General features: G+C 38.1%; 1 protein-coding gene and 3 long non-coding RNA genes across 13 annotated transcripts; 3 read left to right on the top strand and 1 right to left on the bottom strand.

Moving 5' to 3' along the window:
• The first annotated feature begins 2633 nt into the window (after positions 1-2633).
• On the top strand, positions 2634-4294 carry LOC119785150. Its single transcript, XR_005281018.1, has 3 exons — positions 2634-2801; positions 2877-2940; positions 3152-4294. It is a non-coding gene; the product is annotated as an uncharacterized LOC119785150 (long non-coding RNA).
• Positions 4295-9717: 5423 nt separating this feature from the next.
• On the top strand, positions 9718-10997 carry LOC119785134. The gene is made up of 3 exons (XR_005281012.1): positions 9718-10178; positions 10254-10317; positions 10529-10997. It is a non-coding gene; the product is annotated as an uncharacterized LOC119785134 (long non-coding RNA).
• A 29396-nt stretch (positions 10998-40393) lies between these two features.
• pbx3b (pre-B-cell leukemia homeobox 3b) lies at positions 40394-121928 on the bottom strand. Of its 9 annotated transcripts, none has more exons than XM_038287567.1 (11): positions 120442-121928; positions 119632-119711; positions 58873-59114; positions 56342-56532; positions 54232-54367; positions 53395-53424; positions 48442-48607; positions 46922-46999; positions 46375-46487; positions 45474-45563; positions 40394-41623 (listed from the first exon to the last, which is right to left on the bottom strand). In XM_038287567.1, exons 1-11 carry the CDS (start codon positions 120687-120689, stop codon positions 41531-41533), a joined length of 1467 nt encoding a protein of 488 aa, XP_038143495.1. In that variant the 5' UTR covers positions 120690-121928; the 3' UTR covers positions 40394-41530. The 9 variants fall into 9 exon arrangements, with proteins under 9 accessions (XP_038143495.1, XP_038143496.1, XP_038143497.1 ...); XM_038287568.1 differs by having other exon boundaries at positions 119632-119705; positions 120442-121925; XM_038287569.1 differs by lacking the exon at positions 53395-53424 and having other exon boundaries at positions 120442-121925.
• Positions 117129-119898, top strand: LOC119785137. 2 transcript variants are annotated; one of them, XR_005281013.1, is made up of 3 exons: positions 117129-117200; positions 118095-118241; positions 118587-119898. It is a non-coding gene; the product is annotated as an uncharacterized LOC119785137 (long non-coding RNA). The 2 variants fall into 2 exon arrangements; XR_005281014.1 differs by lacking the exon at positions 117129-117200 and adding an exon at positions 117201-117335.
• Positions 121929-144179: the final 22251 nt, after the last annotated feature.

Here is a 144179-nt window from a genome sequence, read left to right as displayed (position 1 = left end):
TTTACACACCACACTAGCATGGTTCCTCACCTCCTAGTGACGATCTACGGTACTACTGCTCTCTAAAGGGAAACAATCAAGCAACATGGTGTTGCACGTAACATTCAGGAAGTTTGCAGAGAGTCAGGCGAAGAAGGCAGCATGTGGCAAGGTTGGGAGAATATTATTTTTATGAATGTCTGAAAATTCATGATTACGTAGGCTGATGACTTGGTCTGCTCATGCGCTGTTTGTTATCTGAAAACCGAGCCAGAACTAATCCAGACAAGTTCTACTGATGAACTAGTACCATGTTAGCACAGTTTGGTTGTGTCTGGCGTGATCTGGTTCAGTTGTGTGTGCCATTTGCACTCAACAGTTATCTCGGTTACCGTGCTCCTACTAATATCGGCACAATTTCAAATGGTTAATGTAAATGGGGCTATTGTTCCTGATTTCACTAAAAACTGCAGCACAACTGCTTAAAAGTGTCATACTCACTGCTTTTGTAAACAAGTGTCACTTGGCTCGAGATCTTTATTTTGTTGTTTTTATGTGTTTTTATATGTCTTATTGTACTGCTGCCCCTTGGCCAGGTCTCCCTCGAAAAAGAGATTTTATCTCAAGGGACTTCCTGGTAAAATAAAGGTAAAATAAAAAATAAAATTTATTCGTGGACTCTGTTGACACAACGGAGAGACATTGAAAGACTTGTGATACAGTAAGAATTTCAAAATTAAAGTTTTCCCTACTTGGTTGGATGAAGTCACACTGACAGCAACTGTTTGTGCTTCTCAAGATAGACTGACATAAAAAGCTACTGTAAAAAAAATTTTTGCAGATCAATATCTGTTAACACGTCTAAAATATAGAGTACCGGTACATTTTAAATTGTGGAGAGGCAGAGATAGAACAACAGGGACAGAGACTTTTTAATCAAAAAAAGCTTCGGCCATTATTGTTTAATAAACCTAAATTCCTCGGCAGACCTACCAGGAAATAGCAAATAAATGGTGGTAGTCTTTCTTATACGAAAACAGTATAAAAATTATACAAATGACAAAAAAAACTATGAAAGATGAAAATATATGTCATTGATTACCTTGTAATGAAAATCTGGACTTGGTGAATGTTTTTCTAGACCTAAAATAAAAATAAAGAAATGAAAGAGTTTTTATGACTTTTTACAGCTCTACAAAAATCCTGTGATAACCATCAGCTGAAGTATTTGGGGACTATGTTGATGCTGGTGGTCGTTTGGCAGGGAAGAAGGAGGGGGGAGATTGCTTTTGTATTCAGACTTCTTTTCTTCCAACATCAGTTTGCCAGTGGGATATTCATTTGTTGGAAGCTGTGCTGCATAAACAAACAGCGCCCAAGGCTACCACTGGCTGGTTAAACAACCACAGGCTGTTTTCTCTTTTCTCCACCATAGCACATTGTAAATTCCATGTTGGACCACAACACGCTCTGCTTTGTTTATTTAACAAATAGCCTACATGAACCGGCTGTTTCACCTTATGATAGTTAAGCCTCGGACGAGTTATATAAACATCATAATGTCCAGACTCTGCTTGATTTCAAATTGCAAACTTAAAAAAAATATGAGGACATTATGAGAGAAGAGGGTAAGAGTGATTGAATGCTGCTATATATTAACATTTCTTTGTTTGCTGGTATTCCGGCTAAACATTGCCTCTTGCCATCACCCTGCAATAAACGAAAGGCATCAACATTCCTTCTAACAGTCCAAAGGCAGACTAAGGCTCTTGGCTGCCACTGCTGTAACAAATGTGGCAAATCATTGTCACTCGCCATGTTTCTTTCTCCTTTAAAGTGGTTACATGACTGTGCCGGGACATTTATGGAGTGTCTAATCCAGCCCTGGCAGATTAAAGCAAAATTAAGCCAAAACCAATTTAGACCTTTTCGGCAGTGAGTCTCTCATTTCACTGTAGAGCGGAAAAGCAAATATTTTATTAACAATAAAACATTGTTTTATTTTATTCGCTCGCCCTGATTTTATCTATTTCCCTCCACATTTTTTTTTCTTTTTTAGAGAACCTTCTTCCTGCTTGTGAAAATGGGGTTTGTATTGATGAGCTGTGCCCAATATTGATTTCCCATCATTCCTGGTGTGGACATTTTCTGGTCTATTATACTACAGTCGTAGCATATTCCCCTAGCAGCTTTAAAGTGGATATATGGACAACCTGACCTTGGCAATATGGAGATAATGAAATATCCTTAATGACCCTTCCTGAAAGATTTTACAGGGTGGACTATGGACTGCCAGCCGATGAATAATAGTTAGCAGAGGAGGATTTTAGAGGCCCAACTAAATTTAAAGCTTTCTTCTTATATCGGAAAGACTGTTACCTTGTCTGTTTTACTAGGTTAATGTAACCATTAGGGCTATGCAGTTATGTGAGAGCAGCTAATATGAATGAGTGGTTAGTACTTAAGGGCGGTGTCAGCCATTGCTCTTTGACTCGTATCAATTTTAAAGAGGAAAAAAGAAATCTTCCCGCAAAGCATTTGTAATTTATGGATAAAAAAAAGCGACTTACATAAAAGCACGGGCATCATTGCAGAGGTGTCAGAAAGATTTATTCGTACAATTTGTACGGTGGCTTGCCAAAGTATTCTGTAACCCAGGGTGAAAACTGCCCTTAGTCCCGCCTTACTGCCCCATTGGTTAGAGTGACAGTCAGTCACACAGTGCATGCAGCCAATTGACACACCTGAGGCAATTATTTAGGCTTGCTCCAGCTTTCCCCAGTCAGATGTGAGGGGGAGAGCTGGAGACAAAGGAGCTACAGGTTGGTGTTCCCAAACAATCAGTTTCTCTTTGTTTGTAATGCACTGTTTAACCTCACAATATAAAAATCATGTAGATCCGAGAAATCCAGTGAGTTTGGAGCCTTGGAGCTGCCATACTCTCATCTTTTATTGGAATTGGTGAGTAGAGAGCACAATGTTGTTGTTTTAGCATTTTGGTGGCAGCAAATGCTAAGTGTGATCAATTGTTGTAATCTAACTTTAAGATGATGAGATAAATGTTCTTTATTTGGTCTGATAGATTAGATTTTGCATTTATTTCTGTGTGAAACTGAAAAGTCTAGTTAACTAGCCGGCTGGAAATTTACTGGTCCTGTTTATTTTAATACAGGCCAGGTGATCCCTTTTTAGGGAAAAAGATGGCGAGCTTCTGAAAACTGGCTGGAGCCAGGAGAGCCTTAAGAATCACTCCACAGTGGACTGGTCTGTATCATTTCCCCCCTCCATCTCACCACTCAGGCATACACTCCATTATTCACTTCTTCATCTGAAACAACTTGCGCTGGGACATTCTTCAACTTAAATATCTGGATAATCCAACCATGGATTTCTGAATGTGTGTCGGGTCAGACTCTGGACTGATCAGCGGGGAATTTAAGACCAGTTGTGCACAAACAAAAGGATTACCACAGTACTGTGTATATATATTTTTTTGTATTTATTTTGGGTTCTATGTATGTTGTCTTGTATTGTTTACTTTAAATTTGTCTAATACATGGTATTGAAGGCAGTTATTTTGTGTTGTTTATTGATTACTGACAACGGCTCCAGTAGACGAATTCTAGTCTTCTGATTTTCTTCCATCTGGTCCTTTTACACTTTAAATAGTGCTACATTATTGGCGAGCTAGCCAGGAGCTGTTTTGATCAGTAATCAATAGAAAACAGTTGAGCAAAGTTGCACAAATAGGGTTCCTACTCACCAATTCAATTTCCATTATGGAGGTTTTTGAAACCCTTGGTCTAAAAATCCCTAACACAGTATTGATTGATGGAGTCCCAGAGAACCCCACTGATGAACTTATTGCTTTTCTTGAACAGTATGGTGATATCAAGCAGAGACTTACCATTGATTCATCTGAATCAGAATTTGATCAAATGTTGGTTGTTGAATTTGATTCTGGGTTGTCTTTAGCACGCTTATCTCCAATATTACCATATACATTTACATCAAGTGTGGGTGATAAATTTCATATTGAAAGTTTATCTGAGATTTATGCCTCAAAGGTTGGTGGTTTAAAGACAAACAAGTATTTGGATGATTTACAAGAAATTGCCAAATTGTCTGGAAAAAATTACACTCAAGTCCTCACAGAAGTGATGTCCCAGATACAGCAGTCTATTGCAGAGTTCTGTCCTGTGGTGCTAAAGAAGGCAAAAGAGGAACAGTTTGCAGATGAAGATGGAGGGCAGCAGCCATCAGCTCATGCCACAACTCAACTCCCTTTTCCTCTGTCATCCCTCTCACAGTCAGTTCCTCTCCCATTCAGCTCTGCTGTCTCCAACAGAGCTGAAGTGCCAAGTCAGGAGAGGCGGTCCACACCCATTTCCGCTGGTGATCTTAATCCTCCTGAGGTGCAACGGTACGTTGTGGAGCATGTTGTTAGGAGTGGGGACAGCTCTCTGCATATGCACACATCCCATAGACTGAGAGCATTCTCTGGAAAAGTCCCCAGGCCAAGTCATGAGACAGACTATGACACATGGCGTTCAAGTGTTGAATTAGTTCTTCAAGATCCCTCTATGTCACAGCTGCAATGTACCAGAATAATTCGTGACAGTTTACTTCCACCTGCCTGTGATATAGTGAAACATTTGAGTCCTGACACATTACCAAAAGTATACCTGGAACAACTTGATTCAGCTTATGGAACTGTTCAAGATGGAGAGGAGTTGTATGTTAAATTCATGGACACCTATCAGGACAGTGGAGAAAAGCCGTCTGCCTATTTGCAGCGTCTGCAGGTTGTATTACAGAGTGCAGTAAAGAGAGGAGGTGATTTGGAGAAGGACATGGATGCACGACTGTTGACCCAATTCTGCAGAGGGTGCTGGGACAACAATTTAATCTCAGAACTTCAACTTAAACAGAGAAAAAATAATCCACCATCATTTGCTGAGCTTTTGTTGTTACTGAGAACTGAAGAGGACAGGGAAGCAGCAAAGACCTTGAGGATGAAGCATCATTTGGGAACCACTAAACAGAAGGTTGCGTCTCAGGTCCAGTTTGCACATACTGATCAGGAAACTAACTTGTGTGTTGCTCTGAATAACATGACTAAACAGCTTTCACAACAGATGGCTGCAATACAGCAGCAGCTCACTGCTTTAACAGCAGGTCAAATGGGCACTAAGCTACCTTTTGCTGGAAGAGTTACTTCAAAGCCTATTGTGAAAAAGACTGTTAAAGATGTAAAATTCGGCATGTCTAGCTCTAAACCTGGGTTTTGTTTCCGTTGTGGGGAGGATGGCCATATCAAGCCTCGATGTGATAATGAGCCCAATTCAGCGTTGGTCAGTGCAAAGTGGAAAATATTTTATGACAAACAGAAGAGACAGGGACAAAATCCCTCTCCTACAGCACATTTAAACTAGTTCCAGTTCCTGTTGAGGGACGAACAGGAACTGAGCTGGACCAACTTTGTCCTACAGAGAGAGAGTCTGTTAAGTGTGCAAAGATGCAGACAAAAACCAAAATTAACTTACCAAAAGGATTAATCGGATCCAGATGTACAGCAGAAGTCAATATTGCTGGCCACAGCTCTCAATGTCTTCTAGATACCGGCTCTCAAGTCACTACAATTCCAGTTTCTTTCTTCAATGAGCATCTCTCAGATCATCCAGTGCATTCATTAAATGACCTACTTCATGTTGAAGGGGCTGCAGGTCAACAAGTTCCATATTTGGGTTATGTTGAAATACCAATAACTTTTCCAAAAGACTTTATTGGGAGTGAACTAACAGTTGAAACCCTTGCTTTGGTTGTTCCTGATGTGAGACCCGGATTTCCAGCTTCAGTACTAATTGGGATGAATACACTTGAAATTCTCTATGAAAAGTTTTGTTCCAGTGATTGTCCCACATTCCAACCTACCTCATACGGGTTTAAAACAGTTCTGCATCAGTTAATGCATCAGCAGAACTGTGGCAATCATTTGGGTGTTGTGACTCTCCATAGTAAAACTCCTGTACTTATTCCAGCTGGTTGCACAATGGTGGTCGAGGGTCGTGCCAAGCTCTCTTCTACAGCCAGTCAGTGTGCTGTTGTTCGGCACCCGGTTTCAGGCCTGCCGGGTGGCCTGGTTGTCAGTAGCTGTCTGGTTGCACTTCAAGCTGACTCACTCAATAAGGTTCCAGTTGCTGTTTCCAATGAAACAAAGCAAGTCATTTCCATACCAGCTTTAAGTATCATTGCTGAACTGGAAGCCTATGCAGGTATCATCTCAGAGCATAATGTGACCAACCACATGGCTGAGAAAACATCAACAGCATCTTTGAAAATCAATTTTGGTGAGTCTCCAATACCATCAGAATGGAAGGAAAGAATCATAACAAAGTTAAATGCTGTACCTGAAGTTTTTGCTCATCATGATTTAGATTTTGGATGTACCAAGCAAGTGAAACATCACATTAATCTTCATGATAATACTCCCTTCAAACATCGTGCGAGACCGATTCACCCACAAGATATAGAGGCTGTTCGCAAACACTTACGTGAACTTCTGGATGCTGGTGTTATCAGAGAATCTGAATCCCCTTTCTCATCTCCAATTGTTGTTGTTAAGAAAAAAAATGGAGACATTCGACTGTGCATTGACTACCGTAAACTTAATTTACAAACTGTCAAAGATGCATATGCTTTGCCCAACCTGGAAGAATCATTTACAGCTCTCAGAGGATCAAAGTGGTTTTCAGTGCTAGATCTGAAATCTGGTTATTATCAGATTGAAATGAATGAAGCAGATAAAGCTAAGACTGCTTTTGTTACTCCACTTGGGTTTTGGGAGTTTAACCGAATGCCTCAGGGGGTTACAAATGCACCATCAACCTTTCAAAGATTGATGGAGAAATGTATGGGTGACCTGCATTTGAAAGAGGTATTGGTTTTTTTGGATGACTTGATCATATTCTCAAACAGTCTTGAAGAACATGAAAACCGTCTGCTGAGAGTTCTAAATCGTCTGAAAGAGTTTGGATTAAAACTTTCTTTGGAAAAATGTAAATTTTTCCAAACCTCTGTCAGATACTTGGGTCATATAGTTTCAGAAAAAGGTGTTGAGACAGACCCAGAAAAGATTTCCACAGTGAAATCCTGGCCAATTCCTACTAATTTGAAATCTTTAAGATCTTTTCTGGGATTTACTGGCTATTATAGACGTTTCATAAAAGGATACGCCACTATTGCCAAGCCTCTTAACAATTTGACCCGTGGGTACCCCCCAACTAATAAACCCTCAAGAGTACAATCTTCTAAGTGCCCACAGTTTGATCCAAAGCAACCTTTTGGTTCCAGGTGGACTTCTGAGTGTCAGCTGGCTTTTGATACCCTGATCGACAAACTTACTACTGCACCGGTCCTGGGGTTTGCTGATCCTGCACTACCTTACATCCTTCACACAGATGCCAGCACCACTGGACTGGGTGCTGCCCTATACCAGGAACATGAGGGGAAGCTCAGGGTAATAGCTTATGCTAGTCGAGGGTTGTCAGCCAGCGAAAGTCGTTATCCAGCTCATAAACTTGAATTCTTAGCACTGAAGTGGAGTGTAACAGAAAAGTTTCAAGATTATTTGTATGGAGCAAATTTTACAGTTGTTACTGATAATAATCCACTTACTTACATCCTAACCTCAGCTAAGCTGGATGCTACCAGTCATCGTTGGCTGGCTGCACTTTCTACTTTCTCCTTTAAGTTGCAGTATCGAGCAGGGAAACACAACCAGGATGCTGATGCACTCTCTCGTCGTCCCTGTGAAAATCCTGTCATAGATGAGGTTGCACATAAAGATCAGGAACTCATCTCTCAGTTTGCTCAACAACATCTTTTAGACAACAGCAACAATGAGATGTCATCTGAAGTGATGGATGCAATCTGCCAAAGTCGTCTGGTTCGGACCCAAGTTGAAAGTCTTTTGGTTGAATCACTCTCTGTCAGGGCAGATGTCATTCCTGTGGATTACTCTGAAGAGGCACATGGACTTCCTGTTGTTCCTGCAATGTCTCATTCTGACCTAAAAGATCATCAGAGAGCTGATCCTACTGTCAGGGAAATTATCCATCAGTTGGAGTCAGGTGAAAAAATTCCCCCAACAGTCAGGAGTGAACTTCCAGAACTTCATCTTCTCCTTAGAGAATTTACAAAACTGGAGATGATTGATGGCATTCTTTACAGGAAACGGCAAGAAAATGAGCAACATGTATATCAACTGGTCCTTCCAGCAGACCTCCGTGAATCTGTTCTTCATAGTCTTCACAATGACATGGGCCACCCGGGAATAGAGCGAACCCTGGATCTTGTTAGAGCTCGATTCTATTGGCCTAGAATGGCTATGTATGTGGAGCAGAAAATAAAAGCATGTGGACGTTGTGTTCGTCGAAAGACTCTGACAGAGAGAGCTGCTCCACTAGTTAACATTCGGACTTCACGCCCACTGGAGCTCATTTGTATGGATTTTCTCAGTCTTGAACCTGATACCAGCAATACCAAAGACATTCTCGTGTTGACAGATCATTTCACCAAGTTTGCCATTGCTATTCCAACACCGAATCAAAAGGCAAGAACGGTTGCCAAATGTCTTTTGGACAATTTCATTATCTATTTTGGAATTCCAGAAAGACTACATACAGATCAAGGATCTGATTTTGAGTCCAAATTGATAAAAGAGCTGTGTGCTATGACAGGAATTAAAAAGTGTCATACAACACCATACCATCCCAGAGGAAACCCTGTAGAAAGGTTTAACCGCACACTCTTAGCAATGTTGGGAACTCTTGAACCAAAACAGAAGTCAAAATGGAAAGAATATGTTAAACCTCTCGTTCATGCGTACAATTGTACCAGAAATGAAGTGACAGGATATAGTCCTTATGAACTTATGTTTGGACGCTGTCCTCGACTCCCGATTGATCTTGCTTTTGGTCTTCCTATCTGTGAAGAGAAATGTCCATCACATTCGCAGTATGTACAGAACCTGAAGTCACGGTTGAAAGAGAGTTATCAAATAGCATCAAAGAACTCTGCCAGAAGTGCTAAAAGAAACAAGACTCGGTTTGATCAGCGAGTTCTACCATCCAAGCTGGAAGTTGGAGACCGAGTACTTGTGCGGAATGTGAGACTCAGAGGTAAACACAAACTCTGTGATAAATGGGAGCAAGATGTATTTGTAGTGGTGAAGTGTGCTGGGGATCTCCCAGTTTATACGGTGAAACCAGAGTGCAAAGATGGCCCACTACGCACTCTACACAGAGACCTTCTTCTTCCATGTGGTTTTCTCCCCATGACAGATGCTGAAAGACCAACTGAGACAGTTCCAGTCACAAAACCCCAAACACGTCAACACACCAAGAAATGTCAAGAATCTTCTGAGGACTCTGCAGAAGGTGAGAACTGTGAGCAAGAAGAGATTCCATTCTATCTAGTTCCACCTCCATTAGAATTTAAAATGGAGAAACCACTCAGACAGTCATCACCTCCTGATGATGAAGAAAACTCTGTTGTCCCCACAGTTTCTACAGTGGAAAAACAACCTGTTGAAATTCTTTCAGATTCTGAGAGTTTGAAGTCAGTTGTTGAAGTGGAATCAATTGAACCAGAATCTAGTGTCAAAGAGCAACCTGATGTTTCTGCAGAACAAGTTCCACCTCATCCTGAAGACTTACCTGATCCTGGCAGCCCCGTTGGTGAAACTGTTCCTGTTCCTGATTCTGAAATTTCTTTGAACAGATCCCCAAACCTTGATGGCATAAATCAAATTGATGACATTTCTCTAAGACGATCAACACGTCACAGAGTGGCGCCTAAACGGCTTCAATATACTACTTTAGGCAATCCGCTTATTTCAGTTGTTCAAACTTTATTGCACAGTTTGTCTGATGCTTTAGTTTTGACACCCACCACTTCCAGCAATGTTCACATTGTTTAATGTTTACATGTCACGGGACGTGCATGATTTAAAGGGGGGAGGGTGTAACCCAGGGTGAAAACTGCCCTTAGTCCCGCCTTACTGCCCCATTGGTTAGAGTGACAGTCAGTCACACAGTGCATGCAGCCAATTGACACACCTGAGGCAATTATTTAGGCTTGCTCCAGCTTTCCCCAGTCAGATGTGAGGGGGAGAGCTGGAGACAAAGGAGCTACAGGTTGGTGTTCCCAAACAATCAGTTTCTCTTTGTTTGTAATGCACTGTTTAACCTCACAATATAAAAATCATGTAGATCCGAGAAATCCAGTGAGTTTGGAGCCTTGGAGCTGCCATACTCTCATCTTTTATTGGAATTGGTGAGTAGAGAGCACAATGTTGTTGTTTTAGCATTTTGGTGGCAGCAAATGCTAAGTGTGATCAATTGTTGTAATCTAACTTTAAGATGATGAGATAAATGTTCTTTATTTGGTCTGATAGATTAGATTTTGCATTTATTTCTGTGTGAAACTGAAAAGTCTAGTTAACTAGCCGGCTGGAAATTTACTGGTCCTGTTTATTTTAATACAGGCCAGGTGATCCCTTTTTAGGGAAAAAGATGGCGAGCTTCTGAAAACTGGCTGGAGCCAGGAGAGCCTTAAGAATCACTCCACAGTGGACTGGTCTGTATCATTTCCCCCCCTCCATCTCACCACTCAGGCATACACTCCATTATTCACTTCTTCATCTGAAACAACTTGCGCTGGGACATTCTTCAACTTAAATATCTGGATAATCCAACCATGGATTTCTGAATGTGTGTCGGGTCAGACTCTGGACTGATCAGCGGGGAATTTAAGACCAGTTGTGCACAAACAAAAGGATTACCACAGTACTGTGTATATATATTTTTTTGTATTTATTTTGGGTTCTATGTATGTTGTCTTGTATTGTTTACTTTAAATTTGTCTAATACATGGTATTGAAGGCAGTTATTTTGTGTTGTTTATTGATTACTGACAACGGCTCCAGTAGACGAATTCTAGTCTTCTGATTTTCTTCCATCTGGTCCTTTTACACTTTAAATAGTGCTACAATTCATACATTTAAACTTGTTGCTATACCCTGCTGCTGTATTGTGGGACTTTATGTGACAGAGTTTCAGAAAGTAGAGGTATATTTAAAGGGTAACAAACAAGCTGCATGGTTTCAATGTGTTTACAAGTGAGACATTTTTTACGGGCTAATTTTTTTAATAATAATGCCTTATTCTTATTTACTGCTTTGGTTTGATAAAATCTTATTTATTAATTTCGCCTACAGAAAATGCTAAATAATATCTAGCTCTGCACATCACTCTGGACCAGAGGTAGACCGATACCTTGGTTAGTTGATTTTTTTCTTAACGAATATTTAACTTTGGCATCGACCAAAGCCATGCCGTAAAATCACGTGAAGAGCATATATTGCTGCTTCCTCCCTTTGCTATCCATCGTTAATATTTTGTTTGATTTGTTCTTTTTTTAAATATTGTTTTAGGTGGGACTAACATTTGTTACTATGATGTCATCTTTATCATTTAAATGAGGAAGAAAAGGCAATATCAGCTTTAAGAATCAACCACTAATAATTGGAAGCAAATATTGTGGTATTAGTTAGGCAGATGTCAGAAATAATCAGTAATTTTAAGGACATTGAAAAAACAGTATTTACCAAACTCTACTCTGAACACACCATTCCCATCATTAAACATAGCAGCATCATGATGTTCCGGTTGGAACATTGCGTAGCACTGTTACCTTGCAGCAAGTGGTTCTAGGTTTGATCACTGCTCGGGGGTCTTTATGGACTTTGCATGTCTCCCTGTGCTTGGGTTCTCTGCAGGTACTCCGGCTTCCTCCCACAGTCCAAAAACATGGATGTTAATTTAATCAGCTTCTCTAGGTGTAAGTGTGCGTGTGCATGATTTTGTGTCTTTGTGTATCTCTGTGTTGCCCTGCAAAAGACTGGTGACCTGTCCAGGATGTACTCTTGGCCGTAGATTGCCGTAGATGGGCACTACACCCCAGACAAGGAATAAGCGGGAGAGCAGACTGAGAAGGAGTTCCTTGTAAAGACAAGGGCACATACACCTCTCCAGATTACATCCTATGTCAGAGAACCAAAAATAAGGCTGATTAAACAACAACTATTTTCTTTGTTAGCACTTGTGTTTTAGGGGAGCTCAGACTGTCGTAAAGCTGCATTCTGGGGCCATATGCCTTATTCAGTGATGGATCCTACCCTGTCAAGTTACTTAGGATTTAAAAACGGCAACCCACACAGAGGATCGACATACACCAGGTGCTATATAATGACCTTAAAAATAATTAACATGTGTATCTCAAAATAAGTTAATAAGTAGCCCAAAACCTATGTATTGTTGCTTTAAAATCAACTCTAGATATAGTTAACTGCTTTCACTTTTAAACCACATCTCTGCACAATCACATTCATTTAATGCATATTTAAATATTATTTAAAGGTTATTTACACCACTTCCTCAGTTCACTAAATGAGGCACATTATATATAGAAATACACTTCGGCTGATGGTTTTAAGCCATTATTTTTTGTATTTCATAGAATACGTTAACAATTTAGATTAGAATATTACATCATGCAAATACACTTTGTATTAATATCGAAATTTGGTCTAAACAAGTATGTTTGGTAAATATTTAAATGTTATTATAACAAGTCTATGTTGTCCCGACAAACAAGTCACATCTGAACACATATTCTGATTTACTGTCTGTATAAGCTGGCTGCAAGTTGGCTCAGCCTTGCAGTTTAACCTGGACTCTTTCTGCATGAAATCAGTATGTTCTCTCCCTTCATTACAGTAGGTCCTCCCACAGTCTGAAAGTTTGCAAGTTAGGTTAAACGATCTCTATGTTTGATTTCAGAGTGAGTGTACAGTATGGATGTCAGTGCATGTGTGTTTGTGTACATGATTTTCTTCTTTGTCTGTCTCTGTCTTGCAAAAGTAATTGATGGCTGACCTGTCCGGGGTGAACCCTGCCTCTCTCTACTACTGTATACTGTAAGGATAAATGCATATAGGCGATGGATGGATGGATGGATGGATGGATGGATGGATGGATGGATGGATGATGACCTGGAAAGTGATGGGGGTCTAAAGGAAAGATAGATCACAGTAAATACTATCTAATGCTGGAATAATTTTACCAATCAGGATGACCTTGGATTAACTTAATCCAATCAAAGCTCAGATCCCAATCTGATTAAGAAACTTTGAAAAGGTGTTAAAGACAATCAACCATCCAATGCAAATTTATTTGGCACACACACACCCCAACAACAAGTATATTTAATGTTGGTTTATTATGGGTTAACACAAAGAATCTGGTTGAAATTTGGCAAAATGTGTAAAAAAAAGTTTGTAAAGACATTCTAGGTTTAATCCCAATAATTGCTGTATTATAAAACTTTCTAAGCATTCAGTTGTGATAGTTTTGTCAAATCTAGTGCTAAACGCAGGATAAAAAATGTTTCATCTGCTTTAAAGAAAATGCTGTAGTATCTCAGAGTATCAATCTTTGGTAATGGGATGTATGTGTTTATTCTAACTATACATTAACTGTTTCCATGGTACTCAGAAGAACAAAGGAAAAGGTTGGGTTTATTACGAGTATTCACCTAAATTCCCCTAAATTCCAGAAGCAGTCTAATACTGCAGCCAGAGGGAGAAATGAAACTCTGAGACCCTGGTAGATATTTAGGTGTCAGAGTCTGTTTGGCATCAGCAGGTGAAAAAGGGAGATCATTATTCACATGTCACGCTGACAGTTGTTTCAGAGATTCGTGCCGATAGCAGCTGATAATCATCCCCAGAGCGAAGCAACAATGAACTTGCCCCACCACTCCACTGTCTTCAGAACACTTCAAACATGCTCTACTTCAAACACAAAAGCAGCCATCTCCTTTGATGTCATTGTCAAAAAATGAGTTTTGTTCCACCGCACTTAAACTCCTCCCCTCCGCCAAAACCTAGACGGAGACGTGCGAGAAACAGATTTTGAACATGAAAAGAGCAGCTGTGTTGTCTGTTTCATCCCTCTATCCGCAGGCTAGCATACTTTTGCAGAATAAGAACTAGTCAGAGGTATGCATTTCCACACCTTTACGCTTTTTTAAGGAAACCACTTATGCTATATATATATATATATATATATAGATATATATACTATGGAATCTATATTTTTCCTAATTCTCCCTAATGCAAATGTAATGCTTTATATTATTTAGTGTAATTTCTCCAGCTCTGGCTCTTTGTAAAGCTCATTTTACTAAACGGGACCTGGTTGCAGAGGCAGCTGGCAGAGCATGCCTGCCTGTGATGAAATCTCACCGTGGACACGGCTGCTTCATAATGACTATAATCACAGCAGATAAGCAACTAGTGAGTGCATGGGAACGGTGGAGATCAGAGGGTGAAAGAAAGAGCAGGAGAGAGAAAGTAATTGAATCTTTTGGAGGCACATTCAGATGAAAGCCCTTGGCTGTGTGGGAGATGCTTTTCAGTGAATGACATTTAGATTACAGAGTTGCCCTGTTTGCCATCACGTTCAATACCTCCTTCTTCACAATAGCACTCTAAGTCTAAGCAACACCGCTCACGAAAATAAAGAAAGTATTTTAGTCTAGATGTGGATTTTGGGACTGTTGTGGCTTTTGTTGATATTTGGAGAGAAACAGTGATATAGCTTTGTTATCTCTTCTACTGTAGGTTAGGTTCCTAGATAGAGATGCTGCAAGTTTTTATTTTTATGAGATGCTCCACCAGCTCATTTGACGTGCTATGAAAAAGGCTTTTAACACCCTTCAATGTTTCAAATCTACTAACAGAAATATCAAGCAAGGATAACTGAGTGAATACAAAAATAATCATCTCAACTGATTGTTCTATTCATTAAAATTTAAGTTTGCAGATAAACTGAAAGAACAGTTCCAACAGGTTCTACTTTATTGTTAGTGTGTGTTTATTTCACATTTCATGTGTTATTTTAAATTCACTTACACTTATCCAGCAGAAAGCCTACAGCCTCCAAGTCTGTCATGAAGTCTCACTCACTCATGAATTGTCTCTACCTGGTAAAAGACACTCCAATGTAGACTCTTGTTTTCTCCCAGTTATTACTTTGTTTTATTTATTTTCCCTTCCCTCTCGATGGGCAAAGAGGATGAAGGGTCCTCCATTTTAACTGGAAGCAGCAACTAAAGTGATCTGTGGTGGTCTTTGTTTTCTACTCCTCCAGTGCCCACTCTTACTCATATACAGGTAAAACACTCAGGATTAACATGTTTTGTTTTTCCCCATACAGCTACCGTAATCAAAAATGGCGATGTGAAAGGTGTCCTCCATTGGGTGCACTGCCACCTATGTATTTAGAAAACATCCATTTTAAGCTTTGGGTATACTTATTTTTTATGTGATTGTTGTTGGCCTTTGACAGAACACGTGTTTCTGAAAGAATTGCTTGTTTTTTGCTATTAAAAATCTAAATTAGTTGCAGACTGTCCTTTTAAGATCAATCAACAGCACCTCAGTCAGATTTAGTTTGGACCATAGCTTAGCAACTCCAAAAAAAAAGTCATAAGACACATTTCCATCAACATTCTTTTAAGTGTATTTGGAAGTAAAAAATTGAAAGAGCTGAATGGAAAGAGCAAAATTCAAATCAACTTACTAATTCTTTCATTAAACATTTTTACAATAGTTTAAGGTGGTTTTAGAATTTTTCACAGAAGAGTAAATACCCTAAAGAAGAGATGGAAACATCCATCAATCCATTTTCCATCACGCTTATCCCAAGCGGGGTCATGAGGGGTGCTGGTGCCTATCTCCAGCAGTCAATGGGCGAGAGGCGAGGTACACCCTGGACAGGTCGCCGGTCCATCGCAGGGCAACACAGATACAAACAGCCATTCATGCACACACTCACACCTAAGGAGAATTTAGAGAAGCCAATTAACCTAAAAGTCATGGACTTGGACTGTGGGAGGAAGCCAGAGTACCCAGAGAGAACCCATGCACATTCAGGGAGAACATGCAAACCTCATGCAGAAAGACCCCAGGCCAGGCTTTGAACCCAGAACCTCTTTTTGCAAGGTAGCAGTGCTACCCACTGCACCACTGAGGAGCCCGGCATGGAAACATGTTTGTTGAATAAATTCTGACAAATATTTCCCTCAGATAATTGTTTAGCTGTCTCTGCTGTCAAAAGCCTGAATACAAGCCTAAGAAATGGCATTTTGCTCTCCAAGTCTCCAGGTACTCTAGCATTGATAATTCTAGCTAATATATAAACTATGTACAACTTTCTCTATTGCATCATACTCATTAAAACCTTGGGCAATAACTGATGTCTGGTTCCTAGCTTAGTACCTCTACTTCCTAATTATTATACAGCAGAAGAAGAAAAACACCTGCATGGGCTGTAATAGCTCAGCGAGATGCTTATCACAGTGATGTAACACAAAATGAGTGGCAAAACTGCCATCCCAATATTATGTAAATATGTTAAACATCTAGATGGAGAGTTAAAACAGTGTTAAATTGCAAAAAGTCAGACTTGTATAATCATTTACTGAATAACAAATCTTACTTTGAGGAAAGGAACTGAAGGTTATAAAAGTTTAAATGCCTACAGCTGTTTTGTGTACAGAAAGCAGGGGAGACGCTGTGCATCAGGCTATAATAATAACAGCTATCGTGTTAACTATTCAGACCAGGAGGTTTTCTCCCAGACCCGAATGTTACTCAATGTTTTATGTTGCTCTCAAAAATCGCTACATTTAAAATACAAAGATCACTTTTATCCTGGCGGCAGGGCGAGCAAATCCTGGCCGACCTCCAGGCTGATAATACGCTGGCATGCTTGCTAAAGGATGCGACTCTCCACCTGTTTATGACTAGCGTCAGAGGCAATTTCCACATCTATCTGAAAAAAAAATCTCTTTAATAGTAATTTGATCACAACAACTAACCGTTTTGCTTCAAACTGCTAGTTGTAGTTGGTTGCCAGCTCTGTCTCTTCAAGGCAGCCACTCATCTTTCTGAGTCTTGAGGAAAGCGATGAAATCTTGCTGCTTTCAAGGGTACTTTAGGGATTTTTTTCAGCTGCTCCCAGTTCTGTGACCTGACTCAGTTTAGGCTCAGTGTCTTGATCCAAATAGCTGAACCAAAGGTGAGATCCTTTCATTTTGTTTAGCAGATAGCAGAATTAGTGATTTCACAGCAAGTAAGTCACGTTCTGAAGAGGCAAAGCAGTGGCAGACCATTACTACAAAACAACCATGTTTGACTCTCACATTCTTTACCTACCTTGGACTTAGACTTATTTAATTGTCATTTTGTATACACAGAGTGAAATTTAAGTGAAATTTCGTTTTATACAGCTCTCTTGACATTTCCATTTCTTAAAGTACAGCAGTGTTAAAATGTAAATATTGTGGGAGAAAAAAAACTTGAGGCAAAAAAACGCATTGATATGGTGAGTTTGATGTAGTCTGTGACATGATAAAGTTTTTTCAACATTCAGCTGTCTGATGGAGATGGGAAAGAAGCTGATTCGGAATCTTATGAAGCTGCATTAAATGCCACAGCTCCACCTCCTCTCTTTAGTCCGGGTCGTCGTCGTCTCTAATGAGGCCCACCACCGTGGTGTTGTCTGCAAACTTCCCGATGTGATTGTGCAGTCATGTGTCATCAGGGTGAACAGCAGGGGGTTCACGATGCAGCCCTGAGGGGAGCCTGTGCTTAGGGTGATGACATCAGAGGTGTTCTGTCCGACCCGCACTGACCTAAGTTGTTGTGTCAGTTTTATATCAAGTGTGAGAAGACATTTTTTCCAAAAGTTTTGACAATTTTTGACATGTTTTCATCAGCCCACAAAATCTGTTATAAAGTTCTTGGATTATCAGAAAGTTTTTTTTGCAAAAATATGTCAGGCCTTTTCCATAAACCACTGTTTCCACCATTCTCCTCAGCGGGGAGTCATGAACTTTACATGAATTGAAACTTGTGCCTTGTTAATACCTGGATGAGTTGTAGATGCTCTCTTGAGGCAATCTTTTGTTTCAAATGTTCCATGTTTCTGCATTTATGGAGAATAACTTTCACCACTGTTTAACATCTTCACAAAGCCTTAGAACTGACTTTGTTTTGATGTTAAGGAGCTTGCTTCAGTTAGTCAGACAGACTCTATAATCAACCCTATGAATCAAATTTCATCTTCTCAAGGAAATTGGATCATCACAGTTAAATAAAGATTTAACAAGGGAGAATTGATTTTACATTAATGCTGGGGTTGCTTTGGATAGCTGTTTCCTTTTTAAATATTTGTTGTTTTATTTTTATATTTAGGTGATAATAGGGGGGAAAAAAACTTCTTCACTGTACGATATAGGAATATTTAAATCTTGATGTTGTTTACTTAAATATCTATTGAATCACCTTGTCAAAATGCAACCAAAAGGTTTTTTTTCCCCTACCTTTTTTATCATTCCCATCTCTAGCATTGACACAGACATGCATATTCTTAATATTAAAGGGATCACATATTGCCCAGGTGACACAATTCAAATGTATCTCAGATTAATGATATATCACGGTAAGGAATCTACAAAAACCATTAGTAAGGCTGACACTTTGACGTCAAATTTTTAAAAATTCCCAAGTAATCTTTTTGATTTATGAAAGTGTGTCCAGGTTCATCGGGAGTGATTCCAGATTTATCACATCCTGGTTAGAATTATTAATGATTTTCAATTTGTAAATCTGATGCCACAGACATTCGGAGGAGCTCTGCGGAATCACCAAGGGCTGATATCAGAGTCCAAGCTTTGCTCCTGGAGTATGATTACTTTATCAAAATATTGCTACCTGTGACTTGCATTTCACTTATTTTCCACTCCTCCGGCGCCTTCATTTCTCTCACCTCACGTACGAGTGCCACAGACATTTTTCAAAAAAGCAACTTCTAAACACCGGAGCAGCCACAGCTTATATCATTGCTTGGTTAATCTTCTGGAGTTCGACTTTGCACTATTAGTTCCGACTTCCTGACAAGTGCACTTTTAAAGGCCCGTGCTGCGTCAACTTGTCAGACGAGATGTAGTGCACAGACGGCTGTTCGTTGCAATCTTTCTCACCGTTGATGAGAGGCACTGCTATGATCATCATCACTTTCCAAAGATAGCCAACTTGTATGTTGATGCAGAGGTTTGCTTTGATGTCATTTCAATGCATCAGCGCAACAACTTTACTTCTATTTACCATGCAGGATCACAGTGACTGGAACCCATTCCGCATGAGTGGTCCTTTGTGTGGCATATGCCCACTTGACATGAATAAGAATGTCACTTTGCAAGTAAGCAGTATGAGCACGTAAGATGCTTGGGTGTGACAACTAAAGCAAAAATGTGCTGAACCCAGGTAGAACAAAGCACACGATGTGGACGGGGGGAAACTTACGCCTCCTTCCTGCATGCATAGTGATAACTTTATTTATCACTGTGCATATCATATTCTAAAACCAAGAACAGGTTCATACTTTTGTAAACAGTTCTTGCTATTTCGAGTTGTTCTTTACACCTATAATGTATGCTGCATCTCACTACAGAGGGACTCAGTGGAAGTGTGAATCTGATTATAACCCTCCTTTTTATCAGAATTGAGATAAATCTGTCTCTGGTTCTTTTGCCAATGTAACTATATGGTTAGTAAAATCATGATTACTGTGGGGAAAAAAACACAGGTAAAACAAACATTTATTATTCTTTCTCATTAAGAAGTAAAGGTTAAAGTTAGTGGCATAACAGCACGCCTACTGCAGTTCATGAGATGAGAGATTTGTGGAAGCTGTTTTGAAAAACAAAAATGTCAAATTTGTTTTAATAAATATAGTTAAATATTTCATTAGTGAAGTATAATCTGGACCCGGTTTCACCACCTCTATTTTTCCTTTGGTATCATACAAATATTACAGATGTTACTGAAGTTCATTATGTAAAAAAAAAAAAAATGCCTTTATGTGTTTTCAACTATCATGTTTTTTTGTTTTTTTTTTCCTGATTCTTATAAAGTGTTTGCACTAAGCATAACTATCTAATGGGTTGTAAAAGCCAGTGTAAAAAGAATCACGTAACCACTGCTGGTGCTTTACATTTAATTCTGTTAGCTGGACCCATTTCCAGTCTAAACATGGTATGTGAATACACAATGAATAAAAAAAACATGAGAATAGTTTTAAAGGCCCCTAAACTGGAATTTAGATGCAGTCTAGAGTTTTTAAAAGCTGGAATTTATTTAAGAAGGTTGAGTTAATTTTCACCTTGGACTTTCCCAGACTAGCTGTTGGCTTCAGTCTTATACTGAATGATACAATAAGAGCTATGAACAGCAGATGAAAGATTAACTGATTGCAGTCTGAAGGACCACTTAGTAAGATGTAGCAAAAAAGAATTGTAAGTCGAAGTTCATTTTAAGCTATTTGTACCTCTGCAGCCTCTCAAAATTATTGTCACCAGCTTGTGGTTGTTAAGGTGTGTTCATAAGAGGAAATGTCTGGCCTCTATCAGGCCAAAGATCTTTATCACAGTGAGACATAATTTCAGTGTGTTTTTAAGGAAGTCATGGAAAAAGAAAAAATGTGATTCCTGCAGAAAGAGGATTTTTTTTTTCCTTTACTCAAAATAATAATTCAAAAACTATGCTCATCACCAGAAAACTGCATCTAAACGTATATGCAGGTCTGAACTTTGGACACTCAGTTTGATGAAGCAAAGCAAAATTCACTCACATAGCCAAATTAAGAGGACTCTTTATTGTTATCAAATGGTAGCACCTGCCTGCCAACTGGTTTATGTGATTTAAAAAATATTTCAGTTAATCTGAAATATGTATTTTTGCAGTTAAATTCAAAGTATTGTGCACAACAAGCTGTCAATTAATTAATTTCAGTATGATGGTAGAAAAGGAAAAAAAAAAGATATTCATGGGTCATGTCCAAGATGAACATCATCTGCCAAGCCCAGTTGCATCACACTAGTAATTTTTCACACAGTTATAAGAACAAAATCTAAACTAATATCTCAATAAGAGATCCACATTTTAACTAGCAGCAAAGATAGTCTTCTGAAAAAGACAAAAACTCCAAACTGAAGGGGACACACCACCTTTTTCCAGTGGAGAACCATTGCCTCTGACTTGGAGGAGCTGATTCTCACTCCGGGCCGCTGCACACTCACCTGCAAACCACCCGAGTGGATGCTGTAGGTCTTGTGAAGACTTTTTCACCTTAATTCTGTTAAATACACTCTGCTGAGAGTCCTCTTACTGGAAAAAACATCTAGAAAAATAAGTAGAAATTTCTTAATTTATCCTTGTATGGATGTGTATTTATCCTTTTTTTTTAGTAGAAAAATGAGATAGTTTGCCAATGGAACAAGCATTTTTACTCTTAAAATAAAATAATTAGATAATATGAACTTGAAATAAGACAACGCAATTGTGTTTTTTAATTTTAAGTGTAAATTGGCTTGTTGCATTTACAAAATGTGTCTTTTACCTCCTCAATCCAAGAATAAATGCACTTATTTTAAGAAAAAATTACTTAATTAGATTTCAGTTTTTTTCCACTGCATGTACTTTAATCTCAGTACCAATACAGAGAACGGCATAATAAACTTAGTCAACGTCCAAAACTAAATCCAATCAAAAATCTGGGGTAAGACTTGAACAATTAATTTCATGAACTTGTGTTGTCTTGCAAAACATTTGTCCCCAGATGTGCAAAGCCGGTAGAGCACACTCTAAAAGAAATTCCACTGTAAGGGAGAGATTTGATCACAATTAGTTTTTTTTTTGTCTTTTTTCTTTTCCTGAAACCTTTTTATTGCTTAGTTTTGTTTTGTGTGTTTAGTATTGTTATTAAAAAATCCAGCAGAAAAGGTTTAAAATTTGTTGTTTTAGCAGTTAAAAAAAATTAAATAAAAAAAGCATTTTGGGTACTTCTGTCAGGGAGATGTGTATGTACAGTTAAAACCTTTGAAATCCTATTGAATCCTGGTTACAGACATCATGAAGCGAGGAGAGTTTGTATATTTTTCCAGCCAGTAAATCAGAGAAACTTTTTTTTTTTTTTTTTTTTTGGGTTTAGAATCCACAGAATTTATGTGTTGCTGTGAAACTAATTAGCCTTGATGGTGAGACAGCAGAAAAATCGCTTAGACTTGGATGACAGCTGATTTCTGACTATCATAAATTACTTTTTTTCTGCACTGCTTTCTAATTTTTTTCTCTCCAGCTTTTCATGTACTGTAGTACTAAAGCTGTAAAATTCACTCTGTGGTTTTCCTTTATCAAATCAAAGATTGGCTTAATCATTTAGGTAAGTACGCTCAGGTTCTTAATATTCTGTAAGTTTTAGTGGGTATTTAACAAGATTTAAAAAGGATAATCTCTTTTATATTTATTCATATTTTAAAATTAGCCAATGAGAGGCTGACTCAGTGGTGAACAGGAAATCTGTGTCGGTCAGCAGTTTTGCAGAACCATTTGGTTATTTGCACCCTTTAAACAGCTTTCCTTTTTAACCTTCTTAAAGTTGCATCTAATGAAAGCACGGATATACATTAAAAGTCAAATGATCTGTTAAAGACAGTTACATATTTTACTTTGAGTGATAAAGGACAAGGATTGAAGTTTTCTGCTTTCAATTGTGCATTTGTTTTCAAAGAATAGCCTTTCAGTGGATTCACAGCTTTCTAATTTACCATAACAGCGGCTGCCATTGTGGAGCTTTTTCTCCCAAACATGAACCATCTTCACTGGGCCACCAAACCAGGGTGCAAATACTCCCCACTCTTCTTCTCTTGATACAGAAATCATTGCATATCAGCGGATGTGAAGTTTACAACTGACACCATGGTCATTGGTCTGATGGAGGACGGCAGATGAGTCTGCAAACAGAACCTGAACACTACCACTCCTCACCATTCTAAACAGAACTGTGTCCAGTTTCTAGGAACCATCAGGGCCTAAGAAGGCTGTTCAGAAGAAGGCCTAGAAGAGACTACACTTCCTGAGGAAACTCAGCAAGTACAACCTTCCACAGCAACAGCTGGCCATCTTCTAAACTAGCATTACTCACTCTGTTTGATGCAAATATATTACTGTTTGGTTTTTCTTTCAGCAAAAAAAAAAATTCGTATTAATAATCAGGTTTGAAGTTATAACCACTAAACTTGTGCAGGTCTGGGTTAGAAGAAAAGGAAGCTAACATTTGAGCAAAACTTATTCATGCTGGACATTCCAAATGGCGCTAAAGAGAGACATTAACGTCTTTAACTCCATCTGCCGCCACAGAGACAGCTTTCCCAGACAGCTTTTCCTCAACACTCAGTGTTCAAGTTATGAACATCATATATATTTGCAAAACATTGTAAATTAACATTTTAACAGACATTTTGTTTATTTCTTTTTTACATTTTTTATTAATAGCAAAGTGGAGCTATGACTAATTTCTTTGAGAGCATAAACCTTGCAATTAAAGGTGTTATTATCTGTAGGTTTGGATTTCTACATTGCATGAGTCATAACACTTCTTACTTGCAACTTCTTTCAAGAGAGAAAATACAGCTATTTATGTCAAGGATTGTACTTCATGTTTCTGCTCAAAGCCAGATTGAGGTTTTATAAACAATGCAGGTAGGATCAGAGTGTGAAAGTGTCATTGCTCTCTCCCCCTGTCCCTCCAGCCCTGCCAGGTTTTGACAAAGGAAGCAGCCGGCTAACAGACTTGACAACAACTGCCTGTGACAACCATACAAATTAAGGATGACTTATGATGAAGTACTGTGGTCTGAGAAGCACGACAGAAAGTACCAGGACTTAATTTGTGTCAGACCAGCAATGATGGTAATGAATTCCTGTGGTTGAGTTGGACTCTGTGCCAAGATCTTGAAATTCATGCAGTGAAGATGCTACATGTAGATTCCAAGCACACAGCGCATCATTTATCGTTGGAGCTCCTCTTGAATGTACTCCTTTTGCTCTTTCATGTGGATCCTTCCTTTGATTTTATGTCATTGCCAATTTTGTAAATAACTTGCTATTTTGGGTTGCAGCTCTGACCACAATTTTCAGGTCCATTTTATGCTTTAAGGTTCTCGGGCAATAGGGGCTGATCATTCTATCCATACAGTAAATGACCTTTATTGAGAATGTCAATAGAGGGATCTGGTTACCTATGTTCACTGAGAGGGAGGAACTTAATTGCTCCCAGTGAGTGCAGTCTGAGGACTTGATTAGACCTTGGACCACTTCTCATGTTTTTCATTTGTGTGGTGACGACCTTCCTCCCCGACTGAAATCAGCCCAGGCTCATTTCATGTACACCTCTCTCTGGAGATTCATGGTCCAGTAACTCCAACTGACTGCTGATTTCATTCTAGTAACTAAGAAAGAAAATCTGTTAACTCTTTAGAAAGCATAGAGCTCATTATATACATATGGAAAATGTCTTTCATTATCTAGCTCATGACTAGCACTTGGCTCCATACTGTACTGATATAATCTAAGTGCCACTTGGGGGTCTAAATCATTCAAAATCTCTCAGCAGTTCCACATTTTTGCCACAATATACAATACACTAAATAGGTCTGAGGATGCCAGCCTTTTCTTTCATAATCATTATACAAATTAACATAAAATACACATCAGATTACATTAACAATGTACAGAATACTGTATGATGCATATTTTGAAATTAACCAAAACAAATACTGTAAGTCAAATAAGAATGTTTATTGGTGCACAAACCAACCAAACTCTATGACTATTTAAAAAGCAATGCCCCTAATCAGGTGACCTATAATAATGAGTTGCACACAGAGCATGTCATATTGAGCAAAAGCAAAAGGCTCTACCCAGACCTTTTCAAGCCTATAATGTAAAGTATACTGATGGTGTTGGTTACAGATGTATGTACAATTCTGAATGATCCTGTAGGCACTATTTAACTAGCCTCGTGAGACCATCCTGATCTCGCGAGCTTTCAAGGTTTCACTCACGTCTGGCTACTCTCCGTTAAAGAAAATTTGGAGCCGTTCGCCAAAACGAACGTCCAATCAGCGTTGGCTTTGAGGCGGGTTGAGGTGTGACGCAACGAGAAGCGCGACAGTTCAGTCTAAAGAACATGGCGGCTTCAGCCGATGAAACTAGCGTTAGCGTGGCTATCGAGCAAGTTTTATCGGAATTACAGAGTATTTCCTCACTGAAAGAAGAGCAAAACACTGCTCTGGAGGCTTTTCTCAGAGGAAAAGATGTTTTTACTTTTCTCCCGACTGGTTTCGGCTTGTGGTTGTGTTTTCGTCGTCGCTCTGTTAGTACTGTACGTCATATGCTCCGTTGATCTGATTGGTTTATTTGGCCCGTCTATCACCAACATAGGCCAATCAGCTAACCAGTATTTTCGCCCCTTCCCAAAGTTACTTCAACTGAAGGTTTCCAGATAGATATGCGGAGCAAATCCATCTGGCGGAGTCAGGTTACTATTTAACCACAAAGAAGTTAAAGAGGAATTTTTTTTCAACTTAAATTTGAGCAGATAAATTCATCATAAACCATCATTGGCATAGATGCTCTTGTAAAAAAGTCAACAGAATACTTAGAGGCATCATCAAAGAGCAAAGAAGCAATCACAGAGAGCTGAAGACAGACATGCAATTTTTTAGGTGACTTTTTCAATAAAAAAAAAAAAAAGTAATGCTTTCAACCACAAAGGCCTCTTGTAAACTAACAACACAGAACTCCACTTCAATAGAAATGATGCACTCTAGGAGAATATAATCTGGTCAGTTTCCAGTATAGGGTATTGGCACATTTTTTTCACTTATTTGTTTTGATTTCTCTATTTAATTCATGATAGACTAAATATTCAGCATTTTTTTCTTTTAGACTTATAGGTAAAGATGCAAATCCTCTCAGATGTTAAAAATGTGAAACATGAAACCCTGTTGTTTAACAGAGCTGGTTTTGGGTGTTTTCTAAATCATTATGATATGAAGGAGTAACAGCAAGATGGAAATCACAATTATAGTGCTCGACTGACCTACCTGCCATTAGCAAGATAAATTATCTGGGTCCATGCCAGTGACAACTGTTAGAGAGGGAAAATAATCCTGGTGCCTTGCAGACGTGGGCTCCCAGACACCACCAGGAAGCAGACAGGGGCCGCTCGGACCCAAGAGACCATGGCAGAGAGAGAGCAAGATGGGGGGAATAAACAAGATAAACATGTTTAGTAAAGCTGTGATTGTGTGCAAGAGTGATAGAGGTTTACCCCTCCGTGCAATAAAATAAATTATGCAGCACAGTGATGCATACTGGCCACAGAAGTTCCAGTGGTTATACAGTCCTGTGAGACTGTTTGCAAGCACACTAGAGCATTTGAGAGGAAATATATAAAGAGTATTTGGATGTGGGAGGAGGAGGGCTGAACATAAACGCTTACTGTGTAGTTGCGGTACTTTTACCAGTAAACCTCTACCTATTTATTTGTTTGTTTATTTCAGTTAAATACAATATACAGCATGCCTCCATCATTATTATGATTCAACTTTATAATTTCTCAATAGAGAGATTCACTGGTGATTACAAAAAAAAAACATTCACTGCGTTTCCAAACTCACTTCTCCAATGTTCTCAGTAAATCTTAGCTAATTTTAACTGGATGGATGAACGGACAGATGGGACCTTCAGGAAGACAGCACAATGTTTCCTCTTTTGGCAACATTTTTACATTGTTTATAAGGACACCAATGTCTTCTTTTCCATATTTTCTGTTATTCTTTAATTAGAGAGAAAGGTGTACAGATCATGTTTACAAATCTGGCTTTCAACATGCGAGGAACTCAGTTTGTGTTATTTAAGGTAAAGAGTTATTTAAGGTAAAGAGTTCCTAGTGACCAGACGCATTAATAGTCAATAACATTATTCTTATTTGACTTGATGACCAAAACTGGTGGGATGACTAATGGTAGAAATGAAATTACATTCTGCCAGTGGGCAGCAGCTTTTTTGGGTTGTTCACCAGTGAGGTCACTGGTCTCTTAATGACTTCCTAAGGGCTCAGAGCCAGACTTCTTCTGCACAGCTTTAGGCTTTTTCTTGTACATCAGCATAGTTGAGGTCAGACTCAGAACAAATAAAGGATGCATATTTATCCAGCGGTCCATGGACCCAATACGTGTTCTTAATATGCTGTTACATCATATTAAAAAATAAGGATATTACACTCTCTTCTTAAAAACAGTCCATGTGGTTTTGACCAGTTTTTAAAATACTTCCATGGGTTAAGTTAAATATAACGTTAAACTGAGGGCTTTTCTTTTAGTGCAAGTTTACGAAACTGTAATTTGGTCTTTTGCAAGAAATAAAAAACAACTCATTGAAAAAAATAACTGTGACGATGTTTGCTGAATAAGACTGTAGTCTTTGGACAAATATGTCCTCATTTTAACCGCCTCACATCTGTATTTGTTATGCTCTGAATCATAGGTGGCCCAAAGCTGTCTTGATAAATAGCTACTGCAGGCAACTACACTGTATGCTCTCTGACACTATAGGTCACATAACCTTGTTGTCAGGACTAAGACTAATGCAATGTGAAGTGTCAAGTTATTATACTGAAACTAGACTGTAGAGCGGAACCTGAGACACTGTAGTGATAGCAAGAAGGTGAAACAAGGAAAGGTGAATGTAAAAAGGTCACAAAAGGAGATGGATACTGAGTAAATGAGAGGGTATGGAGGGGAAAATATTCAACACTAAGTGGGTCTAGTTGGAGGTGAAAAGGGGCACTAAGGTACCTGCTAGACAACGTAAATCATAATTTGGTCCTCAGAGTTGGAGCTATGCAAAACATAACCCTGAGTAGTGAGACACACATAGTACCAGGAAGGAAATGTGTTTGTTTATTTGCGAGGGAACTAAATAATGCAGTAATAACCCTCCTCATCATGTCTCAGGAGCAAATGCTTCAGCACCTGTCAAAAATGTGCAGTACGTTGTCTATTGAGAGAGCTGCAAGAAGAAAACATGTTATTATTACAAAGCCGGGTAAACTAAAGTAAGCGTCTGCAGATGGCAAAAACAAGCCACAGCTGTTAATACAGTGTGAAACATGAGATATGAAATATAAATGCAGCAACAAGGGACTGAGAACAAACTGCATCAGACCGAAAGCTAATGACTTCCCATTACACCATGTAGCCTTTAGCCATGCTGCACTGGAGGATGGAAAAATATTCGGTGAAATTAGTCGGGATTTCAAATAACTCCCAGGATCACAGCAGCTGGGTCATCAATTCTGCTTCGAAACAGTTTCACAATAATTTTGTGTTTTCTGCATAAAGCTAATTTACAGAACAGCATCTGAAAGTTGATCAAATTATCTTATAATACAATTTGGGGAAATGTATTGCCCCATTACAAAGTTCCTTTGTTATGTTTGTTTGTGACAAAGAAAGCTAAAAAACAAAAGAACTCTGAACAGACCAAAGTAAAAAGCGGTATACAGGAGTTTAGTTTCAGTGGCAACAGCCAAACCAAATTACTGAAAAATAAATAGCACTTAGATTGCATTAACATGTAGTCAGATGACCTTAAACAGGTTGTGAAAAAAAGAATGAAAAGACAAACGGTCATTCAAACCTAAAGTACTCTCGAAACACAATTAATTAAAACAATTCTGCAAATAATTGACAAAATTCCTCCGCAATGACTTAAAAGACAAATTCTTAGTTATTGGCAGTTTTTGCCAATGCTTTGGTGGAAGTTGTTGCTTCTGAACTTTGTACAATCAGAAATCAGGGCTGTGACTCATTCGAACAGAGAGTTTGATTGACTTAATGAATGAAATGATCATTTGAAGGCTCCATTTTGTACTTCCACTGAGTTTTTTGTTGTTGTTGTTGTTTTCTTACAGTTTCAGTTTGAAGTGCAACTTGCCCTTAAATTATCTATTAGCTTTTTTTTTTATCTTTAACTATCCAAGATAATTCCCTTATTTCTGCAATAATTGTCTTAGTCCTGTCCTCATGAGGTTAAACAATGTTTACTGCAAGGGAATTTACCTATTGACTAAAATGCTTAATGCTTTTGTCATTATAGCTCCACCTTTATTTATAAAAGCAACTCACTCACGTGCCTCGAAGCGAGTCATCCTTTTCTTCACTCCCTGAGTAGCATTGTCAGCCAATTGGGCTCCAGAAAAGCCTCCCTAAAACTCAGGTGATGATGGAGAAAAATCTAATTCTTGAAATGTACTTTTCATAACTACTAGTGTCACTCAATTCCCTCTTCATACTTCAGTATGACTAAGCTAAGCTATCTGCCACTTTCCTTGTCCTAAGTACGCCTCTGAATACCCCCCACCGCTCTTCCACAAGCTTAGCCCTGCATCTCAGGGTCTCTTGTGCACTGTTCCCTTTGGTGGGAATTTGCTAAACTTGTCTGGAGTGGGGATGCATCTAAAAACGTCTAAAACAGCACAGTTTCTCAAAAAAGAAAAGATAAAAAGAAAAATACAAGCAAGTAACTGTTTTTTTTTTTTTTGTGCAGTAGATTAATGAGATTAAGATGCATGAAGCTGCTGCTGAACTGGAGCACTCCTTCAGCAACAGACTGCTGCATCCTAAATTCACAAAGGAACGTTAATTCAGATCCTTCCTACCGGCGCTGTAAGACTTTATAATTATCACTCAACAAGCTCAATAAGTGTTTACAATCATGCTGCTATTTGCACTTTTGCTCACTTTTTACAACATCTCTGCTTTAGTAAGAATATCTCAACTGTTGCTGGTTTAATTGTCACTTATTGTAAAATAGTCTTAAATTAACCTTCACTAGTAGTACATTCTGTATTTGTTTTTTTGTTAATTGCACAGTATTTATGTTAAAAATCTTTGCCCTTACTATACCTTTTTTTATTAGTTGTTTTTTATTTATAAATTTTATTTTTGTATGAATCGTCTTACTTTAAATGCCTGTCATTTTGCTGCTCTTGCACAGAATTGTCTTCATTGGGGACAATAAAGGGATTTTCTATTCTATTCTTATTCAGTTTATTAAAGATATATAAAAATTAATAAATAAATAAAAAAACAAGCTTTAACTTTTTTATATAGAATAAAACTCATAAGGGAAACACTGCCACTTATTACTCAGCTGTGATAAGTAATGGGCATAGATTTTCTTTTTATCTATATTAATCGCACTCTAATCTTGGTATTAATGTAGATTGAAATGGCTCATTAGAATTCTGTCAAAGGAATTCATGATATGTGTGTGCTACCTAAATAATAAGTAAAAGTAAGTCTTTGAGCAGGTTTGTATCATATGAAACGACATCTAGAAATGATATAGGCTACTGTAAATAAATACCACAGAAGCTACATTTTTAAAAAGTGTCCCAAATTCACACAAGCAATCATCAAGAAGCAAACATAAGCCCCATTTACTCTACTCTTTTGAAACCATGCCGAGAACGAACCGAGCACGGTAAACGAGATATCTGTTGAGTGTTGAGCTGGACTGTGCCAGACACAACCGAACTGCTCTAAATCTAGTATTAGTTCAGCAGTAGGGTTCGCTGGGGTTCAGTTGTGGCTCAGTTCTCTGATAACAAAGAGCGCATGAGCAGACCACATCATTTCCTATGAGGACAGATATATATCCGTATTAAAATGTCAAGGTTAAAGTCATCATAGCTTACTTAATATAAACCCAGCTCCCAACCCAACTTTGAGAATAATAACGGCAATATTTTTTTATCTGCCCAATAAAGGCCCATCCCTAATTGTTATATTTCAATAAGTGAGAGTATAAAACCTGCTGAAATCCCTTCTGAATCACTTCCAAACTACGAGCTAATTAAACTCTCCTTTTAGATTAGAAATCAAAACTATTCTGTTTAAATGGTCGGGGGGGAAAAATTGTTTTCACTGCGACACATTACATTCATGGATGTAAACACCAGTTGCAGTGTCATGAAGAAAAGCTAGAAAATTACTCTGATGTAATTACGAGGGTGAATAACAGTTAATGTTGATCCTTGCAGGAAAAGTCTGAAAAGGAATTCGGTTTCTGTGTTTCTGGATAAAGATTATTTGAAGGATAACACAAAGCAACTTTGAATAAGCCTTTCTAAGCCTTCCTGTTATCCATTAAAAGTGTATCTCACTTTTGACACCTGAATAAACTGCAAAATTGCCACAGTATTGAAAATAAAGTATCCTTTTGGTTAACTTACATTTTAGTCCTCGGTGTGACTTAATTTCACACAAATTCCCTAAATATAAGTTCATTTTGGTCTTTTAACCTTGTAAACAGCCTACACACAAAGGACTGATTATGACTGTATGACCTTCTAGCCCTCAGTGATCGGAAAAGATAATGTTCCCCCCGTCTTGGTGAATGAAAAAACAATTATCAGTCAAAAGCTAATTTCTGTACAGTTCTACATCTTTGGGGCCTATTTATATCATTAAATTATTTGTGGCTGCTTATAGGTGTCAGGGTTGGGTGGAAGTTGGTTGAGGACCCAAATGCAGAGATGAGGAGGCAGAGAAGAGTTCTTGCAGATTTATTTGATGTGGTAGCAACAGAAGAATAAATCCAATAAACGACAGGCAGGGAAATCAGGAGCGAAAACAGGGAGACACTCAGGAGGAACATACAGTAGGAATTAAGTAATGAAGAGAAACCAGCACTGAGGAACTGCACAGGAGGATAAGGGAGACACAACAAAGACTTAGCTAATTAGCTGATAAGGAGCAGCTGTGGATAGAAGTAACTAGAAGGGAGCTAAGGGGAAAGGAGGCAGGCACAATGAGGCAACAGAGAGTAACTAAAAAAATACTGTTTGAAACTAGAAAAAACAATAAACCAATACAATGACACAAAATGGAAAAGAAAGCAATTACCAAGAAAACATAGAATGACATAAATGAAAGTGTAATTGAAAATTAAAAAAGAAACATAAACAAAACCAAAAAGTCCAAAAAGGGCAGGATCACAACAACAAGAAAAGGCACAGCATATATGTAACACTGACAAATCTTTAGATTTTATTTTTATCAGACGAGGTGGACAGAAATATAAAAAGAATCACAGCGTAAATGATTCCAGCTGTGATTCTTGATGCTCTGCAGTATGACAGCTCCAACCTCTGTGTATACTCATCGACACCCAAGACTAATAAGAAAAAAAGCTCTTTTAAAGCAGCAGCAGTGACAAGATCACCCTATAAGACCCATTCAGGTTACAAACTTCAAATACATCCCTGAGTTCCTTTAGCTGCACATCCCTGCTATTTCAAGAGGCTTTTGATAATCTCTCTCAGCATGCTACCATCCTGTGTCTGAATAACCGCTAAAAATGTGACAAATTACATTTAAAAGCAAAAAGTACAAACAAGTTTTGATCTACTACTTTTTAACCTTCTTTGGAGCTCAAAATGAAGTCAGTCTAATCTCTGGACTTTCCTTCCAGTGACCCAATTGGTCAAGTTTGAATCACAAATAACTTCAGGTACCCTCGTCTTTCCAAAAACAGAAAAAAGATTTGTCAGTGTTTTCTCAAAATGTTGTCTATGCATAGACAAAGAAAAAAGGAAGAGGAGATAATAAAACCTTATGTTCCATTCATACAGGGAATTTATAGCCTTTTCTTCACCATATACTAATCTGAAATCTATACATTCATTTCTGTCTACAACCATGGCAAAGTAAAATAAAAATTTACACTACCACCTGTTTCTACACTTTAAAAATAAATTAAACTCTTGGGATTTTAATTTCGTTTTGCTCATATTGTCCTACCATGTACCAAGTGAAAAAAGAACAACTTTTTTAGATGCATAAAACAGTGAAATGTTTAGGTTGAATCATAAGTGTCAGTATTTGCGTGGTCACAGCTAAGATTTGCTTTTACTCAGTCAGCTCAGCAGACTCCCAGATTTCTTTCTCCCCACAGTGCAAGAATTTAAATGAAAGTACATTTACCTTTTAAAATATATATATATATATATATATATATATATATATATATATATATATATATATATATATATATATATATATATATATATATATATCCCTCAATTTAAGCAGGTAAGTAAACTAATTAGCAAATGCAATAAGTTCTCAAAGTTTCTTGCTGTTGAGGGAGTGATTCTTCCGTAACTGAAATTTGAGCCACCACTGCTGAATTCTGGAGAAATGGAGAAGAAGCAGCTCTTCTCAAAGCCTCTCCAAGCTGGCCAAGCTCCTCACCCCATCATAAGGGAGTGTCCAGCCACCCTGTGATAGGAACTGATCTCAGCGCCTTCAATATTCCTGGCCTAGACTTCATGACCATAGGTAAGTTGAAGGACAAAGACTGAGAGCTTTGCATTTGTGCTTAGCCCTCTCCTTACCACAGCAGACCAGTGCAGCCTCTGCATTACAATGGCAGCCTGTCGATCCATAAGATTTGCTGTTCATTGACAACGGCTGCCTCAGGTGTAAGTAGTTTAGCTTGCTAACAAGTTTGGCACAGCTTTAGGTTCTGATATTTCTATTGGCCTTGATTTGCATTTTGTCATTTAAAAAGGATTCAATATTTCATAGATTGAGTTTTCTTACACATATTTACACAATGAAAGTAGCAAATTATAAATTGACATACAGTCCTATTAAATTTAGACGAATATTATAGAAAAGTTTTTTTAATTCAAAAACTCAAATTAAACACATTGCTTCTTATATTGTGTTTTCAACACTTAAGTTCTGTTTGTCCCACACAAAGTTAATGACAGCACAGTATTTTAGAATTTAAATATTACACCAGACCAATAAAAACACATTTTATACAGAAATTTGGCCCGAATGAGAATTGTGTTCAAGTACCTGCTTAAAAACATTTTAAGGGTTCTTTTAATATGACATAGGAGCTTTATCTGGATGCAAACTATTCAATATGGCCGTAAATTACAAAAGCAGCAGTGAAGCCCTATCTCTAGCAGTCATTGGATGAGATGGTAGGTGCACTTTGAACAGGTGAGTAGTCCATCACAGGTCAACACAGAAACACAAGACAAACAGCCATGCATACATACACTTTTACCTCAGGTCACTCTATAGAAACAATGAACTTAAGTGTCACCTTTTTGGAATGTAGGAGGAAGCTGTTCTGCCTGGAATGAACTAATGTTTTCACAGGGAAAACATTCCAACTTCATGCAGAAACTCCGGGTTTTCATGCATGGTACTACCTATTGTTCCTCTGCTTAGCTCCTGAGTAAGATCCTTTTTATTTTAAAATAATAATGCTGCTTTTAAAACTGTGCATTGTAGTCAGTGATGATAAGTTTTGCTTATTTATAACGACTTTATAAACTCACACCAATATCTTCTGAAACAAGCCCCCTGTGGTTCTATCAATATAAGAGTGTATATATCTGATCTTCACAATGATGTACACTCACAAGGATATGTCTCCAAAATCTTATCTAATTTTATGATATAGAAAATTCCCATGAACTTTTTTTAGATTATTTTTAACACAAACCTATTAAATAAAGCTTACATGATGCATATTAATTTGTATAGTAAAGAGTATTTATTTCTTAATACATAATCATCAGGTTTATGTATGTAGTATTCATATTGTATACTTACTCTAAATTAATCCTAAAGAGCGTATATATTTCAAAACCACAACATTTATTGTTGAAATTGCATAAAAGTAACCTCTGATTATTATGCAATTTAGCAATAAACCTAATTCTTAATACATAAACATGATGGTTATGTATTTGAAATAAATAAGCTATATTAAGCTAATGAGTGTGTATTATTTAATATATTTAAAAGGTTAGTATTAAGATTATCTGAAAAAAAAGTGTATAGGAATTTGTTATAGAATAAAATTATGTAAATCTTCAAATGTAGGTGAGATACCTTTGTGAGTGTAAGAGGCAGTGAAAGAATTGTATCTCTGCTGCTTTACTCCATTTTCCATCTTTTTCTGCATGGTGTCAGGAAACTTGAGCAGCACAAAGGCAGCGCCTGTTGACATGTGTCTGCTAAGAGGTAAGGCAAACATCTGCTTCCTGTCACGAACCTTCAACATGCCTGTTTTCTGCCCAAACAGCAGCAATGGGACACCGCCTCTCAGTTCAGATGATGACACCACTTCCAATCTTCCGCCACCAAAATGAGTGAATGGCTTGAAATGGAATTGAAAATGAACTTCTGGGGATGTAAAGGGGGTTAGGATCAAATGTTAATTAACTCTCTTTAACTCTACTGTTTTCAGCTCAAAGGCCACCCAGGACATAATCTCTTACAGTGGAAGGTGGACAGATAAGTGCATGGAGTCTATTCTCCATTGTACCTCTGCTCAGTATATCATTCTGCTTTTTCAACTTTCTCTGCCTGGTTTTATGCACATGTATTTAATAAATCTCTAATGGAAAAGAGAAAAACATTCGGTGGATACTCATTCAATACTTAAACAAATATTTTACAGTAAATAGTAAAAGGCCCTTTAAAAACACATGGATCATTATATTCTATTCTGTTCTATTCTATTGCAGTTAAAATCAGCATACCTCTTTATTTTTTTTTCTTAAGACATAACATTTTATCTGTTACCATTATAAAGAACAGTCAAAGTTGACACCAAACTCATTATTTAAATGATGTTCCTTCTTTTTTCAAATTTTTGAGTTTATAATGATGCTCCTAATAAGTATTTACTACAGTATTTAGTCTTACTTCCTAATTAACATAAGCATTTATGATGTACTGATTGATATGTTTAAGAAACAACTAAGGGCCCCCTGTAAATTCAGTAGAAAAACCTTCAGGTAGATGTATAGCTCTAATCTTTTCTGCGCTTCTGATGCTTTAAATTAATACAATAAAAAAATTAAATGCCTTTTTATTTTAAGTGTTTGTTTTATTGCTTTACATTTCTGCACTTTATCTTAAAAAAAACTATTTACAACAAACTGATTTTCTTAGGCCATTTTGTTCCATTTACTTCCTTGCAGTAATATCAGTACATACAATGAATAAAAGTTAACTTATTTCAGTCATGTAAAAAAAACATGTGACATACATGTTATTGCATAACTCCTCTGAAAGGCGGAGTCAGAGGCACAGGCCATTGTCGGGTATTGCAGGCTTAATACATACTCAAAAACTCCCTATTACTAAGGGGTGGACCTGTTCTTCCAGTTTAATTTGCATGTTTTCTAAACCGTAAGAAGGCTTTGTTGGGCTACTCTATAAAGCTTAAAACTCAATGCTATTCCATATATAGACATTTTGAATTGAAAAAGCTTCCTGGATGGGAAGCGAAACTTCTTCAAACTTGGAAAACAAAGTCCAGTGGTTTGTTTTTTGACTTTTTTAACTTGTTTGGAATGACTATGACCTGGATGGCCGAGAATCTTCACCAGCACAGTAAAAGGGAAATTAATGGTTTCAAACCATAAATACATATTTTAACTTGAACAACATTTCAAGTTGACCAAATGACACGGACATTTTACTGAGTTCAGTGTACTGGCCACTCAAAGCACTTTATGCTATAGTCACAATCCCCCAAGAGCTTTTCCAAACGTCCAACTTGAGGTTCAGAGCCTTGCCCAGTGGCCCATTGACATTAGACAGACGGATACTATAATCCAACAACCTTTGGACTACATGACAGTCAGGAGTTTCAAGCAGCAGACGATGGGCCAGCGCTGACCAAGTTGAGAAAATATCTCACAAACGTTTATTTCTTAAGAACATGTCTGTTCACAGATTGCTGTATGCAAGGATCTTTAAAGAATGTTAAATGTAAGGAAACACGTGTGGTAAAAACAGAATACAAAAATACCAGGGAAAATCTAGCCTTCAGGTTAACATGAAGCAAATTTTGAGTATATATTTGCAAAATGTGAACTGCAGTTTGAGTCAGTGCTTAGAGAGCTTTGTATCCAGAGCTTTTTTGGGGTTTTGATGAGCCTTTTTACCAATGCACCTATTTCCACTACTTTTCCACCAATTTCTACTCTTCTTCTTCTCAAGCCTTCTTTGATATTTATATATCACTTTATGGTCCTATCTAATATTCTCATTTCCTGAGACACCAGGTTCAGGATTTATGTCAGCTGTAAATTGTATGCAACAAGATGATGATGAAAAATAAGTACCTGAAATGCATCAGGCTGTGTTATAAATCTACAAATATTTAATCCTTCAATTTTAATTACCTAATATGCTCATCCACGAGGAGCGAATTCTGCAAAGTCAATGACTGGATAGAATCAGCTGGTTTTCCGTAGATAGAAACCTTTAAACTAATCTGACTGGATGAGCTGATTGAATTGTCTCTCTATCTTGAGCTGATGTGAATTAGCATTATATAAATAAACCTACCAGAATTGAATTAAAATGAATTAACTTTTTGATAGCAATCTACTGTATTGAGATGCACCTGTTAATATAAATAGAAAGATACAGTATGTGTAAATTGTTTAGAGAGGTGAGAATTGTAAATATAGCTACAATACAAATGTAGAATATTGCAAACTAAACTTGACTGATCTAATGTAAGTATTCTGAGGTGGATTTACTAATCACAAATTAAAAATATACTGGCGGCAATCCTCAGAATTATTCAGCAGAGAAAAGCGGTCTAATTTATTTATTTATTTACTTATTTTGTCTCGTTACAATGATTTTTGATGGACTATTATTGTCAGATGAAGTTATGAAAAAGTGGGGGGGGGTATAGTCTGAGGCTTGTGCATTTCCTTATGATGTCGCAATCTTTGATCAGGGATCAAAGCTGCAACATTTTGTCACAGACTCCGCCCAAAGGTATTTATTCCCTTCTTTGATATCACATTACTTAAGTGTTGCAGAATGCCTTAATGCTTCCCTGGTTTTGGAGCCTTGCCTCTGGTTTGGTGCAGCGGTTTGACTGGAATCACATTCTGCAAGTACGAAAATAAATAATCAATACATCCCAGACAGTGAACTTTTAGTTTAAACCTCATAGCAGTCTAGCAGTCTAATATTCTACTAGTGGGAAGCAATTACAATATTTTACATTTTAATATAAACAATCACTCTATTAAAATGTGGTGTTACATGGGTCTTTGAACAATACACTGTGAGCAATAAATCAAGCCGTGACAAAAATTACATTATATTTAATCTAATATGAACCCTACCTTAATAATATAAATGATATCTTTCTCTAATTTAATTGGCACTAGCTTGGTGCATATTGCTAATATAATTCTGAATTTCCATATTTAATGATGCATGCTTTTCACTGTGAATTTTACTTAGAAAATGTCGTCCTTAATGAACCTTAGAAAAACCTCTTATAGGCGTAATCTAAGAAAATGTTACTTCTTTATTGAGAAAGGTTCTTAGAGCAATTCTGTAGAGTGCACTGCTTAAAATCCAGCAGGCAAAAATCTAGGAAAGTAAATGTATTTATTAATAAAGGCAGAACAAGCAAGCAAAAAGCAGTGGAGCCAGCTATGTTAAAATGCACATATTCTAATTATCCCAGAATTGTCTAGGTTAAGAAATATACAACGTGGTTTGTGGCAGAAATGTATTATATCAATAATAAATACATGCATTAAGAAATATTAGGTTGTAATGGGAAATAAAAAAGCTGTTTTTTTTTTTGTTGTCTTTCAAAAGCAGCAGAATATTCCTGTTTAAACTGCCTTGTGAAAAATGGAGACAAAGATCTGAAGCATGGATGTGCAACATTCAGGATAAAGATATGATTTCAAGAGAAAGGTGTTCAATGAAGTTCTGCACTGGTTGAGTGGACAAATGTGCTCTCCCGGGAAACCGTCTGTGCATTGCGCTTGAATTAAACTTCTGCTGTTACATCTCTTTTCTGCTTCCCCCCACCATCATATGTTCAGATGAAGCCACATGTTTGTGTTTGCATGCTGCCATGAAAAAAAGGGAACCTTCTACTTGCAGCACTGGATTGTTTTCTTTAATTATTATTTTTTTTTAATGTTGCCAAAAATCCAAGAAGGTCCAAGAATGAGTGACACAAACGCGGGACACAAGCTGAGAAGGGGAAGAGACGGAAATGGAGAACTCTGCTGTGAAAATGAGAATAAATGGATGTCAATTTCCATGTGGAATTGCTAACCAATGATCCATTAAGCCAGCCTTTTCACAACAGACAGACAAAATAGCCTGAATTAGAAGTGTCTGACATTTCAGTTAATTGCACTAACTATCTCAGCTAACAGTAGCTTCTAATTGGATCCTCGCGCTTTAGCCGCACAAAGCATCCTCATAGAGTGTACACAGAAGTATTCACACCCCTTGGCCCACAGACTTTGTGAGAGACTAAAACATAATGTCACAAATCTGTGAAGTTGATGGAAATCATATATTTTTTTTTTTTTATAAATATAAATGTAAAAAGTGATTTGCATTTACATTCAGGTTCCCCATGCGGACGTAGAGACACATCTAAAGGATGCAGCACAATGGGCCTAAAGGACTGGAATTGAGGATTCCTGCTCTATGATAAGAACATCTATTTGAGCCTGCTTTTAACATGCAGAAATGGGGAAAAAAGCTAAAGGTGCATAAAGAGCTTCACAAGGTTAGTTAAATTGCATTTCACTTAAATTTCACTTAAATTCCATAAAAGTAAAAAAAAAAACAATCCACTGTGGATTGTTTTTTAAACTTTTATGGAATGACTATGACCAGGATGACTGAGAATCTTCATCAGCATATTTCACTTAAATCTTTCCTGCACTTAAATGAAACAAACTACATTCTTTTGTCTAGGAGCTTTTCAGCATTAGTCATTTGCAGATTGATGTGTAAAAAAAATAAGAACATTTGACTTTCCAGCTTTAACAACAAATAATCAAAGAAACTCCTTGGTGTCATTAAAGCAAAAAGTTTTATTCATGTTTGAAATTACACAACTACCACAAGGAAGACTTTTCTGTCCAGGGTGTAGTCTGGTTAGAAAGCAACACTAAACATCTTTAATACATTAGAATCACTGCCACAAATCATTTGTCATGACTTTTTTTCAGTTTCAGAATCACATACAATAGAAAGAAAAGAGAAAAAAGAAGTCTGGAACTCTGTTGAACAGAGCTGAAAATGTGCAGTTCTGAATACGGAAACCTCTATGCATTACACTTTTTATAGTGATTTTTTTTTTTTTTTTCCTGAATGATTTAGTAACAAGATGAGCAACATTCAAAATGTTTTTTTTTTTTATTCAATATTTACAACAGTTTAACTGTTTGGTGTTTATCACCCCCCCCCCCCCCCCTCAATAAAAGCCATTAACCAACAATTTCTTCCCAAGATCCCCGTCTTTTTAACCCCATTGTGTTAATATTATTTCTATTTTTTGTTTTTATTTTAAGTTGCAGTACAGCAACACCATTTTATTAAAAGATTAAAATATACATTAGATTACATAGCAAATTAAGAGTTTACACTGTTGTGAGATGTAATTAAAATAAGAAAAATGAAACCATTAAAAAAGGACCAGAAACTAAAGAAAGTAGGTATGGTGGTGATATTGTTTAGAGGTAGTAAGTGAGCACTCTAAGCTACTGAAATGTTGCAAATGATTGGTTTCTATGAATGAGGTAAGAAAGTGGTGTATTGATTGGTTGGATGTTTAATTACTCTTAAACTATATTATGTACAACTTTTCCAGCATAACGGGGCGGGCTCCTGTTCGCCCTGTCAGGATGATCTACTGAGGGGGCGCTTTGTTGGTTCCATAAGCAGTACAAAAGAAATGTTTACATATGTACAAAAAAACGTCAAATTATAAAATATGGAACCGTGTCATGTTTTAGTCAAGTAATCAATTAAGCTTCTTTATGTTCCACAGTTTGAATAGTCATTTTCTTGCACTCATATGCACAGTTGTAAGACAAAAAAATTTATCTTGAAAAGTAACTGTGAAGCTGCCGCCAAGCTGTCAGCCTAGGCATTGTTGAGTCGCCGGACAAGGCGGCAAGCACATTAGAACCAAAGAAACAGCTGCATTAATTGAAAGAAACGAAAGAGAAAGCTCAATTATTAAAATGCAGAGCGGCAATCCAACAGGGAATCGAACAAACGGGGCGTTTAAAATGTCATAAAATGTCATCTGGTTCATTTTGAGCAGAGCCGGAGATGTTTATCCTGAACATTTGTAGGTCAGTGAGTTTACCACTAAATAAAAAAAGGAGTAAAAAGCATGGTGATAACAGTTACTTCATGAAAAAAAAAAAAACAATAAGCGATCAGGAAACACTTGGTGTCCATAATGGAGGATGCCATTTTGCATGTGTGCACTGTGGCCAGCGGGAAATCTTAAGGAAAGTTGTTTTTTTTTATTCCTCCTCAGTGTTTGAGAAATGAAGAAGTCCATGCTGCGCTGCAGGGGAAGATGCTTTTTTCAGTTTGAGGTGTCCGAGTGCACACTTCCAGGTCCTTCTGTGGGAGAGATAACAGAAGATGGAGTCCTTGCAACTTGCCATCCTCCATTAGCCTGAGGCAATGAGGAAAAAAAAAGGAGAAAAATCGAGACTTGATTTAAAAACTGCTGCAAAAATTAAAGGAGTGGGAGAACTGAGACTATTTTAATTATTGTGTTAGATTACTTTAAAGCTATTTCTATCATCACACTTTATGTTTCAGATGAATCCACCTTTAATGTACAACAAATACAATAAGAGTTAATGCATGATGCAATTTTAAAATGAGGATTTATTTGATCCTATGAAAAAAATATTTACAAAAATTTGTATTTATGTTTTTATAACTGTGAAATGACCCATTTTCTTTTGTCGGTTTACATAGCTACAGTCAGGCCTAAATACTGCCTAACCAGTGGAAATCAGCTGTTTGATGGATCAATTCAACAACAAACAACCAAAGAGCAACATCTGTGGCATTGCTGGCCTCTTTGGCAAATATACAGTAGGGAATGTTCATTATTCAAAAGTAAAAAATGGACTCTGTTCTCTACCAGAAAATCCTGTAAAAAGAGATCTGGAGAGCTGCTTAAGTCCACCTGGGTTATTAGCAGGACAGCAATCTAGCCCATCAGCCAGTCCACTATTGATCGTGCTTTAAAAAGAGTATGGAGTGGCCTAGTCAAAGTCTGGAATTAATTTGACAGAGATGATGGGAAAACGCACCAAAGCAGCTGAATTAAAACTATTCTATGAAGTAAAGTTGGTCAAAACCCGGTCCAGAATTGTGAAAGACTTTATCCTCTTATAGCTAAACTATGGCAAACAGGTGTTTCAGCCTCCTTTCGGTTTAGGTGGTGATCACTTTTTACAGATGGCCATTTTGGTTTGATATAGTTACTTTTCCCCCTGATATGTGTAAACCATGTTAAACTGGAATTTATTTGATTTTGCTATGTCTAAGGCTTTTTTAAATGATTTAATAATTTGTCTGATAACAATAACATGAAGGAGCAACAAGCCAAGGCATCTTAAATGAGGCAAACCGATTTCCACAGAATTTTATCTCCATAAATTTTAAAACAGTGTGATTAGTCAAGTCTTTGTTTTTAGTGGCTTCAGCAAGAGACACAGAAATAAATTTGTCTCTTGTCTAAACCAATGGGAGCAGTCCCTGAAATCAGTGTCTAAGCAGATTTTAGCAACGGCCGACAGCTTGTCGCTACATATTCTCCTGTCAGTCAGGAAGAGGGAGGGCTCGACCAAGTGAGGTGGGGGCAGCTGAGTGAAAGTGACAAGGCAAGGCCTCTCCAAGAGAGCCAGCCCGACGATGCTTTGCTCCAGGCATGACCTAGCCTTTACTGGATCTCTCTACGTCACCATCAACAAAGCTAAAGGTTAGTCTTTGCAAATACATGTGGAAGTCGCTGGGTGGATTGTTTTATTTTTTGAAAAAAAGAAGGAAAAAGCAGCTTTGCTACAGTTATCCACCTTTTTTCTGCCTATATTTCGCCATATTTCCAGTGTAACTTGGTGTCTCTGCCTGCTTTAGCAAACCATCAGGTCTACAATGCAGACAGAAGTGAGAAACCTTATGAGAATGAGAAAAACACTTGATCCTGTTCAGAGCTGACATGCAAACAGAGCTGACAGCAAACCAGCATAAAACAGTGAAGCCAAGACAACCCTAATACTGAACTTCTAAAAATAAAGAAAAAAGAAAAAACGCAGTTATTTGTTTATATAACATTTTAATTCTGTTTCATAGAAATCCTTCTGTAATTTTCAGTAAGAGGTAAATGTTTTATTTTATTTTGATGCCTCAGCTCTGAGTGATATTTGAGTGTGTGTAGATTTTACCCAGAAGGCATGCGGTAACAATGTAAAGGGAGCAGCTCTGATATACTGCAGAGAGAAAGCTGTCGAATACCATTTCTCTCTCTCTCTCATTCGCTCCCTCACTCTTCTTCCTCCCTCATCAAGAAAATTAATCTTTACTCTAATGGCTTCAGATTATGCGTTGCTTTACAAAAAGGCGCCATATCTAACCTCATCAGGAAAGATGGAATTCATGTCTGGAAAAGGCTTCAGGCCATCACATGTTCATATTTTATAATGAGGAAAAGTACACCCAAAATTCTCTAAAGCATTTCAAAACAACAGAAATGCCGTGAAATATGCAGCAGCATGATGCATATTGATGCAGAACATTATAATATCGGGTAATAAAATAGGCGCATTGTCTAACATTAAACAGATCATTCTTCCACATTTAAACTTTGGTATTCTGGTGTTGGTAAATATCACCATAAAGCATTAGTTCTGTATTTATAAGAAAAGTTTTAAGCAATTTGAGTAACTTTCTAGAGAAGAAAGCATAGCTAAAAATCTGTAAAAACAAAAACTGTTTTCTTAACCTTAAAATATTTTTTGAATTTTATACCACTCTGCTTTTACATTTGGCATTCACTCAAAAAATAAACCCTTGCTCTGTTTAACAGGTATCTGCCATCTCCTCCTAGCTTATTTTAAAGGCTTTAATGCAAAAATGGTTAAAGATTTATAAAACAGCCTTACCTTAAAACGCTAACAGATTTTTTTCGATATAGATTTTTTTAAGGAAATAGTTTACAGTAGGCCCTAAGTTTCTAGGCAGACATAATTTTTTGGTGAGTTTGTATAAGAGCAAAGAAAACCTTTAGTAATTTGTGTAGTCTAGGTCAGGCATCCCGAACCTCGGTCCTGGAGGCCCCGCTGTCCTGCAGGTTTTAGAGCTTTCTCTGCTTTAGCACAGCTGATTATAAAGATTGCAGTAGACCAAAAGCCTGTTAATCAGCTTTCAATTAAAATCAGCTTTGCTGGAGCAAGGAAACCTCTAAAACCTGCAGGACAGCGGGCCTCCAGGACCGAGGTTGGGGATGCCTGGTTTAGGGTATGCGTTCATACAGTTGACAAAGTAGCCAACATCACAATACCAGTAAAACATTAACATTGCTCTGATTCAAGGATCCAGGGCAGCTAATATATTTGGTCTTGACCCCCTTTAAAGAAGCTTTAGCCTTGTCAAGAAAATCTGGGATTACATTTAATTAAGACTAGTAGCTAAAAACCAGATTTGCTACTATCCCTTAACAGTATACTTGATTTAAGCGGGGCATACACTGTACGTTTTTTTGCCCTTTTTGGGCTAACTTTCCAGTCGTACGAGAATCTTTCGAACAGGCCGACTTTCAGCCTGATCATGCGTTGTGTAGTGTACAGAGGGTAACAAGGGGCGATCAGCCTCTCATGACCACCTCCCACTCGGGAATCATGAGGTCACGAGAAAATCAAACATGTTTAAAAGTCTGTCGGATGTTCATTCATTCATTCATGTTCAATCATTCAGCGGGCATCCGCAAACAAGGATTCTTCTTCTTCTACCTTTCAAATGATAGCACAGAAGCATAGCGGGGGGTGCAATGAGTAAAATGGAGTTCCTTCTGTAAAACTGACAGACCGTATCAGCCCCGTTTGCTCAGCCATGTCTTTGTCCAAATACGTCGTCGCCTTTTCTTTTTAGGGCTTTCAGCACAAAATTGCACAAATTGCCAAGGCAGCGCGTTTCTCTCTAGTGAACCTCATATTCCTCTTCTATTCATTGGGCTTCCGAATAGATGAGTCCGAGTAGCGCCATCTCACTGCGGAGCTCAGTCTGACGTCGTTTTTAGACGTACAGTGTGAGCAGGTAGATCGCATCAGAGCGTCGTGCAACACAGTGTAAGAACATACATCCTGAGCTGTGAACTCACACTGTACGACGAAACCCTGCGTTGTAGCATCGTGCAACGATTGAAAAAATCGCACAGTGTATGCCCGGCTTAAGGCAGCAGTATTACAGAGGGTGGGGGTCTTGTATCACTAAATAATGGAGATGAAACTTACATTTAGGCCATGTGGACTATACATGGTGTTTCCTGCCAGAGCATCATTGTATCCTGCCGTCTGACTGATAACATGGCGCAGGGTATCCACCTGAATGGGGAAAAAAGGTGCACAAACTGGTCAGTTTGATGTCTTCCAGTAGTTCAAATAAAACTGAAAACATGCTAGAAGAAGCAGGAGATGCTAAGTCGTGTAAAATCAAAAGCTTTAAAAACAGGCTCCCAACACAGCCAGAGTTCTAAATAGCTAACAGATTATCTTAGGAGGTGAAGCATATGAATGAAATGAGCATGCTTAGATGTAATGTCCTGGACTGAATCTATGGGTGGAGAAACAGGAAAAATCATAATAAAGCAAATAAAGAAAGCCAAAACGAAACCAATGGTATGTGTAACGTCTGGTTTACCAGAGTTGATACTCTGTAGGTTGATTAAATACAAAAATAAATCCACAAGATAGAAGACATTAACCACAAACAATTGTAAAATGAGACAGAAGGACAGAAACACAGCACAGGAAGAAAGGGGGACGTAGTACCATAGAAACCCATTACCAAACCCAAGAGCCCAAGTCAAAGCCAAATGCATTCACAAAACGTTTGAGACCAGGAAACTGTTTCCTGGTACGGAAGCAGTGGCGTGGGATTATATTTTGGCTGCCAAAATATTCCTACCAAAGCGAAAAAGTCAGTAAACACTTCATACAGCAGGATATCATTGGAGGCCTTCGTGGGTAATTTGAGCTGCCTTCACATGAGCAGCATGTTTTTTTCCCTTATTTCAATTTTTTTGCTTGTTTTATTGTGCTTTAGACTGCACTGTGGATGGCTCAGTACACAGGCAAGACAAGGACAGTTCTCTGTGGTGACATCTCAGGAACTGTCCCTGATTGTTGGTCCTACCTGTGACTGTACATTGGCTCCGACTTGTGCCCCTTGGTAAGAATCCCCATTCAGACTCTGCATGCTCAAGAACATGTCCCCAGTGTTTGGGAGGCTAAAAGAACCTGAAGAACCTGGAAAGGGAAGATGTAAGTGGCTGAATACATGAGAGGGCTATAAAGGGAGAAGCAAAGACACACACCCGCCCACGCACAAGTGACACAAGACACACAGCACGCGTGCGTCTGTAAAAACAAACCCAAATCAGGCAGACAAGTACACAGAAGAAAGTCTCCACAGAGCAAGCAACTACGAGGGCGGAGGAAGGGAAGCGAGGAGCCAAACAGAGGAGGAACGAAAAGCAGAAGGACCAAATATCTCATGACGAATGTGGTGAACACAAATGGGATGAGGATCACAAGACACACAGGGGGGACCGGCTCTACATGTGGTTTGGTTGCCTGAGCTCCCAATTGTTCCACATCAGCTACTTCCAGGCTAAATCTGACAGGGAGGCTTCGTATGGTACATGACAAAGACAATAAGAAGCTTATGAAAAGAGCAGTACCAGTAAACATGTTGCTTAAAAGAGTGTTTTTGCTCTCTGCAGAATCCAGCTGAAACTCTTCATCTTTCATCTGGAATCCTGGGTGCAAGAAAGAGGGACCACTTCATAAGCTCACCACATCCCATCGCAGGTCAGCCAAGTCCAACTCAGTTAAACATTACTCATAAAGAAATTACAAAACATACCCATCTTAGCTCTGTTTCTGTGTTTTAATGACTGTACAGTGCAGAAAAAAGGATTTCCACCCAAACAAACCAGCATCTAACTTGTTGTAAGAGCTTTTTGTCACAACTGTCATAAAATGATAACTAGCATCATAACTGAATCATCTCACAATTTTGACTGATTGGAAGTTAAGGTTTTTGAGGATAAATGGCTGATTTAATATGCCACCATGTCTTGGTTGGATTTAACGCCAGGCCACTTTAAAATCTTCATATTTTGGAGACACTCAGAGGTGGATCATTACTCTACTGCTTAAGTGAGTCTATGTTTAAGTTTATGAATTGATAGCTAAACATATTTGTCCGTTTTACACCAGATACAAATGAGTAATTTCTTACAAGTTCCATTTTAATCGAATCAGTTATTTAATCAAGATGTGATTCTTTCAGTACTTTAGATGCTTTAGAGTCATCTGTGACCTCCTGGAGGAGTCACCAGCGCACACTTGGATTAATTTTGGTTGGGGACGAACTCCTTGGTTTCCATTTTTTCTTTATTTGCGGCTTTCTGAGATCCCAAAGCCTTTGTAGATTGCTTTTTCTAACTGAAAGGATGACAATGATTTTTTTTTTAGATTAGAATGTGATGTAATGCTTTTTTATAGATTTTCTCTCTACTTCATGTCAGCTTTTTCTTTCAAAAGAAAGTCTTGAACGACAGGCAGATGTCCACGCTGGGTGTGGCTGGTGAAATTCATCATAAAGCTTTTTCCTGAAAATGAATTAAATCATCTTTAGAAAACATGTTTTGCATTTACAGGTAAAACCTTTGTTTTTATCTGAAAATGCTCTTAAGTATAACAAATTTACAAAGTTTAGTGTAAAAGCTAAATCGGAAGAAATGCTTTTTTCCCGCACTGTAGACTCAACATAATCTCATATTGCCCCTGATGTGATGCCCTCAGTGATTACTTACTTTTGTTCTTTTTTTTTATTTTAAACTATTCAGTTAGACTAAATGCCATTATCCTTACAAACAATAAGTTGGAAAAGTCAAGGGAAAACAAATCCCACAGCATCATTCTGAATACACTCCCTTTTTTCTTTATTACCCCCCAAAAACATGTGTTCTCGGTTCACAAGTCAGGAACGCTCTCTTTATGCATGAGTTTGCTTGGCATCAACTGTCTTATAGACAGGAGACACTGTGATCCCCAAGCTGGGAGCAGAGCCTGTCACTCTTGCCAGTGTGAATGGTGCATGAGTGAGTGTGGTAGAAAGGCAGCAGGTTTAGGACTGAGGCTGAGGGCACATCTTTAATCTATTCATGTTTATTCTATATGCAGGAGTGCCTACCAGAGTTGGGAGTGGTGGGGGAGTTGGCCTGGCTGTTCTGCACTGCAGCGGCTGCAGCGTGCGCCGCATTCACAGCAGTCTTGGCGGCATACAGGTTGGCCTCTTCCTGAAACTTGCCGATGTTTTTCTTGTATCGGATCCTTTTGTTGCCGAACCAGTTGGATACCTACGTGTGGGAGACAGAAGAGGGAGGAGGAGCAAGAGGAGTCAGACGTCAAGCAGCCACAGCAGCATGCATTCAGCAGTGTGATTGTTTCAAGATGTCATGTTTGGGTCCATCAAGTACCCAATTCCCAGCCTCTGCAGTGATGTCCGCCGGGTACACAAGCTAATTAAGCTGTAATCAGGAGCCACTTGTGTCCTCTCATGGATGGGAGCATGACACACTCCCACATCTGTCTTCTGACAAAATTAAAACACAAGAGGCTCCTATTGCACTAACATTAAAGTCTGTGTGACAATTTCTCTATCTGGTCTGATTTTAAAGGCTGGCAAAAGTTAGCGAAATTCAAATTTTTCGTTCTCAAAAGAATGCTTCCTGATTCCACTTCAGTAATTCTAGTTAAGTGACACCTCATGCAAGCAAAATTTATTCAAAAGAATAAAAATCAAGTTGATAAATAAAGGTGTTTGACATTTAGCTGGTGTAAAGCAACATGTCAGATTTTACAAAGACACATAAAAGCAGAGAATAAACAAAAATAAAATCAAGAAGTTAATCTCTCCTATTATCATATTATTCAAATACGATTAAAGATTCTTCTTCTGAACTGAAAATATTTATCTACAATATGGCAGGTTATTAAAACCATCCATCCATCCATCCATCCATCTTCCTCCGCTTATCCGGGGTCGGGTCGCGGGGGCAGCAGCTTAAGAAGGGAGGCCCAGACTTCCCTCTCCCCAGCCACTTCGTCCAGCTCTTCAGGAGGAACCCCAAGGCGTTCCCAGGCCAGCCGAGAAACATAGTCTCTCCAGCGTGTCCTGGGTCTTCCCCGGGGCCTCCCCCCGGTGGGACGTGCCCGGAACACCTCACCAGGGAGGCGTCCAGGAGGCATCCTAAACAGATGCCCAAGCCACCTATTAAAACCATAGGTTGTAATTTTTGTGTGTTTGTATGAATGCATACCATGTATATGGATTTCTTCTATATAACGTGCAGGAGAGTAAAGACTTGCAGCTACATGAAGCGCTTACACACAGTGATCAAAAAAAGACTAAAGCTCTGCAGGAACATAAGCTGTTTGCAATGTCACATATCAGTAGTGATTTTCTACAGACTGGAACTCATATCAATGTTTATGAAAGTTACGGTTTTAAAACTGTTCAAGTCTTCAGTTATGCTGCAGCTGAAAAACTGGTCACAAATTTCCTCAGTAATATAGAGTGTAACACAATACTGATACCCCTCCCTCACCTGTTGCTGCACACTTCCAGGAAAATACTTAATATTTTCTTTGATAAAAATGGCATCATCCATTACTTAAAGGAAATAAGTGTAAACCTGAAGTAAAGCTGCTCTTTTTTATTATGAGTCTCTTTTAAAAATAGAGCTGAAAAGATAAAAGTCGGATGTGTATCAAGCAGCCCTGCTACCTGGGATTATTATATTTGTGTTACCTGCTTCCATTTTGTTTCATCACTATTAAATAACATTTCCTATTTTAAGTTTTTACGCACATAAGAAAATGTATGAGATAAAAAACGTCATATGTTGGACATTCTGTACAATAAGTCTTTGAATGTTTATTGAAGTAATCTTATAGAGTCTCAATGATCTGGTCGTTTAAGCCTTTGAATGCCATCCTAAAATCCTAGTTGAGTCAGGAAAAGCATTCACCAAAAAAAGTTTGCCAGTCTGATGAATGAGCCATAATGGATGCTGAGCTAAATAAGGGAGCAGCAGAAAACACACAAGAATTAAGAGTAAATAAATGTATAGTAAAAATGTTACGGATTGAATTAATGTAAGCATATCAGTTAAAATGTCTTTCTTTCTCCTTAAATAAAAATCCAAATAAAGACTTTTTGTTTGGAATTATGGTTTAAATTGTACAAAGTTGTCTTTATAATCTTTTCATTTATTGACAACTTATAACCTACTGATGGCGACTAGCTAAGATTTATTTCTTGGTAATCCTACAGCTTTCAAATATTGTCACCAATTGTTTTTTCTGCCCAACAATTAAACAGCTTTATTTACTTATTTGGATTAATTTATTTAGCAGCATGATTTAGGATTAAATAACTTGTTGCCAGCTGAAGCGCTTTAATCTGTGCTCTACATCTTCTCCAAGGTAAATCCAGGTGGTGTATTTCGTTATTCATTTTCAAAGTTAATGCAAGACCCAAATTTCACAAGAAATAAATATGGTCAAATTAATCTTTGAATTTGATTAAAGCCATATCTAGTTCAGACATTATTTCATTGAAATGATGACATCCACAATCATTCCCTGAAAAGTTCTATAAAGAGTGAACCTTATGTGCGAATGCTGGCTCTGCAATAACAGCAGAATAATAATGAGATGATGCTTGTTTTTAATGGCCCTATAAATTAGAGTGTCTTGTCGCTGTGCTGCAGCCCCCCTCTCAGGCCCTTGCAGCCCACGGCTGGACCAGCCAAAGAGCAGCTGCCCCTAATGACGCTTTATTTAATTTCCACCCATGTGCTTAAATTTTAATATCCCTAGCAGCCCGCCAATGCTGTGGTGTAAAAACCGACTGGATTTGCAGGACATCAGATCATTTCTATCCTGCACGTCTCTGCGCTCTAAATCTTTAATATCTACGCAATTAAAATTAATGACCATTCAGGCGAGGCCCACAGTTGGCAGAGCTTCCTTGACATCAATTGTTTGATGGGTTTACCTAGAGGTTAAACTAACAAGCAAGGTTTAATTGGAAGCAATGAAAGCTCTGGCCATCATCCTTTTTACTTAACCTGCTTACAGTAGATTGTACGGCCAAACACCGTGCAATATTCTAGCCTATTTAGACGGCTCACATTGTGCCCACAAACCAATGAAAATCATAGAAATGTTTTCTAATGCTCATCACTCTGTTTAATTTAGCAAAATGCCCTGGCAGTGTATTAAACAAATCCACTTTTGTAAAAAGGAAAAAATATTTTTATTATCTTTTTATGAGTAGGCCATGCACTACTTTGGCCCAGATTATTACAGCAAAGGAGGAAACAGCCACCAAAATCTGCAACAGATTTTGACTGATTCACAGTTATAAATCTCATACTGTACTATTGTTATTTTTATTCTGTTTTTTTCCCTGTCTTCCATTAAGCATTTGACGACACTTTTCGTCAGCATTTCTCTACCCTGCACACAAATTAGTCTGGCTTTAGTTATCTTCATGTTTAGCCAAACACAATGCACTGCAGTGGAAGGTCTGTAGCAAAACTCAATCTGAAGAACTAATTCTCTTCAGTCTTGTGGGAAGTAGTGCATTCACCTTTATTCAGAGTTTGGGAAGAGTCAGATTCTTAGACTGCAGTGCTGAACATTAGCACCAATTGTATAATGGAAAGCATAAATGTGATACTCTTGCATAGAATGAAATCTACCTTGAACGCAGAGAAGCTGTTAATAATTAAAACCGCTTCAGCTTAGATCAGAAAAACATTCCTATTTTAGCTTCAATAACAGATCTTAAGGAATTGAATGCATTCTTTGAATCACAAATTAATTTCACCTCTGCACTGTAAAATTAAAATAATCTAATGCTCTTTTCCACTTAGGTAGGATCCAGTTATGTCTGAACTTAAAGTATTTATTTTCAAAGTGAAACCAATGTATGCACATGAAACAAAAGACATAATAGTAAAATATTTTCTCTAAACTTTCCCAGCCTAAAATGAAGGCCGAAGGATTTCAAGAGTCTATGAATCAAGATGAATTTGAAATTCTTTGGATTTCTGAAATTTTTCTTTTGTGTCATACAAAGAGATTTTTCTGTATTGGTTTTGATACGTCTCCCTGCTCATGGTGCAGCTCTATAACTGCCTTTGTTTAGCATCCAGCTAAATTTTCTATGTAAAGGGCACTGGGTCAACATAATGGGAAATCTGTAGAAAAATATTGCAGTACACTGATCAGGTAGATGTTGGGTGGGGGTCGCGAGGTTGATAAAAAATTGCTGCTAAAACTTATCTCTGTTTTGTGACCCACTTGTGCTGAAGAGTTTAATAAAAATAGTTCAGGGAAAATAATCTAAATATTTATATCTTGTTGTGAACAGAACAAGCAAGCGTGCATGGACTGGTCAAATCTTTTCTGAATCATTAATAACTAAGCAAAGAATAATTTATAGAAGTTCAAAATACACAAAGCTTTCGCTGTATTTTTAAAATTAAAATATGTAGCTAAAATCTAGAAGGTTTGGCGTGCACTCATCGAGAAAATCCTTTTAAAAAAGTCAATTTAGGTACTTAAGATAATCAAATAAAATCAACAAAGTGGAAAAAAAATTTAAGTTTTTTTTTTCTCCACTTAAGTACAGTGAAAGAAAGCCCTGTTTGGAGAAACATGAATAAAAACACAAACCAAAATAAATGTTATTATTGATTAACCAAAAACAAATAAATAAACAAAACCATAAAAAACTAATAAATCATAATAATTAATGACTAAAGAGGAATGTGACACATCGTTACACACAATATGGTGATTAACTGGGTGTGATGCAGTCAGAGAGCTGTGAGACTTGCAGGTAAACTGTTGGTAAATGCTAAATATTACCATTCAATCAGTAATGGTAAAGTCAAACTTTCACATTCTTTTCTCTAACATTAGCATTGATCCGTGTGTGAGAGGGGAAAAGGTTCGGTGCAGTGGAGGAAACTGTAATCCTACAACATTCAAAAATAAAACAATCAAAACAAATAAAAGGAGGTTCAAAGAACATGAAAACAGTGGATCAGGAGAGGTTATGACATACCTGTGATACTGTGATGGTGCTTCCCACCCCCTGAAGGCAAAAAAGAATGGGCTTTTACAGTATCTGACTCTTCATGACTACACTCAATATACCCCCTCCCCACACACACAAAACACTGCAGATAATTGTATAGATTCATGTTTCCACGTTATTGTGTCTCTTAGGGACAGCCACAGAACAACAGAGGATAGAAATCTTTATAGTAGTCACAATCACAGCAGAACAAAAAAAAGGAGACCACAGGATAATAATACTTTGGATGTGTAGGGGGTTGTTGTTGGATATGAGGGATATTGCCTTCAGGTGTACCAATGAGGAGGATATGATCTATAGAAAGAGGGAAAGCCTCATCTTTAAAGGGGTAACAATGAATTAGCAGACTCCTACCAGGCCACTTGAAGGTAAAACATACGAATAAAAACCAAATTTCACCTAGAGTTTTGAAGCACCAGCCTTTAACTTATTTTTTTATATGTAATGGATGATGCCATTTTTATCTTCCCAGCCTACGACCTGAATGACTGACCGGGCAAATGAGAGAGAGAGGGAAGGAGGAAACAGGTTGGGAGTGAGAGGGAAAACTGTCAGGGGGCCCCACAGTAAGGAAGGACAGCATAGTGCTATGATTGAGGCAAAGATGATATAGGCCTCCCTTCCCAGTGGCCCTGCTCTGACTGACTGGGACCAGGCCTTGACTGAAGCATCATTAGGCAGTCACAATGCCAAGGTTAGCAGAGGACATTGTGTCTGGATGGTGTGACCCACTGTGACGGTCCCTCTAGGCTCCCCCCTACCTCGTTTTGCCCAGCAGCCCACTGTTAAAGGAGCGGTACCCACCTGGGAAACGGTGATGCTGCACTTCTTGGCCAGCTCCTCTTTAGCCTCCTCGCTCGGGTACGGGTTGCTGAGGTGCGAGTAGAAATATTCGTTCAAAATTTCTGTTGCCTGCTTGCTGAAGTTTCTCCTTTTTCGCCTGAGTGAAGAACAAAAAGAAGAAAACGGACAGAGAAAAGGGCCTGTTAGCAAAACCAGCGTGAACCCGTCCAGTTTTGACTGCACAATCAGTTTCACACATAAATGGTGAAAATAATGAGGAATTGTTTTTAAGGGCCTCTGGGAGTATAAAATTGTGGCCTGCATTTAGAAAAGAGCAATCTTGGACCCCAATAAGCTGACACACACACAAATGCACCCAGTCTCAAAACACATAGAATGCTTAATTTGGTCTGTGGGTCTCCAATCCCCAGTCCAAGCGTGTAATGTGGAGAGTTTAGTGCAGCGGATGGGTGGACTTCGTGATGGAGCGCAAAAGCCCAGTCGGAGTGCATCTCAGTGCATTATAGAAATTACGGCATGCACAGTTGAGCATTGCTCCTGAAGTGCCACGGCCCTGGGTTCTACAGCAGAAACAAGGAAAACTCTAACAAGATCTGGGTCCCCTTCCCTCCCAAGGGCACTACTTATCATGTTGTTGAGCATTTGCTTATTTTGCCTTGTTTACCGCAGGCGGCGGGCAGCAAATGTGCTTCCACTCGGCTTGTTTGGCCAGAACTTGTGCGCGCGGTTCCACGCTACACGGATACTGTTAGTGATTAGAGTAATCCACAACACCTGCTGATGACCTCCCTTCCATCCATTACCTCAGGACTCGGCCCCATTTCATTCGGTCCTAACTGCTCTCAGGTGTAGAGCGGAGATTGTCTTCAAAAAGGATAATGTATGGGACATGGATGTAATTAAATTCATGCATCTCTGTTGTGCTCCAGATCCACACATCCGTGGATATAAAATGTGTAAAAACTTCACTTTTTTGTTAGTTATGCTAATAAATGTGACTAATATCATAATTAATTCATTGTATCCATATTTAATGGGACATTTATCCCAAAAACAAACAGATCTGTCTGGTGGATATATAGTGATTTAAAGGTGCAACAGCCATATTCCTCTAAACTAAAACCTTTTAATTCAATCTCATTCTTCTTAAGAAGCGATCCATCATTATCTAACTTCTTAATTTGTTTACAAACTCTGGCTTCTGAAAGTTCTTTATGTCTATAAGACTTACGCTTCAATTCAATTGGTTCAAGTAATATAGTACTTCATTAATTCTTAAGGCAAATTCAATTTAATAACTCATCTGCTTTTTTTTTTTCAAAAGTTGTTTCAGATGTTGATAGATGTAGGAAGCATCTTCTGTATCCGTCTGCCTTGCACCACATCTGGAGAAGCCCTAAAGCTATTAAACTTTTAAGATGTCGGCTTAAGTGACTTTAGAGCTTTTCTGACAGATCTTCTGGACTCTGGCTAGGGCATTTCATTATTGTTTTCAGGGTTTTTTGTTTGTAATTTTATTTGTTTGAACTTACTGTGACATAAAAAATGAAATCCTTTTTCTTTGGTTCTCTTGATGACATTTGAAGGTTTGCGGACAAAACTGACCGATATTTAAAACTATTGATGATTTTTTTTCTACCTTTAGAAAAAAAGGGTCATGTGAGAATATGGCATGATGCAGCCACCACCGTGGTTCACTGTGGGAATTGTGCTCCTATAGATAATAAGTGAAAAATGAGCAATCATTGTAGTAATCCTACTAAAATATTTGAACTTTACTAACAGGTCGCTGGATTCTGTATTACTGATGGTCGGTTGTGAGGAAGACTAAATGTTAATACTGAATCTTAAGAGGTTTCAACAAAGTTTTAGATTATGTGTGGACAAAATTTTGCATGCGAATTATAATTTAACTTTTTCTGATTTGTTTTCTCTTTAATTGATGTGTTTTCAACTTGATTAATTCAATATACAGATTAAAAAGTGCCAAATGTTTAGCAATGATTTCTCAAGCTAAATATCTTTGACATCCCAAAACCTGGCATTTTAATAGCAGTGTGTATTGTCTTTATATCCACAACTGTTTGCTAAACACTCCCATTCTACAGACCTGGCATCAAGGAATCTGGAGCGCAGGATCATGACAGCCTCACAGGTGCTCTGCTTCAGCTGCATCTGGATGGAGCTGAACTTGCGGTGGATTATTCCCACCATGCGCTCGATCTCTTTGGGCGAAATGGGCCGCGTGCGGGATTGTTCCCTCAGCAGGTTCATCACATGGGTAGTGAACTCGTTACATGCCTGAAGGAAACAGAAAGGCATAAACACCCAAAGTGACTAATCTGTAATCTCAGACATAAAGAAAAAAAGCTGCTGATTGATTTTCCAAAATGTATCTAATATTTTAATTTGACAAATGAACTTCAGCAGGGTGCTCATGTGACTCTGATGACGTGATAGATGAAGTCATTTTTTCAATAAATGCACATTTGCAGTTTTTGCTTGGCCATAATGCAATGCGAACTCAAACAGGCCTCGGTTAAACCAGTAGTTCATACAAGATTAATTAGAATAACTCATTTACGCAGTGCACACTTTAGCTCATTACTCTAAGTAAAATTCGTTAAGTATTTACATTTAGATAATTAAAACACAGAAACACCCTCAAGAAAGATGCATTTACTCCGGGCAAAGTGTTGTGTACCCCTGCACCTCCTCTCGCAAAGCAGAGTAAATTAGTCTAATTTAGCTCAGTGGCTTGCTGAGGCATCACTGTTACACCTTTTCTTTTAACCCATAATGCCTCAGTGCTTAATGGGAGGCTGAAAGTGCCAGGTGAAGGAGCTCTTCATACTTTTTATTGAACAAAGATGACGAGTATAATCCTTGGGATCTCTATAATCATCTAGAACGCAGTGCATAATACCGCAATTTGTTTTCCTGAGCTGTTCTCTCTCATCACATTACCAGAAATGTTCGCAGTAATGGAGGGCATAAGCTGTTCTCACTGCAGCAGCCTAAACTCTGCTCTATAGCTCCACATCCCCATGAGGAAGACATGCATAAAGTTTTAATAGTTAAAAAGAACATGGATAAAATTGGTACTTAACAGGAAACAGGGTGAAATAGACGGGCTGTTAACATTTCATCACATTACAATTATGCACTTTAACAGTATCTGCAGAGTTGTGGCTTTCAGAATGTTAAAATCCAGTGAACTAGTTGTTTTGAGGACACAACTAGTCTATAATCTAATCTCAGTTTAAATCCAGCTGTTTTGTGAAGGCATTCCTCCCTGATCATATCGGACAGATCAGGGAGGAAACTGTGGAAAAGCTTCATAGTATTCCAGACTTTAAAGATTTCACAGATGACACTTTAATCCATCATTTGATTAAAGCAAGGTAGAGCACTGCAAACCTGCCAAATCATTGCTATAGGAGATCGACAGATACAGTTTTTTTTTTTTTTTTTTTTTTTTAAAGGCAGATGCAAATGGTGATTTTTTTGGGATTAGACTAAATCATCCCTGATATATACTGCTGATTTTTGGAGTCATTTTTGAAGCTACTTTTTTCTTCCTTCATATACACGATAAAAATGATGAAATGATAAAAAAAAAAACGTCTCATAAGTTTCAATTTAAGCAAAAAAAGAAAAAAAGAAACATTTATTGACACGTATCAAAAGATTAGCAATGGATATCAAATGGAGGGAGCAGAAATGCATGAGTTTCTGGTGATCTCAGGGCATGGCTGCTGTATTCAACAAATTAGCTAACTTACAGTATGCATGTATCGGCAGATGCTAATACAGGGTTCCTACAGCATAAGGCAAGGTAAATTCAAGACTTTTTAAGGCTTTTTAATGCCACTTGAAATAAAAATTTAAGACCAAATTCACAAGAAACACAAGAAAAATCTACATGCGACAACTTAACCCAAAGGTTTATTTTAACATAAACCACTGCACTAATTTTTCAGATTTTGAAAAGCTTCCCATACAGGAAGAAAGCTAAAAACACACAAATGACAGATATATTTGAACAATTATTTAACTGAATTCACAAACTTTGTTTTAGCAGGGAACAAAACAAATCAGTTTTAAAGCCACAGCATAACCAGTGCTAAGTCTTTTTTGCAGCTATTTTTCTTTGTATGGTTTTCTTAGTACGTTTGACTGATTTAAGACATTTTAATACTAATAAAGGCCTTAGTTTTATTTTAAAGAATTCAATGCCTTTTAAGACTTTTTAAGGACCCGCGGGAACCCTGTAATACAAGAAGAAAATCTATCTGCTGACTGATTTAGTGGTCTACTCTTAACGGCTGTCCACCTAATCTGAAAGGGTGGACAAGGAGAGCACTGATCAAAGAAGCAACCAAGAGGCATTGTCTTTGGAGGAGCAGCAGAAATCCACAGCTCAGCTGGGAGAATATGTCGTCAAGTCGACTTTATGTCATACACTTTTAAATTGGGAAAAAAAGAAAACTAGAGCAGCTTGACAGAGCAGGCATCTGGAAGAAGGTGCTTTGTTCCAATGAGACCAAAATGTAACTTTCTTTCCACATGCAAAACATTGTTTGGTAGAAAATCCTTACTTCACAACACATAGCACAACAACAAGAAAAAAAGCATTACCTGCTCATATTTCTCTAGCTCTGTGTGGTAGATCTGTCTGATCTGTGTGAGTTTGGCTCTGTAGTCAGAATGTTCGATAGAGTTGTCGGCCGCCCCGCCCGAGGCAGCGGCTGCAGCCGCGGCTGCAGCTGAGCCGCCACCTTTCTCCGGTCCCGCCACTCCCTCTGCCAGCAACATGTTATCTAAACGCATAAGCTGGGGGTCTGGAGGGTCCTCCTCTTGGGCACCCCGGATGCTGAGACCTGCAGCAGCACATAAAAAAAAAAGAGAAAAACCTTCAGCAAATGCCTTTCAGAGAAACACCTTACAAAGCTGTAAGAATTATACAAAAGAAACACTAAACAGTTAAGTGCAATTAAATGCATTCCATCTCTAGTCTCCCATGCTGTGAATTCTTCCTCTCAGGTATGAATTGAGCGCCTTGTGTGTATGTGCTCATTCCTGTCGCCTGCATCTATGTCTGTTCTCTTTTATTTACACACTGCGCTGCACACTGTGTGTTCAGGAAAGCAGACATGACAGCAACATCCATAAACTGACAAATGCTCGATAGTGAAGTGGCACTTCTACTCTGCAAAAGGATGCTAAACAGGAGGCTATACCAACTGTAAGTCTCTCTGTCTTCCTAGAACCGACTGAGGGAATTCCACAGTCAATGTTCTTATTTTGGATGAGCTTTAATTTTTTTCAAGGCCTAAATTTAGCAGCATTAATGAAACACACTGCAGAGAGAATAAATTCCTCACATAGCAAGACAAGCACCAAGTCAGTCGTATGCAAAGTGTCCATTTGTAAACTGTGCTTTTGCTCCCAGATCCTGCTGTTTGTTTCTCTTGGTTGCCTGTCTCGGCAGCCTCTCAGCACTTCCTAATCACACAGCAGATAGCATACATTCACACCTGGGTGCACTGGCACTGCAGCCACAATGCCAGGGCTTTCCACAGAGTAAACAAACACAAAAACACTGCAGGTCAAGATTACAGCAAAAAAACAAGCACGAGCCCAGTAAGTGGATAAAAAGGCGGTTCAATTGGCAGTAAATACTTAGTGGCCACTCCAATGTTGTGATCGTCGGAGTTGTTTGGATTCAATAATCCCTCTCGCAATTCAGGGATTTTTTAACAGCTCATTACAGCTTCATTAAGATATGGGCAACCTCTGGAGTCTAAATGGGGAGACTAAAGGCTCTATTGTGTCAGCTAGTGGGTACAATCTTAGAGAAGCCCAACTAATAGGACATAGTGGTTTTAAATGTGGTTAATGTGGCTTACTACCCAGGGTGCAATAACATGGGGGAGGGAACAAACATTCATGAAGTTTCAGAGCAATGTTTTTGTTTTTTTGACTGATATATTTAGGTACTTAATGAGCAATAATTCTCTGTGTTGTTTATAATTAGTGACCATGGCTGGTTCAAAGCATTGAAATATGGATTTCACGACTGTTAGAGCAATCTGTACTGAAATTACTCCTCTTTACTCTAAACTAGTGTTGCGCCGATGCCATTTTTTGGCCCCGATACTGATACCCGATACCTGGCTGTGCAGTATCGGCCAATACCGATACCATGATAATGTAAAATAATTGCCATCATGGCTTTGTCAAGCTGCTGCCTACCTTTGTGAGGCAGGAAAATCTAATACAAAGTGAATCCAGTAGAACTTTTTATTGCCTACCAGGAGTGGGTGACAATAGTTGAATAAACTTATGGCTCTCAAAATGGTATCGATGCCATATTTGTTGGTACTCGGCGATACCGATACCACCATTTTAGGGCAGTATCGGGGCCCCGTCCGATACTGGTATCGGTATCGGTGCAACACTACTCTAAACTTTAACATATCAAACCACAGTTAACCTTAAGCTTTTCTTTATACTTTAGAAGACTTAATGTTCGAAAAAAAAAAAAAAATCCCTGTGCCTTCCTCAAATTTAGACTAAACATTTTTAGCCATTTGCCAACATTTTTATATATATATATATATATATATATTCTGGCATAGAGAGTGAGTTGGAAAACAGAGGGAAGGGTTTAAGCCGTAAAACTGGTTGCACTGAAAATAGAATATTTATACTTAGTTTGAGATTTTTTTTTTTACCTGCTTTTTTTTGTGAAGTAGCTCAGGATGTAAGTCCATGTAAATCCTGCAAATGTCCACAAAGGTACATACAGAAAGCAACCCTTTTCCTTTTTTTGTCCCTTCTGAAATAACAATCTTAACCCTGTAATGCCAAATGTATCATATTTGATACATACGGTTTCTGAAATCTTTTGCGTCTGACACCTTTTGCATAATTTAATGGTAAAAACTTTGCTCAAAATCCTATTGTACACAATCAGATATACCTGATAACAGCCAGTAGAAGACTACACAAAGAATAATCTTGACTTATCGCATAGTAATAAATTATTAATATGAAAAATGTATTTCTGTTTTTTCTTTTTACATATTTTGTTAAAAGGCCAAATAAGGACTTCAAACCAAAAAAAAGTAAATTTCTATTTTGTTTTATTCTGGGATCGGGATTTAAAGGGTTAAGATAAGAAAAACAGCAACAGAAAGAAAGTAGGCAGCATATTGTGGCCTCCTCGCCTCTGTTAGTGTTTTGTTCGATCACAGTGCCAGCGAAAAAAACAAATTTGCCTCAATCTATGGATGGGCTGGCTTCAAGTCTTTTAGGTGTAATGGTGTGAGAGGAGTGGATGAATGTGCCTATTTGTGTTGGAGACATTGAGATGCTGGACAGGGCTCCATCATGCTTGCAGAGCCAAGCCATCCAAGTGGACAATCTGCCGCTGCTCCACTAACCCCCATCCACATCACACTGCATTTGCACACCACTCTTGACTTCGCCGCTTCTCTGCTTCAGCTTGGCGTGCAACAGGAAACACAAAACAGGCACACAGCTCAAATGCTGATTGACCAGACGCTTGGCTACATATCTCAACGTGCTCTAATAGCTGGTGGTTTATCTGCCATAACAGTTCATATTTCCTAATTTGCTATTTACTCCTACTCTGTTTCAACCAGGAGCACAGCAGGACACGGCTTTTCCTTTGTGCTGCGGGTGGTGCTAAGTAGGTAGGCACGTTTTTCATGTCAGGTATATTAAATATAACTCGGGGACGCAGCGCACTATTCCACACCAAACCCAGTTGTCACTTTCACTCCGCTCACTCTACATCCAAGGGAAAACACAGCTGAGGGGAATTTACAGGGCTTTGCAGCTAAATGGGCATAAATCACTGGTTTCATTCAAACTAAATAATCACAGACCATAAAGAGCTCCTTGTCTCTCACCATATATTACCCGAAAGTTCCTGCACACAATACTGGGGCCCAAACATTGGAGAGTGACGTGTAATCCTGTTAGTTCACAGACATGTGGAGTGGCCGCGACACTTTTATCATATGTGTCCATTTGTATTTGGGAAATCAGTGGGATAAAAATGATTACTCTGCTGCTCCGAGAAGCAGGCGGCCCTGCAGGAGTCCGCCAAGGGTGTGTTTGTGCCACAGCAGTTGAAGCTGGTCATTCATAACGTGTTGAGAACGACAAAAGGAGCAAAAAAAAAAAAAAATGAAATAAAAACTATACAAGAAGCTATCTCTGTCGCCTACTATAAACCTTTGTTGAAGGAGCTAAAAGATTTAGGATCCACTGCTTAAGCTGAACATGGCTCCACAATATAACCTGCAGCGAGATAATATCTTTAATTTGCTGTGTGGCAGACAAATCTGCGCTAACTCATGATTCCAGCTGTATTTTAGCACCATAGAGCTGCATTTCTGCTCAAATCTTTATCCCGCTCCTTTTTTTCTTTTTCTTTTTTGTCTGATGATATGGGTATTAAAACAAGTTTGAGCTCTAATCCACCTCCACAGTCAAAGTGGGACTAATCTCAGTGCAAAGGGAGAGTCACCTTGCTAAAGCCTACGAGCGATGAACTTAGGAATGAAAAATCTATACCTGCTGCAGATATTTCACAGAGGCCACGGTCATGACGCCGGCTCACTTAATTACCAGAAAACTCTAAGTATGTAAAAATGAAAAGGTAAAATCAGAAGTTGTCTTAATAACGATGCCACGCGTCCTTAATTGGCCTCATCTGTCTTTCAACAATACAGGTGGGGCCCATGAGGGGGAAAAAAAACATGCATGCGTGATTGTTCCTCATTCCTCTTCTTTGGTCTGGATAAAAAAAAAAGGAAAACTGCAATCAATCCATGCCTATCTGCCAGACCTGGTTCTCCTTCTCATTTGTACAGGTTATACTGTAACTATTTGATCCAAAGCAAGGAGTAAATTTGACAGATAAAGACAGTGCAACTCTTTCCTCATCCACCCCCAGTGCTCTGTTTATAATCATTTCCGGTTCATGGCTGTTGTCTCGTACATCACTCCCTGCTTGAAGCCCTGACAGTGATATGAGCAGCGCCTCGGGCCTCACTCCTTTCCTCCCACCTCCCTTTCCCCCTTGTGCCCTCTTTTATTCTGTGGGCTTAGCTGACCTTTGGCCCGCTGCTTGTTTACTCTCATCACTGAAGTGTGAGCAGGAGAGCCATAAAGGCAGAGCCCTGCTGGGTTAATGTGGCCTGCTGAAGAGGAAAGGGGTTCCTTTGGGCTTCTCCACCTCATTCTGCTGCACTCACTGCACTGTCAAGCCTTGAGACAGCACACTGAAAGAGAGGCAGCTCTTGCAAATAGAGCCTGAGATGTATGTGGAACGTTCCTGTTTCGATAACTTAATACTTTTTTTTTTTCCTGTGGAAGGGACATGACTTTGTTAGTGTTTTGCTCTTTGCAAGTTTGGGACTCTTCCTCTTCAACCTCTGTTTCCAGAACATCTAAGACATGTAGATCTGTAAATACACTTAGATCATATAGAGAGATGAAACTTTGTTTTTCTCCTAAAACTGAAGCAAAAATCAATCTGCTTTATGGTTAAAGATATATATATATATATATATATATATATATATATATATATATATATATATATATATATATATATATATATATATATATATATATATATATATATATATATATTTGTTCCTCATATATATATATATCTTTTTTTTCATCTGATTTTGTTTTTCTTTTTGAAGGTAAGTACAGTATACCACCAGCTGACTGGTTGTGAATAGAAAACATGAGGTGGTGTGCTGCTACATTAAACCAATGCTCTGTATGAGCAAAGAAACTCCAGGCCTTTCAGTGATTTCTTATAAAAAAAATATCTCAAAGTATTAAGAACATTATGACAGAAAACCTTTTTAAAACCTTGTATTATCTCGACACTAGAAACCAGCTCATTTCTACTTAATGCTGCTATTTTAAAGCATAAAAGAAAGCAGTTTTTTCAGATGACTGTTGAGTTAACAGAGGAAGCCAATAAAAAAAGTATTATTAAGTCTACCCCAACCACTTTCAATATCCTTTGCACTTTGTCAGGAATTTGGTGAGAAGAAAATGACAGAGTCAATGAGAAATCACTATTTCTAAGCCCCTAACAATGCTGACAATCGTCTTCGCAGGAATATTCAGATATAACATTTTAATTTCCAATATATTACCTATATTACACCTTTGAATATTGACCAATATTGACATGGACCCGACACAATATCAGCACAAATCATAAATACTTTTATGACTTATTTTGTAGTGTGAAATGTTAGAAAAGGTTTAATCAAGTGATACCACTAAAGACGAGAACAATAGGTATGACAACAAGTGTTTCTGAGTGTTTCTATCGGCATGTCAATATTATATAATCCAATATTAGTCTTCCGCCTGATATCGGACCGATATCTAATAGCAACATGGGTTTGGGGCAACTTTAGGTTTTTTTGTTTTTAAAAAGTCTGGACATTTTATTACCTCGAAGTCTACAGTTCAGATGTATGAAATACTCATTATATTTTTGAAACCATAATATTAGTATTTTAAAGGTATACTATGCAACCGGTGTTGATTTTCTAGCGAGGCTCCCCACAGAGGGCGAAAGTAAAAGTGCAGTGTCGTAAATATGCTCAGTATTCGAGTTTGAAAATTTAGCATGTTTTCATACATTATTTGTTATGCATGTGTCGTGTAGCAGTTTGCGCCGTAAAGCAAGACCGACTCTCGCGATGCACAAGACTTCTAAACCTGTGGGTGCGGGCCAAGGGCTCCTGCAATTGCAAGTACGGTATTTCCCCTACAGACCACCAGGGCTGCCGAGAAAACCTTTGTTAGACCTGAAATTACTAATTTAATCATCCAAAATGTTATGGAACACATTAATTAACTGAAAAATGTTGCATAGTATGCTGTTAAAGGAATAGTACACCCAAAACATGATTAGCCTTCCTTTTCTACTCACCCCCAACACTCTGGAGTACTTTTTTGATATCTCTAATGCATCTGGAGATCTGGGAGGCTTCTTGCTGTCTGCTGACATTCAAATAATGGAGGTCTATGGCGCCCGAGACAGAAAGGTCCATAAAAGTCCACAAAAAACGTGTCAATATTCCTCCAAACTGCTCGTCCAATGTGTTCCAAGTGTCCTGAGTGGGTAGCGTCCATAATTTACTCGTAACAAAGTCATTTAGAATGTTTTTAGAGCATAAACAGTAGTGTATAGGATTTCCTAAAAGCGAAGAAGCCTCCCAGATCTCCAGATGCATTTGAGATATCAAAAAAGTACTCCAGAGTGTTTTTCAGCATGGGAATGAGTAGAAAATGAAGGCTAATCATGTTTTGGGTGTACTATTCCTTTAATGTTTATTTTACAATAGGACCGGCTTAGATGTGGAGAAGCATACAAAGCGCCTCATATAGCATTGATTAGCTAAACATAGACTTTTTTCCACCTTTCATAGATTCATTAAAACACATTTAATTTTTAAACAAGAAAAAGTTGACCCTCTTAGTTTGCCCTGCTTTACTTTTTCATTTTGTTTTAGTAAACCCACATGAAAAGTCACTTGGTGAGCTATCGTCACCAACAACCCTGACCTCCCGCAACCCCTCCCTGACCAGACGCCTCAAATGAACAGCTCCAACCACATATCGACACCCTGTTCATCTAATTGCATTGATCCACAAAGGTCTCCGAAAGCTAACTAATCGAAACAGAATTTATTTTCTGCCAATATTTGCAAAGGTCAGCTCCTTTAAAGCAATAGAGTGGACAGGGTGAGCGGAGGGGATTTTGGGAGGAGAAAGGCGATGTGGAGGAGTGCATGGTCCCTCCTGTTGCTGAAGCTCATTCAAGGTGAGGCTCCAACTGGAGTTTGGCACTCAGCATCTGAGCCTTCTAATCCACTGTGTTATTAAAACCTGCTGCCAAAGCAGCACACCAGAGACTACAGAGGGCTTAGGGTATCCGTTTCACAAAGAGGCCAGTGTCAACTGCAGCCATGTTCTGCGTTTCCTTTGACTTCATATCATCTCCTTTGTCATGGCGCCTGGATCAGTAACCTTCAGCTGCAGGAGCCAGGAACTGGCTCATATTACCATTGAAAATCCTTTGTTCTGACAAATGAAACATAAAGATCTTCTTTTATCGACATTCTTAGAGGTTTCTTTTTTTCTAAAAAGAAAGGCTGGCCTACATCCAAAAGGCACAAAGAATCCAAAAGAATGCCTGCAGGCACTCCCTGGTATGTACAGTAATTAACATGCCATTAACACATTAATACACATTAACTATTCCCAATGTTAATGGCAGAGTAATTACCATACCTGATACTGCACTGTGGGGAAGCCAAAGCACATTTGCCACTTTGTGTTTCGCAAACGCAAAATGGTAGGATGTGATTTAATACAAATAATCTGGCAGTTCTAATTTCAATAAAAACAGAAGAAAGCTTTTTTGGATTTAGAGAAATGAGGCTGAAAGACTGACATGGGCAACAATCCTTTCTCTTGATGATTGGAAGCAGAATGAAAGGATGCAGAGAGGAGGATATAAAGTAGGGAATCCCTTTCTGGAATGGGGATGTATTTCCTCCTAGTGCAGTGAGTGATAAGCTAATCAGCAACGATGACAGTGAAGTGTTGCACCCCCCTAGTGCCGGGTCAAGACTTCTCCAATCATATACCAGCTGCACACACTAAACAGACACTCATGGGGGCATTGGTGGTCGTGGAGTGGGGGAGTGACAAAAAGTGGCTCTGGTCAGAAAAGAAGATCTCTGTCAGTTCAGGTAGCCTTTGTCCCCCCCGTCAAGATGATGAGGCACTCCTTCCCCCCGCTAAAGAGGCGGCGGTGACAGTGGTAGGGAGGGTGGCGAGGGGGCGTGAAGGATGGAGGAGGGGTGCTTGCCACTCTCGACCCACGACTCCAAGACGCGCCGAGAAACAGGGGGTGGGCGAGGGGGTGGGAAAAGACAACCCAAACAAACATCTTGAAGACATTTTGCCAGGCACACCAAAATTAATCACTGTCCCACGGTGGCACTGACATTTGTGGGAAGTGACACGCAACATGACAGACTAGAAGGAGAGGATGAAAGGAGGCTGAGGGAGGGTGGGAGGGCTGGGGTAAACAAGAGCCACTGTCACTCGCTGTGATCGTGAGCAGTACGTGTATTTGTGTGTGTTTCTGTTCATGGAGGGTCTGTTTTGTTTCCTGCCCTCCAAGACTCGGCGTGGGCAAACGGCCAAGTGGAGTAGTGATGGCTGACCAGACCTGACTGCGGCAGCCGCACGCAGCGGTCGGGGAGACCGGCCAAATAAGTGGACAAGACCTCAGCTACAGATCAGCACACTGACTGACCTACAGGACTCGTACAGCGTGGGGCTCCATCATAGGGTCTGCTTGGTTCACATGGTCTGATGGTCACAGCATGATCCACAAAATGTTGACATAGTGTTCTTTTTTTTTAGGAGGACATCTCAAATCTTTGCACAACACAATACAACATGCTTAGTCGGTTAAGAGAATATCAGCCCTGCTTTGTAAGGACTTGGTTCGGGACTGTTATTGCACCTCATGTTTCAATATTTCATTTCATCCTACTTATATTGAATTAGCATGCTTTGCTTATTTCTTTTCTTCCGTTTCATTTTAGATTTCATGTATTGATGGTCTTTAGCTGCTAGCCTCAATTTGCTGAAAAAGGTAGGCTTATTTGTTATTCAGACCCGAAGCAAATAATGCAAATGTGGCACTGAAAGCCACTTATGAAATACCCAAAGGCAACTAATCACTCCTCCTCTCGTCCCAGCCTTTCTGCAGCCTCCTAATTAGAAGCTGGAGATTGCATGAAACCAGGTCACACAGCAGGTCTCGTACACACCGATATCCAGGCTGAGACGAGGGCAAAACTTCATCCAGACACCAAGCCAAGCATACATTATTCTTAGGGCTGGAGGTGAAAAAATAATGCCACTCATGTTATTAATCCCATATATTTTACTGTATGGTTCACAAGAAAAGACTTGGGCTTGAAGCGTTTTGGTGTACAAGTACATATGTTATTTGTGTGCCATTGTCTGTGCATGCATTTATGTTTGCATTGTATGTATGTGCATGAAAGCATAGTAATGGCATTGGTAGCATAGAGCAAACCATGATCCACTGCCAGAGAGATTATTCTTTGCAGTGCCATTTCTGCATGAGAGTTGACAGTCCATCATTTAGATTTTGCAGTGTATCCACAAAAAAGGCTGCTTTGCCTGAAGCAGACGGAGCTGCTCTTTTAGAAGAGAATTCAGCTCCAAATTGTAAAAGCAAGAATCCTTTGGTAGCTGTGAGGGCTCCAATGGAGGCAGCTTAGGTAAGAACACATTAGCTGCAATGATACTCTTTACTTAAAGAGCATTGATAAAGCTAAAAAATCACAAACATTGCCTTAAAGCATTGTAATTTTTTGGAACATCTGTGCAGGTTTTTGTATGTACTAAGTCTGCAGTGCACAGCACACAGAGTGGCCGGGCAGATCAGGTCCAAACCAAACAACAGCTTGTGACAGAAGCAGGCCAAAGAGGATGTGGAGATATGCAGAGACTTAACAGGCAGCCGGCCAGCCATCCACTTTTTTTCAGCTCTCCTTACATCACTTCCGATCCATCGCAACTGTCTCCCAAAGAACAGGGTGAGGATTTAGTTTCATGTTATCATATAAAGCGAGCAACACAACTGTCTGTCCTGGGTAATAAATGCATAGACATGCAGCCAGAGGTTATAACACTTCTGTCAGGACCTTTTTGATTTTTACAATTTATGTTTCTACTTAAGAAAAACTGGACAAATGATAAATATTGAAAGATTTCTTCTGTGGCCGGCCATAAATTATTTTTATTAGGACTTGCCAATACTGTTTTTGAAAGCTACGGTCACTTCTAGAGATGTCCCGATCCAGGTTTTTGCACTTCCGATCCGATACCGATATTGTTTTTGGACTTCCGATCCGATACCGATACTGGCCGATACCAGCCTATCCGAGCATGTATTTAAGTTTAAGTTAAAGTATTTAGCCATAGTTGTAAGACTCATGTTGAAAAGGGTTTTAGTACTCTTGATAACATCTAGCCAGCTAAATTAGGTGAGATTGAATAAAACACAATGCTTGGTAACAACAAACTTATCTGTTTATTAAGAGATAAACACAAACTGGACAAAATTATGAATAGCAATCTGAAATTGCACAGTGAGCAGTAAAACCGTAAACAGTTAAAGGTGCAAGTATTACTGTAAGTTTTAATAAAAATGCAAAACAGGGGAACACTGGCGCAAAATAGATGAATGGATCGTTTCAATCGGCGAAACTGGAAAACACGGACCAGATTTTTTTTTAAAAACTGGATCGGCAGTCTGGATCGGCATTTTACATGCTTTGCCGATACGAATTTTTTTGCCAATATCGGCGTCCCGATCCGATACGTGGATCGGATCGGGACAAGCCTAGTCACTTCATCATAAGTTGAAAAGGCGTATTTTAAGATAAAGCTAAATTCCATCCGTCAATCCATCCATCATCACTTACAGGAATGGTGCCTATGTACAGTTGACCAGTAACACTGAAAACCACAATTCTTTTCTTCTTATTTCTTTATGTGTTTTTTGATGCTCACATATAAAAGTTACAAAGTGGACATTATCAACAGTTTGTATTATTATTACTGCTCTAAGTGTTGTTAGCATTACAACTCTCCATGTGTATTCAAAAAGACTATGTCCAAAATGTCCAATGACAGAAGTTTAGCATAAAAAAGTTAAAACACAGCTTATATTCTTTACTTGGTTTGGTCTTCCTGTTATCTGGTGAAAATGTTGCTCTCTCTTACTACCAGAATGAATCAGAGACATGTCTTAACATGTCAAAAACAGAGATTATTTGGATTTGTGTGTCTAAGTTCCTTCAGAGACATACAAATCCACCATCTGGTACAGCTAAGGATTAAATGACGGGAGTTTCTTAACAGCATTTTATAAAAATTATTATTAAAATTCATTACATTTTTAGTGAATTACTGCTTTGGAAACATCATGTCTCTCATGACATTCAAGGAACTCAATATTTTTAATAGCAGAATCCACAGACAACATATCATATTTTTTTTTGTTGCATCCAACCTTGCAATCAAGGTAGCAAAAGAAAAAGGTTATTTGGTGCTAATTACTCCCAGCATGTACTTTACACATCATTTAATGAGCTAGACTGGAGACGTGGCCATTGGCTGTGACTTGCTCCTCCAGTTATCCAACATGAACCGTGCAATCTCCCTCACATCACCTCCTGTCATGGGCACCTCGTCCCCCTATGCATTCAATTCCCTGCATGAGCTTCAGTGAAGCAGAGACAAGGCCCCAGTGATGCAGTACAACAGCTCGTGTAGCATCTCCACACATCCTAGAGGGAGGGGCTTCCGCTGTGAGGTTTGGTGGGATGTATGCTGCGAGCTCACTCTCATAATTACGATAATTAACAGTTGCAGATTTAATTGGAAGGGAAGGCATTAACATGAGGAACACTGTGGTGGCACGAGCAGATGAAACCTTTTTTCTGCAAGAGGCTTTTGTCTCCTCTGACGGTGCCTTGGCTGTGGTTGGAGAGCGTTGACACAACACAGCAAAACACAAACCGAGCTGAGGGTTCAGACGGTGGGGCTTGTCAGGACTCAGATTGCAGACAGATAATTAGGTGCTAGGTTAATGAGACCACGAGCTCTTGATGGCATTTGGTTACTGTATGTGGGCAATGAATGGTTTTGTTTTTGTTTTTTTATGGCATGGTTCTTTGGAATAGACATAATGTCATTCAAAAGTTATTATCTCACATTTTTTTCATGTCAGTGTACTTTATATTTAGTGTACTTTATATTTACTCTATGTCAAAGACCAGCATAATTTAATTAGTGAAAAAGAATATGAGATTTCTAAAGGGTTCGATATGAGGTTTGAGTTCTGAAAAGCCCACCCTGAATAAATGCTAAAGGATGTTCTTTTTTTTTTTTTTTTTTGATGAGTGAATGTCTAAGTGAAAGTATTTTGCTTTGTTTTATTTATCCCTCCATCTAATTTCTTATCAGCGCTATGTTGGATGCTGAAAAACAACATACCAAAGGATGACTCCATCACTACAATGTTTGACTGTGGGGATGGGGTCTGTAGGTACAACAAAATACCTTCACTTTAGTCTAATCTGAACAGAGCACTTTCTTAAGCACACTGGTGGCAAACTGCAAACAGGACTTATGGTGTTTTTTCAACAATTGACATTTTATAAGCTATCCGCTTGACAATGCTTCATATTTTATATGATGCTATCCATCCATTCATCTCCTTCCGCTTATCCGGGATCGGGTCATGGGGGTAGCAGCTTCAGTAGGGAGGCCCAGACATCCCTCTCCCCAGCCACATGGGCCAGCTCCTCCAAGGGAATCCCAAGGCGCTCCCAGGCCAGCCAAGAAACATTGTCCCTCCAGTGTGTCCTGGGTCTCCCCTTCGGTGGGAATTTCCTGGAACACCTCATCAGGGAGACGTCTAGGACGCATCCTAGTCAGATGCCTGAGCATATGATGCTATTTGTTTATAAATGTACTCAACCAAACCAGGTCTTTGGAGAACTGCTGCAATTATTCTGGGTTTTAATTACACAAAGCTGTTTTACCGTTTTACATTCTTTATAAAAATGTTAAAAAGTGTGTCTCATCTTTCTTTATGTAGCATTCTGTTACATAAAAAAAACCAATAAAATACACTGGAGTTTATAATGTGAAGGGCTGTGCAGACCTATGCAGGCTCCTGGATTGCATTACTAACCTCGGGCCTGGCTGTGTTTTTGGATGGAGAAAGAATCAGCTCTGTTCACAGTGTGGTAAGTGGTTAACTCAAACCAATACATACTATATGGAACAGTAAAAAAACTAATCTGAGTTCACTTACGGCTACTGGGCTGCATGACCTTTCCGGGTTTATTGCCTCATGTCAGGGCTGATGTTAAAAACTCCAAGTATGTCAAGCAAACACTGAGGCTGTAGGTCAGGTGCAGGACGTTGTCGCCACAAAACCCATCACAGCAAAGAAACCAAACATTGTGTTCACAAGAGTTCTGGTATTTTTCATCACATTATATTTTATAATGTACTTATGAAAGCCCCCAGCCTCCTTTTAGAAAAGCTCGGCTTTCATTCAGGGGGATTTATTGACAAGAAATCCACTGAGAGGTCTTTAGACACCTTCTTCTTTAGCCCCAACCACCCAGCGCCTTCTGTTTAGGAGTCAGTTGTTCTCCAGCCTGTGGTGGCCAATTAGAGTGCAATAAGATAAATGGTTGCCTACATCTTTGATGTCCATCTTTTTAATAAGCTTTGGATAAGATGACATCTGCATGGAAGAGTTCAATATCTTCACAGTGGGAGAGAAAAGAGGTTTATTCTAAAATGAAATATCATGTAAATATTGCTGGAGTTTTAGGCCGGGTGGGGGTGGATCACAGCGTCGACTCCGTCTCTCTGGTGCTGGCATTCATTATCTTCCACTACAGTTTCGCAGATTAGTCAGCGAAAGATGAGTTTTAGAGCTTTGTGAAATCGCTGCTTCTTTTTTTATACCACTGAATCCGACTCGGCATTAACAGGAAAAAAAAGCTTTTCTCCACAAGGGTGGTTGTGGAATCTGAAGAATGCTTTACTAGCTTTTATAAAATTGTTACACATAGGAGATTTAATTTAGCCTCCTAACGTTAGCTAACGGAGCACAAGTCAGAGGGCCCGGTGGCGCCAGTGTACGGCAGCCTCGCTTCTGTCAGTGAGCCCCAGGGCAGCTGTGGCTACAATGTAGCTTGCCACCATCAGTGTATGAGTGTGTGTGTGAATGGGTGAATTAATGTAGTGTAAAGCGCTTTGGTCAAGTCTCCTAACTTGAATAAAGGCGCTATATAAGTACATGCCACAAAGGCAGCTGCAAAAACGTACGCCTTAACAATATGTAAAATTGCATGGTAATAAAATGTTGTACAATTCTGTATCAAGAGAAAGTGGGAAAAAAGAGCATATATCTAACCTCGCCTGCGGACGTGCTCCTTTATGTGTGTGTGTAACTCATTCAGGAATAATGTAAATGTCTGGAGAGTCTTAAGACCGAGCAGGCCCGTATAAAAGCGCCCTGTTTCAGGCTAGTAAAACAAGTCAATAAATATAGTGGAGGAGCCCGTGCTGTCTGCTGCACTCTGTTGAATGAAAACAGAGGTGAACTGCTTATTGTCAATCTGCCACCTGTGGTTGACAGGAGCATTATGGGCGCTCATACATTCTGACTATCACTCTTCACAAGCTATATCTGTCAACATTACACTCAAGTGCATTTTAGATGTAAAACAACCTCTCTCTGAAAGGAGTATTTATGGCTTTATGTGGTCAGCTTCTAAAAGAAGTTAGTACCTCCCACAGCAGAAGGTAACCACACTTCCAACGCTACCAAAATACTTTGCTTTCTCACCCAATTCATCATCCATTTTTTTTTAGCTGTTTTTGAATCTCCCAAACAGAACAAACAGAAATACTACATGCTAAGACTCAATAGGTTGCCACCTACTGTTAAAGAAGGCAGAGCCAAATTGGAGGAATGACAGACTCAGATAGAATAGAAATAGACAAACAGAAATTCATGTGTAACTATGAAGTGGTAGGAACAAGAATTTTAAGATTTATTCAGCAAATAATAATCAGGAAATCGGCATGCATTTGTATTAACTGTGATACCCTTTAATAAAATCAGGCACATCATATCAATCAATCAATCAATCAATCAATCAATCAATCAATCAATCAATCAATCAATCACATCAATCAGTCACTGAATCTCTACATCGAGGCATAATGTCAGCATCATCATGCTGAATGAATGCTTCTATATAGATCCAAAGGGATGACAAAGAGAACTGAATTCCCTGAAAGATCCTGTTAGAGACAGCAAATGACTGAAAAGTTGGACAAAGATTCCTCTTTCTGCAAAACAACTAAGTGCTGATGCTCTCAAATAAAATCTAGTTTCATCAATTATTTAACAAGCCTTTTCTGATTCTCTAAAAAACAACAAAGAAACACCACATGCTAAAACTTTGTAGGCTGCAGAGTACTTGTGGCAGAAGACAGAGCCAAATGGAAAGCCAATGACACAGACTCGCACAAAATGGAAACACCATTAGCAAGGCAAACACTTCAATGCGATAGCAGCTACCTGATTACAGGAAGGAGGGAAGTACGGCCACAGTTCTCCTTTTTTCATACTGTGTCAACACTTTGGGATAGCACATTTTTCAGTGACTACCCTCCCTGCGCTTTAATCCATATGGTGTGTTCTGTTTGTCACCTCAGATGTTCCACTACCAGGATAGGCTTCCAGAAAATGAGCAGCACTCGCCTGCTCTGAGCGGCACAATGAACACACAGAGGTCACACACCGTATCACAACGGGGCCAGCGTCAATCCTTTATCAAATTACCCAGCTATCTTATTTTCTGTCACCACACTGATATGAAGGTTATCTTTTTCATTTATGCAGCGGATTTTCAGGGGATTATGCATTAAAGATTAAAGGTATATATATACCTAACACCTCAGCAGAACAGAATGCAATACCTCAGACAGTGCATGGCTGATGTGTGTAGAGGAAAACGTGTTGTGAAACAAATCTTTAGCAGCCACAACCGGACAGGGTTTTTTTCTCCTCAGACAATACAAGCTGTGACTATTCAGAACGTTTCAACCCTAAAATACTGTGGTAAGCAATACAAATCCCTAGGACAAAATGAAATGTATTAAACATGTGGATTTCATAAATCTCCCTTACCTCGGTCTGGGTCAGAGTTATATTCACTGTTGAGCTCAGCAGGCATTTTTTCCCTCAGCATTGTTGCCGGGAGTTGCAAGTGCTCCGAGTGGTTTCAAAATGAATGTCAGCAAAAGCTGCGTGTGTATAGCACACGGCACATCCTCAAGTTAAAATGCTCAGGATCACTTTCCCCCTGCTACTTTATTAGAGTATTACCGGGGTGTGTGGATTCAAAGGCCTGCCAAAGAAATATTACCTTTGCAACAGTGAGGCAAGCTCTTCCTTTTAGATGTAAAACAGCAACATTATTAGCTTCGGATAGTTCTTCAGCATCATTCTCCACGTTTTGGAGAAATGTCAGATGAGAGTAGAGCACTATTAAACACCCAACTGGGATCCCTTTAACCTTGAATAGCTCACCAAAGGTAGTGGCAGCCTAGGGCTATAGGGGGACTGACTACCACAACTCCCAGAGCCATGCTGTTCCACAGTGGGGGCCCACTCTGGCCAGATTGCCAGAAAAGCCGGCAGAGGTGGTGCTACAGAATTAGCAGAGGCTAATCACTCATCTGCAGCCACATTTATTGAAACAGCTCTATTATCTCCTTAAGGTAGCCTCAGTGAGTAAAAAAAAAAAATAGCATTGACTACTTCATAAAAGTATTCATACCCTCTCGGCATTTGTTATGTTACCACCACTTGAATATATTGGTAGATAAAAAATACACGAATGTGAAATGGATGGAAATCTATATATCTTTTTCAACCCTTTTTTCAAGGCAATCCTGCATACCTGTAAGCAATTGCATTCAGTCGATACTCTATAGAAGCATCTTTGCTGCATCTACAGCTGCAAGCCTTTTGTCCTCAGCCTCTACCAGCTCTGCACATCTAGAGTGAATAGTTTGTTCATTCTGTTTCATAAATGGCTCAAGCGTAGTCAAATAAGGAAGGGTGAAATAATGTGGCCAAACAGATTTCTCTTGATATTTAAACTAAATCAGGATACTACCTATTGGTTAAAAATAAGCATGCTGTCACATCAAGTCTCTTTTTCTTCCAGACATGCTTTGCATTTAGAATTAACCATTGTCCTATCAACTCCAATGACTTGCAATTTCTGCTTAAAAAAGGTAAAATTTTGTATTTTGGTCAAATCTGACAAGAGTACTTTTTGATATGTGAGCTCTCTCCCAATGCAAAGTTTGTGGCAAATTGTAATAAGAATTCTTCTGATCAATTTAGATGGTAGTGGGTTTTAAAACCAGTATCTGTACTTTGTAAATCGGTCTTCATTATTCTTTTTATTTGCAAACTCACATATTTCTTCACACTAACTTAAACAAGATTGAATAAAAAGCACAAAAAGGCACCACACCACATGATGGAACCACTTGCTTTACTGTAGCTGTATTTTCATCCAAATATCATGCAAATTTTGAAACTACTTTTAGTATGTTAAACAAAAGGATATTGCTAATTAGACACATTTCCAACCAATGAGGCGAGTTACTCAGAAAATGCAACGCCGTCATACATTTAGGTCATACTTAACTGTAATAAACAAAACAAAAAATAGAGGTCCAAATTAGCTCAGACCAGAGATCAGAAATGGACCGAAGTTCTAATAAATGTGTTGCAATTGGAAAAGTTTTACATACTTGATCATGTCAGCTACTGTTAGTGATGTTACATGCCATCCAAAGACGTACAGAGAAAAGCTGAAAAAAATCTAAATTGCAATAACTTTTAAACCAATGTTGTGATTTTATTTAGAGTTTTCATTACACTAACCACAAATTTGTACATATTTTAATACAATTTCCATTTTTTCATGACCTTGAAAGCTTGCTTGTCTAGAAAATATTTTTGCAAGACTGTACTGTAACCTTACTGTGAAAAAGTTCTTACTTCTATCTGCATGAATGAATCTGTATGCTAGCCGCAACCCTGTTTATCTTTCTGTGTAGTGGTGAAATCACTAAGTGTATTTCTGCTGCCTAAGGAACTGCATTGAGTATTTATCTTATTAAATGTAATATTACCAAAATGTAATACTTCTGAATTTTTGCTAAATTGCATTTTCTTATATCACAATTACATTGCAAAGGCAATTCATTGCCCAGCCCTAATCAGAACTTACCAAATTTAACACAAATGTGCTTCCATCTCCTCTTTTGCACATTTACCTTCCTTTCGAAAAAGTCTAAAACAATATCAAATGCGGGGAAAAATTTTATTTTGCTAAATTTAATAGTTTTCCTTATTCTAATAAGTTCTTTTATTGTGATACTTCAAAATATGTGTAAAAAACAAAACTTTTACGGAAACACATCTTGTGAGAACCATTAATTTAGAGAATAAAATACATACAATCCATTTTGGTGTAATTTGTAGGGCATTTTTTAAACACTGTGCAAATTTTTATAAAAAATATTGTACCCTTTTCTTTCACTTGCCAAGGATGGTGTAGTGTGTCTATAACAAAAAAACGCCAAAAACTAATAAACTAACCTGATGTATGTTGTTGTAACAAGGCAGAGTGTGTTCACCTTGTAGGTGTTGGAGAACCGGCCGGATGCTTGTTTTTTCTAATTATTTCACTGCACTCATGGATAAAATACGATCACCAAAAATAAGGCAAAGAAAGGAGTAATTGCCACCGCGCTATGGATATGCTAATAAATGTAGGGCTTGGGAACAGCAGTCACAATGGATACACAATCAAATGCTCTCGCTCTAGTATTTTGATTTGCCTCCAACTAAAAAGCTAGTAAACAAAGCATGAATGATGCATGAATGTCACACAAGGCCCTGCTTCGTGTGGGGGGAACCATTGAAACAAAGATGAATAAGAATGGAAGATAAATTAGTGTGTGAAAAGTATATTTTTCCCCCCGAGCTTACGCTGCAGATGAAGCAAAACAAATAATGAAGCCTACAACCTATGAGTCACTTCAGCCCTATTGTACACTTCAATCATTTCAGTGACAGCTGACGATTTCCTCATCATCACACAAAGACAGATTAAAAAGTTGTCAAATTAAATATTAAAGAGGAACTGCGGGCACTTGTGAATTATTAAAGGAATAACACAGATTGGAGATGAAATGAGGCACCTATATGCATATTTTATGCCACCAGGACCAAATGCATATATTTTCCTCTCGGCCACCTACTTTGTAATAAAGAATAGCAAGTGCATATATGTGCTAACGCAGCGCAGTGGAAATGATGTGAGAGAGGAATCGGTTTTACATAATGATGTCAAAAGTAATATTCCTCTGCATGGTCATGGAGGATAAAGATAAGATTTTATTTCTCTGTGAAATAATATTTTGCAAATGGCTTCCTTATTTCCTTTAAGAATATAGAGGCCCCCTTTGTGCTCATCGTGGAATGTGGCTTCTGCCGAATGAGGCGAACATCTTATCTTTCAGCAGCAGAAAAAAAGATCTGTTGAATATACCCACGTGTGGCGCTGAATGCTGAATGTAAGAGCTTTGTCATCTCTTGAAATAAAGAGAAAGTGACAAGTGACAGTAAACGCTATCACATTTTCAGCAGAAGGAAGGTTTGAAGAGAGAACAAAGCCATAAAAAGTGCAGAGCAGAGAGAGGGTTGAATCTCTATAAAGAGCAGAGTGAGGGCTGCATTTCACTAAGTCAGCATCGATTGGAGTAAACAATGGCTGATCAATACGCACATAAAAGGCTCCTTCCAACAAAGACTTACATGAGGATTTCAAATATCATGCTCCACAGAGAATGTTCTCTGAAAGCCTGTTGAATTAGCAGTACTGCACCTTTTTCCTCTCTTTCTTTTAGATACATAATTTCTAGTCGGCGTGTCTGCACAGATACACTCCGGTGTCCATGCACACTTACTCATGCAATAAGCATCATTGTCACAGAGCCTTCCCTTCCAAATGGTTCAGCCTCCACCATCTGCAGGCGTTCCCAGACACACCGCTTTGAGTCTGCCATAATGATGCATGACTAAGTACAGTTAAAGTGTTGCAGTCTGTTGGCAAAAAGCAGTCAAGCACTTTGCTATAGTGTCACTACGGATAAACCATACAGCTGAAGGTTGACGATGGATAAAAGGCAGTGACAGGCCTGGTGATGCGACTCCGCATGTGTGTGTTTGTGTTTGTGAGTGTGGATTCACATGCGGATGAGAGGTTAGAAACCATGGCACAGCAGATTTGTATGTGTACTTAACAAGGATGCGAAATCGGGTTGGACACAGGGAAATAAAATGCTGTGCTGGAGTCTGCTGAAACTGGGACACGGTTTAAAAAATATTCCCCTTGCTAATAAAATGCCACTTTTTCCATTTACTGCAGGGAAAATACAGCCTCTTGTGTATGCTAATATCCTACAAAGGGTGCATCTTAATGAATTATACAAATAGATTTTTCTCTTCTTTTTTTCTTCTTTGTTTTCATAGTTAAATCCAAAATACAGATCAAATACAGATGGAAATAATTAAGGTTTTGACTGACACGGTCATTACAAAAAAAAGAACTTTGAGTGGAAAGTTGAGTGGAAGGAAAACGATTCACAAGCAACGAGGATATCTACAGTCTTTCATGGATTGTTCAGGAAGACCCAATCAGGAGTTTGGGAGGGGGTCTTAACTTGCTTACTAAAGCTGGTTATTCACAGCTTTGTTTTTAGGTCTAAGCTGAATTTACCATTTCTATTATTCATAATGGCTGAAGCAGTAACTTCAGCGACAACCCATGACTTTTGAGCTCTACCAAACTTTTTAATGGGTTTAGATTAAAATCCCACCCAGTAAGGATGGACAGATTAATTGGAAAAAAAAATGTTGATAAGAATTGTGATTGTTTTTTTTTATCATAACAGACCGACCAAAAACTAACTTTGCTGTTTCATTTTTTTCCTACTGTTGTTTCCTGTGAACATCATAAATTTAAATATATTGAAAGGTGTGTTAAAAAGCTGTCAGTTCTTCTTAATTGTACTGTTACATCGCTGAAGCTGTATATTTAATGATGGTCGCCTTTATCTTCTAATCACTGGCTGATGTGATAGATTTATTATCTAAATCCATTAAAAACGTTCTGACTCCAGGATTTTCAGCAATTTTCTGTTTTCCTACAGAAAAAAAATCTATAATATACTTTGTTTTTCAGTTTTTTTCCACAGCTAGAAATTGTTTTTTTTTTTTTTTTTTTTTTTGTAGCAAATTATAATAATCAAAATGGACAAAAATGAAAGATTACAAAATGTCACTGTGTTTTAAATGTATATGACCTTTTTGCATTGAATAACTGAATTATTTCAGATTTTTAACTATATAACAGTTATTGAGACGCTTCTATATATATCAAAGTTGCAGTAATCCAAAGGTAGAAGTAAGATATTACAGATAAGCCTAGAAAATGAGTCTAACTGTGTTCCTTGACAGTATTCTGAACATTAGGTTTGAGTGTTAGGTTGATTTTAAAGGTCTACCCATTGCCAAGCATCATTTCTTTGTTTTAAGGTGACCCTGTGTCTTTCGTAAATCAGTTAATATCAATATCCAGTATATTTCCTCATTTTTTTGTTTCTCCCTGAATCCTTTAAAGTAAGAACTCAGAATACGCTGAATAGAGAGACAAAGAACTCTCCCATTATATGGTAGTCTGTTTGCCAAAGTCTTTTGTGTCAAAACGCTGCACAGACTTTGTTGCCGCCTTGCCAGGTTCACCAGCGCACCTGCTTTCATGTAAATGATCCAGAATGTTATTTTCTAAAGAATGCATTTTAAAGAGAAATTCCCATTTCTTCCTCTGCATCTTGTCACAAACCCTTTTCTCTTCTATCTCCTCCCCTCTCTCTCTCTCTCTCCCCTCTCCCTCCCGCTGCAGCCGTAGACTGCATAATTGATGCAAATACTGTCACGTGTCAGGAGTGGAGGCTCTTCTAGTTTACTTCTGTGCTACACTTTATCGGGGAACATTAAGTGGAAAAAGCAGCCTCATGCCAGGGGTGGAAAATCAGCTTGTCAGTGGTCTCATTCACACAGCCATTTCTTCTGGATTGTTTCATCAAGGTGATTGAGAACAAAAAAGTGCAGCAGCAAATTCCAGCTTATGTTAAGGGGCCTTGCCACATGCATTATTTATATTTGTTGCCCACCCTGGTCTCTCCATTCAGCCATCTGAATACATCATCCCCTAATTCTCAAATATTTCTTCAGATTTCCTCCTATTTGTGCGAAATCCTGTTCTGTATCAACCTCCCTCAACCATTAGGCTTGTAAAACGTGTTTTTTTTTTTCTATGTGTGACACAGACCTGAAATTACAGATAGCTGCTTTCAAGGAGTGCTGGGGCAAGCTGTAATGGCTGTAGAGTGACGAGGGTGCAGCCAGAGACAGGAACAGGATTTCATTTACAACAACGATACAGGAGGAATTATGTAAAATGGTAACATTCCATGCCATTTAATGAGCCATATTCACTAATGTCTGAGTGTATGGTCTAGCAGTAATAAAATGTGCCGGCTGCCAGAGCTCTGCTGCTACACTGTTTCTGTCTATTTACAGCTCCGTGTGAAACAATGGTGCATAACAGAACAGGCAGACATGTGCAGTTTTTTACTCTGTGCTGAATTCTCCCCCTTCAGACAAAGCGAGGCACTTGTTTGCTGTCCTTTCTCCTCTTCCTCCTCCTCTTTCTCTCATGTGCTCCCCCCTTTTCTTCTTTCTTTTTTTTTAATCAGGCCCCACTCTGTGCCACAGATTAAGTGACTTGATCCTGCAAACATCTGAAGAATTCAGTTTCACAGAGAGGTCAGACAAAGGCCAGAGGATAGCCTTACAGGTCCCCCTCCATTAGCAGATCTACAGAGGTGTCATCAAGGGGGGGTTCTGTGGTCAACAAATATGCCTCAAGGAGAGAATATTGTGAAGTGCACTTACAGCTGAAACCAGATGTGTACTTATTGTGAGTAAAAACGCTGTCTACCCTAAAATCTGATCAAACCGTTCAGGTGTAATATCAGTTAAGCTTGACAAAGCTGATTTTCTTTGCTAAATGAAAATGACATGGTACTTTTTAATTCAATAAAGCCTGATTAAATCAGAAGTTCAAATACTTTTTAATTGCTATTCTTTTTCAGCTTGGTAAGCTAAAAAAAAGGGTTATTATCCAAAAAAATAAAATTCACACACTGACATAAGCCGAAAAGCCACTCAGATAAGAAGAAGCCATTGTTACAAGACATTGTTACGAGCTAAGATAAGACAACACAAAGAGCCAGGTTACACAGTGTCAAAGACTGATGAGGTCAGAAACATGCTCCGGTGATTAGAGCTGGGTATCAATTCAAATCTCAAAGTGGATTGCTGTTATGAAAGTTTTTTTTTTAGCAGTTAGCTGAAATACATGACTGTGTTGCGACATACTGCCTTAGTTATATTAACATTAATGATAGGTAATGGTGGCTGTAAGGACAGTGGAAAATAATCAGGAATTAATAAATGATTAAACTTTATTTCAGTTTTATTCGCCATTATATATATATATATATATATATTAGGGTTGTCTAAAGTGTCGATACTCAAAAAAGTATTGATATTGAAATGTACAATACTCGTTTTTAAAAGTATCGGGACAGTGCCACCACCAGTGGCACCTAAGCAGTCATTCATCTAAAGTGCACAATAGAGGACAATGCACTTTCAGAACTGTATGATTGAATAATTTTGTGCACTTTTCAGTTACAGACTTTTTTTTTGTAAGCGGTGCAGCTGCTGAGAATTATTTTTGTTTCTTAACCGGTTTGGCTAGTGTCATTGTTATGTGTGCAAAGCATTGCCAAGGAAGGAACACTTCATTTTAATTTTTATAAGTTTTTTATCAAGCTTGCTTAATATTGTGCACAGCATACAACTTTTATTGTGTTTATTGTATTTTATTTATTAATGAAAATATTTCTGTAGAATTTTGGAGTCTTTGTTTTTATCCTGGTGGTATCGAAATTGGTATCGAGTATCGAATATTTTCCTTAGTATCGGTATCGAGTTGAAAAGTTTAGTATCGTGACAACCCTAATATATATATATATAGTAAAAATGGGTTATATAGCATGTCTTCTAGACATACTGCTAATATCTCAATAAACTGCTTTCAGGACAACAACGTCAGTGTTATGGTGTAGCCATCACAAAATCCTTTTTCATTAAGGGTTTTGGGTGGAGTTCAAAAGCGGCTCATTAGTTCTGTCAGAAAGAGCCAAAATATCGGCAAATAATACAGTAAGACCTTAGTAGAGGAATACAGTTTACAAGGTTATTCAGTCAACTATTTTGTAAACCTCAGAGTTTAAAGAAAGTTAAAATATAATCTATGTCTGTAATAATACTGGCAACTAAAAAAATAGAACATTTTCTAAAACTGGAGAAGTTTATCCAGATTTAGAATTTTTTTGTGTGAACTTAAAAAGTAATTATCTGATTTTAACTTTTGTTCATACACATACACACAAACTAATTAGCCTTTTATATTATATTATATATAATCTATATTATCTTTCCTGTTTTTTGTTTTTCATTAAATCTTTTCCATTTTATTTTTTCTTTAGCGACACAGTTTCACACTTCTAACCAAGGGTTTTAGTGCCAACTAAGCCTTAAGTGCTGTCTCTTTCTTTACACGTTTCTTGATACAGACAAACAAAAATACCCCACATTTTCCAGGCAACACCATTCACAAAGAATATTTGGGCCTCCTAGAAAAACATTTCAACAGTAATAAGCTTTCTCCACGAGAGTCTGAAGCGTTTTCAGAAGGATCCTTTGAAGCTCTTACTCTGTCGGCTGTTCATATAAAGACAGTGCTTGGAAAGCCTGAGCGCCATATCGCGGTAACCTCTCAGTGCTTCTGCATTAATAATTAATTGCCGATGTGAGTAAACACCAGTAAAGATAGAAGAATGCCCCCAACAACACCCGCCATGCTGCTCCCACTTAACGCTGTGCTTTCAACAAATTTTCGTTGAGTTTTGAAAAGATGCAATGTGGTGCAGCTTGTTGACATCTCAAAGAAACTTCCTGCAATAACATAGTTTTCAGGTTCAATAAGCAGCTGAGCGATGTATGGCATATTCTACTGCATTAACCGCTACATTTTTTACAGAACTGTTTATATTTTCCCCATTGTTTCCACTCCAAACTTTATTCTATTTTACTTGGATTTTATTTGACAGACAAACACAAAGTACAGAAGAGGAATGTGAATTATATGTACTTTTATGGTTTGAAAATGAACTACGAAACTGAGTCAATTATTCAACACATCTGGACTTTCACTGTACCCTATGAGTTAGTCAAAACTAAGGATAAGTAATATCGGTTCTGAAGTACCATTGCATGCATTTATGTCCCAAAAATCTGAAACAAAAGGCAGTAAGGTTAGCAAAGGGCTAGCTATTAACCATTTGTTGCAGGTTTCTTGGAGTAGGGTTGCAAGCAAAAGCTGCAACAAGGCAGCACTCGAGGAGCAACATTGCATACTCCCTAAACTTAACTATTCCTAATTATAGTTATGGATGTATGTTAGGGTTGATGTCTGCAACACTCTTAATTCAATGGTCACAACTAACAGGATTTCTAATATTAGGCTCAACAATCAACTTAACCGCTATCCTTTCTCTGCAGGAAAAGTATTATCAAACCATAATGCTGCTAAACCTTGGGTTACTTTTGGATGTTTTGTTTGCAGCTGTTGCATACCTTTTGTATTTTAGGTGATGCACTGATTTCATTACATTTTATATTTATTTCAGTCGTTTAAAATTCAATCGAAAAACATAATTTGTCATGAATGAAAATGAACAGAAAGAAGCTAGTTTATCTGTAATCTGTTAATACTGTATTATCTGCCCTTGTTAACACAAAATAATAAATAGCTTAGTTTTTAACCTAAGTTCAACCCTATTTAGCCTTGGCAAAAAGCTGCTCACACTGACACCGGTCATGCTGGAGGTTTCTTCTGGTTAAGGGAGTTTTTCCTCTCCACTGTCACTGCATGCATGCTCAGTGTGAGGCCTTAATGAAGAGTCGGCAAACAAATCTCTTGCAAGTCAATGAGTCGATGCGATCAACTGGTATTCCTTCATAGAAAGTTTTCACCAATCTGACTGTATTGTCTCTGTAAAACGCCTTAGCAATACATATATTGTACAACTGTAGCTTTATAAATAAACTGAATTAAACTAAATGCAGATTAACTCTGTTTTCCATATAGCTGAGTTTTAAAGACAGTTAGATACATTGGATATTTTTAAGTGTATCACATATAAGGGGGCTTAATACAAATCAGGCTGCAAAATGTTCCATTTCCCAATTATGCACTACTTCTTGTTCTTTTGGTCTGTCACATAAAAACCATGTAAATGACAATGACCTTTATGACTGCACTGTAAAAAGAAAAAAAAATTGAAACAATTTAAGCAGCAAAAATACTTTGGCACTGAAGACAAAATCAAGCTGGTTGGTGGATCCTTTATGCTACAGACTGTTACATGCCATAGGACCTACTCAGGGGGAGATTTCGATTTCTGCCTTCGCACACTTACCCTTTAGCTTACAAGCAACACGCTGTGAGTTCACGGCTAACTCAGCCTCATTTATATTACTTATAGTGAAGAATGTATGTGCGGGATCCGCTTAACATGCTGACCTTGTCACTGTTAGCTGTATCTCCTGGCGCCAGCGATGAGCCTGCTGAAGTATTGGTATTCAAGCACTCAAAGGTGTCCTGCTCATGTTCCAACTCGACAGGGAAAAAACATGAGTCTCTAAAAAACCCTTGTTTATTGAATAAAAAAAATAAAAAACTCAACACGCCTGCTGAGTTCTGATTAAAAGATTTTATTACATGTTCAGCATAAGCGCATATCACTGCACAGTCTAATATCCAGTTTTGAACACGCAGCTTGTTTCCTCATAACAGAAAAATGCAATATGAAATGCAATGCGTTCTCTAATTACATCAAAGCAGCTGTGTATGGATCATCAATAAGCCTTATTCAGCTTTAGGTGGGGGAATATGATCAGATATTCAAAATTCAGGAGCTGGGAGAAGCATCTTTTATCTTACTATAAATTCTCATTATTTCTAATAGTGCTTCTGAAGGCTGAGGAGTAGAGCAGAGCATGTTCTCCTTTATTCCTCAGTCACAGGCAGACATGGCCAAGCACTATGGGTTAATGTAATATCACAGTTGGATGCCCCCTCTACTCACTTACATTCCCTGTTAGCTTAAAAGTCCTTCAGTGGAAAAAGGGGGGAAAAAGTCTGCCCTGCATGAAAGGAGGTGACGATTGGAGATGCACATGATGAGTGAGCGTGGTCTGAGAATTACAGCAAAAAAATGACTTCCCAAAGGTTCCTTTATGAGGATTTATTTGATCAATTAAACAAGCGTTTTTTTCTTCATTTTACATATAGCAACACATAGATAAGATAACAAGTCGAACATCCACATTCGTTTTGTCGTGTGAAAACGTTGGTCTAAGAATAGAAAAATGGACTGCAAAAAACCCGTGGCTCATCTTCTGAGACTGGCATATCAATTAGGATTGTGAATAAGAGTGTAATTGAAAACAACAGGAGCAGAAAGAAACGGAAATTCATCAAGGCAAGCATGGAAAAGCACAAATGAGCTCCGAGAGACACAGAGAGCTTCGGCCCTCTATTCTTCTACTCTATCTTTTTTTTTTTCTTCCTGTAGAGCCTCTGCTTAATCTCTCCCCACCATTACCAAACAATGAAATCAGCTACCAAACAACTCTGCCTACTGTAATTTCCTTTAAGAATTCAAAGCGAACTAATTGTTTTATTGGAGGTAGAAATGAATATTTCTAGGACTGCCTCTCTATAGAGCAGCAGCAGATTCATAAGCTTTGCGTTAGGAGCAAATTGGCTGCACAACACTTCAGCCTGAGGGGTCCCCAATAAATGGTAAATCTGGTTTTATAAAGAAAAAGGAGTTGCCTCATCATTAACCAGCGACTGTTGGCCCATCACTCACAACCTGTTGAAGGTTCATCACCACTTAGCGTGTAATTTTGTGCAAACTAAGAAATATACACATGGCTTGGGCCAAAGGTCACATTATTGGGACTTTAATAGGATGGTTTTATTGGGCGTGTCTGTGCTTTGTGCCTGTGATTGCTTTACCGACTCTGGCTCGCAAGCAAGTAGCATCTGTGTTTTCCTATACTCTTATCTCTGCTGGCAAGCGATAACAGTGGTGCAGGCCTGCCACACGATCATTGTACCATGGCTCCACTGTCACTAAATGGCACGTTCTCTCAGCCCCATTCCTCCCTTTCCTCAGCACGGGCTTCTCCAGCTGCAGCCTAATTTCCTGTGACTTGCCTAATTACTGTAATTAAGGATTAATTGCCATTAATTATTCACACATAAGCTCATCGCAAATCATGGGGTAAATGTCTTATGAAAGCTGCCATACAAGCCATGTATAAACACACTAGGATACTGCAGGCGACTGAATCGATCACTCGGCCCTCCAACAAATCTCCACGCCACACTTAGGAAAACAGCGATAAGTCTTCCCGAAAAATCAACAGTCCATCCAGGTGATGAAGGAATCAATGCAGTTGATTTTTTCTTTTAACCTAAGCAGAATTTGCTCACAGATTCAGAATAGGAGACAGGATATAGAAGTTAGTTTTTCCACTTTAATCTATTGTGCTTTTTCTTCAGATTGATTGATTATTGAACTGAATAAGATCATTACTTTAAAATCCACACATTAGAAATCCACAGAAAAATTTAAACTGTATAGCTTAAATAAGCCTCGCCAGCCTTTAACAGAACATATGTGCTACCAGGTTAATAAAAGCAACACTCTTTGGTGTTGATGTTAGTATTGAGGGAAGGATTATGTGTCTAAAGCAGGAGAATATTAACCTGACTCCGCCAGATGGATTTGCTCCGCATATCCATCTGGAAACCTTCCGTTGAAGTAATTTTGGGAAGGGGCGAAAATACTGGTTAGCTGATTGGCCTATGTTGGTGATAGACGGGCCAAATAAACCAATCAGATCAACGAAGCATATGACGTACTAACAGAGGGACGAGGAAAACACAAGCCAGGCTACTCTTGCCGAAACCAGTCGGGAGAAGAGCAAAAACCTATTTTCCTCTGAGAAAAGCCTCCAGAGCAGTGTTTTGCTCTTCTTTCAGTGAAGAAATACTGTGTAATTCCGATAAAACTTGCTCGATAGCCACGCTAACGCTAGTTTCATCGGCTGAAGCCACCATGTTCTTTTGACTGAACTGTCGCTCTTCTCGTTGCGTCACACCTCAACCCGCCTCAAAGCCAACGCTGATTGGACGTTCGTTTGGTGAACGGCTCCAAATTTTCTTCAACAGAGAATTTCCATACTGATCAGCGAGTGAAATCTTGAAAGCTCGCGAGATCAGAACGTTCTCACGAGGCTAGGAGAATATAGCATCAAACATCCCTCTTCCTTGTTCATATGGTATTGAACAACATATTTATGATGCATCATCAGCAGATGTGAAATATTAGATGTGGGTAGTAACTAGTTACATTTACTCAGTTACTTGTATTGAGTAACAAAAATTTACTTTTAGGAAGAGTTTTGCTGCACCACACTTTTTACTTTTACTGGATTAATATCGTAATAAAATAACCTTACTCTTACTTGAGTAAAATGTTAGCTCACTCCATCCAGCAATGGCAACCTTTCAGAATGGAAAAAAGCATGTTTGAAACAACAGTTGTCCAGAAAAGGTGTTTAATGTTTATGCCAGAAGCTTACTTTATTTCAAAATACTGATTTACTGATTTCAAAGTACTTTTGCTAGTTTATAAATCACTAAACTGTTTAGGGCCAAAATACATTTCTGACCTGCTAGTACACTATGACCCCCCCAGACCTCTGAGGTCATCTGGGACAGGTCTACTTTCTGTTCCTAGGGTCAGAGCTAAACAGTGGGAAGCAGCTTTCAGTTTCTATGGTCCTCACATCTGGAATAAACTCCCAGAAACCTGCAGGTCCGCTGATACTCTCAGTTCTTTTAAATCAATGCTGAAGACCTTTCTTTTTGATGTTGCCTTTCTCTAAATGGCGTTCATTTCTTTACTGTTTAATCTCTTATACTGAACTGTAATTTTTATTCTTTTGTTTTATTCTGTTTTTATTTTTAACTGTTTCTTCTGTGTTTTATTCATTTTTTTTAACTGATTTTATGTAAAGCACTTTGAATTGACCTGTTGCTGAAATGTGCTATACAAATAAAGCTGCCTTGCCTTTATATCCGATGAACCTACTTATTATTAGAGGAGGCTAGTATTAAGGACTAGGTTTACAAAGCAAACTGTTATGGAAAAGTTTTCTTTTGCCTGTATTGTATTTTTTCAAATACCACAATTTGCACATAACTTTACAGTTCAGTGTATTTTATTACATAATTTTAAACATCAGATGAATGTTATTATTCAGTAATAGAGTAACAGTTTAACCAAATACTTTTTTACTCTTAATTGAGGAAAAATATGCTGAACTAGTGCTACTCTTACTTGAAAAATTTTCTGACCTGAAAAACACCTTTTGTAAGCACTGTAAGGCTGCAGTAACAGCAACACTGTTTGGTGAGGATGTTGTTAGTAATTGAAGAAAATTATTTTTTTGTTTTAATTTGTTTAAAATGACAGAAGCAAAAAGGTATGAGGTGTTAATGGAAACGACTTTTATAAGATGCTTAAGCGTTTGTCTTGGATTCATGCTGTGGCTGAGAGAAAAGCTGCTTTGATTTGCTAAAATGAAAATATTGAATGTTTCACCAAAAAGCAGATATTGGAAATTAATCAAAATATTCCATTTATCTATTTATCTCTACAAATGTATAAAGAAAATATACATTTTAAACTCAAGAAGGGAGGAAACTACCCCGACAATCTCTTGAGAGAGTGATGGCATGTCTGTGAGCTTCTGGCTTCTCGTGGGAGAAAAATAAAGATGAAGCGAAGGCAAATATTTACCCTCAGACAATTCCCAAGCATTTTTAGGGAAATACTTTTCAAGGCCTATGCACCATAAAATCATAATAATAGCTGTAATGTAAATCTGCTGAACATAAAATGCGTTTCAGGGACCTGCATGCAAACAGTTTTTAAAATGAGACATTTTTACAAGGCTTTAAATCAGCAGTGGAGCCATGTGTTGATAGAGAGAGGGAAAGAGGGCGAAAAAGAAGAAGTAAACTGTCTGGTGTGTCACAGCAGGTCTGCGAGACCTAACAGTAAACTTAATCGTAATATACAAGAGCGAAAATTATTTCCCGGATCCCGATGGGGTCGAGCTGAAGTTGCTGCCTCAGCAGTGACAGAGCGCACCATATATTTGCTTCTTTGTGCCTTTTCCCAGACAGTTTGGTAACTCTCAGAAAACTACATGGAATGAGAGGGGTGCTAAATGTTGGACTCGAAGGCAGATCCAGCAAATTAATGCATGAAAGCGCTTCATTTTGGGCGCGCAACTTTGCGTGTTTGATTTAAACATTTATGGTAATGGACCTTCTGGCAGCTCTTAGATGCTCTACGCTCTCTTGTAAATAGCCACTTTGCAAATTCATCATTGGACCATCCTGAATAAATAAAAAAACAAAACAAACTAAAGCTCCACAAGGAGAGGGAAATTGTTAACTCCATCTCTGATCAAGGGTGTAACAAGAGCTCAGATATAGAGAGGCGGTTTGAGCCGGTGCTGGCAAAATTTCACCTGATCAGCATTATTGCAGCCTGGGTTTAATTTATAGCGCTGAGCTGGTCCTGTTTTATGCGTTTGTTAGATTAATGTGCAGAGCCATACTTTTTTTACTGCCATAGTCTTTGATCAAGTTCAATTTATTGGGATTAACCTTGGGTTCAAGCACAGTCCACGATCCATTTCAAGTCATTATATGAAGCCTCCGCTCTCTCCTGCCCTGATTCGGGTTCCTAGTCCTTATAATTACATACAAGTTTAAGCTGTCAAGTCTCTCCTCCAGTTGTGATGATCCTTTAATGACCCTTTTGGTATAACGTATTAATTTCCTTTTATTTGGAACCAACTTTTATACCTTTCAACTTTGCTGCTTAAATTAGCCCGTGTTAATTGTTACCTTAGAAAGAAGTGCATCGCTGTGATAAATGCTACTTTTCACAAAGACACAATAGGAGTGCCTGATTGTGCCTTGGTGTTAATATGGAAGCGTGTTTTACAGTCAACGTGTCACTGCGCTGTGCATCAGTGGCTAAGTTACAAGACCCCACAGCCTGTGCAACTTTCCATGCACCCTGCTGCCCCCACACACTTCACACTCCCACCTCCCTCGGCGTGACACCTCCCAGCACGCACATGCATCATCGCGCCATTGATGCCTAATTGATACTTCCCTATTTATTGTCACCTACCCTCCCTGTCAGCTGATTTGGCTCTCCATGTCGCTTTGCATTTATGGACTCCCGGTTGCCATGATCTCAGTAATTAGAGTTTATGTGCTAATTGGTGTAAATACAAAGATGGGAGTTGCAGGCAATCACTTTCACACTGCAGCTATAAATTGTGCCTCTGATAAGTGTGGGTTGCAGTGATGAAGAAATAGCAGAAGTGTCTCCAGCTTTTTCAATATATCTATAGATATATATAAAAAGAATATATTTTTTTTTTACATATTGAAAGTGATGCATGCATTGAATGATATCCAGACATCTGGAGATATCTTTAGATGCTCTGGCTTCGAAAGTCTCATCTACCTTCTCATGGCAAATGTCACATTTATTATTTCAAGGCCAAATGTCAGCTCAATTGTCAAAACACAACACCTTTCCATTCTGAGTTATATATAGATGTGTGATTCCGACTCTATCAGTAATATCAGCATTAAGGAATGATAAAGTCAGTGTTCACTTCAATCAGACATGGAAACCATGGATGGAGCTAAAGATGGGGGTGATGACCACATGGCTTTCAAGTATCAGAGACTTGAAACTCTTTACTGATGAAAACTCATCAACCAGCTGTTAGCATGTAGCAGTGGATGGTCAGCAATTACAGGAAGGGTCTAAATACTCTAATATCCATAGGTTTTAACTTTTATTAAGAGACGCATAATACATTATTTTATATAGCGTATTGGTTAATACAATTCCAACAAAACTAGATTTTTTATTGGTGCAAATAATGCCAATAAGGGAGTGGTGGCCTAGTGGTTAGGGCATAGGGATTGGAATCATGAGGTTGTGAGTTTGAATCCCCGCTCTCACAGACTGCCACTCTGGGTCTCTGAGCAAGACCCTTAACCCCCGACTGCTCCCCGGGTGCCCCACAATGGCAGCCCACTGCACCCCAAGGGGATGGGTTAAATGCAGAGGTAAATTTCTCCAATGTGAGATCAATAAAGTTAAAATTATTCATTAAAGACCCAAGTCTCATGTTGTTTTTGTTTCTGGGTTTTTTAATAATTTTAGAAATCGTCTGTGTCTAATTACAGTTCAGTAACCTAAAATAGTGTAAATAGTACATTTTTATATCACAGTAAAAAGGTGTCATATTATGTTTCTAATCGAGATACTCCCTGGGGAGCAAAAAAAGTAAATATTACTTGTTTTCAGTGACCCTACTGTGACAGAATGTTTTAAAAAGTTAAAACCAGACAGACGTCTACTTCCTCTTGCAACAGAAAACACTAAGTAGTGGCATAGAGCCATATTTGTTCTTGTCCTACTGAAGCATGCCTTTCAAAGTTCTACCAGTCACTTTACGGACCTAACTTCACCAGATAAATGTATTTCTGTTAGCAACAAATATGAACTAGTGGCCTTAGATTTGAAATGGACATAGCTCCTGAGTTGACTTGTTGAGATGACAAAGTCTCCCATTAAATTAAGAATGCTCTTATTTCATAGTGTTAATGTAGCAGCATTTTGGATCCTCTGTACAAAAGGAAACTTATAGATAAGCTACCAACATCAACTGAACTGTAATTGGATAGATGTTAGCACCAAGAAGAAGCTGGCATCTGTTTTATATGGCCCCTAGCTAAATCTATTGTTAATTTAAAAATCTAGACTGATCAAACCTGAATTGGAAAATTCTACCCCTATAAAATGTAGTTATTTTTTATTTAGCTTATGGATTATGCTACTTTTGATATAAATCTATTATTCCTTTCCAAAATAAAAGACTGTAATCTCTTCTTGTGAACCCTCTACTGTTTATTATCTAATCCTGTGATGTATCATCCTCACCTCATCAATTACCAAGACGCATATGCTTGAGGTAGGGTGATGATATCATCTGACATCAAACTCAAATCTAAGATTAGCATCAAATATTGTACTTGTGACTGTGTTGATGTTTCTCAGACCAGCAGGTTCAAATTGCTAAACTGCAATAAAATGAGAGATACAGTAATGAAGAAACCAAATCGCCATCTTTACAGATTAAAAGCCACACTTAAACATTGCGTTTTTTTCAAATGCAAAAGCCCAAATATATGTTCCTTTGCCCTCTTTTCAATTCCAACTTGGTTCTTTTCAAGCTCAGTCTTGTCAGCAGATGTCCTTCTTACTGAGACAAAGAAAATGAGAGGGGGCTGGATATCATCAGCATAGAAATGAGCCTTCCCGATGCCCCTTTTAAGGCACAGCTACAGTGCAGCTCCAGCCACTGCACTACCTTTTCAACTTGCAAATGACAGTGTCACCAAATGCTATCCTTCCATCAATCAAGTCGGGGGGGTCATGAATATACAAAAGGCGAAGCGGAGACTGCCTGCCTCCTGCAGCTCTACTTGGCCCAATTATACAGGCTCGGCTTTCGGCTGGGAGCTTCTACTTTTTGTTTCAGTCTAAAGGGTATATACCAAGCCAGCTCCGGGCCTAATCAAGGTAGGTCATGCATACTGGACTTCTCAAGTGGACTGCGAATGCAAGTTAAATGTGGACACCAAATGTCATCTTCCTTTTACATCACTACTGCCAGGGGACAAAGACAGCAGGGGTCAGTTCTGCACCCCGCTTCCTGCACACATTCTGCCACATCTCATGAACTGAGGTCCTCTTCTTTACCCAAACACAAAACCAGCACACTAGTCTGCTGCAGCTCTCTCTTCTTTTCTCTCTACAGCAGCCTGCTAGGCCCTTTCTTTACCCTGACTGTCAGATCATAGCAGTGAATTAGCATTTTAACGGATACGCCTCTACTCGAGGATGAATTAGCACACGGGACTAACTATTGACCTCCCTGCTGAAAGTGGACCTTATAGTCGATGGCCGAGCTGATCAATACAGCAGCTTCGGCTAAGCTTACATTCTCTTCTCTCTTTTAAGTGCTCAACAGAAACCTTTCCCTGCCTTAATAAAGATCATCAACACAATTCAACAAAAAGTTATAGACATCACTTGAGTTGATTTCTGTTGTAATATAAATTCCACATTGATACACCTGTAAGATGATGACTGATTACTAAAGACATTGGTCAATACTAATTTATTTCTATGAATCTATTAGAGGGTAGAATACCAAACCATGTGTTGGTGTTGCACAGTAATACAGCAAGATATCATCATTTCTTAACTGCAATATTAGCATTTATGTTGTGGCCTACACACTAAGACTGAAAATAATGACATTACACTCTTATTTTATGAGGTTAACATCTGACACTAAGGAAGCTCCAACAAACAATACCTGCACTTTTGTATCCAATAATTCCCAGATTTATAAAGAACAAAAGGAAGCACATAAACACAGTGTTGTGTTTTTGCTTTCTGTTGCTTTTTGCAACAACAATGTTTGGGTTCTAGTGGCCCTTACTTAAAAAAAAAAAAAATTAATGGACAGACAGGAAAAAGGGTTAGCAATTTAACACCAATTTTATTATTACACAAACATTAATTTTAGACAAAAGTAACCTAAAGAAAACCCCCTTCTAATTGAAATTAAATGTGACAAGATATATAGCCATTATCCAAGGTAAAAAGCCACTGTTGACCAAAGGAGCACAAATGCCCTTCTAAAAAAAAGAAACAACTTGGTAATTGTCAACATTATTCCTTGTAAAAAGCTTAGCTGTCTGTAGACTGTGCTACAGTACATATTGCATAATCCCAACAGTGGTCAAGGTAAAGAACATCAAACCAACTGTCAAACTTAGTGGTGGTAATGTTATGATAAGAGGCTACTTAATTGTTCCTAGAACTTGACAACTTTTCCATAACTGATTCAAAAATAAAAATCCTATAAAAAGTCTGAACATCAGTCTGTGACCTCAATTCAAGCTCACTTAGGTGATGCAGCCCACCTTTAAGTCCATCTCTTAAAATAAAAGCTCCCTAATCAAATTCTGAATTTCCAGCCAACTAAAATGATAGACATAAAAACAATGAAACATGAAAACAGATCTGCAAAGAAAAGTGGGCCAAAGTTTCTCCACAGCAAAATTAATTATTTATAAACCACAAATTTCAAATATTTATTTGCAGCTCTTGCTGTCAAAGGTGGAACCACCAGTTTTAGGGTTCAGGGGATCATTGCCTATTTACAAAGTGCCACGTTGGTTTAGATAGTTGGTTTCTCCAATTAAAGCAACACTTTAAGCCACTAGGGGCGTTAGACCTGTAACTACCATGCTGAGCCCCCCTTGTGCAACTGGGAACAGCATTGTTGCCAAATAAAACTGTTTCCCTCAGTGTTTTACAATCTGGAAAAGCAAATTGATAAGTGACGGAGTTATCTGTAAATTCTCGACAACATTCACCCCTTTAGGTTACGTCCTACAGCCGAAAACCATAAGTATGTCTGATCATATCTGTTTTGTTGCAAATTATAACTTTTAGCTTAGTTAGCAGATCAGGCTAAAACGTAAAACAGTACTCCGGGTCACATGACCCAATTAGTGATTAATCGATTTACATTGCTGAGTTTCTGATGGCACCCTGAGCTTGGAATAGATTCAGACTAAGTGCTGCATGTTGACCTGGAAAATAATTTGGTATATCTTAAATTAAGCTAATATTAGGGTCAAAATTTACACAGTGCTAATTTCAAAAATTAAAACATGATTTGAAAATTGCTTTTTGTAATTACTAAGGTTATAGTTCTCTGTTAATATAAATTAGTTTAATTATTAAAGACATTTAAGTTTAATACAAAAGCAGAAACATAAAAACTATTTAAGACAAATACTTTTTTAGAGCAATTTATATAAAATTGAAAGGGGAACAAAGCCTGGTGGATGACTTCTTAGTCAAATCAAATTCAAGGATAAGTGCAAACAAGTGTGGCGAATAGTTCGCAGCAAGCTTAGATCAGCTGTTTTCTTTTTATGTTTTATTGCATCAGCAGACACACAGCAATCAGGCCACAGTACATCTCAGGGAGAAGAAGAACACAAAGACTTAATGTGAGCCTATGGCTGTGAAAATAAACGACTCCAAATATGTAAGTGGAAGTTGGAAAAGACCCTGTAAGAACGGCCCGAGTTTTAGTAAACCAACAGTCTGTCCCCAGTAATTTATAGACAGCTATGATAAATACTATTTGTACATGACAGTCACATGAAATAATAAACCATGGCTGGCTATAAACATTACTAAATCCTGACACTATTGATTTATAATGTCTAACAGTGACATCAAACCATACAACTGACAGAAACAATGCCAGGGCTTTAGGAGCAGTTTGTCAACTATTAATTCTGTCAAAGGGGGTTTTGCTCTAAGCTGAGGGAGCTTGTCTTGCAGTTGTCAATCCCTTTGCTGGAAATGACTGCAGCACGTCCACGGGTAAAGGCCCTAGGCGCCACTCCGTTAGCCCTAATTACCCACATCCCTGCTTTGGCAACGACAAGAGCAGCCTCTATTTAAAATGCATGTTAATTATGCAAATTATTAATTGGGCTGGTGCTTGAGGATTTGTGTTTATGCCTGGATTAGAGTTAATAACTGTATCAAGATACGTTTTAAGCCTGACCTATGACAAGTAAAGCTGAGGTGCTGAAAGGGATCATTTCCAATACATTACCTTCTCTTCTCTTCCAAGTCTATTTCCATTACAGATGGCTGCATAAATGATACACTGATTTCCCCAACATCACAAAAAGAACTAAATTTTAGATCTGCAATGTGCGCTTCATCACATCATCTAACATTGCTGCGCCGTGGTACTACTTTATTAAAAGCAATAGTGGAGAAAAACAGTTTTTGTTTACTGGAAACTACAACAAACCTCTGAAAACTGTGTGAATGCAGTCACAAAAACAGTTCAGGGTCTTATTTCCTGGTAATCCGGTCTAATTGTGCACCCCCTGATGGGACCACACATGCTCTGTCAGCTACTGACATGGACAAAGATCCACAGAAGTCTTAGTTTGGGTTTAGTTCCTCTGGGCAGGTTCAAACATAGGCAGCAGAGCAAACCTCTCATCTAGTTGCTTTCAGCTTGTTACCCTGTCTGCTGAAATATGTGTAATTTTACGAGCCCCAAACATAAAACTGAGTGCTCAAAATGTAACACTTGTATTTATGACTAAGAATCCTATTTTGAGTTAAAAATGGAAGTAGCTGTTTTGCAGTGAAGTTGCTCCACTGCTTTACAGAGTTGATTAATTAAGACTCCCAGTTGGGACAATATTCAGTCACAAACGCACCTCTACCACTTTTAAACCCTTTCTCCAGTCTATTAAGATTAAATGGTGACATATAGGATCTACCTACTGTATAGGCTTATTCTACCTATAGGTAGAATAAAGCAGATGGCTAGCTGTTAGCAGCTAGCAATGTTTAATGAGATTTTCAACTTAACAAGAGGAATTTACACATAAGCTTTTAAACAATATTTCAAATAACTTGCCATTTAAAATAAAAATATACTGCTACAGTAAAGACAACCTTTAAGCGACTGAACATTTATTTGCTGTAAAATAAACTGGTAAGAATGGCTAACCTTTCTTTCCCAGTGTAATAAATTGTAAATTTAGTTAACTTGCTGAGATTTCCCAAATATACCATCAATTATATATATATATATAATATATAAAATATATATGTATATATATATATATATATATATATATATATATATATATATATATATATATATATATATATATATATATATATATATATTTTTTTTTATGAATTTGAAATTTGAAACTGCTGATATAAACTAAATAAACTGCAGAGGATCTCATTCCTTGCTGCCTTTCTACTTCCTGCCATGAATGAAATGGTTAAAGGAGCATTAAGCTGTTTTGTTCAATGGCCCTTAACCAATATAAGGAGGTACTGAGATAGCATGTTCTGATTTATGTCCCGTGAAGACATTATCAATGCATGCAAGCACACACATCAACAAAAACAACGTAAAATAGGATTTAAATAGAAGGATCGTGATATAAACTAAAACAAACAGTAGTTAGAAGATAATATAAACCTAATAAGAGGAAAAACCCTTAATACAAAACAAGACTTTTCTTTTGTTTCCAAGAAAACCTTTTGTTTGTTAGATCTAAATTATAGCTTGATTAAAGTCTAACAGAGAGCTACAGTAAATCCTGTGTGAATGTTTGCTGCAGTTCCTCTAAAATGGGAAATATTGATCAGCATGATTTCCCTGGGTACCAGGGAGCTGTAGAGGAAGAGTGAGAGACATTATTTAAGGGACGGAGAGCCTATGTTTAAAAAAAAAAAAAGGGGAAGGAAAAAGACAGATATTTTAGCATTGCTTTTAAAACGTGACTTTGTCTGAGTGGACTTTGATGGGAAAGAAAAAAGGTAGTTCATCATTGTCTGCATGGGAAACACAGTGCGGTTGTCTTGTGTTGATTTAACATTATTAATTTGAGGCCCACAAGGTCACTGGGGCCAGTTTAGTCATGAGAACCAGTTGTTATCTTAACGCAGCTGTCGAGCTAAATCTGCATTGACTGATTATACCATTGATTGGTAACATGGTAAAAAGGGAGCCTTCGGGATATTGCTCCAAAACGTGGCAGCAAATCCTCACCTAAAAGGACGCCCTATTATTTGAATTGTGAGCGAGAGCTTTAGCTCCTGCGCAGCACACTGCTTTCCAGACACCTTCAATCTGCCATAAGCAAATCAAGTGTAAATGTCATACTGTTGAAAACACATGCAAAGAAAAACCTTGTATGCTAACAGGGTATAGGGAGGACTAAATAGAAAATAAACATTACAAAAGCTGTGAAATCTTAAACAAAAGGGGGATTGAATCCTGAGCAGCTGGCATGGAATGAACTCTTCTGGAGAGGGGATGCCAGTTTCAGAGCGCCCCGAGCATCAATTTGGAGCCAAGGCAGTAAACAGCTTTTATCAGCAATAATGATGGCATAATCCCAGCTAAAGAGGAAAGTAGCATATGGTACAAAGCTTACAACTGCAATCCCAACAAAGTGGGAGGGGGTTCCATCAATGTGTCCACTTGAAAGACAACCTGCCAATTCAGTCATTTCATTTCCTTTTTTTCCGCTTTGGTTCTGTAGACTACATTGCAGAAAAAATAGTATTGTTCGACTTCAAATCTCAATAACTCTGACGCTGCCAAAAGAATTAAAAGTTGCATTTAAAGCAGGCCATTGGCATACCAATTTCCTTTAGAAATAACAAAGTAATGCTCTGAAGGATAGATCCAGCAAATTGATTGGCAAGCTAGTAGAATTAGGCTATTTTTCCTGATGTTTTTTGATGAGCAGGTCAAATAATATCACAATTCTTTCCTGATTACTTAAAGTTTCAAAACTAAGATACAATCATTTTTAATTTAAAAAGGGGTCAACAACCAGCTCATACTAGGATGTAATGTGTAAGTTCAATAAAATCAGCTAAAGGTTGGGGTTAAATGCTTTGATGTATAATCAAAGTAAATGTTACACAGATTGATTTTAAAACTACTGGGTTTATCAAAAAATATTTTTCCTTCTTTTGCATTTTAAAAAATTTTATTCAGTTAAAAATGCAGTTGACAGCTCAGACCTCCAGACAAAAGAGGAAATCAGCACTGGTCAAGAACAGTCTGATGGATGCATTTCTATCCAGAAGCTATTAGAGATAGAGTCAGCATGTCAGCTATCGTTATGTTTCAGAATTGAAGTCAACTCTTATAGGTTTGGAACCCTGTTCTATTTCTGTTGGAGAATCAAATTTAAAAGTAAGAAAGTTAGTATTGCTTAAGTGGCTCTTTTGAGCTAACAAATACAACTCATTAATAAGAGCATTAACACATTTAAATCAGGACAATGCTGAATTGTCAGTTCTACGAAAATATCAAAACTGGCCATTTATTAGCTGCTACTAATGCTTATTTATGAATGTATTTATGTCAGCTTTCTGCTTGTCAATGAAGCTTTATTCTGCTTCTGACTATATCTGGCACCTGTATTAGAGCTTGCTATCAAAGCTGCAGCTTATTTTTCCTTTTATTTCCTTCCCTTTTCTTTCTAATTCTTAACAAAACTTTCATCCACACTAAACCAACATACCTCCTCTAGAAATCATCCATTTGCGTGTATCCTCCCTCCACTAAAGACAACCAACCCCTTCTGTTGACCAAGACGACACTGGACTGCAGACAGCTCTTTCTTCCGAAACAAAAGTGTAAAGCTGCCAAGTTGCACTCTAGACTGGCTCCAACCTCAGCCATTGATTTTCCTCCAAGCTGTGACCATTCATTGTTTGTGACATTCTCCTGTCGGCTCTTTAACACCCTTCAACCAAATCAATTTCATATTTTTGTCGATGTCTTACAACTGGATGGGTCAGATTGGAAAGGACGTCGTATGATTTAAGATGTCGATTTTCTCGCAATGGTTTTATCTCCAGTTTTAACAAGACATGGATTGCACAACGAGTTTATGTAAACCTGTGTGTGCAGGAGAGGTCAAATTAAGTCTCTGTAGAGCTGAAAGAATTTTTTTGTGGATGAGTAATGTCCTACTTTGACAAACAAAAATGAAAGAGCAAACATTTTTTCACCAACTCTGACAAACTGTTTTGTTCACCATTTCACATTTCTAACAGAGCGTACGGCATTGTCCTCCATTATGGTCTCAATATCACACACTAACAATGACAACAATAATAGAACTGGTGACCTTGACTCCCTGTCTGGACTGTTGGAGTAATGTTTGATAGCAATATTAAGTGCAACAATAATGAGATGAATATTCCCCATTTATTGTAGACAGCTTTAGGACAAATTCTGAAGGGAGAGCCGCCTGCTGCAGCAACATGCTGGTCACTCTTAGTTGTCAAGGCTGATTTATTGCCTCCTAGCTGTTCAATTTCACATTTTGTCCTCGTCATATCCCCGACTCATGATCATTCTGCACTGACCCTTGTAGGGCAGGCAGGGAATATTGATAAAACAATTATCTGCTTGCCGTTCATTTGATTTTCCATTTCAATTACGGATTGGAGGAGGCAAAAAGAAAAGATTGCGCCATTGATTTTTTTCCCCCTACCTTACAACAGGAAGGAGGCAGGCTTTGATGGGATGCTTTGGTGACAGGGGGTAGGGGAAGGAGAAGTGCACTGGCTTAAAGCACTACAGTTCTATTCTGCATTGGCTTTAAGCTTCATTGACCATTTATGAATTAAGTGCTTTTTTCACATGAGCAAACATGTGATTTCAAAGAGAAGACACAGATTCTGTTTAAAATCCCTATTGCAAACACATGCATCCCATCCAGCATGTTTAAGCTGTTGCTATCCTGAGGTAAACATCTGGTGTGCTTTGCACTGTGAGGGCCCAAAGGCCCAAAGGTCATAGCAGGATGTCACTGACACTGTTCCACTCTCTCCCCTTTTCTGATGGTCTGCCACTGTCTATTTGTCACTCTAAAATGACAACATAGTTGCATCATACTTGTTTTCCTGCAGCACTCAGACAAAGCCCCACCATCTCTATGCTCTGCTGTGGAGGATTTGGGTAAGGAGGATTTCAGACACATTGAGCACCTTACAAAGTATACATCACTCTTAAAATGTATTTCATTTTTTGTAACCTGCAAACACAAGCACATTGGGTTTTTATGTGGCACAGAATTGTTAAGGGAGGATAACAGTTTGTAGAACCACTTTTCAAAACTACTACAGCAGAAAATGTACCGAAGGACGTCTCCACAAGCTTTGCACATCTTAAACACTGTCTTATTTCCTTTAATACAAAGCTTAGGCACACGAAGATAAGATACAGAGTCAAAAAAGATTCTCAACTGGATTTAAGGTTTGGACTTTGAGTACAGTAGGTAGTTGTAATGCATGAATTTACTTGGAGCCAAATCAATTCATTTGTACAGTAATGTGTGTCTCTGGTGTTTCCTATGTTTAGCTTCATCTACCTTCCCCCTGACCGGTTGTCCTGTCCCAGCCAAAAAAAAAGCAGTATGATGCCTCCACCAGCTTCATCCAACTGGAACACATTATTCCATGTTATGGCTGTGTTACTTCTGTTTGTTTTTTAACAATCGGTCCCATGAAACAATGTATAAAGACAAGACATGTACAGTAGATAACCAATAGTTGTTCTATCAATGTATTCTTCCACCTGAGCAGTGGAGCAGATCCTCCAGAGCAATCGTGGGCCACTCAACTGCTTCTATGATTAATGATCACCTTGCCCGGCCTATCAGTTTAGGCGTTAGGTCATGCCTTACCAGCTTTTCAGTTGTCTCTTTTCTACCATTAGTTCATAGTGTGAATTTCCAGATGTTATCTTAAAACCTCCCCTTGGTCTTTGTTCACTACTGTTCTCTAACAAACTGACAATGACCTTACATGGCATTGTCTTATATGAGTATAAGACAATTTATATAGGAGTATAAACTAGAAAGAGGCAGCCTCTATTTTCTTCTGATTTTTGGCAATTGACAGCACTGGATTTTGTTAATGTGTAACAGAGTAAAGACAGCTGAGTATAAACATGTTCATCTAAAAGGTTTAGTATTTGTAAAGGAATTTGAAAACTCTCCTTTGACTAGCATCCAATTATGCACTAGTTTGGGTTTTCTTGCAGAACAACAATAAAGTTTCTGTTTGTAATGTTACAAAAAGGAAGAAAAACAAGGCAACAGATCTTTAACAGATTGAAATAAATCAGGCATAGAAAGGACAGCAAATAAGTCCACTGGAGTGTGGTGCATGTTAAAAGCAAGACTTTCATTACAGAGCGCCGTGTCAAATGAATCCATTACTACATAAAATAAATAGATTCTTCTGTAAATGATTTGGAACACTGGTAATGGGTAAAGACCTAATGGGAGTCCTGGTAAAATAGCCTTTGGGGAGCCTGGGAAAATCTGCCTCGTTGAAGTGCCCGGCTCACAGCCAAAAGCCTGTGTAGGGGATGAGGGGGGGGCAAAGACTTCACAGAGATGACAGAAAGTGAGCGGGCCAGAATGACAGACAGAGAGAGAGAGAGTGGGGGAGAACCCAGTCTCTGGGAATCTCCAGCCGTGGACGATGTTAGGTTCCACTGTTGAGCATAATCGCGTAAAAATGCTGAGGACTTGAAAGGGCTGATGGTAATGCTATTGCTGTCCAGTGATCCTGCACGGTCAGAGGCTGCAGCAGCAGCAGCAAGGCACAGTGCTGTACCACTTCCTACAAACACAGCCCACTTGGCCTCACACGGTGGCTCCCAGGAGATTTCACATGACTGACTTTAAAGAAGTTTGGCTTTGATCAAAGTTTAGCGTTTGCATGATCAGGCTACTCACTGCAGATCAGTGGGATCAGGGAGATGAGACTTGGGCAAGATGATTCTGGCAAAGACTCCTTCCCAAGGCTTCAGTGCACCCTTCCAACACCAGATTATGTTGGGTAATTAAGGTAATGAACTGGCTAACATAACAGCCATAATGATCCTTTTTATCCCTGTTCTCTAAGGTGCCTCTTGTAGCTCATCTGACACATCTCTCTTTGCATCACTAAAAAACAGCTTTGCTTTCTTAATTTCTAATGGTTAGTTACAGCTATATAAATCCCAGCACTGACAATTTCACTAAAGTTAAACAAATACTGCAGCAATGTGTTCATAGTTTGGATAGGAAGTGAATGGGTCAGGAGAATGAGTGCACCTTTGTGGACATGTGCATTTGCCTGAACCGGTGTACATCTGAGTGTGCGGTCAGGCCTCTCACCTCCCAGTGAGGCAGCAAAAAGCTGCAGTCCAGCTTCCCCCAGTCAACCTCCCACCCCATCAGTGCACAACTTGTCTGCCTGCTCCCTTTTCATTTGAACACATTTTCTAGCCAAAAATTTCACTTCAATCTCACCTCATCTCTCCATACTACATTAACCCCTGGCAATTGCCTTCCAAATGACCCCATTAAGCTGTAATTGCCTCAGCAGGCCTGCTCCCTTGCTTGTAATTCTGTGCAGCGAACCCACCAGACGTTCCCCCGGCATTGTTTCATGTTCTGGCTCCCATCAACCAGTTCAGATGCTGAAGCACCACCAAGCACCCCCCCCTCCCTCAACAAACCACTCACTACTCCCAATCTCCTCTCTGTCATGGCCGGAGCTGCTGGTACTCACAACTAGAAGTGCCACTGGAAGGCTTTCCCTGCCTCCACAGTGAGCTCACACAGGGCGAGCCCTGACCTCACCTCCTCTTCACCAGCCTCTGTTAGATTACTCAAACTCACCCGAGACTGAAAATGGGCTGAAGAAAAGTTTTGTGACACATGTCCAAGCTCTGTTTTTTTTTTTTTTAAGTGCGGATCTGCCCCTGACAAATTAAAGCTTCTCCTTTAATACGATAATATAAAAAGTCAGAAAACCAAATGTTAAAAATGATTTTTTTTTATTTTGTATACAAGTTGTCAAGTAGTTAAAATTGTAAAAACAGGAATTTTGGTGTTTTTTGTGGTTTGGTGTTTAGTAAAAGTATTTACTCTCTCTCGCTCTCTCACAGCCTGAATAAATTTGAATATCTATATTTCCTGTTTCTATGTTGTTTAATATTGAACTGTTCCAGAGAGAACCTATTTTGGATCTTTACTCAGTAACAGCATACAATTCAAGGAGTTTTTTTCTCTATTCTGAAAAGCTAAGATAGGCTTAAAAAAAGGATTGACAGTTCCTGACCAGCCGATCTCCAGTCACGGCTGATCAAGCTTAAAATTGTTTGATTCTGGTCAACATTTCTCTGTTTAAATTTCTCAGTGCATCTCAACTAAAGCCCTTGAAACAAATCACTGCTGTGGCTTTTTCTTCACTTGATTAGCATAGAAAACTCAGCACACTATTGATACTAACTCTGTGGAAAAAAAAGAGCCAACATGCTTGCTTTCTGCTCTCATAATTTCTCCTCACGTGTCGATGGCTAAATTAATGTTGGCATAATATTTGTACATTAGAGCGTCATTTCCCTCTCTTCAGTTGTCATTTTAATGCTGTTGGGTGCAGCAAGTACATCCTGTGATGACAACCACCAGGGCACCCCGAGCAAAACCTCACCTTTGCTGCTCCCAGCAGGGAACTGATGTCAAGACTGCTCAACTTTTTGATGAAGGCCTCTATGGATAACTAATGCACAAATGTGGATAGGTGGAGAAAGTGATCCTGACAGTGATGTATTGCAACTAGTTGAACGTGTCAAAAAGAAGATGCTCCCTCAGCCTGTGGTGCGCTCACTGTAAATGCATGCTCGCTCACATCTGAGCAGTGGACGATATTTTTTTTTTCTGACTATCCATCATTTGCTTTTCCAGATATTTGATGCAGACACATGTGACCATTTATGATGAATCAAAGTTCTTATATGTGACATGGTATTGGGGAACTAATCATCCATCTAAAGCTCCCTCCATCTCTGCAGTAAATCCCCCCTTAAACCCACCCTTAACCTATTAGGTAACACACATTCTCAACTCACTCTTATCCTTCCCTTGCCAGTCAGTTCTACTTGTTTTTTTTTTTTTTTGTTAAAAGGTTTATTTCGAACCTGTTTGTTTTTTCTTTATTCCAACGATCTACAGTGATTTCAAAAGAGGATCGTAAATTTATTACAAGCTTAGGATACAAAAGCTCATTCTGAACACCAAAACCTTCAAACTTGCTTTAGATCATTTCACTCTCTCATTGCCTTTTTATTTAAATTCATCCTTTTTTTTTCCTAAGCAAATGTTCCCAGGAATATCAAGGTGTTTTTGTTGCAAAGCTCTAACTGATCCAGGGGGATTTGCTTCCAACAGCCTGTCTCTCCCTCGCCTTTCAACACGAAACTCTGCGCTCCAATCAAAATGAACCACCAGGGACCCCCGCTTCCCTCCCCCCCTGAGCAACGCCTGCTCCGAGTGCTGTGATAGCAGCCTCTATGCCATTGATCGCAGAGTTTAGCACAGAGCATGTATGCCAATGTTAGCAGAAAAACAAAGACCTCTCTCCCTTTAATAGCTGCGCACACAATTAACGCACCTAATGTCTCCTGTTTCCTGGTGCCCCGAAGAAAGAATGAAAGAAGGCAAATCGCAATTAAAAAGGTTAACTGGGGTCCACGTCTCATCTGTTTCTCTCAATTTTTTATTTTTTTTTTTACTTTGTACAATGACTGATAACTTCAGGGGATGTACATAGACTTGCCAGAAGAAATAAAAAGTCACATTCATGTCTTGCTCATAACTGCGTTCCTTGTTGCAAATCTAATTGTAGACGATGAATGCAAAAAGGAAACACAGCTTTATTGATCCTTCTAACACAAACCAGGAGGATCTCATGAATTAAGAATGAGATAAATTACAATGAACCCCAGAAAACGTGGCTTGTGGTCCACCACGAATAAACCGCTAATTGTAATACATGTACGTATATATAGTCATGTATATAATGCATGGATACAAGCATATCTCTTCTTTGAATATAGTGTGTGTCTGTTTATTTAATCAAGGGCTGATTTACTTGTGACAGAGAATAAATTCTTCTATTTTCTGTGAGCCTCTATAAAATTGCCATCATTTTTAATTAATTCTTAATTAAAATATATTACACCACAGCTTCTACCCATCTCTCTTGATATTCTAACATAATCAATTCAGAACCATTTACATATCATTAATTAAAAGCTTTCCTCTCTCATCCTTAAAATCATAATGAGGGCCGATTCCTCATTAGTAACCTATAAGGGAGAAAATAACAATACAGCAGAGAATGGATGGCACATTCCACAGTGAGCTCTTTGTCTCTGAGTTTTCTTTTTTTTTATTTGGGGGGGGGGGGGTATTTTTCAATTGAATTTCAAAATCAAAGTCAATTTTGTGCCCTAAATGAAAAGCACTGACAAAATGAGCCTTTCTTGGTACTGTATGTCTCTGTGTCTGTTCGTTTTTGGAGAAAGATGAATCATTTCAAATTGAAAAAACATTTTAGAAGCATTAATTCATGCATTGCCAATAATTTCATGGTTTCAATATATGACGCAAGCATGCGGCTCTACGTATTTAAGCTCTAATGCAAAGAATGCTGCTTTACAATTAAAGCCTAAAGATAATTTCCTATCCCGACGTTAAAGCAGCCAGGGTGTCCCTCCTATCTCCTTATCTTGAGCTCTCTCTTAAAAAAGAGAAATAATATCAAGTAATGATAGGTATTGTTATGCCGAGGATAAGGCGTATTCTGATTTTTATCGCTCATCTCTCACAGGTGCTCCGGCGTTACTTGTCAGGACTGCATGTCTGGGTCTTCCACATGTCAGATAAAAATCGCTGCACTTGGTGTTTCGGCAGCCTGACAGCAATTTATTTGAATGTTTTGTCACACTGGTGTTGGTGCATTTTGTGTGGGCTGCTCACCGGAATGGCAACAGCTCAGAGCTCCCTGACACTCACTTACACACACACACCTATATACTAGTGCACACACACACATACACTCAGTCTGGCATAAAATCCCAGATGCATACTGTACTCTATTTCCACTCTATAATTAAAACCTGAGAATGTAAAAAATGCAGTTGTGGACTAACCAGTTATTTATACCTAACACCTCATAAAGCAGGTGACACTACATCATTAACACTGGATATCCTTTAAAAAGATTCATTTACACCTGCATGACCATGCACACCGCTGTATATGAACCCAAAATAGAATGTCACACCAGCTGGTAAACAGGCAGCTCTGAGGTGGATCCACTACTGCAGCCACGGAAATATTTAGTGCTTAAATTGGCACATCAGCTAGAGATGCAATGAGCTGTTTTTTTCTATTTTCTTTTTAGAATTTGAACTTATTCATATTTTTTGGCCAATTTCAAGGATTATAAAACATAAACAATAAAATAAGGGGTTGCCACTTTGTTGATACAGGTAATTGTTTTGAATACATACAATTTTGATAAAGATAATTGTCATTATTAATGCAAAAGCTCCAATTTCAGGTCGGCTGATTCCATTTTCCACATTTATTTTTTTGATAATGACACAAAAAGGTATTAATAGCTGTAAATAATTCAATGAATGGAAATAAATATCTGCATGATGTTAAGAGTCATTACAGGGAAAATTAGCTGATTCGGATCAGCAGCCAGTGGACCGGTATATATTAATTTAACCCACTTATTTTTGTGGTCCTATATTGAGCAAAAAAAACTGTTTTGGAAGCACGATCAGCATAACCCTCCCTGGGATGCTGTGATTCTCCTAGCTGCCATGGAATATTGAGGAAGTTAATGAAATCCTCTCAAAGACAGGAACTCTATTTTTACACTGCGATAATTAAAGTACGGCGCAGTTATAATTTACAGCCCTCGCTTAATTGCACAGGAAAAGTAAAATGGGAGAGGTCTACAGTATGAGAGGAGATTAAATGTGTGTCAGTGTGTGTCGGCGTGTGTGTGTCTTCAGTCAGGAAGGGTGAATGTAAAAGAGCTCTGCTTGCATCTAAACAGCAGGACTGTATCTTTTAGCATCGCCGAACATATCAAAGATAAAGTAATGAAATATACACTTGTCTGTTTTTCTACTACCGAGCCCTTTGACAAATTGAGTACAATCCCAAATCTCCATAAATCACTATTAAAGACAAGTATATCATCACCAGCGCATATATCTTCCCCAGCCTGACCTGTAGACTAATGAGAAAAGGCCCAGACTATCTTGTCTGATTAATTAATTCAAAATGTCGGTTGTTATTCAAATGTGAGGCTGGTGTTATTTGAATAACACTTGACAGCGACGCCTGAAGAAATAATTTCTGGTTTGTGGGGCTGCTGCGGCATTACTGATGATGGCTCATGGAAATGTAAGAAGCCTTGGAGTATTTTTTCCCTCTTAGTCCTTTTGCTCCCCCCTCCTTCACCTTCACATTCATGATAGCTCCAAGAAGTATTTCATTACTTCAACCAGTAATCCTCCTCCCCACCCTGCTTTACAATTATGGCTCTTAGTATTTTCTTTTTTTTTTTTTCCACTGTCTGTCCTTTCCTTTCTGTTTGTATTCCCTCCTGCAGCCAGCCCAAATCTACGGGGCAGCGTTTTGGCTCAGCGAGAGACATGCTGGCAAAGAGGAAGGTCATGGTTTTTACAACTGCAGCTCCTCAATGCTGACAGCCCGTGCTGCCAAAGTGACACACTCTGTTTGGCTTTCCCACGTTCATACAGCTCCATGGTGCTTCATCTTTATCAAGAAGCGCGCACACACAAGTACACACCAAAGCTCGTATTTAATCAGCTCAGAGCTGTGTTTCCTGTCAAAGAGCAGTGAAACCAGCTCATGATCGGAAATTTTTTCATAGAACAACAAAATAAAAAGTATTGGAATTATAACTCTTTGTTTACTTTTTTTCATTTTTTATTTGATTTTATAACTAAAACCAGTAGATAGATAGAAAATAGGGAGGGCAGTCGCTGGAGGAAGAATATCATGAATGTATGTACTCAGGCCCAGGGGGCAGTGCACCCCCTCCTCTATCGCTTCCTTCATCAAGCATGGATTCTAATCAGGGCTGGGGAAGATATAAGACGCTCAGTCATTAAATAAATTAACTCTGCCACTCCGTGCTCTCCTTCAGCACCCGTGCGAAGCCCGCCGTGCTCTGCATACTTACTGGGGCTCACCTTCAGCGCCGTACCCGAGCACGCCTGCCAGCACTCGCACATCCATACAGGTTTGGACCGAAACTTGAATGTCTCAAGAAGGAGAGAAACCACACCTCCTGTCCCTGAGGAATCCATTCCAAGTAAAACTAAAAGCTTTCACATAATTGCATTTAGAAACCAAAAAAAATCTGAATTAGGCATCGGTCAGAATAAGATTTTTGCTGTATGATAAACTTTCTCCATCATAATGCCTACCAGTGGCAGAAAAATAAACATACAGAAAAAAGTGAAATCATAAAATTTCAAGAAATATTATTAATCTTACTGCTAAAAAAATTTTAGATTTTTTTTTTTTACTTTTTAGGTACAGAGAGTAAAGTAAAAATGTAGCTTTCAAGTGCTTACTGTGCAGAAAATCAACATTTTTACTGTTCTGCCCTTTAAAGAGAAAGTACGGCAAGCTGATATTAAGTGATTTAATGTTTGAACTATGTGCTGGAAGAGCTAACATTTGACTCTTCTATAAAAATACTGATAAACTTCACTTTTTAAACAGGGTTAGCTTAATGGGATCCAGGGTTAGCACTCTTTTTGTCCAACATGACTCATTTTTTTCTGCAGAAGGTAATTTAAAAAAGCAGAAGTTAATTTAAAAAAGGAACAAATTTTTTTTTTTTTTTTTTTTTTTTTTGATAGTTGCATACTTTTAGGCATCAGTGCGACAATAAGCAGCAACAGGCAAAGCAGAGGGAGTGCTGCCTTATTCTAAGCTCCGAACATACAGAAAAAAAAACTCTACTCCCTTTGTCAGTCAGGGTGGATTACATACACTTTAAGTTGTAGAATTATATTCTGTGATTTGAAAGCATTATATTTAAAAAAAACACCAACATATGTTAACTTAGCTAAAGATTTTAGTTGTTTCATAGTTATTAGAGATGGACCATTCACAGCTGTCCACATTTCTCGAGATTGATAAGAGGTTTTAAGAATCAGATAAAGATTAAAGACATACTACTGATGCATTATAGAGAATATTATTTTAGTTACTTTTTATTTTTCTGTTCTATAAGATAAAAAGGCTGCATAATATATAATAGGCAGACTTAAAAGTAAGGCAAATTAGTATAGGCCAGAGAAAGTCTGATTGGTGCAGCTTTAACAATTATACATTTTAAAATAGAACAAAGAAAAATACAAGCCTAAACAAGTGGAGACTTATCTTTGAAATCCAATGCTGATTTCAACAGTAACCTTTTTTTTTTGGATGTGAGCAGCATGCTGCCATTCATCAGCAGGAAGCCAGCATGGCGACGAACAGTAAGAGAGCTGAGTGTCGGCTCGGATCACTGACACAAACAATCAAAGCTGACACAGTGTTCGTATAGCACCTGCCACTCCGGCAACACAAATAGATCAATATGAGGGGAGCTCATTCACTGTTTAAAACTCATATCCTTGCACCCACATCATCTTCCAGAGCAAACCGCCACGTAAAAAGTGCAGGCTGAATACATATGAATCACTCTGACAGAGGAAATGCTTATTTGAAGGAGCCGATGTGAGGCAAATGCACGGCGTCAGCAGAATGTCCGTTGTCAAAACTTGCCATTTGAATTTTTTGAGCACATTGCGTCGAGACGAATGTCCTCAGAAATCCCTTACATCGCAATTTATGTCGTTTTAATGCACGCTTTAATTCTCCATTACTTAGAGAGGAAGTACCTGGGAGGGTGGAAACGCATTAGAGAAAGTAAGAAATGAACAGAAGGGTCTGGGGATCTCTCTAGCAGACACAATTAAATATTCATGCGTCTCCTCCTAGGACACAACAGATACAGATCATTATCATGGCAACAGCATACCACCATTTTGTCCACACATTTGGCTTCAGATCAATGGGCATGTGTTGAATTTCAAACAAAAAAAAGGAAATTTGTATTGAAGATTTTTATAAATAAGAAGCTCCTGTTTGTTTGTTTGAAAAAAAAACAATATACATGAGCATTAATCGGGTTATAGCTGCACTTCATATCTTTTCAAATTCACCAAATTCATGTGTTGCTCTTAAAAAAAGCAAGACTAAAAATCTTAACCAATTTATTAGTTAATTATTTAAAAATTGATTAATGTCTAACCCCTCTTCCTCACAGTCCTCTAGAGGAAAACGCAAATGAAGAACAGCAATAATGTACGCTGGATGACCTCCACTTCCTAAAGAGAGGAGAAAACAGGCTTTTTTTTCCTCCTTTTTTTCAAGCGTTTCAGTCCTCATCAGAGAGGAGCAAAAGGAGGGACAGCATTCCCCCACTCGCCATCATTAATCATGGCTTTCTGGGAGCAAGTGCATATTAATTTCTGTCATCCCAAACATCATTTGGTATTGTTATGCCACGGCTCAGTCCTCATTCACCAGCAGACGTCGGGCCGTTCCTCCTGGTCTGAGGGAAGACAGGGGCCTGTGTGGCGGCGTTTCAGAGCGAGAGGCCTTTATCCCTGGGGCTCTGACACCAATTAAGCCGTTTCACCGAGAGAAGAAAAAAACAGGGACCCGTCGTTTCGCTGTAACATGAGCCAGCAACTAACTGCTGGCGCCTCGCCATCTTTCCATTACTTCAGAAACAAAATTGAACTTCAAGGGACTTAAGAAAACAAAAACTATGATCTGCACTGTGAGCTTTTTTTTAAATTTATGCTCATAACTCCAAAAACAAAATTATGGAGGTGTTTAAGAGTTTGCCCATTTAACACCAGCAGTAGCAGACCTGTGTGCACCTCATGTGCTATAATAAAACTATTACACGACTAGTATAAAACTCTATTAATGTATTTACATACGATAAAATCAAAGAGATATCTTTGCTGGCAGTGCAATAGCTTTTAGATCCCCTTTTTCCTCTTGCACTGTTTCATAAGCAGCAGAGTGGAGCTTGTCTTAAGGCTACAGCAGAATAATGCAAGGTTTGCTATGAATTAAATATTAGAAATCTTAACACGGCAGCCAATAAGAATTATTTGCCTTATTAAAGCAGCAGAAGACGCTGATTAAAATTTCATTGCATTGCAGTCTTTTTCCCATTTCTGCCGCCGATATATCATTGTAATGTACGAAAAGCAGAACAATGGCATATGGAACAATGGCAAGAGGAGCACAAATTTAAAGCTTGCAGAAGAAGAAAAGACAACTCTCTAGGAAAAAAAAAATCATGAAAAAGAAACATGGAGTTTCGGGCAATAGGCTTCAGACCACAAAAGTGATGATAAGCTTAAAGAAAGATCTTTACCAAAATATCTGCAAAATTTCCTCTCCTATTGGAATAACATATCTTCATAGATACATTACAAAAAGAAATCTTGTAGGTTATTTAATATTGTGTATTAAACTTGCTTAAATTTTAATAAAGCATATTAGTTCTGTAAAAATATTTCATAAAAATTAAAGTCTAACAATAATTTTTGGTAAGATACCCCTCTAAATTAAACTAAAGAGCAAGTTGTTTTTCTCTTTTGTTGGGGGTATTGCGCATTAAGGTTTATATGTTTATAGTTTTATTTAAATTTACATATAAGCTTGATAGAACTCCAAACCACTATATTACTTGTAGATTTTACGAAGCTTAGCCATTTCTTAAGCATTTTTCATCTTTTATGCATTTAGCTTAGCCAGTTAGCCGGCTGAGCTAACTAAGCCTGAGGCAGTTGATGATAATGAAGGACACACTTTAGCTGAGGTTGTCAGGGAAACTGTTTACATTAAAACTCATTTGAACAAGATAGAAATCATATATTAAAATTTTAGTAAGACTTTTATAGGTTAACTAAGCAGCAGAGCTAATGCTAAAAGTCAATCTTGCTTGCAAGCTAAGCTGATAAATCCTAAGAATGACAATTCCACCGGTCTAAGGTTTGCATGCCACCTTATTAAAGTTTTAAAACAACTGTTATGATTATTTTTATTCTTAACCTGTTTCAGTGCCTTTTGCATTGCTCACAGAACAGATAATAATACATTTTATTAAAATAGATAAGAAACTTAACTTGATTTCACAATGGATAAATTAACTCTCTGCAAGTAACCCATCCCCTTGGGGAGCAGTGGGCTGCCACTGTGTGGCGCCCAGGGAGCAGTGTGGGGTTAAGGGTCAGAGACCCAGAGTGGCAGCTATGGGAATTGAACCGGGTACTTGCAAACTTCTCAAACCACAAGCCCCACTTCCCATTGCTTTACAATATAGGGAGAATGAATGAGTATTAAAAATATCAACTAATTAAAAAAATTTGGTTGCAACTATGTATCTAAGAATCTTATGACTCCACAACTTACATATTCTGTTTAAAAATGCCATATGATACAGACAAGGATTTAATATGAAACTATCTAAATAAATTATATGCAAACCATCCCACTGATTTACGGTAATTGGTTTAGTTTTAATGGCTTCCTTTATCAATGTTGAAAAACACTCACACACAAACTTAAGCAAATGTTTTCTACTTTATATTGCAGATACAATCGAGATTGTGTGTACTGAACAAGACATATGAGCAAATGCTGGTTTATTATCAGTGTTACTGTACTTACCACTGATAAGACTTTCAGTTGGCCACGTCATGTGTACAGAGTAAATGAACATCACTGGCTTCCTGTGTCCCAAGAGAGAAGGCTCTACCCCGAAACACCTGAACTAATGAAATAGAAACCTACGAATTGCAGTCATTACTGAGGAATGACTTGGTTTGCAGCAGCCTTTCCACTCTAACCCTGTTTACACTTCCAACCAGCTTCATGGCATCATATAGACTCTGTAAGTGAGTGACACAGTCAATAACAATACGAGACACTCGGGTGCAAGAGAGACCAGATGAGTGACTTATTGGGTATAAAAATAAACACAAAATTCTGTTTAACTTAAAAATAACAGAAAGAAAGTTGTTCATTTGCATTGTGAAAAGTCTGCAGGTTGTTAATACTGATCATTCTGGGTGGCTACATTTTTGGAAAAGAATCTGTGCTAACTAAAGCGGAGCCATGTGGGGATGTTGAGCTTCTGTTTATGACACGTCAAAGATGGCTCTACACCTCTAAGGACCCAACTCCAGCGACTTATAAAAGTATAATGTTCCTAACTTGCAGAAATATCTCAACGTATATCATCTATGTGTTTTACTATATTACAAAAACCTTAATATTTAATTGAAACAAATAATTGAAACGCTGCTTTTCAAAATAAATCCTGAATTTGCCCCACCTTCTCTCTATCTGCTTCAGTTTTTTTTTTTCTGTTTTGTTTTGTTAAGAGGCAAGAGGGGCCAGCGAGTCGCCAATAGGCACACTCCCACTGCTGTAAACTAATTTCAATCAATCCTTCCTTTTTGCATCCAAAGCAGCCTCTGCTGGCTGCCACCGCCTGAAGATAACTATTTCACCACCTCTGTCATGCCTAATTAACAACTCAGATGTACAATTTAGAAATTTCGCAATTAACCTAGTAAAATATTGTTGGAGGATGCTAATTGTTATGCCAGTTGCCATAAAGGCTCATTTGCATAACGTATGTGCAAAAAACAATTATGAGCTGTTGATCGCACAGGAGCCCTGCAGAAAATGCTTGGAGCAATTGAGGGGGAAGAGAAGGATATGAATGGGTGGGTGGATGGGTTGGTGGGGGGGGGACGTGTGCTCGAGTGTGCAGATGGAGGGACAGCGCCGGATCATTGTACATAAAAAACAGATTTGAGAGGCCGTGCGCACAGATACACAAGGCAGCACGGCGGCAGGAACATCTCTCCCCACAGCACAAAAGCATTTACCCTTCCAAATGAAACTGGAATGTATGCTCTTGTTTTTTGTTTTTTTTTTCTCCTCCTCCCTCTCTCTCCCTGCCCTTTTGTCTTGCTCTCTTTCTTTTCATCCTGGCTGATGGGGAAATGGAGGGTATTTGGGAGCTACTTAGATAATAGCCACATCTTCTCCGGTCCCCCTTGTGCTTTAGAGGAGGAAGCAGTGGCCCTGCCATTGAGCCAGCCAGGAACCCAGCTGTGCACGACCCATTCGGCACAACCGCTATCTAGCCAGTACAGCCGCATCGCTGAGGCTCTGTGAGACAAAAAAGCAGCCAAAGTCAATTGTATCAGCTGCTGAATAGCTTTCTGTTCTCTGTCATGCATTTACGAGGGCTTTTTTGAATGATGAAAGGGAACCAAATTACAATGAATCAAATGTGAAAAAGAAATTAGAATAATTATTGGGAAAAAATATTTTTTGCAAGTCATAATTTCTAGGACTGAGAGGCTCATTCATTTTTATCTAGAAGGAGAAAAATTATTATATTTCTCTCTGTTTTCGTTTCTTTCGGTTGTAGTAAAGGGTCAGGGCAAGCTTAGTATTTAAGAGAAAGCGAATCAGATATTCACACAGATGCTTTACTGAGTTTACCGTAATAAAGGCACAACAAGAACTGATTCAGCATTGGCAGTGCAGAGGACAAACGGCAACAGTTCTAAAGAGGAACAGAATTTTAATGCTAAATATTTAGTCAAGTACATTCATTATACAGGATCATCTTGAATGGTTTCTTAGCCGACACTTTCTCTTATAACTCAACAGAATGCATGACCCAGACAAATGAGTTAAAACACCGCAACGAGCTCCCTGTTTTTTTATTTAGAGTCCCAGTCAGAAACAACCAGGCGACATTCTCTTGACCTGAGCGCAGACTCTACCTGTAATCCACAGCTTCAAACACTGGATCACAGCATTTATCAGCCTAAATCTGCCACATTCCCTCCCTCCCTCGGTTACCTCTCTAGACCACCTCCCATCCTCCCCCATTTTCTGAACCTGACGAGTCAAAGGTCAGGAAAACAACAAGTCAATACGCAACCACGAAGAAGAAGAAGCGCCTTGCAGCCGAGAGAGCCGTGGAGAGGGGTAAGCCCCTCTGCAGCGTGCCGTGATTTAGCCTGTAATAGTTTTCTGTAATCTCTTTCTATTGATTAAACCTCACATCAAAGAGGAGTCTTGCTAGAGAACCTCTCTTTTCCTGCTCAGAAATACCATATGGAGGTAATCTTTCACCTTTGTTATTCTTGCCGCTCCCACCGCTGGTGCTGCTGCCACTACTGCTGCTGGGAGCCTCATCTCCCAAGCATGCGGAGGGGAGACCAGTGGGATAATACAAACTCGGCTCATGGGAATAACTGCGAAATTCATCTGAATCGCACACAAATTTCACTCAATGCGTTCATTGTCATCTCATGTAGCCTCAGTGTATCTTTTGTCCTGAAGCACGGTGGAATTTTGCATACAGGTTTGATATTTGTACCAGAAGAAAACGCCAGCTGGGCGACAAAGAACAGCCCATGCAAACCAAATTCACTTTTTAGCTTATCTAAATGCAAAACTGAGAAGAAAAAAAAAATGAGGTTGGGGTGGGCTCCTGCTAAAAACACTCAATTTAGTGACAGGCAAATGACTTCATGCTGCCACTTAATCTCATTTCTTGCATAATGCTCTCTAATTAGCATATCAAAGTGAATTAATACTTCTAGGGGCATTAGCTATGCAGGAGAATGCTGTAGCTCTACAAAAACAGTTAGAAAAGCACCATAAAGTTCCAAACATCCTGACAAGTGTTCAAAATGTCTCGCTCTAATTCTTTAACCTCCTTTTTTTTTTTTTTTATACTTTCTCTAGTTTTACATGACAATAGGTTCTAAAGACGTGCTTATAATGATGGTTCTCAGAGTTCTTTTAAAAAAGCGTTGTTCATCTAGCAGTGGTTTCATGGCTGAAAGACAGCGGTCCCGTGTGTCATTTGAACAGACAGGTATGTGTCAGAGAGAAGCCCAGCAAGCAGTGCTATGAAAGGAGGATACACGTTGGAGGAGCGGACCGGTCAACAAGGCCAGCAGACCAGCTGAGCTCTGTCATAGAGAGCGGAGAGGCAGAGACTGGGACTCCAGAGCACAGGTTAACCATCCCAGCACACACAAACACACAGGCAAGCCCGTGCACACGCATTAACACACCTACATGCACAACAGCTCATCTCCACTTCTAATTATTCTGAAGCTCACTCACTCCACTAACATGCAAACAGATTTTTCAAAATGTGTCTAAAATTCTATATTTTCTATTCTGTCAAAAAAAAGATGTCCTTAAACATTCAGTTAACATAACTTTAAAGAAAATAACCACATCATGATTTAAAAAATAAATCTACTCAATTATGTGTTATGTCCATATGTACATCAAATCTACTTCTTGTGTAGTTTAGTACATTTGTATCATTATTATGTATTTCTTTGTCTGCAGCCACAGAGCCTTGACTAGACCGAGGACCCTGAGTCTGTCCCTGTGGACGCCACCTGTGTTGAGGAAGTTCATAAAGTTTTATGATCTCCTAAAAGCTAATTTCCTCATAAAGCGCACAAAGGTCACAAATCTATCAACGAGGTTTCCTCATTAGTTTTTTTTTTCCTAATTATTCAAACCCTTAAAAAAATACTATACAAGCCCCTGCAGATTTTACAGGAATTTTATTTTTTAACCTAAAGAATTAAACATGTAAAGAAAAGCTTTTTCACCATGATTAATGGAAGAAACAAAACGTATTCAGTAGAATATCAAGAAACAAAGTTCATATAATTTCTTTAATCTATTAATATTAAACATTATAGAAGGTCTTTATAGACTAATTTTATAAAAGGCATTATGAAAAGTTTTAATTTTCTAAAAGTTTCTAAAATTGAGCTATCGTTTCACTTGTGTGTATCTCCTTTTAAAGAATGTATTTTTCTATTTCTTCTTTGCTGTTCGAATATTACCAGACTTAACATATTTTATTATATATTTTATTTCTTTTTTTTCTGCAAATTGATTTCAAAATATCTGCTGTCTATTTTGTTTTTCTACAAATCAAGGAGGCTTTAAGCGCTATAATTACAGACAGACTGTAGCCCGCTTGAAAGCGTGGGATTGTTTTCATGTTATAAAACATGAATTTCTCTGTGATCTTAGCTGTGTAGAGCATATGCTGCGGGATTTCCCCGTCCTGTTCTGTGCCAGGATAGGGAAACACGCTTTCTGCTCAAAAGATAAGACATTCCTACAGGAACTAAAGCATCTCCAGTGGAAAGTGACAACAATTGTTGTTTCCACTTGACACTTAGTGACAAACTTAAAAAGGTGATTGATTAATTTGTGCAGACCTCCCCTCACCTCTCACCTATCCATGCAATCTAAACCCGCACAGTGCTTTTAAAATGACTGGTTGCATTTTTTTCTCTTCATTCAATATATATGTATATATATTTTTTTTACACATGGACATTTGTTTACTTGAGCATGAAAATCTTACCTGTCTTTTCTTTGATTTCACACAGAACGCTGAAGAGTGCTGGTTTCATTCTGTGACAGTTCAGTCCATGTTTCCTGTTTCAGTATAAGAAAAAATAAAACACTCAAATAAGGTCACTAATAAAAACATGATAAATATGAACAGGTAACAGCCTCCAAACACTTCTCATCTCACACTGCAAAAACCATCTAAAAATAAGAAAGAATTTCCTAAATTAAGTGTATTTACCATTAATTAGAGCAGGTAAACAAGATAATTTGCCAATTGAATGAGTATTTTTAGTCTTAAAATAACATAATTAGATAATATGCACCTGAAATAAGACAATGCATTTTTTTTCCTTTTTTTAAATGTAAATTGTCTTTTTCCATTGGCAAAGTGTCTCAATTTACCTCCTCAATTCAAGAAAAAAATGACTTATTTAGATTTCAATTTTTGAAATGCACAGACTTTTATAAGAAAAAGATACCTGAAGTGGTGTACCTGTTATAAATATATCTCCTAATTGCATATTCTTCGTGTTGTTTCTATTGCTTTTGCATTTTCAACTGCAGGGACTGAAATTTACCATGCATTAACTTTTTGCACCATATCACTCAGGTTCAAACAGGTAGTTTATCTAAAACTCTGTTGCTTCCTGTAGTGACAACTTCTTAAAGCTTTAAGAAGCGCAGCTTTAGATGGATTTTTATGATTACAGTCAATCTAGTCTATTGTTAACACATTGAGAGTTCAGGTAATCAGGGCCAACATCTCAGCAAAGATGCGTCCAAGGATGTGGAACTTAATAAAACATATAAATCAACCAACTTTGCTTGCGCCTCGTCGAGACTCTGATCGGTTATGGTCATGATCTGATGCAGAATGTCACCGATGTCTTGTTTTCTGCCGTCCCCGTCCGTCCCGTCGTGCCCGTGTGGAGGCGGCAGCGGCATCCCTCCCTGCACCGAGTGGCCGGCCAGACTGACGCCGCCGATGGACTGCATGATCCGGGCTTGATCGTCCATGGTAGCAGCTAAAGAGTCTGTGCACTGAGCCACACAAATTGAAAAACTCATATACGAAATGGGTTAGAGCATGTGCCGTAGAGACTGGATAGATAGAAAAGCGGTGGGATTGCTCAGAGAAATAAACACGCGTGTCTCTTAAATTATAACTACAAGCAGGTATATATATATATATATATATATATATATATATTTTAGAAGTAGTCCTCTTGATGGGTTGTTTTACGCGCGGTCCAAAGTGTGCCAAAAACGCGTAAAAATTGTTTTGCGGGAAAAAATAAGAGGAAAAAAAATCTTCTTCTTAAAACTTCGTCAAAATTGACGCTCCATCATTTCCTCCGCTCCAAATCCTCACACCGATCTGTCTTTTTTTCTCTCTCTCTCTGCGATTTAACACCGGCAGCGCAGACAAGAAGCGGTCCTTGGTGGTCTCTTCACCACAATTCCCGGCGTATTTCCTCTTTTTTTAAAAATTGTCCAAAAAAAAATCCTCCTTGGTGAAAATTATCCAACGTGGAAATTAGTAAACAAATAATAATAGTAGTAGTAATTCAAAAAAAGAAATCTGCAGAATGTTTCCTGTATTTATTACCATACACAGTCTGCAGAACGAGGTGTCCAAATGTTGTTATAAAAAATATGAAATGTAGAAAAAGTTGATTTTTTTTTGTTGTTGCGAAAGACAGAGAGGAAGAAAAAAGAAAAAAACAACAGCGAGACAAAATTAATTAGGATAGCGCGCTGTATAAAAAGCGATGCGCAAAAAAATATCTTGCCCTGCTGAAATTTATGAGCTCCAGCCTCTGCCTGTGTGTGTTTTATGTTGTTTGATGGCAGCGCTAGTGAGCGATTGACAGTGTGCCAATGCCACTCACTCAGTGCAGACGTGTCAGAGCAGGGTACAGGGGTAGGAAGGGGGAAAAAATAAAAAAAAAAATAAAAAAAATACAAAATACCGAAATGAAAATGCACGCTCCGCCCTGCAGAGGAGGGGTCTATAGTCTTGTCACTTCTCGCCCGAACAGCGAAAAACAAAATGTTAAGAGCGAGCACTTAGGATGCTGATTATAATGATGAAAGCACGGCTGAGTCCCCTCTCTCTTCCTTGCAGCGGCTGCAGGCTGGGTATCCTCTTTTCTCACGCGTGCACGTTGCAGCTATGTGCATATTCTCTAGCAATGATAAAGATTTAACCCTGCAACACCGCAGGCAAATGCATAATGAGAGTTTTTGCACAGTTTGATGAAGAACTGTATTGCCGCTTGCGAGCCTTGGTTCGAGCCAGGCGAAGCAGCAGACATGTTTATATTATTGCAAGTAAATCTCCTTTGGCCAATCCGCGCCCGGAAGGACGAAGACTGACGAGCCGTCCGTCCTATTGCTGGCAGATGCATGACGCCTAGATCCCACCCACTCCATCCCTCCATCTTCGAGCCCGCTCGTGCGGAAGGATGGGAACTTCTGATTGGTCGTTGCCACGAGTGACATCCATTGCACAAGCAGGCGGCGCTGCTCTGTGCTCCTCCGCAGTTGCTATGGCAGCAGACAAGTTGTTAAGCTGCTGGATGCGAGGCAACAAATATACAGTGAACTCCTGCAACATGCATCTATATCAGGGAGAAAGAAAGGGGGAAACCGAGAGGCTGCTTACAGTTTAAGACAACTTTCTCATTACATGGTTGTATAGAAAGTTATTGGGCAATAACACTGCTTTTTATTCTTTCTTTTTTTATTATTTACTATATAGGAGCTGATGAAAGATCTATTTATCTAACAGAAGGTTTGTCTCTAAAAGGCTATTTAAAGTTTGACTTCATGGACAATTTCCTTTAATTTAGATTTTTTTATATATATATTATACTGTAGCTCTATTTATACTGTATGAATAACATAATCACACCATAGCAGCCCCTCTTTATTTACATTATTTAGTTATGAGATACCCCCCCCCCCCCCCCCCGAAAAAGTCCAATAGTATCACCCCTCCCCATTCATACACACAACTTTTAATCCAAACTAGGGTTACTAAGCCACACTTTAACTTTGTCATATTATTGAAATTCATCTGAAATTAACAGTTAAGTTCGCAAAGAAAATATAAACGTGTAAATATGGACATTTTAATGTCAAATCTGTTCAATATTACAAACTAGAGAAGAAAATCTATTAGGTGGCTAAACATGTTAGTAAAATTTGTAAAAAAAAAAAAAAAAAACTTTACACAGACTGGAGTTACAAAGTGTACAATGAGACAAATAAAAAAAAGACACACTATATGTACTGTTTTAAAACCTGCGCTTCTTGCAATTAGATATTTGCACTACAAAGAGTGCCGTTGCATTGTGTTTTTCTTTATTAGAAAAAAAATAAAATCAACCTAACTTTTTAGATTTTTAAATAGTCTCAGACACTAAATGCTGTAGATTTAATTTGACTCTTTTGAGTTTTGGGGAGGGATTTTATTTTTTAGTTTTTTTAGTTTTTTTCTTACTTGTTTTGAATGTGCAGATTTCAAACAGACAATGACATAAAGCATAATCCTTCTTGCAAAAACAGATACATGTTTTAGTTTGCTTTTAAACTTAGTTAAGTTTTGCATTCATTATAAATATATTTGATCTCTTTAAGTATTGTGAAGTTTAGGGATCTAAAATGCAATAAACATTAAATGCAAACTATAAGTACTTAATAAAAATACTTATCAATGAGTATAAATGATGAAATTAGAATAAATTAAAAAAATCTAACAAAATTTGGCTTGGGGGCATTGCTCCTTAATTTAATGGGGTAAATACTGGGTGTGTGAGATGTTTCACTGTTCATGGTTTACTCTTATAAACTGATTGCAGGGAACAGTTAATCAAATAGGGTGGCTATCAATTACATACATTTTTTATTAGTTGTGATTTCTATCAGTTGCACTTCTTTCTTTAATGCTACTTTAAAAAGGACCTCTACAAATGAGAAAACAGAGATAACAGTTTTTCTTTCCTATTGTTTTTTTTTCCCATTTAGATAGCCACATTCTATATAGATTTATTTCCAACAAGCCAAAATTACATTTAAAAAAATCTGTGTTTTGTGTATGGTTATTCAGCCAGGATCTTACCTGTGTTCATACACAACGCTGTTCTTTAAAACCTATGATTGTCTTGATGCAAGAAAAAAAACAGAACATGCTAATAGGATACAGATTTTGAAAATCCAAACTGCTTTTAAAAAGTATTCGGTGTAGAGAAAGCAATTTCAGGTTTGATGATAAACTAGAGATAATTAAATGCCTGAGCAGCTACACTGCATGTAAACAGTGAACTAGTTCTTTAGTTTAGCACCGGTTTAAACCTCAGATTAGATAACTAACATTAGCATCCCATGATATACAGCAGTTTCCCTCTGCATTTTGACAGCACAGCACATAGAGGGCAACCATTCCTAACTGAATGAAGGTTAAAAAAAAAGAAAAACAAGAGAAAAGTTGTTTAAGGTGCAGCTCTATGCAACCCCCGTCACACTCATGCCCTGAGCAAAAAGAGAGAAAAAAAACTGCTAATTCATTTTTTCATACAATAACAGACCCTTGCTGGTCAGTAAGATGGCATCTAATTCCCAAATGTTACTAATTTAAGTGCACCCTGTACTGGTATGAATTTCTTAGTGGTCTTTGATTTTATTTGTTGATGAAAAAAAAACATCAAATCATCGAGTATAACATCCGAGTCCCTAGATCAGTCTTTAATAAAAGGGGATACATTTGCTACTATAAATTTATAAGTAGCCGTGGTATAGTGAGTCATAACATCACTGGATTCTTTTAACAGCAGAGGAAGAACTTAACTGCAGTTACATTTCTACTCTACATAAAATAGAACTAAATAAGTCAGCTGTTTAATAGAAATGAGAAGATGAATTGTTCCTAAGATGATTTTATGCATATATATATATATATATATATATATATATATATATATATATATATATATATATATATATATATATATATATATATATATATATATATATATATATATATATATATATATATATATATATATATATATATATATATATATATATATATAAAACAGTAGAAGGAACTGTAGAAGTGCATTTAAGGTAAAAGGCATGCTCTTAATATTTTATGTTTTTTTTTTTGATTTTGTAAAAGGATAAAAAATAAAGTTAATAAATAGCAAAAAACTACTGGAGCAACCGGTGCTAACACAAAGGTTGATCACAAGAGCAAAAGCTGGGAAAAAAAATAATATGAAAAATTTATTTATTGATCAATCTTTGGGTTAAGTTTAGATTTGTTATTAATTTTATTCTGAGTCAATTTCCAATTTGTAAATCAAGGGTCTTTCACACTGACTTGGGTTTTGCATTCTTCCACTCATCCGTTTGACCTTGAAGTAGGGGAGCAACGCACCCTTTAAGTTTAGTGAATGAGAGTCTCAGGACTACAACATTTATCATTGAAATACTGAGCTGTCAAGTCACACTGCATACCTGTCAGCAAGGGCTCAAAGGTACAGCTTCGGCTCCTCTCCTCTCTTGCAGTGTATGATTCTTCATTGCATTGCATAGCAGGCCTATTCACCGTTGTTTTCAGCCATATGTCAACATAATCCATTTCCGTATGTGACAGCTCCTTACAGTAAGACATTGGGTGGGGGGGCTAGTTCACAAAACTGTGTTTACATAACACATTCTTAAAGCAGTTTTCCTTTATTGGTGGAAATAAATCTAAAAAAAAAAAAAAAAAAAACAATCCTGAAGGATGGTTTATTTGACACTAGTGACACATGGTTTGACTTTCTTGTTTCCTTGCTGGTTAAATTAGGAGAAAATATTTTTACAACTGAGCACAGCAAGGCAAAGGAATAAGCACCTACGAGTGCAGAGACAACACTTTGTCATCATGCTTCTCATTGTGACATCTGAAAAGACCCACAGGTGCTGTAGAAAGTGACTGTGTTGTCATATTTCATTTAGGCATCCTTCTGCAAAGCTGTAATTGCCTAATTAGCTTGTTAATTAGGAGATTAGCATTTACTGATAGAGTGGCTTGCTCTGTTGTGATGAGAGTAATACAGATTAAGTGAGAAGTTATGGGTGCGTGAGTTCACAATTTCTCTGTCCACAAACGGGTCACAAATCATTAAAAGGTTTGTTAAAAAGTCGGGTGTATTGCATCTGACGACGGTGCACAGGTTTCCTCTCTGTCTCAGAATTACAATGATGACAGGGAAGAAATGCAGAGGGCAGCCTGTCACACAGATACCTCCAGGTCTGAGTGTTGCCTGCATGATTCCTCATAGCGCAGAGAGGAAATGACCAATCAGACATACCGGAGACATTACTAACCTAATTATCAGCAGTCTTTTATCTACTTGAGTTCTTCATTTTATTTTTATCCTGATATTTGTAGCATCTATGCATGGACTCTGTCTTCAGCATAGTAGCAAAATGGGATGACTAATGGTTGAATCTAGATGAAGGTTTAATGTGAACTAACTTAGTCACTTGCTATGTTTACCAGGAGTAATCAAACTAACTTCAGTTCCAAAGTTTCAAAAATGTTAGATGTTATTTACTTTATTATTCTATTTCACCAATATAGGTACTAATATGATAAAAGTTTGTCGATAAATAGCTATTTTCAACCTATATTTGGGACACCAAACTGCAGTCTTCAAATGAATTAGTAAGTTAGGATTGCGTTCAGATGGATGAAAATTCCAGCATAAAATCCAAACATATAAAAGCAAATATCTTTTTCTTTGGCACAATAGACTGGAACAGCTAAAAAGACATTTTAGGGCAAATGCGAGACTACAACGGCAATAACTTATGCAATGTATAATGTACAATTATTATTTAATACCCTGTGCAAAAAAAACTGTTTCTTTATATTTGATACCCAGTGCAATAGCTATATAGATAAATACCCATATATATAAATACCCATGTAAATACCATTTGCAATAGCCCTGTTTAATATCCTGCTTAAAAAAAAAAAAAGTACATGTCTTCATTGTGAGATCAATAAAGTCAATCAATCAATCAAGGGCAAAGATGTCAAAAATCATATTCTATTATGTGTATGTTTATCACTATAATGCATCCTTACAATTTTGACTTAACAAGGATTTATGATTACCAAATTTACTGCTTAAAATGATACCGTATAATATAGTATTTTTAAGTCCCTTCTTAAGACTCATCTTTTTTCCTTGGCTTTTGGCACAATTTGAGAGGTTTTACTTTGTTTTATTCTGTTTGTAAACTAATATGTATTTTACAGTCGGTTTTTTTCTATTTTATAGTTTTATTGTATTTTATGATTGTGTACAGCACTTTGGTCATGTCCGGTGCATAAAGTACTTCATAAATAAAGTTAGTATGGTATGGTATGGTGTGGTATGGTATAATCCGCAAAATAGGAATGGAAAAAGCACACTTTGTTTTTATCTTTTATTTGTGTCTTGTAGAAAACTGTACTATTACATTTAAGTTGATTAAAGTATTGCTTAAAGTACTCACTTAAAACTCTATAAAACAAATCTGCAATTTCCTGGGGTTGAAATTCTTAGTTGATTCCACATTAACTTAAAAAACTTTGAGAGGAAACCTTAAAACTTAAACTTAAACTTAAAACTATTTCTAGTTGTTCGACTGGTATCAACATTTTCTAGAAACATCACATAAGAAATATGTGTTATTAAGAAAATATACTCTGTTTTAACATTTGTACTTTAAGACTTTTAATGATGATTACAAATGAGCAGCATTTGTCAATTTCATTGCTATTAATAATATTGAAAATATGCTGTAATTTTCTATGCCTATTGCATGTAGCCAGTCTGATTTTCCATCTTTTAATATGGGGCGGTTATTTGTTTCTCTCTGACCACAAGAAAATAAAAGAAACAAAATCAAGGTTTCTACTTAGAAAATAAACGTTTCAATAAGTCTTTAATTCCAAGAGCATTATGTGAGGAATCTGTGCTTTTAGTAAGTCAAGACAGATGTAGGAGATCAGTGGCAGGCAGTAATCAGGAGAGGAAGGTGAGAGGTACACAGCTATACTGCTCACCACGATCAATCATACTATACTTGTCCTCCCTCGACTCTCTGGCTGTTACTGTCTCCAGTGAATGTGCTTCTCTCTTTGCTTAAAATTATTACACAGACCATAAACCCAGAGAGGTGAGTGTCCTGCTAATGTGGGTACATGTAGTGGTTGCAGTAACCTTTCATAGTGGCCAACGGCTGGCGGTGGCTTGGACACGGGCCATATATTCTGCTCAATACCGGAGCCATGGATTGACTTGAGGAGGCATTTTAAAGCCTCACATTTTAATTGACATTGAGACTGCAGCTAAAATTGATTCTCAAGAGTGGAATACAATCAGACCTTGATTGCTGTGCAAAATTCGAATCAATTTGAGGGCTTTCTTAAACTTTTAATTTGCCAAAATGCAACAAGAGGGATAGAGATGGCTTCCTTTTGCTCTCATAGCAATAATATAGAAAAAAGTGAACCAATAAAACATTCTAGAAAAAGAATTTGGTGTGCCTAGGCTTAATATCTTGATTTTTTCATTAGTCTAGAAGTAATTTGATTGCATAAAACCATAAAATTGACTGCATCACTTCTTTTAAAAAATAAAAATTTTCATTTTGTTAGTTATTTCAACAATATAATTTGTTTGCTATTTACAATGCATTCAAATATTGCAATAAAAGCATAAACTTTTACAGTTTGCCTTCTTAGAACTGGAGTTTGTTTGCTAATGAAGAGAAAATCTCCAAAGAGGTCAGGCAGAGTGTGTCTAAATCACTGCGGCCAGACTGCCCTCAACTCAGCTTGAGTATTGACATTATGCCAGCTATGACACCATAACTCAACCCACTGCGATGGTCATTTGATAAATGGTATCATAAATTGTTGACAAAACAATTTGTGATGTATTATGTTACCGATGGGTTGTACTGCTTATCAAATCTTGTAATCTGGCAGGACTTGCAATTCATCAGCATAATGCCAGCGCTAGCTGTAGCTAGTGATGACTTTGTTGCTTTGTCAACAAGCAGTTCAAATGTAATGTTACTGGAAGCAAAGGGACTGGCTATGAAAGTGTCCGTTCTTATAGAGGTGTGGTGTCTTTTCTTTTTATCTGAAGATGTGTAATATTCAGACAGAGATTATCTTTATGAAAGTTAATTTAACAGTCATCACATTTTGAATAAATAAGAAGTAAAGGAAATGAGTGGTTTAGTGTTTTACACATTCAAATATGGATGGATGGATGGATGGATGGATGGATGGATGGATGGATGGATGGATGGATGGATGGATGGATGGATGGATGGATGGATGGATGGATGGATGGATGGTCTTGAAGACAGTTTCTCGAAATGAATACTATACCTTAGCTATGGCTAATATTCCATCCTGCTATGATAAAAATAAAAATAATTTGGGTTTTAATTTAATATTATATCCAAGTGAACCTTTTCTGTTAATTTCTTATTTAACTAATTCTATACATTTGGATTTTTGTTTCGAGCATAAGACTTGGTATCCTAGTCAGCCAAGGACAAGTATTATAGCAAGAGACGTGTAGTATCTAGTTACATTTAATTAGTTACACTTTCTTGAGTAACTTTAAAAAATATACTTTTAAGAGTAGCTTTACTTTACAGTACTTTTAACTTTACCTTCTGTAATATTCTTGTGAGAGTATAACTTAGTAATTTGTCTGTTTACTCTACTCACTGCAAGTAATTGAATTATTCTGAAATCAGGTAAAAATACAGTAAACAGTAGAAAAGTTCCGTATCTTTTCCTCACAGATATGTATTACCTACTGTAAAGATTGTTTTATGTTCTGTTTAAGTTCTATTGACGTGGCAATTGATGTGGATTTGTTAATTAATGAAGTGATGTGTTATTTAGTAAGAATTACTAACATTTATTTGTTTGTAATACTTATTTTATTAGTTCAAATACCAGAATTTGACCCCCATTCAAACATTTGATCAGTACTTGATAAGCCATTTTTTCAAGAACTTTATTACTCTTAGTACTCAAGTAATTTCTTGGATGACTTATTTCCCTTTTTTTACTAGAGTAATAAAATGCTAAAGTAGTGCTACTCTCACTTGAGTAAAATCTCTGATAATTACACTGGCTAAACTGTGGCGGTTTAAACACATCCATGCAAAAAGCCACCTAACGAAAATGTTAAAATGGTTAAGAGGTTTGTGAAATTATGCTGTGCTGAAATAAGCTGTTTTTCATTTTAGTGTTTGACTGTGATGCTGTGGCCGGTATCATTAGTCCCAGGGAATCAATAATCAGTTATTATACAAATGAAGAGACCAGAGGGCAAGTGAATTATTAATTTCTCATAATCTCTCAACAAAGTTTCACCACCAAAATAAAATTTTCACAATCATTTTCATACAAAATAACACCGCCGTCATCATCATATTAAGGGTTACATGTTTTGCTTTGTCCAACAAAACACCTTTTATTCTGTATCTTAAAAAAGATGATTAAAAACAACAGAAATTGCCTCGGCAGCACTGTGCAGAACAGCCTGCTTCAGGGAAACGTAGCAGTTGCTCTCTCCACTCTGTAGACTGCTCTGTCTTTTATTTCCAATTCTGAGTATTCTACATTAATACATTGGCATGTTTTTTTATAGGATAGCTAATTTAGGGCATGAAGCTAGGGAAGAAGATTGTTTTAGTACAAGTCAAATAACACTGAATTGTACACAAGTTATTTTCCTTTTGCAAAATGAAATACAATTTCACATTCACATTTAGCAGCTATGACAACCTTGAAATCAACAAAATATTTTTTATTACATCAATGAATGTTTTTCTGACTTTGCATCTAAAATGTATAATTGACTCAACAAACTAATCTTAGATCTAATGCAGCCAAATAGCTAGAATGTAAATAAACTTTCAGGATTAAGAGAACTTCATCAAACACCTTACGTACACAGTTTCCAGAGGTCTGTGCTACTTTTGTGTAATTTCATTTAATAACTGAAACAGCATTTTTAGAGTCTCACTTTCTTTGAGTGTCTTGAAATACAAGTATGTGAACTGATAAGACATATTAGATCATGCACAGTTACTGGAACAAGTAAAAAAAAGGAATGTGTACTGAGGGAGTACTCAACTAAATGTGTTAGTGTTTGACAAATAATCATTTTGCTTATCTAGTTTGTGCATTAATGCTAAAAGCAAGCAAGAAATACACTGTGGCTCATGTAAAGGCCAAAAAAAATAGAAATTAGTGCCCCTGACAAACAAAGCTATTTGTTGTTAATAAGGAGTGAGTTAATAATATTTGTGTGTTAGCAAGTTTGATTTTAACAATAGCTCTTTTGTTAATTTAAGAATTTAGAACTATATAATTAACAGTCGAAACTACATAAAATGTAAACACTTTTCCTAATAACCTCAGCTGAGGTGTGCAACTATCTAAAGAGCCTTAACTGGCTTGCAAGTTTGAGTTTAGTATTAGTTTAGTATACATTTCCACATTTATTTTACTAAATGTACATTTAACCTTAATATCCACTGCTCAGCATCACAAAAATTAGAAGGGCAGCAAATTTATCCCAATTTTGCAGCAAGTTTTTACAGTTGAAATATGTGGACAGCAACTAACACAACCAAATAATTTCTAATAAAAATCTCTTGGAATAAACTTTTAACTTCTATTGTTCTCTGTTTTTCAGACTGAAACACATGTCATGATTTAAGGTAGTTATTTTTATCTTTTCCAAGTTTTTTTTTTATAATTTCTTCCTTTCAAAAACATGCCAGATAAGAGATAATCCTATTATACCAAGCAACTCAACAGTGAGTTCATTTGTGAAGGGTTACTGACAAGCAGCTATATCACTGTGACCGCTAGCTGTCTTTTTTTTCTTTTAGGTGTTCTGTATGGTGAGAACATTTAAAAGAAAAATGAAAACAGCAGTCAGCCTGGTTTGAGCAATTAGGGGGCACTATAAAAATGCTAAAAGCTATTTTTTTTAAATATATTTTTAGCTTCAATGAAATCAAGAGATTACACGTTAAAATTGTCAGGTTTCTTCAAACATGTTCAGGTGACTGTGAAAACACAGTAGTGTATTTATGAAGTGCATCACCATATAGCAGGCACTAAAGCCAATTTTCATTAGAAATATTTGATCTTAGAAGACAGTGCTGAATGGAAGCCTCATGCTCTTGATCAAGACGCAGCGCTGCACCTTTTCATCATACTGTTCTTTGCTGGAAGTTGCCTGTCCATCCTCTTTCTGACAGTGGCTGGCACGAAATGACCCACTGGCTTCAAAGAAACATTGAAGTTCTGCAAACAATCTGTCATGCATGGAAACCAGCGACTATGACTACATCTGCTCACAAACCTCTTCATGATTGCACCGTTTGTTGTTTAAGTAATGGAGCAGGTTTGTTGTAATCAAAGCGCTTTAGCACATTGAGGCCATTTCATGTACCATTGTTACCTTTTTCTCATCGTTTTAGTGTGGTTTGCTGCAAAAATAAGGACTGGATGACCCGCTGGTTTATGACATTTAGTATCTCATGGAGGAGGTAACAGGATTTATGAAATGGGTCACACACAAGCACATGACTCTTAGCTAAGCCTCCAGTTAAAGCCATATGACCTTAAGAGAGACGAAAACGTATCACTAGAAAATGCTAATGTGGTTCGCTTGGTGCACATTAATTCTGTGCATGAACAAGGCACATAATTCATTTCAGCAAAAATAAAAACGTAGCATTAGAATGATGTGTTCTTTCATAAATCTGAAAAAAAAGTTCCTCAGCGATTAATAGTTTCTTAATTGATTATGTTAAAAAGCGACTTTGGAAAGTTTTTTTTTTATATATATGTATATAGAATTAGGCCGAGTGCAATGAGGCCAAGTATTTTGTTTGCCAGTCAAGGTAAAAAAAAAAAAACATTTAAAGAAAAGGCAGGATATGATTTTAAAGCATCTGATTTGTAAACTTTATTCAGCATTTTTTGTTTTTTTCTAAATGAGCTGCAGCAGTGTCTCTTCTGAAAAGTGGGCTGAACTGAAATCTCAAGGTTAATGCTTCTCAGGAGAATTTCTTTCTGGCCTTCAGCGCAGATCACTGCAATTAGGCTTTTCACTTGTGGATTTAAACAGTTTGAAATGAGGGGGTCAGCTTTCATTTTTTGACCCTTTGCCCTCAAACAGAAAGATAGCAACGAGGTCAGACGTGTCTTGTTGGAAGAGCGGGATCGGGGTGAACTCTGAGCTGTGATTAATTCTGTGTTTGTTCTGCATTCGGACTCTTTTTCTTTTGAAATGTCTGCACACTTTTGGCAGTTTAGTTCTTTTTGTGAGTTTAAATTTTGCCCTAAAAGGGATATAGATTGGTAGTAAAATGCCAGAAGTGAAGATCGTGTAAAAGCTGCTTTTCAAGGGGGTCTAAATCTCTTCTGTGTTTCTTTGATGTAATTTTGTTAAAATTTGTTTTGGTGTTTACTTTGCTTATTTTTAAGATTATTATAACTTTTTTGCAGTTAAATAATGAGGCTATCACACAATCAGCTGCTTTAAAAACATGCCACTCTGTTTAAACTGCACTACTGCTAGATTTTCTTCATTTTTTAAGTGAAGCTCTGCAACTTATTACTAGTAATCGATTGTTTACCTTTAATAAAAAGATGTCATATCACTGAAAGGTTATCGGAAAACTACATAAATCCTTGTGCATGCCAGCAGAGTCAACATTTATGTTAAGGCTTTTAGGAGATTCATGTTTATGGGAACTTTAAACATCATTTCTGCACTTCATTTGTGAGGTCAGACACTGATGTTGGAAAGGAGGTTCCGTGTTGGGTTGAGGTCTCGACTATGCACTATAGTGCATTAAGCCATGCTATTTATTTCGATATTAAGGACAAATGTATCCCGGCTGGTAAACTAGATACATTTGAACATTGATGAAGGACAGCACAGTTTTACTCTGCTGTACTCTCCTCTATAACTTATGCAACACCCCCCAATGAGACCATCGCAACACACTCAGAGAAACACAGTTCTGTTCTCCACTTTACTTGGGGACAAAGCAGCTGCTTTATGTTTGCCTAATGCAACATTCACACCAAAAGCAGCAGGGGCAGCAATAACACCTCTGCTGCTTCATTTTTGATGCTTCTACAAGTTTAGTTCTGACGCGCAGCAGGAGGAGCAAAGCGGCTTCAGCTGTGTGGTGGACAAGAGGGTCTGAGGCGCATTGGGTGGAGCTACCCTATCATTTTCCTGGCAGATATATTTGCTGTGATTAGAGGGAATAAAGATGTTTTAATATGTTTTTAAGTGAGAAAGTCCACATGAAAACTCATCAGTGCAGTCAGTTCATCCATATTACCATCCTGCCTTCATATATTATTTCTGTCGGAGCTGCTCAGAGCCCTACATACCGGTGGTGCGCTGTCACTAGGAATCCCTTTCAACAGCAGCCTCTGGCCCAGTCACCTCCTTGCGGTTTACCACCGTGGCTAGAAGGCGTTTTTCATGTACGTAATCCAAACCGCAGGTATCAGGATAATAAAAGCGAACATGTTTTGCTGGCAGGTTTTAGCATTTTAAGTTAATTTAGGCGTTAATCAATGGTTTCAGAGGACTGATCATAGTGATCTGCATGATCAGCAATGTGTCTGTCTCCCTGCCAGCTCCCAGATCAGCTTCTCTGATTGGTTGGCGTGCGTTTACGGCGCGGTGCGCGGGTCAGATGCTCAAACGCGCTGCTCCTGCTGTTCCTAAAAACGTGCTGCGGGACATTTTGTCAGCCTTGACAGGCGTCAACCATTTTGCATATAAACTAGCTGCTCCTGCTGCCTCTGCTGCTTTTGGTGTGAACATAGCATTATCCTCTTTTGCAGCTGCTCCCCAGCGAGGTATATCTGAGGGCCCTATAAATAGAAGGCCATGCAAGCCATAGCAATCATAAACTTCTGACAGCCATAGTTTAGTGGGACTGTTGGTAAAATCAGAATCAGACTGTAAAAAACAGACTGTCATTTATTTCTCTGAGCTAATTTATAATGAGTTAAATGGAAAGTCCTTTGGTGGCGCATTAGTTGTACCGAGGCCTTAGTCCTCGACGAGGCTAACCCGGGTTTACAGTAAATCCGAGCCGTGGTCCACTGTACAAAAAAAACAAGCCACTAGTGCTGTAAAAACCTCAGAAAAAAATTATAAATAATTACAAAAATTTCAACACACACTGTTAATTAAATAGGCAAATAATTTCAAAAGTATCATTCAAATGAATAAATGACTATCTACTACTCTTTAAACATCTAGCTGGACTGTTGATTATTTTCTCTAGGTTAAAAACCATGAGCAACAATTGCAATATTGAAATGTTTATGTAATAATCAATATCTTATAGCAATAGCAGATTTAACAAGAAGTATAATTAGATTTAAATCATAAAGGTGTAAAATAAGAAGCTTATTACATATAAGCCATAACTATGATACATATTATTGGTTTTAACATTTCCTCTATATGTAAATTTCCTTGAGAAACATTTGATTAATATAAAAGCAATTGTTAAAGAGAGAGAAAAACCTTTATGATGATATCAACATAATGTTAGAAAAACGGATTAACAGCAGCAACTTTATAAGACTTGCTTCTGTTGCATTTCACCCACCACCCATGTTTTTGTCGACATCGGGGGCAACACTGAAATCCAAAGTGTTTGAAAGCATGTGAGCAGCTGCAGATGGGGAAATGTTACATATGTGTGAGCTGAGAAAGGAAAAATACTTCTGTTGACTGGGAACAGTTTTTGTCCTCTCATTGGATTACGACATATCTTTCATTAAGGTTTAGGCATTAGATTAAACTAGAACCAGTATCCAATAGTAATTAACTTGAGTATATCGGGAGGCCATTATTCACATTAAAGTAACCTTTTAATAGCGGAGCCTTTAACTCCACTGCAGGTAATGACTTTAAAGAGTGCTTATTAAAAGAGAAATGGTAATGAGCTTTAATAAAGCAGAACAACTTTGAAATGAAGAGCACTTTTCAATAGAAAAGGATGAAGGGATTGGACCCGTGATTCCATTAACGAGACTAATGATTCCTTATCAGGCCTCTTACGTGTACATGGAGTTAGCATTAACAGTGATTGAGGACAGGTTTCACTGAAAAGATGGGCCCTTTCATTGCCCTTTAAAAGATCAGATAAGAGAAAAAGAACCCCAGTAATTTAAATCATTGAGAATTGATAACACAAGTCCTACGACCTTAAACCTCGTCGACTAGAAACTCAATCTCCTCTGCCGCTCATGGAGTGTAACAATACGGTACACTTGTAATTATATTATGAATTTGTGTCATTATGTTTGAAAATTAGTTGAAAGTAGTAATATTAAGTGATACTCGTGTTAAAATTTAGTTTTGAAATCCTAAGGAGATGTTTAACATTTTTGAAGTCACTTTTTGCTGTTTTAAAATATAGCTTAAAACAGAAAATTTCAAAATTTCTAACAATGCACTGATCAGACACATGATCGGTTAATAATAGCTATAACACATCAAATTGGGGATGGCGTGCCTGCTGCAGTTGACTCAGATATTAAATTCAGATATTGCAGGAAAAATAGCATTTTCCTCATCTATGCATCAAAGCATGTATCCCTAAGCTTTATATGAAAAAAGATGGTGTTTTTATATTTTTAAGCATTTTTAAAAAAAAGAACAGAAATAATCTTTTTTGGTATTCAACCATTGCTTTTAAAGCCAATCAAGAAAAAATTGGCCGATTTAGATCCCTAACTGATTTATTGGTGCATTTCCAATTGTTAAATATGCATTTTATATCTAGTTAATTACTTTCATAAAGAAGGCAAAGGGTTCGAAGGTAGGGGAGACAAAGAATGAAAGAAATGCAGGGACAGAGGGAGGTGAAATAATTAAATCAGTCTTTGGTGAGCATCTGGAGCAGGACTCCAGCTGAGAGCAGCACCTGGGTGTGCAGCACCGGCTGCCTGGGGCTGCCCCCCCAACTCACTACCATCCCTCCCACATCTTTTCAAAGCTCTGTAATATCCCCCTTACCAACCCCCCCATCCCCAGACTCTGTTGAAGCTCTGGCTGGTGCCCTCACCCTGCGTGTTCATGTTATGAGACTGAGGTAGAATCATCATAGTGCCGCTTGCAGACTAATTACATGGATGATTTGTGAAATGCTACATTTTCATTCAATTAATCATCAACGTAAATGCATAAAGCCTATCATTTGAAATATTCCTGTTAAGCTGCCTGCCTTAATGATTACTGCCATGAAAGAGAGTTTTTTTTTTTTAATAATTGGTGGCAAACAAATGTTGGCCCGCTCGAACCATTTTAGCCCTGTCAGTCTGCTGGGTGTATCAGCATCTCTCTGTAAATGGCGTCGCTATTAGTCTGTGTTCGTACATCACGTTGCATTCTTTAAACAGAAGCCAAACATATATGTCTAAATGAATGACTGTGCGTCTCCCAAACAAATGCTTCCCTTCTCTCATGTTCTTCCTCATCTCAACATGTTTTAATTAGTAGTGAAAAATGAGTTCATTTGGAAGACAAATGGCTGAGGCTAGATTTGTTTTTTGTTTTTTTTTTAACCCTCATTTCTACAAGGAGATGCTACAGTTTGGGATGACTATGATTTAAAACTCTTTTCAAACCGAAAAAAAAAAAGGATTTAAAAGTTCAAATGAAACATAATACACCTTTAAATGATCAAACGATTCATTGTGCACAAGATCAATTAGCATGATAGCAAGAGCTAAGAACTACCTGGTTAACTGGTTCATAGTTTGAAACATACAGCAACTTCCTTTAATTTGAAAGGCCAACACAAAGTTTAGCTTCACTGTCCGGTGAGAGGAAATGGATACATGTTTTTTAGATTAATTTAAATTTTTATAAATAAATAAATACAACATCTAAATACTTACCTTTAAACACCAAGTAGGTCTTGTCTTTGTGTTGATCTTTACCTGGTAGCCCAGTAAACAAACATGGTTGTAAAAACCAAGTTCAAAGCAGAGATGGCAGATTCAGTTGTGGATAAGTTTCAACTTGTCATGATTCTACTCTTTCTAGACTTTTTATATACGTATTTCTTGTTTACTCTCCGTTTTCCTCTTTTGCCAGTATCACTTCCCCTCCTTTCTGGATCCTTCTCTCCACTCCAGCTCTCAATCAGATGATTATTCCATTCATTGTTCTGTTTAGCATATATACTCCTCCCCTGCAGTTAGTGTTTGCTGGATTCTCTTTCTTACCTCATTCCTTCAGTTTAGTCCACCCTAGTGTCTCCTAGTTTTTGATTCCTACGTTTTTTGTCATTCGGTTCTGGATTATGTCTTCTGTATTTTTACGTCTTCATTAAATTTTGTAAGAAATCACCTCTGCCTCTTCAGCTCTGCATTTAAGGTCCTCAACAAGTATCCACTAATCCTGACAAAACTATTATAAAGCCTTCTCCCGCATTTGACATCTCAGGGGAAGTAGTAGCAGCAGTTTGCCTCAAGACATTTGTGCAAAAAGCACCAATTATGGATCTTATACCTGTGCAGGATTGCTTTTGGTTCCTAGAATCTCCTTTGGTTTTCATGCTCCTCTCCTGTGGAACCAACTTCCAGTTTTAGTCCGTGAGGCAGAAACCCTGTCTACTTTTAAGGCCAGGATTAGAACTTTCCTTTTTGATAAAGTTTATAGTTAGAGTGGCTCAGGTTATTCTAAGCTATCTCTATAGTTATGCTGCTATAGGCTTAGACTGCTGGAGGACATAGGGACCTCTTTTCACCGTTCTGCTTCATTCTCTCTCTATTCTCCCATCCTACAGTATTTGTTAGTTCAAACTCTAACATTATGCTCTCTCTATTTTGTCTCATAATAGTAGCTTCATCTGATCTATTCTTGTTTGGCAGTGACAACATCCCCGAGAGAAAAATCAGCTGGGCTGCTGCCATCAACACCTTTGATTATAGATGTTGGATCCTGTTTTTCAGTGTAGTCCTGTTTCTCTGACTGTAACTAACTGTATGTGCTCTCTTTGATCCTCTGACATAGGAGCTTGCTCGGAGCTCGTCTGACTGGCTCTGTCTTTCCAGCGCGGGGCCATGTGTGGAGCTCGTTCACAGTAACTTTTTACAGCTTTGCTTCTTTCCGTATATCTGCTTCTATCTCTGAGCCTGGTTCTGCTGGAGTTTTCTTCCTGATAAAAGGGGGGTTTCCTCTCTACTTTTGCTAAAGCATGCTTGGTGTGGGGGATTGCTTTTGAGTCAAGGAGTTGATGCAATCAATTGGTTTTCCTTAGATAGAAAACTTTTAACCAATCTAACTGTATGATCTGGTTGACTTGTGCCTTGAGATGACGTTTTTGGAATTGGCGCTATAAAAGATAACTGAATTGATTTGAATTGAATCGAATCTCTACATACATGGTAGAAAACTAGAATTACACATCACCATGGACAAATAATTTCACTAAGAAATATTGTAGCAGTATCATGATGTGTTATCATGATTTCTAATTCTTTCTGAGGTTTCTCTTTTTGTGCACAAAAAAGGGTAAACATTTTTAAATTGTAAATTGTGGAGAGACAAGACATGCAGTGTATTGCAGAGTACATATGTCCTTTATATAAAAACCAAGAAGAAAACAAAATATTTCACTTTTCTTCCTTTTCCGAGTCATGCTTTGTGTTGGCATAGCATACAATCCAAGTCATAAGACACTGCAGTGGCTGAAACAACACCATGGACACCAAGACTTGTGTAGGGCACTGTATTCAGCATTTTACTTTAAGTTTTCCCATTTCATCTTTATTTTCCTCACTAGCCACACTTGTCCTGAAGAAATTACACATATCATCAATAAATATTTATTCAGTGTTTGTGGTGAGCAATGGGTGTGAACTCAGGTGTAATTTGGTTTCAGTCTATCAAGATTAATTTTGTCAGGAACATGATGAATGCGATGCGGGGGAACGCTCCGATGCATCAGTGTCATTCCAGATGAGATTTTTCACAGGAGTTGAGAGTTTCCAAGATTAAGTGCGGTATTAGTCAATGTTTTTGGGATAAGGCTTCACACTAATTTAGTGAAGAGCAACAACCTGCAGAGGAGGCTCCATTAGCAATGACAATGAACTACGGCTCTGGAGGGGAAAATCTGATTAACGCCGCTTGCTGGAATTGTGAAGTCGTTTCAGTGGTTGGGCGATAATTCCACATTCGCAGAGGATGCCAGTTCATAAAGTGCTTTTGTCCGTGTCAAAGTCTTATTTTGCTGCTGCATTGTCATATTTCACTAGAGCTGAGAAGAGAGGAAATTTACAGGTGAGTCAAGAGAAAAGTATAACACAACAACTCAAGGTACAGTATTTGTCAATAACGTTCCAGATCCTGTTTGGGCAGTAACATAGCACGCCAGGTTTTAGACAAAACCAACACTAACATTTTAATATAAAGTGGGTTAAAGCATTTTGGGGCATATTTGTTCTCAGTATTTACAGGGGGTGGGATTCCTGCTGTTTTAGAATCATCCTCAAAGCAGGACCAACCTCTTTCTGATAAATATTTTTTTATCATTCCCCCTTTTTCTTTGGGAAATTTCTCTATTGAGATCAAACGTCTTGAATATATACCAGTGACAAGCAGCTGTCAACTCTGATTTTCATTTCTCTCAGAAATACGGTGCTAAAATCCTCTCCAGGCAGATAAGTATCTTTACACATGACTGCCAGATTTGATTGCCTTCTGTACAGGAGGTTGTATTGGAGTCGCTCACAATGCTCGGCACACTACATTGTATTCGTCTTCTGTTATGCTATACTGTGCCCCTTGCCGAGCCCTCATCTAAATAAGAATATTTCTTCCATGCTTGGCTGTTCTTAGAGGGATTGGTGAGTAGCAGGGCTGAGATGTTGTACTGAGTGGGTGGGGGGGATTTCGGGGTGGCTGGGAGGATGGGGACGCTGGGCATCGACTCTCTGCTCACTGTAATGGAACATGTGACCTTACCAAACCGGAGATGTCGGTTTAAATTGCCTCAAGAAGTGATTTTTTTAATGTACTGTGCAGGTTGGATGTCTGTTTTACCCCCTGGATGTGGGAAGCATCACAATAAAAGTCTATTTAAGCAGTCAAATTGGATATATACATTTAAAGTTTTTCCTTGTATTTACACATTAAACAAGGTTAACTACCGGTACATAAATATTCATTCCATGATTTATCAAACTTCTATCTGACATCCTGTCAGAAGAATCCATTCTATGACTTTCAAATGAATATTTTTATCATACATATTCATAAGTAAAGGTAATAAGATTAGGGTTAGTAATCCACATACATAAATGTGCACATTTTTATATATTCTTTTTATTTATCTTATCAGTTTTCTTCTTTTTTTTTTTTTTGGAGAAAAGGACATGTTTCACATTGTTCAAAGCTGCCAGTTAATAAAACTCCAGAATCCTGAATTAATAAACATAGCTACATTTATCATACTTCAATAACTAGCAAAAAAATAGATTAAAAACTTACAGGTGCTATAGACAATACATTATTTAATTATTGCTATTACAGATGTAAAATCTGTCTTCTAATGAGTAATTTAAGCAAAACAAATCATTCTGATACATGCAACAACATATCACTACTTCTTAATTAGAAATGAACATTCTGATATCTTTTTAAATTTCATTTTAAGTGTACTGGTCTGTTGAGACTTTAAAGGAAATCACAGGCATCCTGAATATCTAAGAAAAAAAAGGGAAAACAAAACAGCAATTGCGTGATGCAGACAAAGCATTTACTGCAAATAAAACTAAGTAGGGTAATCAGTCCTGGTCCTTGGTGGAGCAAAGCTTCTTGATTGTTCAGTGGTTCTGTTTCTCTCTCTCTCTCATAGCCAAACTTTCATAATTCAACTGCATTTGGAGGCTCTTCTGTGGAATAATGAGTCATCATTAAGACCTCCTGAAATAATTTAGAAGCTAACGTTTGGGAGTATAATGCTGGACTCTTGGGGGGTATAAGCCTACCTACCTATTAACCTAACTACCTACCCATCTACCTATCTACTAACCTACCTGCCTACCCACCTAATCTATGTACCTATCTACAGAACAACCTGCCTGCCTGCTTTGGATCCACAAAACCTCTAAAGCAATACTTGAAACAGAGACAATAGCTTACCTGACCCCTGTTTTATTGTCTTTACACTTGTTACAGGTTAATTTTAATAATTTATACGACCATCCAGACTTTTAGGGTAATGCATGTCCTCACTCTTCCCTATAGTATTTAACCGACACACTTCAGCTCATAGGTCCACAAACTAAAATCTACTCATAGTCCAAAGTATTGAGGAGACCTTTACACAGCTTTGCACCTCAGCTGTAATACTTAGACCATTTCAAATAATGTATAATTCTATCCATTCAGCTTTGGATTACAGCTTATTGAAGATCAGGTTACTGGAGTAAAAGTTCCAAGAAGAAAACTTCACTCGAAGATAAGACTTCAGCTCAATCTGGGGGATCTCATTGCATTTTCAGGCCAGAAGGGATTTGCAGTCCCAACATTGGGCTCTGAGTCAGTCTGTTGTTGGCTGTAAAACTTCAGAAAGGAGCAACATTCTGATCGGATGGCCTCACTAGCTCCTTTCAATGCAACAGAGCAGCGTCTACTCTCAGCCCCCTCGGATGACAAAGCTTCTTGCATTAAGTGTAAGCCACCCTACAGAGGGAGCTCATACAGAGATGTAAAGCTTTGCTTTCTGATTCTACTCTTTCTTCACCACAATACACTAGAGAAGCTACTGTATTACTTTAGACAAAGCCCCAATCTATCTACCTTCTGCTCCACCGTACAATCACTCTTAGGCAAGACACCTGAATACTTCATCTCCTTTGCTTGAGGCAAAGACTGACCCTAAAACCTGATGTGTCCTGCATCCTACTAACAGTATATCTCAGGGCTCCCTGGATTTTATCCAAATGGTAATTAATAAAAAACTTTCAAAGGTAGCCATACTTTATTGTACTTAATATCGAAGTATAGCTAAATTTATTGGGCTTTATTTCCAATATTTGTTTGTTATTTTATAGCTTTGAGGAATTAATGTCTTCTTTAAGGGATATAAGATATGGTTTACCATCATAGGTTAGCTGTGATGGGTTTGGTACAATAAGCTATGATGGGGTACACTAGGTTTGATGGTTTCTGCTTCACACAGAGCAATAATAAATTTGAAGCTATGGGGGTCTGACATTGTCTGTGCTCAGTATAATTAAGCGGTGCATTAGAAAGAGGCCTGGAATAAAACATGAGTATGTAAATGCAGCCCGGAGCTGATGTTCTAGTGATTATTACAATGCAGATAAAGCATTTCTCACAACTGCCTGTGTCTACTGAAGCCTCCAAAAACATCTGGACCTTCTAATTGAAAAATGGCGTGGTGTTTTGCTGTGCTGTTCTGTGAAGGCGACAATTAAGACAAAAATGTAATTGATAAGAATTGCATTGCTTAATATTTAGCTTTCTATTTAAGAAAATTAATTAATCAATTATTTACAGGTCACAAAACATAGGCCACGCATTCCTGGTTTTCATTGCATCATCATATCAGAACATACAACTGTGAGACGACATTGTCTCTAGAGTTCAAATGAATGACATCTTTGATTCTTTTTCTGCTTTTGTATAAATATAAAATAAATTATACTATACTAATGAGAAACAGAAACATGCAGTGAAGTTAATATTGATTGGCACCCCGAATCATGTACAACTTCACAATAAAATTTTCTTATCTAATGTCTCATTTGATTACATTTATTCAGTGAGAAAAAAAATGATATTCAGTAATATAACTAGTGGCACAATTGTAGATACCCCTGCTGTTACTGTATATCACCTTGATTTGCATATTTGATAGCACTTGATTTTATGTCTGATCCAAAATTGTCGGGCAATTTTCATCATTTGCTCTTTTGAGTGAGCAAAGGACTTCCACTCAGTCTTGTAGAGTCCATTATATTTTTATCTAACATGTTCATAGTCCTCAGCGAAGCAGTCCAGAGTTCCGCTGCTGGATGCATCTTTGATGCTTGTGTCCCTTATTTCTTTTTTTCAATGTATCCTGTGGTAAAAGACTAATGACAAAAGAGTTCATGATCCCAAGATTTCCTTGGCCTTTGGAGGAGAACTCGGCCCACAGCATCACAGAGCCCCCACCAAGCTTAAAATTAATCTTGAGGCACTGACTGACTTTAACATCAAACCCAGGTAGAGAATGTGTTTGCTTACGCCTAATTTAGCACACTCTGTGTCTATAATTTTCTCATGGTGAGACAGAAAATGTTTGTTTTTTTAGCTGTATCCCTCTCAAACTGGTTGGTTGGCACAAAAGCATATAATGTTTGTTATGGAGATTTGG

The sequence above is a fragment of the Cyprinodon tularosa genome, unplaced genomic scaffold (genome assembly GCF_016077235.1).
Source record: "Cyprinodon tularosa strain WSP-4 unplaced genomic scaffold, ASM1607723v1 ctg240, whole genome shotgun sequence".
NCBI lineage: Eukaryota > Metazoa > Chordata > Actinopteri > Cyprinodontiformes > Cyprinodontidae > Cyprinodon > Cyprinodon tularosa.
The sequence above is the reverse complement of the archived record's forward strand: the minus strand, read 5'-3'. Positions and strand labels throughout refer to the sequence as shown.

Excerpts from the sequence above, each read along its gene's own strand:
- pbx3b (XM_038287567.1), bottom strand. The coding sequence starts at position 120,689 with ATGAGTTTTTCAATTTGTGTGGCTCAGTGCACAGACTCTTTAGCTGCT. Across the intron at positions 47,000-48,441 it reads CCCCACCACTCCCAACTCTG|GATTCCAGATGAAAGATGAA; the intron begins GTAGGCACTCCT and ends TCTTGCACCCAG. Across the intron at positions 46,488-46,921 it reads TTTAAGCAACATGTTTACTG|GTTCTTCAGGTTCTTTTAGC; the intron begins GTACTGCTCTTT and ends TTCCCTTTCCAG.